Consider the following 144,179-nt stretch of genomic DNA (forward strand, 5'->3'; position numbering starts at 1 on the left):
GGGCCCTTATAGTGTTTCAGCATACTGTGCTACTTTGTACTGAAACCTTGTTTTTGCCACGGTTGGTGTTCTGGGTAAACACGACACCCCCTCCGGTCTGGGTCCGGTCTGCCTCCTGAGGCAAACCCCGGGAACCAGCCCGGTGGGGTGCTGGCGTGCCAGCACCTCCGCTTGGGCCGCGCCTAAAGGCAAGGCAAAAAAAAAAATAATATAAAAAAACAGCATGCCACCACCAATCCTGCCGCTGATGTCACAGCGAAGCGCGACTCGACCGCGCCCACTTCGACGTAAGGTTTTTGTGCGGTCGGCTATCTCCGGCCTTGAGGCCGGGCTGGACGCAATGATAGCGTCCGGCCAAGCCACCCTCGCTGCTGGCGCAACGAGGCGCCCCGAAGCCGCTCAAGCGGGTCCTTCAACGGGAGCCGGTGTAGCGACCTTCGCAGCGAGTCCGCTGACGCCGTCACCGGCTCCATCCATGGAATCGTTGCCGTCCATCGTCCGACCAGCAACGCCCAGGCGACGACTGATGCCCACGACTGCCGCTACGCCTATTCCTGCCGTACGCACGGCGACGCCTGCAACGGCGAATCATACCGCGCAAGCGCCTCACCCACGTCAGCCACGATATCCCGCCACGCAGCCTGGTATACACGTGGGGCGTTTCCCCTCGCCTCCTCATAGAGGAGAACACAAAACCTCGGCACGAACACCACCGAGTATGCCGACCCTGTCGCCAGGCTCTCCAATGGAGACCGCGACAAGCCCAACATACGCGGCTACTACCGCGTCCAAAAAGACGCCGACGACGGGCGACGTCACCGCATCCGCCGCCTCCGCCACCGCTACCGCTGCGACCGCCGCCACCACCTCAGCCACTCCGACCACCAAAGCGACCAGTCGCTACCCACCGCTGATTGTGGAGGTGCTTCCCGACTGGCCGACGCATTTCCGGGAGCTCAAAAAGCTACTCGGCCACACACCTAACGGACGCCCGTTTGGCAAAGGCGTCCGCTTCATCCCCAAGTCGGACCAGGAGTTCCGCCACATCCAGCGCTACCTCACGCAGCTGGAAAGTGTCGCTGGAATCTCCTGGTTCTGCTACTCGCTCCCCGCGGAGAGGAGCGCTAAGGTAGCAATACGGGGCCTGCCGGCAAACACAGAGCCGGCACAAGTGGACGCGGAGCTGCGTGAGCTCGGATACGTCCCGGAGCACGTGCGCGCGATCCCCGCGCGCCCAGGCAGACCGGGATGTCTGATGTTCGTGCAACTCCAGCGTATGCCAAATCTCATCCCGGGTATATATGAGGTGCACGAGCTCCTCTGTATGCCCGGGATCACCATCGAGGCGTGGCGCGGCAGAAAGGGACCAGCGCAGTGCCATCGCTGCCAGCAGTTTCGGCACTCCTCGCACAACTGCCACCGGCCCATTGCCTGTGTGCGGTGTGGGGACAACCATCCTGCACGAGAGTGCCAGCGCCCCAGGGAGGACCCGCCGACGTGCGCCAACTGCGGTGGCGCGCACACGGCGAACAACGCAAACTGCCCGGTGTTCCGCAAAGAGACGCGCAACCGCCGGGCGGGCACCATCGCACGCACCGCCTCAACAGCGCGCGCGTATCCTCCCACTGCCCACGCATTAGAGGCCGACGCGCCCGGCTCGCTCATGGCTGTCGCCAACCAGCCACGGCAACCGGTTAAACGCCGACGCAAACGCGGGAAACGCGCTCAAGCGCGCCAAGGCGCCCTACCTGCCGCACCACCTGCAGCCTACCGAGCGCAGTACGAAATCGTCCAAGCCCACCGTGGTCGCCGCCCCCGCAGGGGGGACGAAGGCGAAGCGAGTGACGCCGCTGGACCCGCGACTCACCAAAGTTATCAGCACATTGAATCATGTGCTGATGGCCATCCAGGAGCAGCGTGACCCTATTCCGCTGATCCTGGGTTGCATCACGGAGCTCTGCACCTTTTATGGCTGAGTTCCGCATCGTGTTTTGGAACGCCGACGGGCTTTCATCACAAAAAGCCCGTCTCTTCAAGACTTTGCTTTCTCAGCGTCGAGTGGACATCGGCCTGATCAGCGAGACTCACCTCAGACCGGTAGACAAGTTGAAGGTTTCCGGATACTACGTCTACCGGGAGGACCACGCCTCGCCGATCGGGACTGCTTACAGGGGATTAGCAGTCTTGGTCCGTCGGAACGTCATTCACCAACTGCTGCCAGTACCTCAACTGCAGACGTCGTACGCCCTAGGCGTGGAGATCTGCATCGAAAATCAGCCCACCCGTGTGTTCGCTTTCTACAAGCCGCCGCAGAACCGACTCGCAGTGGCTGATGTCCACACCTTGTTGGACTCGCTGCTGCCCACGATTTTCGCGGGCGACTTCAACGCGAAACACACGGCGTGGAACTCCAATATCGTGAGCCCAGATGGCAGACGCCTCCTGGACGACGCAGATCGCCACGGTTACCAGGTGCTAGGACCAGAGGTCCCGACGCACTACCCGTACTGTGCAGCCCACATGCCAGACGTCCTTGACATAGCCGTCACGTGCGGCCTAGCTGCCGCACCGTCGTTAGACGTTCTGGATGACCACCTCATCTCCGACCACCAAGCAGTCCTTTTGACGCTGAAGACAACCCCGATGACGACATCGCTGCCTTCTCCGAAGCATCGCCAGGACTGGCGAATCTTCGCCGAACACATGGCCGAACATTCGCCATCCTTTAGAGTAGAGAGCCCTGCAGACGTTGATCGACTCGCCACGGACCTCAGCGCAACAGCGTCCAATGCGCTTCGAGAGTCCAGACTCGACGCTGCATCTACTCGTAGACAACCCCAACTCTCTGCCTACATACAAGCGATGATCGAGGAGAAGAGGAAGCTGCGAAGGCAATGGCAAAACCTGCGGTGCCCGACCATGAAGACGCGGCTGAACGCTCTGGCTGCCAAGATCTCAGACGCACTGGAGACAGTTGCAGACGAATCCTGGCACTCCGCCATTGAGCGAGCCGGTGACGACTGGTCTGGCATGCACCGCCTATGCCGCCAACTCTCCGGGAAGCCCTCCCCGATTAGACCCCTCATGGCCAGTGACGGAACCCCACGTTACCGAGCTGAGGATCGAGCGGAGATATTTGCGGACTACCTGGAGACGCAGTTTACACCCAACCCGACCGCAGATGTGCAGCACGTAGAGACCATCGAGCGACATGTGAAGAACTACTTCGAGTCGCCGATAGTACCGACAGAAGACCCCGTCGTGTTCTCCCCCGGACAAGTCCAAAGGATGATTCGGCGAACTAGACTGCGCAAAGCACCCGGCCCTGATCGAGTCACCAACGAAGCCCTGCGTCACCTACCTCCGCGAGCAATCGCGACTCTGACGCGGCTCTTCAACGGAATCCTCCGTACCGGGCACTTTCCATCATCGTGGAAGCTCGGCCGAGTCATCCTGATTCCCAAGCAAGGCAAGAACATCATGCTGCCTGGGAGTTACCGTCCCATCACTCTTCTATCCACCACCTCGAAAGTCTTCGAGAAGCTACTGTTGCTGCACATCACGCCGCATCTTCAGCCACGCGACGAACAGTTCGGTTTCCGTGCCGAACACTCCACCACTTTACAAGTGACGAGGGTACTGCACCATCTCGCTACCGCCTACAACAAGCGAGAGCAGTCTGTTGCAGTATTCCTCGATATGGAGAAGGCGTTCGATCGCGTCTGGCACGCCGGCCTCGTGTACAAGCTGTCCACGTCTACTACTCCCCGCCGAGTAGTTAAGACTGTGGCCACCTTTTTGGAAGACAGACGTTTTCAAGTGGCGGTTGAAGACGCTCTGTCCACGGAGCGCCCCATCCGAGCTGGTGTGCCCCAGGGAAGCTGCCTGTCGCCCGTCTGCTACAGCAGATACACGGACGACATTCCAGTCGCCGACGGCGCCATTTTAGCGCTGTATGCTGACGACGCGGCGTTCATTACCACCTCGCTGAATGCCCCGCATGCAGCGCTGAAGATGCAGCGAGCACTGGACGCGATACCCACCTGGCTGAAGGACTGGAGACTCAAGGTCAATGTGGCGAAGACTCAGGCGATTTCCATCGGGCGGGTGCGCCTATTGCCGCCCCCGTTGTCACTCATGGGCGAGACCGTCGTATGGTCCCCGAAGGCCAAATACCTCGGCGTGACCATCGACAGGACACTCTCGATGCGGCCCCATGTTAAGAACGTGGTTGCCCAGACGCGCGCCGCACGGAACGTTCTCCGACCCGTGCTGGCGTCCCACCTGCCTCTCCGTACGAAGTTGTGCGTATACAAGGCGTACGTTCGCACGCGACTCACCTACGCTGCCCCCGCCTGGTTTGCGCTGACAAGCGAGACGGGTCGCAAGTCGCTGCGAGTGCAGCAGTCGCTGACGCTCCGCACCATCTCCGGAGCACCACGCTTCGTACGAAATCAGGTCATCTCCAGAGACCTGCGCATGGAGAGCCTGGACGACTTCGTTCGTCGCCTGAGCACCTCTATGTTCGCGCGCGCCGATGGAGCGCGATCCCAGCATTTGCGTGGCATCGCGCCATACCATCGACGACCGCCGGACAGAATAGGACTACCACGTGACCTAGTCTCCTAGGACACGACTGCTTCCTCGCCGCTGGCTGATGGGCGCTCACCGGTACACTACCGGCGGGCTCGACCTCGCTGAGCGGCGGGCGCAAGCTAACCACGGACCTACAAACCGGCTGCAGTCCGCAGATCGCTCGCGACACTACGCGGGCTTGATCGCACTGTAGCAAGATACCACCGGACATGACACCACGGACCAACCGGTCCCACCCAGTGCCCCGTCTGTAGTTGCAGGCGGCGTTTATACTACTGAAAGGGGCCATCGCCCCGAACAGTTACCCCGAGGCCCGTAAGGACCTACGCGGAAGACCCACCAGAGAGAAGAACCAATGAGTGATCTTCAACAAGATAGCAATTGTGATGTCAACTGTAATGACGTCACACCTTTTAAAAACAATACAGAGGTTCGTTCCTCGTCATCAGAAGTGGGATACGACCTGATCAACTGCGACCAACCAACATCCAGCAGAAGGGACCGTTGGTAGATAACAATACGCCATTGGAAGCAGGGTCACAAGGACTGCAAGCATACCCATATTATGGAAATCACATGGGAAGGATACCAAGTCATTGCAAATGATGGAGACGATGCAGAAAATGTTGGTGCACTTATGTGCTTTATCTACCGAAGTGAAGATAAAGGATTCAAGTCTACTTAATTTGACTGGAACGAGTGCGCTGCAATGCGTAGTGAAGAACGACGTGTGATGTAAGGAAGACTAGATAATTTTGAAGAAGGGCACGGTTGCGTCCATAACACTCATGATCTCTGCGAGCTTGGCATTAATCTTGTCCGATTGCAATGATGGCAGTCATTCAGCCTGACTATATGGTGCACAAATTTTTAATCCGTGTGGCACCTCAAACTGGTGAACAGTTGACCGTATCGGCGGAAAAGGAATTACCCACTCACCGAGATTCTATTGCACAACACACCCAGCCCATTCCATCAATCATATGAGAAAGGCTGTCACTGCAGCCACACTAAGACTCAGTGTGAGGATAATCAGAGTAAAGGGAAGTACCTCTATTCAATAATTCAAAAAAAAACCAGACGAATATCATTTATAAATCCACGAGGGAGTCCTACGAGAAAAGTGCCTGAAACGTGGTACCTCTGGCGGTGGTAGCTCAGGCTAACAACGTCATACAGTTGTGATAACCACGTATGCTTCATGTATCCATCAGAGATACCGTTGGGACGCCTTGTGGAATCGTGAGTAGACACGTAGACTCCACAGATCCGTATGAATATCTGGAGAGTGGTACCTCTGAGCTAATCATGTCATAAACTTGGATAACCACGGACCCATGTTGTATCCATAAGAGAACCATGGAGATATCGTTGGGAAGCCTTGTGGAATTATGATTACACACGTACACACCACAGATGCATACGAGTGTCTGGAGCGTGTTACCTCTGACCTACTCACGTTACACACTTGTGCTAACCACGGACTCTTGATGAATACACAATGTGAACATCCTGATGAAAACCTTTTATTAATCTACGAGAACTCTACGAGACTCTCCGAGAACTCTACGAGACCCTCCGAGAACTCTACGAGACCCTCCGAGAACTCTACGAGACCCTCCGAGAACTCTACGAGACCCTCCGAGAACTCTACGAGACCCTCCGAGAACTCTACGAGACCCTCCGAGAACTCTACGAGAACCTCCGAGAACTCTTCGAGAACCTCCGAAAAGCCTCTTAAAACTTTATATTTTTGCAGTTCAACGAGAACTCTACGAGATCCTATGATAATCTCCAAGAACTCTACGAGAACCACTGAGAACCCTCAGTTATAATTATAGCATTTGTGTTTATGTAACTACAACAAAGCAACTCAAGTTGATAACAGATGCAAGACTCAGAAAAACTTTCTATACTTGCAGGTCAACAAGAACCTACGAAAATCTGCGAGGACTCTGCGAGAACCTCCGAAACCTCTACGAGAACCTCCGAATCCTCTACGAGAATCTCCGAGAACTCTGCGAAAAACTACCAATCCGATTTTACGATTTTAGACACTGTAGCAGCGTGAGTCACATCAGGGCTATATATATATTACGTATGTATATTAATAAGACTCTTTGAATGGGTAGAGCTAACAAGAGCTTTGTCATAAATCTAGTACATTATTTATTATCGTGGCCAAGTCTTTGGATGTATATATTTATAAATTGCTGACAAATTATAGAGGTTTATAATCTTTAGATATTTCAATCTAAACGGTTCATAAACATGCGTTTCAGTATATTTTGATAAATAAGGATGAAAACACATACATAGACTTTTTTATACTGGACACAAAGCAGAAAGATGTTTGTTTTAGTACTTTCCTTTTATCTTTTTCTCCTTAACATTCAGAAAACGAAAATAGAAATATAACAGGATTCAAATAAATATGGTTCTTAATTTAATTTTGAATTTACTCTTTTCTGATTCTGATAGTGCTTAATATGATTTTATTATAATAAATATATATAATATATTCTATTACGTGTCCAATCTCTTGGATTATATAATAATATATTTTACTAGCTGACCCAGCAAACGTTGTAAGTAATAAAAATTTTTGGGGTGTAAAAAGTAGATGCAACCGATTCTCAGACCTACTAAATTTATCGTACTACAATTATTGTAAGTATTGATCTATTGCCATCTAGCAACCGTATAGCGGATTTGTGGATGGAACAGAATAATAAAAATATAGCGATACAAAAATAGGGGTTGATCGTAGAGGGTTGAAAATTTGTATTTTTTAATGTTGTATCATAAAAAAGGAAAAACAAAAATTACTTAACAAAAAAAAAATTACCCTTAACATTTAGGGATATGAAAAATAGATAGTAGCCGATTCGCAGACCTACTACTGAATATGCATATAAAATTTGGTAAAAATCGGTAAAGCCGTTTCGGAGGAGTAAGATAACTAACATTGTGACACGAGAATTTTATATTTAAGATAAAAGTCACGTGCAGTGTGTATTCAAGTCAGGGTCGCTAACCGTTCTACTACAAATAATTTATGCTAATACTAGTTGAGACGAAGATGAATAACATTTTGGATGAAACAACACTCATTCATTAAAAAATTTCCAATGAGAATCATTTACACATTTGCGATTTTTAAAATTAACAAACTGCTAGTTGTGTTTTGAATATTATTATTATCATTTTGAAGTAAATTTTTGTAAAAACTATAGTGTGAATAGTAAATTAAATGGATATGTGTAATATATTGTATAATACGTCTTGAGTTATTTTTATTTTTTTATGTAAATAGACAGTGTTAGTGTAAAAATAAAAGTTTTGTGAATAGTGTTACTATACGTTTAGGTAATAGTTTCTGTAACTCATTATATTTCTTCAAAAAACTTTCTAAAAAGCACAACAAAAAAAATACCATCTACCTAGTCTAATTATTCCTCTTTAAATATGTTATAATAAAACACTAAATAACTGCAAACCTCAACAACAACAACTAGCAGCGTTAATAATTTCAATTAAAAGTTATAACATCTAATATATATTATAACAGTTTACAACAACAGTTAGCAAAATATAACACAACAGTATAATTCATTGAAAAATTATAACAGTTTAGCCCACCTCTAAATACTACTCTGTAACTCTTGTCTAACATTGTAATTGTACTGTCAGGCACTAAATATTGTAACGTGTGAGATCTTCCTTCACACGTGATATCGATGCTCAATAAAACAGTTATCTTTTTCATCAACAATATTCTTAATTATTTTATATTTTGTAAATTAACTATTATTTTATTATATTACATGGCAAGCCAAAGGCCGACCGTTCTAACTTCAACTCATGATCTGTCATATAGCATTGTTGTCTCATTCGCGTCTAGTCATTTTGTTTTTAGTTATATTCCTATACGGCCAACCGTATAACAATGAGTTCTTATATGGGATAAGATAAGATAAGAGCTCCTTGTTACTCTTTTATACATATGTATTATGAGTCTCACTGCATGGTGGTAACAGGTTTCAAGTTAAAAAAATAAAGTCAAAGTAACAAGTTGTTCGAGGAAAAATATTTTTAATCTCCCGATTGAATATTCCAGAAGTTATTGGTTTTACCCCGTTTTTCGAAAATCGTGTTTTCATGAGATGTCGACGTTTTACGGTCCTAGGAAGCTTTCCTGACTATTCTCGCGATGGTGTCGCGGACCGATTCGGATTCGGTAGATTTTAAGAAATCTCAATTTGATTAGTTGAAACTCAAACATTCTTTATGAGGCTCAGAAAACTGCGTCGAATGCCGTGAAAACCGTGTAAAAATCAGTTCATTCATCCAAAAGTTATTGCCGTTTGAAAATTAAAAAAAATAGTTTTATTAAACTTTTATCAGACATGATTTTTAGAATTATTTTTTCAAAATTTATCATTTATATGATCAAATGCATGTTGTGAGTACTTTTATAAAGAGCTGGAAAACATAGACTAGCTAACTCTTCGTCGTAATCATCATAAGTACAATTTGAAGTGTTTAGGTATGGAATGAGCGGGAAGTTGCAGGGATGGATCAACCGTTTTTTTATAAATATAATACATGATACTTATATTATTATATATTGTATTAATCTGTCGATCATATCATTTAAGTTCCTATTTATACCCAAGCTGAAGTAGAGGGCATCCACACTGCATTTTCATCGCGATCGGTCCTGAGCAACTCTCATGATTTTTACTCCAGGTCTTTCCGATATCTTTCACTTCATCAATGACAGTCTGACGACCGGTTTGCTTTGGACGGCCACGTTTGCGTTTTCCTTGAGGATTCCAGTCTAGGGCTTGTCTAGGTATATGGTTGGGATCCCTCTGGAGTGTGTGGCCCATCCAGCTCCATTTGCGGCGTTTTATCTGTGGTCGATTGGGACTTCATAACGGCGTTCCCAAAGATGATCATTGGAAATAATGTCGGGACAGAGATGGTCTTGGTGATCTTCCACGTCTCACTCCCATACAGCAATACGGATGGACCGGAATATCTTAAATATCTCTTAGCTTAATTCTCCGTGTCAGTTCCGTGATTGCCATACCGATCGAAGCGGTGCAAAGGTTGCTCGTGCTTTGGCGATCCGTGAAGTGATATCATCTTCAGTCCCTCTAGCTTCTGACGTGCGGCTCCTAAGATAAGATACTTAGTGGACACGTTCCACTACCTCTGTGCCCATGAGCAGCGGACCTGAGCTCGTTGTTGCCGTTGTTGGGAGCCCGCACCTCATTTGTTGGGTCTTCCGAATGTGTACTAGGTACTGCAGCTATTGTATATTTATAATTCTAAGTATGTAGGTATCTGCATTGGTAGTCATGTTTTTACTCCTGAAAGCAAATGATTACCACAAGAATCTCATAATCTCATATCAAACTGTTCTTATGTACGCACGCAAAAAGTTATACTACTTTGGCGTAATAAATCAAAAATCCTTAAAAAATATTTTTCCACGTGCTACTTATTTTACGTTTGTAGAAAGAACATAATTGTAATAAAGAAAGTAACTATGATAATATACAACAAGTGTTAATATTATAATATAATAATTTTTAATCACTTAATTTAGCTAAATAATGTTTATTTCAATGTTATTAAATTATTTTGATACAATTAGAAAGAAATGACATTTTTTTATTTATAAGTTTCAATAAAGTTGCTACGATGCTCGTCAACCGGTTGTCGTTCAGTAGAAATATAACATACACATGGCTTATGGTAGCTGAGTTAGTAAGTATGTTATGTTGGTATGGTTGACGTCTAATGTCAGGGTTTCGAATTTGTGTCGGTGTGCGCTGACCGTATGCGCGCATCGTAATAATTCACTCTAATAAATAATTCCTAACGCGCCAAAACAACTTTAATAAATTTGTCGAATGGAAAAGTGGAAAAAATTGACATTATAACAGAAATTCAGAAATTGTGAAATTTATCCAATAGGTATAATAATTTTTTCATTATTATTTGTGTTGTATGTCTCGATAATATGTTAGTTTGGAGTAGGTCACCTACTCACAACTAACATAGATGTGTGTCACTCGGAGCTTGTGAAGTTTCGAGCGGCATAAATTGTGTTCTACTATAGACTCATTCGGCTATTTTTATGAAAAAAGCAGATTAGAGAAGCCAAACTTTCAGTAGTAATGCAGTGACTATGTTGAACATAAAACTGTGAGCGCGTTGCAATTGCGATCGTCAATTAATTTAAGACATAAGATATTAAGTCTCTTTCTTCGAAACAAAATAATACTTGCACATAGCTGCTTCACAACATGCTATTCATAGAAGCTTGCCATTGGAAAAATCTGTTCTGAATTCAAATTTCAAATTGACGCTCTCAAAGAAGAGAATGTCATTTTGGCTCCTTGTAACACAAACAACTATTTTTTTTTTCAAGAAACTTAACAAAATTAACGTTTAAAGCCTGTTGTAAGAACAGAAGGAAAAGAAAAAACCTAAAGGAGACATCAATTGCAGTTGTTGGATGAGATTACAGATTGCACAGTAAATATAATAGTTTAAACTGGGCACTGGACACTGGATATTCAACAGTCGGGAACGAACTGATATTACGGTATGACGTCACTGTCCGTCATGGTCGCGGCCGCACTGATATACCGCGCACTGCTGAAGTACAGCATGTATAATATTATCTGTGATATTATGTACCACATATAAGCAGAGTACACACTAAAGTAAAGTTTCTAGCTGGGGAATACAAATCGGAATACTGGCTTCCAGTCTTCCTTGCAACAAATACATCAACTATTTTTAAAGTGACAACTTTCTTTTGTAGTCATTCAATGAGTGGAACAAGAATTCAGATAATTAAAATTTCTATAGAACTATCTGCAGGTTGGATCACCAAGCTTCCATTCGTCTGTCGTCGAATCTTAGTTATTTGTAAATCAATAATTTTGTTATATTAGTGGTGTAATGTGTACTAAAAGACTTTCTAAGACATGCAATACCTACTAAAAAACTAAACCTGTATGGTGTAAGTACATATATAATATAACATGTATGCTACATGTACATACATAATATAACATGTATGCCACATGTACATATATAATATAACATGTATGCCACATGTACATACATAATATAACATGTATGCCACATGGAAATACATAATATAACATGGATGCCACATGTACATACATAATATAACATGTGTGCTACATGTACATACATAATATAACATGTATGCCACATGTACATACATAATATAACATGTGTGCTACATGTACATACATAATATAACATGTATGCCACATGTAAATACATAATATAACATGGATGCCACATGTACATACATAATATAACATGTGTGCTACATGTACATACATAATATAACATGTATGCCACATGTACATACATAATATAACATGTGTGCTACATGTACATACATAATATAACATGTATGCCACATGTACATACATAATATAACATGTGTGCTACATGTACATACATAATATAACATGTGTGCTACATGTACATACATAATATAACATGTATGCCACATGTACATACATAATATAACATGTGTGCTACATGTACATACATAATATAACATGTATGCCACATGTACATACATAATATAACATGTGTGCTACATGTACATACATAATATAACATGTGTGCTACATGTACATACATAATATAACATGTATGCCACATGTACATACATAATATAACATGTGTGCTACATGTACATACATAATATAACATGTATGCCACATGTACATACATAATATAACATGTATGCCACATGTACATACATAATATAACATGTATGCCACATGTACATACATAATATAACATGTGTGCCACATGGTTCTATCTCAAATACGATTGTGGGTGCGATGTGCGATGGGTGCTCACAGCACCCTTCCCTTCATCCCGAAACCATAAACCTTAATAATGTCCCATATATCAGGAAAGATTCTAGAGCAGTACAAGGAGGGTGGTTAAAGAATAATCAAGTCTGACCATATTAAAGACATTGCTCTCATATTGATATGAAACACAGAGCTGCTCGCTTCAGAGATGTAGTACCTACTCTGTGAATGATATACTCAATGGCAGGACGTTGCGTATAGACTATAGACGTCACTTCACAGTATGTCTATACGGGGATGTATCATGGGGAGTATTCTGTTGAGCTGTTTCACCTGATCCCTTTCATCGGATTCCATCAGCGTGAAACCTTGAAAAAGGATGCACATTACTTACCAAATATTCCAACAACGCTCCTGTTAATCTGTCTTGTCAATTATCTACTATTATAGATGACCCGTACCTACGCTTGTTTCTATGCTCGTTCCTATGAAAAAAAAAACGTTGTTCACCGCGTACTTGGTGATCTTAAAGTCATCCAGAGATCAGAAATGTGTAGCGAATATTTTTTGCAGTCTAGTTGGGTAGATTTATTGATCAATATAAAAATTCGGTGATAATATAGATGTAAGTGTAACGCTCCTAAAGTTAAAAAAAGTTTGTGCATTTATTTGTATCTATATTTTGAGTCTGACAGTTTTATAAGAACAAAATTAAGTACCATATAATATCATAGGATAATACTCACTAAGAAGGATCGTATGAACTTAATCAAGCTTAATCTACTACAGTGTGCATTCGCCCTAAAAGTTTTAGAATAGTGCGCAAACGCATCGGCACGAGCGCAGTCACGATGCGCGCGCCGCCCCAAACCGCGGCCTGTATCCTCGTCGCTTATGTGTCCCTGGTACACGCCACCTCCGAACATTCGGGATACTATGCTGAAGATGGTTACCATGAGGATGTGATTGACGTGTGAGTACTCCATGAGAAGTTAAATTTTATAGAAGATATCTCAATTGTTTTGTGTATTGAACTTGTATTTTGTGAAATGAGGTTAATAGGAACAAAACTTCCGAAACTATATATTATGATAAGAAGTGCATTTGTTATTTATTAATTAAAATTATATTATTTTCAAAACCGTATTTTAAAAATTTCTCATGAGTCCTAATAGTAACATATAATATTAAAAGGCCGTATCAAATTATTATATGTTTAAAAATTCAGTAATAAGATGGATGTAAGTGTAACGTTACTACCTCTTAAGTAAAAAAAAGTTTGTGCATTTATTTGTATCGATCGATATAAATGTCATCGCTCTGTCACTGTGTTGGGTAAACAACCCAGGAGCGCCTGTTCTGGCAGATGAAACTAGATATAACAGCCCGGCCACGACCTAGCCGCCACCAGCGGTAGCTAACGCTTTTCCATGAGTTGGCAGAAATGTGTAAATAGATTCGATTAATCAAATAAGGGAAATCTATCCCACATATTACGGATTTCCTCCATAATAGTGTCGAGTGCGGCTTGACGCAAAAGAGAGATTTGACCGGCGAATACGATGTGGGGTGTAACTGTGTATAGCGAAATCTATGATGTATAGGAAGAGTCGAGTAGGATATGCCTGGATACCTACAGAGAGGAGTATAAAGACGACTGAGTTCGCGATTTAGCAGAGGGTTGTGAAGGTTTAGTCGAAGCAGCATCGTACCTAATGCCTACTGGAAAATACTGAGCTATAGCGAGCAGTTCTAGATATCGGTGTCAGCTCATATTGCGAATGTCAAATGGAATCCTTGTGATACGCCCGCACTTCTTTTACACAGCCTGGAGAAATTACCTTTTTGATACAGGTGTGAATATTTTCATATACTGCACAAATGGTTATCGAAATCTAAGTTGCACGTTGACTTTGGGTTTGAGCTTAGAGACTCCAGAATAGTTGAACCAGTTTGGAAGAAGCTGGCAATCTATAGATGAATCCAGCTAATTATCTACTATGGTAGCGATCGGATCAATGTAATATGATTAACGATATTTACGGAAAAAAGTACAAGTATTAAATACTTATGCTAGTAAGTAGTAATGCCAGATTTTTTTTATATTTGCCTGTTTTTTTAATATTCTATTAATGTTTGCCCAAACAGCAGAATTAATGTTCACCGGACCTCCCTGGATGTATGTCAAATGTCAATAATTTATCAACCTGTGAAGTATTATAACCTTAATTATTAATCTGACACAACAATACGCTTCAGACCATTTTAAAACTTCGGTTAAAAAAGATTTTGGCCTAGATGGTTTCCTTCCTACTATTATTTCTAATATTTAATTCATACATCAACCTGGTCTGAACTCTGAATCTGCATTTCAATATCTCAATCGTAATTCCCAAATCCGCATAGTTTGAAGACGCTAATCTGTCACATTCATTTTAATACGAAGATCTAAAAGCAGAAAATATATGACAATATCAATATAAAATATATGATTGAATCCATAGATAGGTCTTTAGATGCAAATTATTAAGATTTACGAAAAAAATAACATATCGGAATTAATTTGCCTCGCAAAAGAAATTTACGCAACTGGTCGTTGCATATATATTAACGCATAGTGACCTTTTTTGTGCATTGTGCAGCCTCCAGTTATCAAGATGAAACAATGGAGGCCGGGTCATTACACTCAAGTTTACCGATCATTCTAAATTCTATATTCAACATTATAAAAGCGATAATTGTTTTGTGGTAGGGATATACATATTAAAACTTTCTTAAATCAAATCAAATCAAAACAGTTTACTGAAAGTAGGTATTTATTACAATAATAATTTATACGTCATCATTAGAAAATACAAATAATATGAATATAAAATATAGCAATGTAATTCATTACAAATTAAATTAAAAATTATACAATATCGGTACAGACTACACTCATTAATGTCAAACATATATCTTAAAAACTAATCAAGGGCACTTGAGAGTCCTTAATATAATCAACTACCTTATAATAAGCTTTCTCAATTAGTTTACTTTTAACATGAGATTTAAATCTATTTAGCGTTAAGCAAGTTACGTCATCAGGAATTTTATTAAAAAATCGTATGCAGTTCCCCATAAACGAGTTGTACACTTTTGTTAATCTAAAACAAGGATTAACTAATTCACTTTTCTTTTCAAATTTTTTAATATTTTTATATACGAACATAACATTTCAATAAATATATTGTGAGCCTACTGTGAGTACATTAATTTCTTTAAATTTCTGTCTAAGAGAATCTTTGGAACCCAACTGAAAAATTGAGCGGATTGTCTTTTTTTGTAACACAAATATATTGTGTATATCAGCCGCATTGCCCCACATGAGGATACCATACGACATGACAGTATGGTAATAAGTATAAAACACAAGACGAGCGGTCGGTTCGTCAGTCAGTTGTCGTATTTTATGAACAGTGTAAGCAGCTGATTAGTTCAGCCTTGTTGACAGAGTTGTTATATGAGGTCCCCATTGGAATTTTTTATCAATTGTTACGCCTAGAAACACAGTACTATCAAGAATTTCTAAGGGCTCGTCGTTAATATTTATGATTGTTTCAGAGTCTTTCACATTTGGCAAGGCAAATTTAACGCATATAGTTTTCTTTGGATTAAGTACGAGATTATTTGTGCTGAACCAATTCATTACTTGAGATAGCGCATTGTTAACATCGCTGTAGCTTTGTTTACACCTATCAGTTTTAAAAATTAAAGAGCGAGAGAGAGAGAGAGAGAGAGAACTATCCATCTCTTCATATTAATTATTTATTTTTTAGATATAATATTACAGTTCATTAAGTCTATAATGTTTCTTTTCTATACGATACGATCTAAAATGATTGAGAACAAGTATACACTGATATATCAACAATACACTAATATATTACTCCGAACAGAATTTATAATCCATAGAGACTATCAATGACATCATATCTTACAGTTACATCGAAGTAAATATACATTGTTGGATGTTCGTGGTTACTGTGCTACAGATAAATATATCCATAGACGAGACATATTTCAAAGTCAAAAACATTTATTTTGACAAAGTCCTTTGTATTTCAAATTGTTACTGTTGGCTTCTTTGTACGTGGAGTAGATGCACGTGATGTGATAGGTCTCTGAGCCCCACACCACAGTACATTATTAGCAGTATTTTCTCGGACGAACAATGTACAAAGAGTTCAACTAATACTGATACTGAGGGCACCAGCACCAGCAGTCAGCAATCAGCACATCTAACAGAAGGTGCGTCGAGCGAGTACAAAGCGGTTGTGTTATTTGATATTATTAATCGAATATATAAAATTCTCGTGTCCTCTCGTGACTCCTCCGAAACGGCTTGACCGATTCTCATGAAATATTGGGTCCATATTGGGTATGTCTGAGAATCGAAAAACATCTATTTTTCATCCCCCTAAATGTTAAGTTACCCCTAATTTTCTTTTTAATTTTTTGTAATTTTTTTTAAATTTTATTATTATTCAGCATTGAAAAATACATACATACAAATTAAAATTTTCGCACTTCTACGATCTACAAGTATTTTTGTATCGCGATTTTTATATTATTCTGTTCCATCCACAAAACAGATATAGGGTTGCAAGATGCGAATCGAATACAATAATTGTAGTACGATATATTTGGTAGGTCTGAGAATCGGTTGCATCTCTTTTTTATACCCCCAAAATTTAAATAATTGATTTTTTTTTAAATATGTTATATGGCAATACGACGTTTGCTGGGTCAGCTAGTAAACTATAAAATGAAGAACGTCGAAATAATATTTGGATGGATTTAATAAGTTGGAAGAAGGAAAAGACAACATTGACTGCAACTCCTAATTATTACTGAAAGAATATCAAAATATATCATGAAAAATGCGTTGGCGGCAACTGCCAATAGTCGGGTTGTAAATTTTACATCTACAAACATATCTTCGATCGATTTGTTTTGTTCGTGGCTTCGTGAACATCAAACGTACACCACACATATAAACTGCCTATGACTTCTGTACATTTTTATTGAAAAGTAAGTCACAAATATATTAAATTTAATCATAAACACCTTAAATAAATTATATATAAATTAGATATTGGATTGACTTGTTTAAAAATGATTTATAATTAATAAGAAGGCAGACTAGAAGAAAATATTAAATTATTATGATTGAATAACTCAGCCGTGCTAACCCTAACAGCTACTCTGGCGGTAGGCGCGCGCTCTCTGCCCCCACCACACAGTCTCTTGTCACTTGTGTCGCCTACGTATCGTAAAGATGTTCTACTAAAATATTATTACCGGGGGATAAGATTGAATGTTTTATTATGTATTTGTCAGTTCTGGCATGTTCAGTCATTTTATGTTACATGTTATTTGTTAAACGTTTGATCGATCATATGTATGATTTATTCGCTTTCAGACTTAGATAATTCAGTGAATAATTATATAATGACGTCATTAAATTACGAGTTACGTCACAAATTAATCTCCTGAAGTTAAGGAAGGCCAATCGGCTTTATAATGAGTTGCTACGTAATAATGAGTGTACATTAGACGTTGTCGGTACAGGCATTAAGTAAGTGACACTACATTAGCTGCATAACGTTCGGAAATAAGATTCGTCTTGTGATCGGATACTTGGGTATGAGCAAGTAGTAGGCAGGCCTATATATATTATGTTACTTACACTAAACATGTGACTCAATGTGACCTGCCAAATTGCGGTGACTCTTAGATATTTTTCAATAATCCTGGATGCGCTTCATTTTAATATGCAGACTGCAGGGCGTATCATCCGATATATAGACCAGTGCAGAAGTGCATATAGCCTTTGAAAATGACAAAAAGTGAAAAAAATAAATAGTAGGATGAAACTTATTGGGAAAGGAAGACAATATAACAAAAATGAAAGGAAAAATAAATAACGAGCGATCTGAGGTCGGGAAGTGGAAAAGGCCTCCCCTTTTGTTTTAGGGTAAAAACCGGTTCACATAACCTCATAGTTTATGTGAAAAATTCATAAAACCAAGTTTATGGTTTTTTATTTTAATCTTTTACAATTTTTTTTTTTCACGAATTATTGTAAAGAGGTCCTTTTTTATGTCCCAAATGCACTGTTATTTTTTCGAATTGAAATATTTATTTCTATATTCTTGTCTTTTTCCAATGGGTTTCATCCTATTGGTTGGTGTAACGTTACAAACGTTCCCGAAGATAAAGCGAAGAGAACCATCTGAGAAGACCATACAGTGGTAGACCCAGGTGTACTTGTGGCCGAGAAGACCATTATTTTGTTTCCACTGTATTGAGATGTCGCCACTTAAATGCGGTAGTAGTCCTTCAGTGGACTACATTAGTGACAGTGACAGTGATAAGACTTACTGAAGCTTTCGTGATATCTGTTCACTATGCATGCCTACGGGTGTAAGACAGAAATATATTTAATACAATATACACCTTATTTCGCCTCTACGCGAGGCATTCTCAGGAGATGTTGACTTGCCAACTTCTGGTACGATCAATAACATTTGGATAATAACCAATATCGTTTGCCCGAAGAATTGCATCGCCATAATTTTATTCATCATAATATTAAAATATGAACATGTTATGATTAATTCATTGCCCCAATGGAACTAATTTAACACCAAATATTACAGAATTCTAAGTTTTACTTACTATAAGTACCTATATCAAATATATTTCTAAATTTGTTTACTCGAACTTTGTACCGCGATACAATAAAGAATTAAGGATAAATGCAAGTCTTGTTTACTCGTCAGTGGCACAGTTCATTGCATAACGCCATAACTTTTGCTTTCTGAGAAGTTAAATCAATGAGTTATTTATAACACTGCAACTGTAACCATGCGTGAGCGCGGGTTGTGTACTGTCAGATGTACAACGGGCTTTTATAAGTACTTAAGTAATTCACATTCAACGTCCGGCCGATAACCTTATGGATTTCTATGGCGTACATCTACATAAGTAACGAGAAATTTAATTTTGTTAAATAAAAAAATGGTATTATTAAGAAATAATATAATTTTTTTTTGCCTAGCCTTAGGCTAATAAGCGATTTAATTTTAAATTAATTTACTATGTAGCGCAAATCTAAGAAAGGGTCCATTAGCACTATTCTTAAATGTCTCTATTAAGGGGAAGGCACTATATTCTTGTGTTCTTTACAATTAGCTCATGTTAGTTTCATTATTCACTGCACTATATTACACTAGTGTTTCACTACACTTGTTTATAGGGTTTAGTTCTTTTGAGTCTTCTTCCTTTTCTCACTCGCGTTCATATGATGGTGACGTCTTAGCTCATGAGCTTCTGCGTATTTTTGAATTATTTTTACGACTAACTCCACCGACGTTGAAGGTCGTCTGTCTCGGAGCACCTTATTCTGAAAACGTTGTATAATTTTTATAAAAGTTGAATACTTTAAGACCACACTGGCATAAGGATCTGTTTATATAACAGGACGTTATTGTTCACTGATAATTGAGAGTGCTTTCCAAGTAACAAGTTCATTTTTTTTACCGTAATTCCAACTCCTCTCGTTTCTTTTTGACATGGGCTTTCTAGCGAAGCTGTGCGTCTAATGTCATGCCAATGTATTTGGCTGTATTCTCGGAGGGTATTACTTTACTATTAATGTAGATCGGGTGATAGTTAAACCAGTTGCATGTAAAATGTATATGAGTTGATTTTGACTAATTAAGCCTGTTACGCCACTTTCTTGACCAATCATAGATGGTGTTTATGGCTGATTGTACTTTACACACCACTTCTTCTTTCGTATTCTATTTCCTACAGCCATTATAGCTATGTTGTCTACATAAGTTGCAATGGTATTGTTTTCTAACTCTCGAATATCACAAGTACATATAATAAATAAAGGCCCGGACCTTGGACACTGCCCTGTGGTACTCCATCTTTTATGTCTCTAAATTCAGAGAATGCATCATCTTGTCTAACTCGGAACACTCTATGCAATCTGCTGTGTGTATCTGCAAACTGCTTGGGAAGCTTATTTTTTAGTTTATGCATAAGTCCTTCATGCCAAACTTTATCAAAAGCTTGCGTGACATCTAAAAATACTGTGGTATAAACTTTCTTCTCTTCTAGTGCGTTTTCCATTATGCTGGTTATTATGTGGACTTGATCAATGGTTGAATGTCTTTCCCTAACACCAAACTGATAATCAAGAACAAGTTTTCTCGCTTCTATAATACGTTTCAAACGCTTTAAGAACAGTTTTCCAAAAAGTTTTGACATTATGGGTAGTAAGGAAATTGGTCTATAAGACGTCACTGCTTGTGGTGGCTTTCCAGGCTTATAAATTAAAGATGATCTTTACTGAATTACTATGATGATATTTATTCAAACAAAACAAATCTTATAACTAAGTATATTTAAAATATTACATTAAATTAATATATAATTTTGGGGGTAGTGTACCAAGAATACTGGCAGCAATTCTGCGTTGAATAGGTGGGCTGATCCGTTGACCGAAATAGCTATTGTGTGATCTTACTTTGTACATTCTCCGCGCCTCTGGGCCCCAGGGGCCTTCAGTGTCTTGACACCAAACGGCGCAAACATGTAATACTCACTGAGACCGAGATATTTGCGACACTTGCTGTCTTCGGCAGTCGAAGCAGCAGCCCCAGCACCAACTGACGTAACTTGGACATGAGAAGGAGCCAGAGCATCGACGCGAGTCACGTCCTACTCCACCCCTTCCCTGTGGCCAAGCCACCGTGGTCATTCCATCAGGATGCTTGCCATCGCGGTGGGCATCACCATTTGGCTCTAAACCAGCTCGTATATTAAAAGTGGTAGATGCCCTGCGAATTATTTAATTCAAACGACCTCTGTTTGACCTCAAAGGAGAGTTCATGGACACCCGGTGGCTGTCCAGATGTGATCCAGTAGCCTTCAGCCGACTGAGAAGGTGAATTTATTTATTTATTTATAGGACAACCAGTAGTTGTTACATTCTAATACGCTTAAAATATATCAAATATTAACAAATTAAGGTGTCACAACATGCACAGTAGTGAATGATCTTCTACGTCTAGGATTTGTGTTTGTGTTATTGGAGAATAGTTTGTACATGGCCGAGCGCATGGAAATATAAATAAGAAGATAATAGAAGTGACATAGCTGAACAGCGAATAAATAGTGATTTCGTATTATTTGATAATCGTACTCGGAAAGCTTGATTTTCAAATAAAACATGTATGGGGTTCATCTTTCGCTATGAGATTCTTAATATGCTGTTATTTTGCAAACCAATGCTGCAAAAGTCTCTCAATAGCCGGAGCGTTGCAAACGTAAGAAGTAATGTAGTGTGTGTACGTATTTATAGACGACGGTCGTCACGCAAGGAACTAGTATTTGATCATTTCTATTACATTCGTTTTTCGATTTCGGTGGATGTTGAAGTAGACATGAATTACACTGTCTGCCGTAGGAATCTGTTTCAATATAGAAAATGTAAGCATTGGGATCGCTGAGTCTGGTGTATCGTTCGTATGGTGTATGCGTAGATTGGTGGATGGTCATCGCAGCCGAGAATGCGGCCTTTGCATTGTCCAAAAAATTAACGAAATATAGCGAATACATCGCTACTTTTGGTCGGTTTTAATAGCCTATTCACATGGTCGGTTTTGGTACGGCCGGACCATCGGAAGGTCCGGTGGGCTCCTCGCACCAATCTATCAGGCGTCGTACTCGGTCCGGTCCGGCCGGTAATTATAATAATTGTGTGCGACGGACAAAGCAACATACCATCGAATGTGGTCCAATACCGGACTGCGTTCGGTCGGGCCATGTGTTTACGCTATAAGTATGCCAGTCGTGTTTAATCCAGCCTGCCGGTAATATTTTGGGGTATAAAATTATTCAGTTTATTACGCGACCTTCAGAAAGGTAAAAGTATAATTGTAATAATTGTTTATATACTAACGGTACCTTAATAATTTGTTAAGTCCTGTGAGTAAAGAATTACGTTTAAATATGTTACAAACATACGACAGAGTATGCGTAAGTATATGTGTATAAAACTGTAGAGACTTTTTCAAAGGGATACCTATTCGGAGGCTTACAAGTAGAGGTTAAAGTAATTTTTCATATTATTCATGCAGATGATGTTTTAATTAGGCAGTTATAGGTACCTCAACCCTGAAAAAATGTGAATTATTTTAAACGTGCAACAAGTTTAAAAACATCCACATGTTACATTTGTTTAAATATGGATATAATTAGGTACTCGTATGTGAGTAATTGATGCTCACTGACTTCCAGTACCAAGTTTATTATGATTGATGTGAGGTTAATGATAAACTTCGCAAACAAATTGTATAATCTTTCCACAAACATTGTCATTAGCTTACTGTGAGAATCTAAAGAGACGACTTGAAAGTAAACTTTGAATTATTGCAAGTGCTAATAATGAATAACCTAATAATACTAAAAATATTTTAAAGGTTAAAAGACATTTTACATAAAACTTAGCTGAGTGTAAGCTTAACATAATCTTTGATCTTTTTTATGGAAAGGAGGACAAACGAGTGTACGGGTCAGCTGGTGTTAAGTGATCACCGCCGCCATATTCTCTTGCAACATCAGAGGAATCACAGGAACTCAGAAAACAGATTTTCATGTTATATCATTATACAATCTTAATGTAAAGAATTATTAGATGGAGCCTGGATCTCAGCCTTAGTCACCTAATTCGGCCAACAGATTTGTTCTATAAGTTTCTAATTGTACCGGCTGACGTCTCTTGACCCATGGTGTTGCGGATGTCCATAGGTGTTTGATTCACCATGTCCCATCACGTGAGTCTATTGGTGATATGTCCCGTTATATACTATAATAAAAAAGGTTGTGATTTCAAAATAGTTGTAGATTAGATCGGTTTTATAAATGCATAATATACCTACCCTAACAGACTTTCTTTGCAGAGTATGGAATAGGTTTTCAAACTTTTAAAGTTTTATTTATTGCACTTAAACACGTAACATATTATACGTGTAAGTTCCGTCCAAGGAACATCCTTCCACTATTTGGAACGTAGTAGTTGGCACGCGGAAGAAAGTTTCTTGACAACTGAACTGAGGAGGCATCTCTCACAATATCCTGATTGGGGAGATGATATTTCAGTTTTTCAGAGTATATTCAGTAATGTTTAAGCGTTGTATTTTTTCCAGGGTAGATATGAGGTCTGCTTGTCCGACGGAGCGCGTGCTTCGTTCCCGGGAGACGTGCCGTGTGAGCGGAGCGGACGTGCAGTGTATCCGGCTGCATTGCTGCGATACGCATAACTACATTGCTGGAAGGTATATTAATACCGTGCTAATTACATTTTGTTTATTTTTATGGAGAAAGGACAATGAGGAAGACATACTAAAATTAGACTAAAAAATTCAAACATGGCAAAAAAGCCAAAATCACGTGGTGTTCCCATGCAGTCCCATTCAACCCACCGAAATGTTTTAAATCAGACCCAGTACGTAATATAATATCATGTCAGGGACCGTTACGGCCGTTCTCAAAGCCGTCCTTCGTCCGTACCTTCTACTGTCCGTAATTAGCTATCTATCATCTGAAACTGTCCCAATATACTCGACAATTAGTGATGCTTATCGCCAGTTCACTGTTGATATGCTGTTTATTTGAGCCCTCCCATGCATTTGAGCTTACGCTCATTCTCTTCATTTAGGCTTCATTGCCTTCATCAGATTCAACTCAGTTACAAAAATTAATTATCACTTGAACGACTTATAAACTTGAACTTAAGTCGGACTGTGCAAAGAACAATCCTAAATAAGTATTCAACATAAACATAAAGGATTTTTCATATTATATTTAACACGTATTACACAATAAATTAATTTACGAAGCAAATAATAATGATTTGTCTTGTGATTTTGATGTTGCGCCCAAAAACCTGGGTTTGACAAATATATTTCTGCTGTGAGTAATATTGGCTGTCTCTAGATCTGTAGCTACAGATATGGATAATATTGGGACGCGTGAATTTCCATACAAACTTCTATCCCTGGTAAGCTATCCGTCCTCCCATTGACAGCGTGTACGGATAGGATGAGTTAACGTTGATGAGTTTATTGGGACAGAAAAGTCAACGATAGATAAAAAATTTTTTCTCAAGTAGGCCACAACCGGAGATAGAGTGAATATTGGGAACGCCGAACGGCCGTCAAGATAATAAGGATTCTCTGTACTATTCCTACGATATCTGACCGTCGTTGCCCGCGACTACAAAAAAGTTTGGATTAATATCGTATTTAAATTCATACAAGTATTTGTTTTGAAACTAAAATATCTGACCTCCGTCAGAAAAGAGTTCTCTCACGGATTTTCTTCAGTTTAATATACTTACGTCATATTTTAGATGAAATAATATATATTTTAGGAATATAATATAGTATAACAAAATAAAATAAACAATAATAATAGAAATAAAAAATTTTTAACAAAAAACAACCGTCTTCAAAAACACTATTCCAAAACAATAGACATAATGTGCACTAAAAAGTATAAAAATAATTGCGTATTTTTATACAATCTAAATTATTAATCTTGTTCTAGTTACGATTTTTTTTGTTAATTTTATTTTATTTTATGATTTTTAGTGAATTTTAAAGTAAACTAACTAACTTACAATTTGTCTAAATATGTGTAAATATACAAAAATTTTCAAAGCAGCAATGGACGTAAGTACTTTGCAATTTGATTACAGACAGTGTTCCGTTACTTTGTCATGGATCCCGTTATCGGAACCTAACCAAACTCTCACCAAACTATCTTTGAAGTATATGCTTTCCAATAAAAAATCATCAAAAAGAATCATCGAAATCGGTTAGCGCGATATTGTGTTATTCGTAAATTTATTATCCACTTTGCTATACGTATGTATAGCAAAATTAGTAGATCACCCCCTCCAATAAATGCAGAGAAGACACATAATAAACCAAGTATTATATTTATTTAAATTATTTTGATATAGAAGAACTCACAAAAGTTTTCCAATCATTAAAAACTTCAAATACATGCGTATATGATGGAATTCCGACTAAGATCTTTAAGCCCTGCAAAGATGAATTAGCTTCAATTACAACGCATCTAATTAACATTTCTTTTGAAAAAAAGCATTTATCTAAGTCTTTTGAAACTACCAGTAATAAGACCATTAAAGGGTGAGAAAACAGAAATGTCGAATTATAGACCCATAACTTTCATTACAATACTAGCAAAAATATTTGAAAAATGTATGTATCTAAGGCTAGTTAGTTATTGTGACAAGTATAAAATATATTCCACAGATCAATACGGTTTTCAGAAGGGAAAATCTACTAGACTGACTATATTTAATTTAATTGAATCAATTATTTCTAACTTGGACTGCGGAAGGCGTGCCACTGCGCTTTTTATTGACATGTCAAAAGCATTTGATTATGTTGACCACGACATATCGTTAAATAAGATGGAAAGATATGGAATCAGGTGAGAATCACTACAATGATACTTTACTTTTCTTGGTAAAACAAATACAGTCACTCCTTACCAATCAAACTGCCTTATATTTTTATTTTATGTAAATAAACTTTCCCAAAGTGACTAATTATCGATTGATAAAGTTTGCTGATGTCATTGCAATTATTATCCCTTCTGATATTAAACATGACAAATATATTGATCATAATAATGTGTATGAATTAGAAATAAATATGACATTGGGTAAAATAATCGCATGGCTTAACATGAATAATTAGTTAAGTCAATTTATCAAAGACAAATTATGAACAGTTTAATGTAAAAGGCCGTCAACAAATGCAATTAAATATAAAATATAATAATACAGTTATAAATGAAATTGATAATGTAATTTTTTGGGAATACACATTGATAAATATCTCAACTACACTAGTCATATTGACAAAGTTTGTAACAAAATTAATCGTTTTGTCTACGTTCCTAATAGGTTAAGAACAATAGGATGACACAAGCTATTCCTTATGACCTAACATGGATACTTTGCATCAGTCTTACGCTATGGACTACTAATATGGGGTATTGGTTCATATGTTCAGCGAGTTTTTATTGCCCAAAAAAAATTGTAGGTGTAGGACCACGGCACTCTTGCAAAACGCTATTTAAAGAACATAATCTGCTAAATCTACCATGTATATATATTTTCGCGGCTTGTAAATTTGTGCTTTACCACAGGTACGAGTATCTATTCACGTCAGCTGTTGAGGTGAATGCTAGAGCAACAAGACAGCCGCATAGTCGACTGGTCTTAAAACATTGTCCCAAAACAACACTTTTTCTTAAAAACAGCCATAGCATGTGTATAAAATTGCCTGAGGAGTTGAAAATACTGTCAAATAAAATGTTTTATACCAAAAATCTTTAAATGGCTGATTGAAAATAAATTTTATAGTTTAAATGAATACTTAAATTACTGTTAAGTTTTTGCATGCTTTTAATATAAGCTGGATAGAGGTCAAATTGTTATATTTAAGATCTGGACATACCCTATTCCAAAAGCAAATAAATAATTTCATTTCAAGTCTCTACGCCCAGCGTCCGACTTGTTCAAAGAGTATTGAATCCCTGATGATTCCCGCACATGGTCAACTGGTTGATTTTAAAGATTTCACGTAATTTTTGAATTTGAAGGTTTATCCAACTTGAAACTTTTGTGCTACATTTCAGGTGCATCCCTAAGGCCGTGGACCCTTGCAGCCTACGTCTCTGTGAACAAGGCTGCGTGGTCCGCAACCAACGGATGTGGTGCTCCTGCCACCCCGGCTTCACGCTGAGCCTCGACAATTATAACAGAAAGACGCAGCCATATTGTGTCGGTAATAATTTTTTTTTCCCAACTAAATATATTTACTGATTTAATTATTGGGTCTACCCGATATTGACAGGTAACAAATGACGTTACCAGAGCTAGCAACGTCATTCGGAGAGTAATTTGAAACTTTTATTGAATAGCAAGTAAAAACAATTAAGTAGTATGTGACTTTCCATCTCTAGTAGACTATGCCTCCTCTAACTTCAGTTGAAAATGATATCTGCCGAGAGATTATTAAAATGTAAGTAAGCGTAAAAGGATAAATTTGCCTACCTCTAGTAAGGCAAACTAAGGATATCTATCCTTTGAAACCTATCTAGGTTATTGAAAACGGCCGGTACATAAAGTATAAGCATAGCGGTGAAGTGATTGTGAAACGTAATCTATTCTATTCTGTAGCCATTAATTTATCAAGCCTATGACAATCTCCTACTTAAATTGTACATTGTGAAACAGCCATACGTACTCTGGGCATAAATACTGCTACATTTAAAAATAAACAAAATATATTCGTAGCTAGAGATAATTCTATAATATGGTCTGTTGTGTAGTGGAATAAAGAAAATACTTTAATATTGGTATGAAGTATGAACATCAGACTAATCAGGTCAAATGGAAAAATGCACTTTCTGATGAGTATGGATTAGAGTGCGATGTGCGTCAAGGCGGTTCCTCTCCAGCGCTCTTCAATCTTTACATCAATCAGCTCATTGTGGAGCTCGGCGCTGCCATGGTCGGCTGCTCATTTGACGGTCATTGTCTGTGGTGGATTAACGCATAGGCCCGGGCCTAGGGGGCACGATTCGGAGGGCGGCAAAAATTTTCAGAACGTTAAAATTTAAGAGCCGAAGAATTATGCCAAAAATTTATTTTGAAATTGGCTCTGTTAGTTTTAATTTATTTAAAAGTTTCTATGGACTATAATATAATTCTTTTTTTATTGACTTTTCAATTTGAGGGTGCATTACTAATAATTTAGTGGTCCCACTGAAAGATCAGCGCTGGTTGCGACAGTAATCAGCATTATACTGAAGTGTGACCATTTTGTGACAAACACTCCTAATTGTAATTTGTTTTTTATAAATCTTTTTTCTATTATAATATTATGTAAATGTGTTTACTACAAATAAATATATTTCTTTGTTTCTTCTTTCTAATATTTTGATGGAATCAATTATAGTCTAATAAGTTTAAGAGTAACCTCATTAAAGATACAAAAGTGAAAAGTTATTTAGTAATTCGAAAAGAAGCTTATCAATTTGATTGTTTCCTTTTAATAACCTTATTCGATAAATTATACATAAAGCATTTGAAATTACTTATTGGTTTTTAATCTCCCGCTTTTTCTTTGAAAATCGAAAAATATCAAAACAAAAATAGGGATATTATAGTTTTCACCTCGATTTTCAAAAATATTGTTCTCTTTTTTTTTATGGAATAGGAGGACAAACGAGCGTACGGGTCACCTGTTGTTAAGTGATCACCGCCGCCCACAATCTCTTGCAACACCAGAGGAATCACAGGAGCGTTGCCGGCCTTTAAGGAAGGTGTACGCGCTTTTTTTGAAGGTACCCATGTCGTATCGTCCCTGAAACACCGCACAAGGAAGCTCATTCCACAGCTTTGTAGTACGTGGAAGAAAGCTCCTTGAAAACCGCACTGTGGAGGACCGCCACACATCCAGATGGTGAGGATGATATCCTAACTTGTGGCGTGTCGTGCGAAGGTGGAATTCGGCGGCAGGAATCAGGTTAAACAGCTCATCGGAACACTCCCCGTGATAAATGCGGTAGAAGACACACAATGAAGCGACGTCTCTACGCAACGCCAAGTGATCCAGCCGTTCACAGAGCACTCTCATCGGATCTTCACATTTTAGAGGTCCCAGGAAGCTTTTCTGAGTAGTGTCAGCATGACGTCCCGCCGTGTGTGCTCTAGAAGGAATCAACCGATTGAGACCCGCGATACGGCGTTCGAAAGGGTTAACCAAGACTTAGATCTGATTAGTTTTTGTTAGTTATTCAAAAAAAAAATAAAAAAAAATACATATTTTTCCGTTTTCTTGAAATAACTTGCCATTTAAGAAAATTTATTGAATTAGGCGTTACTTTGCGGAAATCCATAATTATACAAATTATTTAAGTTTTCTTTAGTGTTCATTCCTGAAATTTCATTACTACAAAAAGGCCTTAAATACAATATCAGACCGGGTCTTAACCAAAAAACGCTTGATACATTGGCAGTAGATTCAGAAGTGGCGTGTGTTAGAAGTCAACAAGATATGGCCGTCAGATATCAAATTTCGACCCTTTTGAAAAAACCATCGTGTACCACATATAACCAAAACACTTCAGATAAACATGTTTTTAATTCTTTACAAAATAAATTAAATCAAGAAAATTTAGTCATTTCATAAGCCGATAAAGGTAATTGTATTGTTATTCTAAATAAAAACGATTATGAACAGAAAGTAAATGATATAATACAAACCGACGATTTTGAACGTCTGAACTCGGACCCCACTAAAAACTTTACTTCAGAATTAAAAGAGTCCATTAAAATTCGTCATTTATTTCTCCAAGTAAATTAAAATACGTAGTTCCCATGAACCCGCGACCTCCCATCTTATACGGTTTACCTAAAATTCACAAAGAAAATAATCCTGTCCGTCCAGTAGTTTCTTATATCGGTGCCCCGACGTACTACCTTGCCAAAAAACTTAACGTAATAATAAAAAACAAATTATTATTCAATCCTCAGTATAGTTTGAAAAATAGTCTAGATTTGATAAATAAAGTAAAAAATACCAACCTTCCATCAAATGCCAATTTATTGTGTCTCGATGTAGATAGTTTATTTACCAATGTTCCATATGAACAAAGTTTAATTATCCTTGATGATCTCTTTGAAAAACAGAGGATACATCCCGGTGAAAAGGATGACATCATCAATCTTACTGGGTTATGTATGAAGCAAAATTATTTTAAATTCAAAAATCAATTCTATCGCCAAAAGGAAGGATTAACAATGGGATCACCATTAAGTCCAATTATGGCTGAAATATTTATGGATAATTTTGAGTGTAATTACGTGGTGAGAGACCCACATATCCTGTTTTATTACCGATACGTTGACGACATAATAATTTGCTGGACAGGCACCGAACGTCAAATCGATCTATTCATTAATAAAATTAATAAGATCCACCCAAAAATAAAGTTTAAATTGGAATTCGAATCAAACCAATCTCTAAATTTTTAGGATTTAACATTAACAAGAGTAAATAATAAATTAGAATTCAAAATCTATAGAAAGCCGTCATATACAGATATTGCTATTCCCGCGTCATCTTGCCACCCCGTACAACATAAACTAGCGGCCTTCCGCTGCTATGTTCACAGATTAATGTCAGTCCCACTGTCCCGTGACAGCTTCGCGAAAGAACTTAATACAATATACCAAATCGCGGTTTCCAACGGCTATACAAAACAGTTAGTGAACAAATTAATTAACAATAAACAAAAACATTTAATTAATTCAGAACTTTATCCCGTCCCACCACAATCAAATACCAAATATGTGGGTAGTTTGACATATATTGGTCCAATATCGGATAAAATAGCTAAAATATTTAGGAAAAACAATATTAATATGTCCTTCCGAACGAATCACAATGTCAGTCGAATATGTAATGGCAAAGATCGATTAAATAATTCAGAAAAATCTGGCGTTTATAAACTAAGTTGTGACACTTGTAACGGGGTATATATAGGTCAAACAGGTCGAAATTTCGAAATTAGATTAAAGGAACATATTGCCGCATTTGCGAATAATCATCCCGAAAAATCACACTTCGCGAAACATTTAATTGATACAGGTCACTCACTCGGAAACAATAATAATTTTAATATTTTACATACATGTGAAAAAGGATTTCGCTTAAATGTGTTAGAGCAATTAGAAATAATAAAACACAAAAATAACAATATGTTTACATTGTTGAATGAACAAACAAATTTAGTCCCATCACCTTTGTTACGTGTCTCTTCCGGGGGTAATACGTCACAACAGCCGACCAATCACAGCGCGTCATTTCATGGGACGAGGGTATAAAAGAGCGGCTTCCGGCTCATTTGATTCAGTCTCGTGCCAGATTTTGGCGAGACAACACGTCCTGAGGATGCCTCGTGTGGAGGCGAAACACGTGTCGAATTGTTTTAAAAACAAATATTGGCGGAATTAACACTAAAGAAAACTTAAATAATTTGTATAACTTGCAATTTCGCAAACAATCGATTTCAAACTTCACATATGTTTAAATGTTAAAAATTGCACCGCAATTTAAAGTTTTATAAAATAACGTTTTCTTCGATTAAGGCCCAAGTTTTTGAGCTCAAAATTTACAATTATAATCCGAGCTCAACGAGTTCGGAAAATAAAAATGTTGAGCTCGAAGAGCTTAAAAAACAGGAAAGTCGTCCTAGTGAGCTTGAAGAACCCAATAACTTTGAGGGATATTTTCGAGCGCTTTGTTTCAAAATAAAGTATTGCAACAAATTTCTAAAGAAGTGCAATCTGCTAAGTATTTAACTTTTGCATTACTATCAATCATCATATACATACATCCGATCTATTTATGCTTACAAAATATAGCGTTTATAATACCTATTGGTGAAAACATCATAAAAATTCTTAGTACAAAGTAACATAGATTACACAATATAGTTGTTCGACCACGTATATCTCGAGAACGGCTGGACTGATTTTCATGACTTTTAATTTATTGGATTTGCCTCCATCCCGAATCGCAGAATAATGATTTTATAATCATTGAAAACATTATCACATTTTTCTACAGGGTAATCTTTTTTATGGAAAAGGAGGACTAAAGAGCATACGGGCCACCTGGTGTTAAGTGATCACTGCTGCCCACATTCTCTTGCAACACCAGAGGAATCACAATAGCATTGCCGGCCTTTATCTGTGGATCTACTAAGCCGATTTTGAAAATTCCGTTACCAATAGAAATTCAAATTTTTGTGAGTGTCATATATATTCTATATATTAAACCTCTAAAATACTTTTTCATAGTCGTTGTATTCGTTTGCGGGGTCAGCTAGTTTACAATAAATACCAACAACAACTTTATTGAATGGAAAATATCATAATCACCTGGTAAATGCTAGATACAGGTAGGGTACCTACCTGTATCTAGCATTTATATAATTTTTGCCAATTTATATAATTTTAAATAAATAAACGACTAATAAGCGCCATCTAGTAATTTATCGTAAACTACAAAGAAACCGCGCGACATGTTAAAACAGTTCCACAAAATTATAGTATCTAATTCGTTTAGAAGCGAATAGATGGCGGTAAAGCTGTATTTCACGCCACCTAGCAGAATTTTAATAAACTCTTAAGGCAATTATGAAATGATATCATGGAACGTACGCGTATACAAATGATTCTGTAATTATTAAGTAATGTTTTAATGTACGAAAAGATGGCGCTGTTTAAGTAATCTGTTTCCATTATAATTTATTTAATGTGTGATTTAACTGAGCTAATTATTATAAGAGCTAGTTCGGGGATTCCGGCTACAATTACCTATGTGATTTTATTCAAAATAAGGTATCATAGTTTTCATTTGGAAGTCTTTATATATTTAATTAAATGATGATACTTGAATGTTTTATTTTATAGTAAATTAAACAAGAATTAAGAAATAGTATCAAAAATAACCTACAAATTATTTCATGAAATACTGCCTTAAATAGTTACAAAAATATAAATCTAAACTAAAGATCAATCTGTTACGTAAATATACGTTTTATTGATAATATTATAAAAAAGCGATAAGTGAATGATATAACTAAATGTTGGCTATAAAATTTCCCTGAAGAAGGAGGTTCAGTTTCTATGCTCAAGATCTCTAGTAGAATTTAGGTCGTATTAAATACATATTATCTACATTAACTGAAACTCGGTGGTCAGTGTGTTTATAAAGTCGATAATGATGTTACAAATGGAACGGTTTCGGCTATAATTTGTATTATATATTTTATCGATTATATATTATTATATATTTATATCATTACAATTATTTTTAGTTTGTTATTTTGGTGAGAAAATAGTTTTAATTTGACATAATATTAAACACCTGTTTTATACCACTGTACGCTGAACTATAGATAAATTAGCATCTTTTATTACTCCTGTAAAATTGGAATTTTTATTATACCACTTTATTGCCCGGGGCCAGCGATATTATACATTTAATATGATATAGCCATACTAATAGAGTTAAGTCAATCTCACAGAAACAATAAGTACCACTATTTTAATCACGGACTAGTAAAAAAAGAAGGACTCCGGCCTCCGCGCCGTGATATTAGCAAGCGAAGCACCTTTATGCTAGTGTGTGTGCGGTTACGGGGTATACCAGATAAACAATTTTTTCTCCCTTAAAGAATCATATATCCACAAATACTTTTATAGTATTGTTTTTACACTTTATCACAACGCACGACGGCATTTTGAAAATATTTTATTGCCACGCAAACTGATCTGTCACAGACGATGGCAAATCTCATAATGGCAGCCGATCGGCTTGTATTAGTATAAGTTTATGCGTGGAGCTATGTAATTACACGTTTACCGGCTTGTTTTGGTGCCTCACTATATATATTATTTTGCTCGTCCGTGATTTTAATTCGCCAACGTCCATACCACGGTGAGCCCCCGGTTTTCGTCCGATCACCGAAGCTAAGCAACGTCGGGCGCGGTTCAGTACTTAGATGGGGTGACCGCTTCGGAACACGGCGTGATGTTGGCTTTTTGTTCATTATAACTCTTATTTTGCTTTGAGTAAGTAAAATGGTGTTATTATTGGTTGGTATTGTTCGATCAATCTATCGCCAACGTCCATACCACGTTGAACACCCCGGTTTTCGTCCGATCAGCAACGTCGGGCGCGGTCAGTACTTAGATGGGTGACCACTTGGGAACACCGTGTGATGTTGGCTTTTTGTTCATTTTAACTCTTATTTTCCTTTGAGTAAGTAAAATGGTATTATTATTGGTTGGTAGAGTTCGATCACTCTGTCGACAACGTCCATACCACGTTGAATACACCGGTTCTCGTCCGATCACCGTAGTTAAGCAACGTCGGGCGCGGTCAGTACTTAGATGGGTGACGCTTGGGAACACCGCGTGATGTTGGCGATCATCACAAGCTTTAAGGCACTTTTAGAAGCATAGAAACTTCTAATATATATTATAATTTAAGTCCAGCTATCTAGATTACCAACTCCATAAATAACTTTGTAATCCCATATATTATATATCAGATTACAAAGCTATGTATGCAGTTGGTTTTTGTGTTGCAAGTTTACGTGCAACTTTCGAGAGAGACAAGTCTTGAGAGGAATAAAGTTAGATTATTTACAAAAAGAAATGAGATGCCACCAAAAACATAACTTGTAAAAAAAGCCATTCAAAAAGTCATTAATTCTTCTACCGTAAAAATTTGTGAGATCAAATGTACTACCAAGTCGGTCAATTTATTCTGTATTTCGTTATAACATAATTAGCTCATCTAAAAACATCTTTAAGTGAATGGTCTCTTAAAGATGTTTTTAGATGAGTGATATGGATCAATATTGAAAAAAATTTTTGATTGACTTGGCCATAGCACTAAACAATTTAATTTAATATAATATTTATTACTTGTGATACATTGTGTTTTTAGTAAAAAAAAAAGATAGCCTGTGTTTTCATGCGATGGTCAACTTAATCTATTTATTTAAAATATAAAAGATTTTTTATATTATAATAATATGATCGCTACTCGCTATAAGATGATGTTGGGTTAGTACATATTATATTATGGATCTCACAACTTTTTACGGTAGGAGAACTGAGTTGCTGAAATCAAAATCACTTTATTCATACCTATAGGTCAAAGAAATGACACTTATAGATGTGTCAAAAGTTTATTTCTCTTCACCAGTTACCTACCACTATTCGAAAAAGATTGAGCTTTAATGAGAATTAGGAAAGAAACTGATTACCACTCTATTAAATGAACATTTACAGATACATCATTTTACAAATTATTTTAATTACACTATAAGTAGGTACCTATACAAAAAATAAATGTATATTAATAAATAAAAACACAAGAACCTATATAAGTATATAAGAAATTAAGGTTTTGTAGAGAACCTATAATATAAGGACCGCAGCAAATAACGTAGTATAATAATTATTATGATGTTTACTTGTAGACGTAGACGAATGTCTGGACAACAATGGCGGCTGCGAGCAGCGCTGCGTCAACGACCCGGGCGGCTTCCACTGCGAGTGCTCGGCGCCGCTCACACTGGCCGCTGACAGCAGGAGGTGTATTAGAACTGCTGTAACTGTTGCTCTCCCGGTAAGTTTCTTTTTCTCGTTTTATAAGCTGTACATTGATATGTATATCCTTTTTGTAATATTTAATCTATTTTTTTCAACCAAACTGGTTTTCAAAAATTAGGTACACGATTAAAATTTATAATTAAGTCAATAGTAAGTCTTGATAGTAATAACACTTATTATTTCAATAATAGTAACAGCAAAAAAAAATAAAAATTGTATATTTGTTTGGGTCAGCAATGTCAGTCATATACTAACGGTCAATTCGGTTGGTGAATGAATTCAGAACATTGTTGCGGCCGCAACCGACCCGCATCATCCAACGTTTACGCGTCATTTTATAGAAACAACCCACCCGCTCTCGCCAAACATCCCCGGTATGCGGTATAGAATCGTGACAGTACCTGAATGCTGGACTTTTTTACTAAGAAATAGGAGAACAAACGAGCGTACGGGTCATCTGGTGAGTGATCACCACCGCCTCTTGCAATACCAGAGAAATCATAGGAGCCATGCCGACCATTAAGGAAGGTGTTGTATCGTCCCGGAAACACCGCACAAGGAAGCTCATTCCTTGAAAAAAAAGGACTCTAGCTGCTGCTGAATATAATACTGGAGCCGTCACCTGCATTTTTGAATGTTATTAAACTGTGGATGGTGGCAGGAGCCGCTGCCCCTGGTGCGCGCATCGTCCCGCTGCTACGCGCCCTGCGACACCGTGTCGTGGCTCTCCAAGAAGGTGAGGCAGCTGGGGGAGCAGCTGCACGCCACGCAGGCCAAGCTCAACAAGCTGGCAGAGACAGCGGCCGTACCTGGAGGTACTGGAAGAGTCTTGCTCTCATTCATTGATACTTTCTCATCTAGATATCGAACCGACCTACCTCTGGTTATTAGTATAATTATAACAATAATAATAAAAGCCTTTATTCACTGACCATGCATTTAAACTTATATACTACTTAATGTTTTAAACATGTTTTCTTATATCTTTTAAAAAGTCACATTAAATAAAATTATGTTAAAGTTAAGGACGCGTTCTCAAAACAGAGAGGTATCGAATCGCACCACTACACTGACACCGCTCAAACACATACACGAACTTAAAGTTAATTGCGGGAATCAAATGAATTTGATACTTTAGCAAGTTTGAATTTTGTTTTTTTAATACCTATGTATTTTTGATAATTGTTTGATGTATTAATTTAGTAGTTAAATATTAGAACTTTAGATGGCAATTCTGTCGCATAACGTCGTCGTAGTAAACGCAGTTTTTTTTTAATCCAAGGTGGCTGCCGCGAAAAATTATGATTTCAGCAATATGGATATCGTATCCGAGGTTCTCGAGGGTGCAGAGAACGATTTTGGGATCATTTTTGAAATCCAAGATGGCCGCCACTCAAAAATATGATTTCCACAATATGAGTATCGTATCCGAGGTTCTCGAGGGTGCAGAGAACGATTTTGGGATCATTTTTGTAATCCAAGATGGCCGCCGCGCCAAATTATGATTTCAACAATATGGATACCCAATCCAAGGTTCTCGAGGGCGCGAGAACGAATTTGGGTATCATTTTTGAAGTGAAACTTCTTTGCCCGCATGAGGGTAAAATTTTTACGGATGAAACGGAACAAAGTGTCACGAAAATGAAGGACGTTTTTATCTAAGAAAGATCCAAGAGGGAGATTGAGTCAGAAAATTCAAATGTAGCATGAAGCAGACGGTACCGCTATGAAGTAAATCAACTTCACTACTGGCGTTGTATCATGCAGGTTTAGCGCGCGGCCGCAAGTATGTAGAACATCTTCCCTACTAGCTTTGTATCGTGCAGGTTTAATGAGTAATAATAAGTAGTAAAACATCTAATAATTTCTAATATTGACAAAAATCAATTGGTTTAGAGAAGAGATTAGGATAATTATTAATATAAACCGGATATAGGTATCATTTGATAGGTCTTTCAAAATCAAATTTTGAGATTTTTAATTAGATTGGTAATGGAATGTGTTTTGTACATATTGTGGGCGAAAAGTCGAAACGTAAATATTTATATATTTTTAGGGAATGAAGAATTAATTTAGCATGTGGATTTCGATTTTGACCCGATATTCGTTATTGTTGACCCCAAAAACCATGAAAATTACACCCATGATGAGAAGTTGGTGAATTTCATAGGCGCCATCTTGAAATTCGATTTTTACCCGAAATTCGTTATTGTTGACCCCAAAAACCATGAAAATAACACCCATGAAGAGAAGTTGGTAAAATTCATAGGCGCCATCTTGGATTTCGATTTTGACTCGAAATTTGTTATTGTTGACTCCGAAAACCATGAAAATGACACACATGAAGAGGAGTTGGTAAATTCCATAGGCACCATCTTGGATTTCGATTTTGACCCGATATTCGTTATTGTTGACCCCGAAAACCATGAAAATGACACCCATGAAGAGGAGTTGGTAAATTTCATAGGCGCCATCTTGGATTTCGATTTTGACCCGATATTCGTTATTGTTGACCCCGAAATCCATGAAAATGACACCCATGAAGAGGAGTTGGTAAATTTCATAGGCACCATCTTGGTTTTCGATTTTGACCCAATATTCGTTATTGTTGACCCCGAAAACCATGAAAATGACACCCATGAAGAGAAGTTGGAAAAATTCATAGGCGCCATCTTGGATTTCGATTTTGACCCGAATTCGTTATTGTTGATCCGAAAACCATGAAAATGACACCCATGAAGAGAAGTTGGTAAATTTCATAGACGCCATCTTGGATTTCAATTTAATATAGACCTTATATTTAGAGATGAAAATAAATCACTAATTCTTCAAAAAATACAGAAACATATTTTTTTGAAAATCTGACTGCGTACAAAATATGTAAAGTATTAAAGACAGTATTGTAAAGCTTATAAAAAATATTCATGTTCGTACAGCGATCTTTCCGAGTACGAGCTGCTACTTACAACCGACACAGTGTCTACCCACGAGCGACGGCGGCCGTGCGCGGACTGACGTTGTTTCGATAGATTTCTGTGTGCAATGCGTACGGAGGGAGAAAATAAAATAACCCTTAATACCACACTATAAAGCTCATGCTTATCAGAAAAATATATGAATTTTAGTCTATTCATTTTTATTTTTTTCTGAGATTATTTATAACATATTCATTTTATTTCCCGTGTTTTTGAAAATATTATATCTGCTTTCCTTACGTAATTTTTTAGAGACAAAATTATGTAAGTAGTAGCAGAAAACTGATCCTGAATGAAGCCCCATTTCGTAAATTTTGTGTGAAGAGGTAACGGATAATCGTTTTTACGACAAAAAATATCAAAATTTTAAAGCAACTATTTCCCGCTAATTGGAGATAAATAAAGTAATCTATTTGTGGCAATTTTTAGTTTTGTTAGATTTAGTTTCATTTCATCACAAACTCTACCGAAAAATATCTTATTTTTGTCGGATTCGTATACGCGTCCTTAAAGAATAGCAACCACTTTAATGGTCAGGTTGTCTCGCGCTAACCTTCTCCATCCTGTTGGTAAATCGTCCTCCCTTCTTTTAATTTGACGTCTTCTTTGTCGTTTCCCATTTCTAGGGTACCACTCTAGTACATCCTTTGTCCGACCCCATTATATGTCCAGTCTAATTCCATTTGAGTTTTCTTATTTTCTCTAATACATCGCACACCTTTGTCCTTTTCCTTATTTTTGAGGTTGTCCACCGATGAGCTAGCCTTTTATAACATACTTCTTTTCATGTTGCGTTGACAGACTAAGAGCTTTTGGTTGTTTTTGCTTGTAGCAGGCCAGGTTTGGCACCCATAAGTGAGACAAGGGAGGATGCTGGTCTTGTATAATTTACTTTTCACAGATATTGGTATTGTTTCGTTTTTAACTATTTCTTTTAGTGACCAGTACCGCTTCCGCTGCTAAGTGTTGCTTATTCTTCTATCTATTTCTTTAGAGTGTTGGTCATTTATTGATATTAGTTGTCCTACATATTCAATAATGTCTTGTCCTATTTTAATATTTGCTCTTGAAGTATTTGTCATTATTTTAGTCTTTGTTAGGTTCATAAATAGACCAGCTTTCCCACTTTCATAGTCTTATTGTTGTATCATAGTTTGTAGTGTGTCTGGTCTCTCAGCAAATATCACAATGTCGTCAGCAAATCTTAAGTGGTTCAGAGTTGATCCGTTAATATTAATTCCAAAATCTACCCAGTCTAAATTTCTGAATATATCTTTAGTCCAGTAATTTAAGCTTAAATTAGGTAAGAATCTCGGTATTCGAGATACCCAGCTGTAAGTCTGTAAATACTTGTATATTTACACCCTAAAAATTGTCTCAAAACCTACATATGGTAGGGTGACGCAACTATTAAATTTCAATATCACAGGTCACAAAAATCGTTTTTTTGCGCTTTTTTTGTGAATATCTCATTTCCTCTGGGGTTTTTGCTGTTTGTATTTATTATCAATATTGTAGAATACAAAATTCTCTACAAATATTGCTTGAAAATTTTTTTTATGCGGTGAACCGTTTTCGAGAAAGAGGGCGGAGAGAGCGCGGCCACAGCATAACTTCAGGTCACCGGTGCCTCCGGTCGAAAACGCGCCATATATAGTTGATGAACTATTGATAAATCAATGATTATAAATATTTGTTGAGACAGCGGCCGTACCTGGAGGCACTGGAAGAGTCTTGCTCTCATTCATTGATACTTTCTCATCTAGATATCGAACCGACCTACCTCTGGTTATTAGTATAATTATAACAATAATAATAAAACCCTTTATTCACTGACCATGCATTTAAACTTATATACTACTTAACGTTTTAAACATGTTTTCTTATATCTTTTAAAAAGTAACATTAATTTTTTTTTATATGAGAGGGGGCAGCGGGCAAGAGGCTCGGGATGGGGAGAGGTGAGGCAACCGCCCATGGACATCCGCAACAACAGGTGTGTCAAGAAATGCGTTGCCGGCCTTTAAGGTGGGAATATGCTTTTTTCTTGAAGGTCCCTAAGTCGTATCCGTTCGGGAAGACCGCTGCCGGTAGTTGATTCCACAAAGTGGCTCTGCGAGGCAAGAAATTTCGAAGAGAACGCGCGGTTGTGGAATGCCAGACGTCTACGTGATGCGGATGGTACTTTGCACGTAATGTCCGATGGTGGAATTCGGCCGCTGGAATCAACCCGAACAGCTCCTCTGAGCACTCCCCGTGATAAATGCGGTAGAAGATGCAGAGAGAACCCACATCTCTACGCAAAGCTAGAGAATCAAGCCGATCGGAGATGACTTGATCGTCGATGATTCGAACCGCTCTTCGTTGTATGCGGTCAAATGGAAGAAGCTGGTACTGGGGAGCACCCGCCCAGAGGTGAGAACAGTATTCCATGTGAGGCCGAATTTCCGCCTTATAAAGTTGCAGGCGGTGGCTTTTAGTGAAGTACTGTCTCGCCTTACTGAGTACACCAAGCTTTTTAGAGGCCAGTTTGGCCTTCTCTTCCAAGTGACCACGGAACTGAACGTCGCTCGATATATCGACGCCAAGTATGCCAATACAGGCTGTGGCAGTTAGAGGAGTGATCTCGAATCGAGGGGATACGACAAAGGGAGACTTTTTAGTGGTGAACGCACAAACTTGTGTCTTCTTGGGGTTGAATTGGACTAAATTTTGTCGGCCCCATTCCGAGACTTTGCAAAGCATAGTCTCGATTTCAGACACAAGTTTGATCCGGTTCTCGTCGACGCTATCCCGGGACATGTTGGCACGGCCGGAGTAGGAAGCTTACCCCGTGCTGTCGTCTGCATAGCAATGAATATTGCTGATTTGCGGCATATCATTGATATGCAGAAGAAACAGCGTAGGGGATAGCACACAGCCTTGCGGGACACCAGAGTTTATGGGTTTTAAGTCGGAGCATGCACCGTTGATAACAACCTTGATGCTGCGATCAGCCAAAAAGCTAGTGACCCATTTGCACAACTTCTCGGGAAGCCCATAGGATGGCAGTTTCGCTATAAGCGCTTTATGCCACACCCGATCAAAGGCCTTCGCTATGTCCAAACTCACCGCCAACGCCTCTCCCTTCGACTCAACCGCTTGCGCCCATTTATGGGTGAGGTACGCAAGAAGATCATCAGTTGTGCGACCCTGACGGAAACCGTACTGGCAATCGCTGATCAGCTGGTGCCCCTCTAGGTATCCCAAGAGCTGGCGTTTGATGATCGACTCCATTACTTTGGAGAAAATGGAGGTAATGGCAATGGGGCGGTAGTTGGACGGATCTGAGCGTACACCTTTCTTAGGGATCGGGTGCACTAAAGCCGCCTTCCATAATTTCGGGACTACGCCTGATGAGTAGGAGAGCCGGAAAAGACGGGTAAGGACTGGTGCCAGTTCCGGAGCACATGTCCGCAGCACTATCGGGGGAATGCCATCGGGCCCGCTCGATTTGTGAATGTCCAAGGTGAGAAGCGCCTTAAGCACGGCACCATGCCGGATTTTTACCTCCGGCATATATGAATAGCACCGCGGAATATGCGGTGGTGGTGCACCTTGGTCATCCAGAGTCGTTGGACGCGAAGAGGGAGCCCAGGAGATCAGCTTTCTCTTTCACGTCATGGGCCAGCGATTCATCATCCCTGTGCAGTGGTGGAATGGCTGGCTGGCAGAAGTTTCCTTGGACAGCCTTGGCGAGCGACAAGAACGCACGAGTTCCCAAGGGAAGGCGTGCAAGTCTCTCGCCAATTCTGCCAATGCGCTTCGACTTCGCTTCAGCAATAACTCTTTTGAAGGACCTGGAGGCATGATTGAAGTGTTTTTTAAGTTCGCTGGATTTCACATCCTTAGATACCACCGCATTGACCCAAGCCTGATAGCACTCCTGCTTTCAGCGAGAGGCCATTTTGCAGGAGCGGTCAAACCATGGTTGGGACCTGCCACCGATAGGCACAGAGGAGGATGGAATGAAGAGTTCTTGCAGAACCTTGCAGTACCACATCAGCAACAGCATCAGCAGCGGCATCTGGATCTCCCAGCGAAAAACAGATCTGCCTCCACGGGTAGGATGCAAAAAAGCACCGCATCTCGTCCCACTCTGCTGACCTATAGTGCCACACGCGGCGACAGCCTAAGAAGCGGGGCCGTGTTAGGCGCGTGATCGGCACGGTGCTCCGGATCAGGCAGTGGTCCGACGATCCCAGAGGAGGGTCAACGGAAACTAGGTAGCCGTCCGGATGTGAGGTCCAACAGTGAAGGTGTATGATCTTGCACATCTGGGATTCGCGTTGGCGCAATAACCAGTTGCGTCAGGCCATATGCTAAGGCGAAGTCGTGAACAGATCTCCCTGCATGATCGGTGGTACGTGAGCCTAGCCATTCGGCGTGGTGGGCGTTAAAATCGCCAAGAAACACGATCTCTGCAGTGGGGATCTGCTCCAACACGGAATCTGTAGCCATTTGGATGTGTTCCAGGAGCCGGTCAGTCTCTGCGTTACCGCTATGGGACCTATACAGGCATGCGTAGATTTGCGGATGGTCATCGCAGTCTACACGCAGCCAGATGATGGATAGGTCCTGTCCTTCAAGAAAACTCAGGCGTAGAGAACAGACATCCTCCCTGACGTAAACGCACACGCCAGCCCGTGGTATAAAGGAGTGTTCCAAATTATACCCCGGGTAGGAAAGGTAAGATGAATCAGCCAGGGAGGATATCTGTGTCTCGGTTAAAAAGAGCAGGGCCGGCTTCGCCGTCTCCAGGTGAAAGTGGACGGCATTTAAATTTGAGCGAAGCCCCCTGATGTTGCAAAAGTCCACAACGAGTGTGGAGGAGGGTGGTTTGATGCTCCTGCTCTGTTTGCCCCGAGTCAGCGCAGATTTGCCCCCTCCAGAATACGCGGGGCAGCCTGGGCAACCACTGTTAGGTACAGGCCCTACTTGTGGACGCCCAGGGACGGATTCTCCAGGCCTGCATAGCCTGGTACCGTCCTGGAGTAGTCTCGTTTTAGTCTGTGCTGCCATTTATATTTGGGAGGGGGGGAGGGGTGTAGGGTGTAGGCATCCGGATACCCCACTCACCGGACGAAACACAGCGGCATAGCCGCTATTTCACGCCGATTTCGCGTGGGGGAGTGGTATTTCTCCGGGCGTGCCGGCCCAATTCAGTTGTGTCCGTGAGGACCCAACATGGCAATACCACTCCTGAAATAAAATTATGTTAAAGTTAAGGACGCGTTCTTAAAACAGAGAGGTATCGAATCGCACCACTACACTGACACCGCTCAAACACATACACGAACTTAAAGTTAATTGCGGGAATCAAATGAATTTGATACTTCAGCTAAGTTTAATATTGTTTTTTTTATTACCTATGTATTTTTGATAATTGTTTGATGTATTCATTTAGTAGTTAAATATTAAAACTTTAGATGGCAATTCTGTCGCATAACGTCGTGCGCAGTAAACGCAGTTTTTTTTAAATCCAAGGTCGCTGCCGCGAAAAATTATGATTTCAGCAATATGGGTATCGTATCCGAGGTTCTCGAGGGTGCAGAGAACGATTTTGGGGTCCAAGATGGCCGCCGCGCCAAATTATGATTTCAACAATATGGATACCCAATCCGAGGTTCTCGAGGGCGCAGAGAACGAATTTGGGATCATTTTTGAAGTGAAACTTCTTTGCCCGCATGAGGGTAAAATTTTTACGGATGAAACGGAATAAAGTGTCACGAAAATGAAGGACGTTTTTATCTAAGAAAGATCGAAGAGGGAGATTGAGTCTGATTGAGATAGAGTGAGAAAATTCAAATGTAGCATGAAGCAGACGGTACCGCTATGAAGTAAATCAACTTCACTACTGGCGTTGTATCATGCAGGTTTAGCGCGCGGCCGCAAGTATGTAGAACATCTTCCCTACTAGGGAATAGGGCGGAGAGAGCGCCGTCACAGCATCACTTCAGGTCACCGGTGCCTCCGGTCGAAAACGCGCCATATATAGTTGATGAACTATTGATAAATCAATGATTATAAATATTTGTCAATTTTTATTAACTATTATATTATATATTATCATTTTCTTCATGCATTAAATCTATATGTATTCAATAATACTGATAACCGTCAAACATAACATCAACATTACAAACGTGTATGTATATTATCAAGTTCAAACTTGGTTAGGGCATGATTTGGAACTCCAGGTATGGGGTTGGGCAATGCGAAACTATTTTCTGGAGCCAGCATGACAATTTTACCACCTGCTCCAGAAGATTTGCTTAATACAATTTTCTGCAACTGCAAGAGTGGTTGTGGTTCGCGATGCAGGAAAGCGGGCTTGCAATGCTCTTTAGCTTGTGACCAATGTAATGTCTCAATGCTCTACCATATCAGAGCGACATTACCGAAGATGGAACCTTTGACCCCGAAATCATGGAATAACTTGAGACCAATGTCGTTGAAGACGATAATGAAGACCAGTTTGATATTTACCAGTAGCCGGAAGACGACGATGAAGAGGAAGAAGATGATTAAAATTATAAATTGTAGTTTTTGTACCCTTTATTACATTTTGTTACTTTTAATTAAAATAAATTTATTGAATGATATTTGGAAATAAAAAGATTAATTCATAATTTATTTGTTTTTCTTTCATCATGTAAGAAGCTATTAATATTAATTAGGTTAAAATTCAAATATAATTTCTATATTTTCATTAACAATTCCGCAATTACATGGGCAGGTAAGTGTTGTTAAATAAATTAATACTGAATAAAAAGTGGTGATAGGTTAGGGAAAAAATCAAAAAAATATATATAATAGTTAATAAAAATTGTCAAATAATTATAATCATTGATTTATCGATAGTTCATCAACTATATATGGCGCGTTTTCGACCGGAGGCACCGGTTGACCTGAAGTGATGCTGTGACCGCGCTCTCTCCGCCCCCTTTCTCGAACACGGTTTACCGTATAAAAAAATCTTAAACAAAATTTGTAGAGAATTTTGTATTCTACAATATTGATAATAAATACAAACAACAAAAAACCCATAGGAAATGAGATATTTACAAAAAAAGCGCAAAAAACCGATTTTTGTGACCTTTGACCTTGAAATTTAATAGTTGCGTACACCCTACCATATGTAGGGTGTGAGACAACTTTTAGGGTGTCAATATACAAGTATTTACAGACTTACAGCTGGGTATCTCGAACTCCGAGGTGAACTTACTATAATGATTACTACTACTTAACTTACTATAATGATTAGGACTACTTCTAACACTGCCGTCAAGAGTTTGGAGAAAGTGGATCGCCTTGCCTGACACCTCTCTGAACAATAAATTCTTCGCCTTGTTGTTCAAGTTGGACTATTATTATAATTATTCAAATTCAAATATTTTTATTCAAAATAGGATGTTTATTATTATTTATCTATTTAATTTTAATCATAAACAACATCAACATAAAAAATTATCGTGTTTGTCATGCTCTTCAATCTTTTTGGAAATGTTCCAGTTTAAAATGAAATTGTATCCAAAAATAATATTAAGTTCTTGATTGTGTGCAGTTGATATATTTTGTGCTGTACTTATTATGTTATACAGGCGTTCTGTTGATTTATTGTAGATAACAAGCTATATTTTTATGAAAAATAGGGACGAGACGAGCAGGACCGTCCAATTGATGCTAATTGAGACGCCCTGCCCATAACAATGGAGTGCCGCTCAGGATTCTTGAAAAACCCAAAATTTCTGAACGGCACTACAATTGCGCTCGTCACCTTGAGACATAAGATCTTAAGTCTCATATTTTGCCCGGTAATTTCACTAGCTACGGCGCCGTTCAGACCGAAACACAGTAATGTTGACATATTATTTGCTTGCTTCACGGCAAAATAATCCATAATCTAGCCAGCATCCTGTGCAAAGGAGCCTCCCACTGGTGAAGCTAACGGTTTCACACCCTTCGTAGAGGATTTACAGAACGAGAGTAAATAAAACATTTTAAAAACTACAACTGATACATGGTTATCATTTGTCACGTTTGTTATCGAGTTATTGTATTTAGTGTTGAAAAACCTTGTACGTGGTGGTAAAATAGCACAAGGACTCAATTTCTTATTAATTTCATATGATATCTACAATATTAGCCAAGCGTCCAATTAGTTTAAGATGTGGTGTGCATGTGGCAGTATCATTTAAGACGTAGAAATCGTTCACCACTCAATATCGAGGCCTATAATCATTATTGAAATATCATCGAATTGATTAACCAGGAGAGGAGCGGTTTGCAGAAGGTACATACGCTCACAGAGTGTTGGATGCTACCGCGCCGCTGGAAGGTGGATACTGTCGATGTGAAAGAGGTCCCAGGGTAAGAGGGTGAATTTTATTAGTTAACTCTCTAAAGAAAATAATTACAGTTATATAATGTTGATTAAATATTAATAATGTAACGTGTCCATTGTTTGTAAAACTAAATATTAACTATCAATATTATTATCATTAATATTAATCTTTATTTTCAGTTAAATTAATGCATAAAATCCTAATCACGTTATGTATTTATTTTTTCATTTGGCCTTAAATTATGTCCCCAGATTGACATTTTATGGTCCGAGACCTGGCATTGAATTTTTGGGTAGGTATTTGAGGCAAGCTGAAAACTTATTCCATACTTCTCCTTTTATACCCCAACTCGAAGCTAACTAATGGGGCTAAATGAACCCCTTAAGTTTTAAAAATATCATTTTTATTTTTCCAAAAATATGTTATACCTACGCAATATGCATTTTTTATATGATAAAATAAGCTAGATTATTAAGTCGGGGCTTTAACAGCACCAGACGTGTGCAACATTACAGTTTGCAGTTTATGACAAAAAAATAAGATTGTCAAAAAGACCGATCATTTTGGTGCGACTTTCTTTCTACCTGTCAGGTGATCTCACAAATTATTTATAAGTACGAGTGACAGTGAGTAGCGCTTTAAGCATGCCGTAGTGTGAGAGAGCGTTTATCGGCAGTTGCCGCGTTACGCGAGTTGGCTCTGGCGAGGTCACGTGATTTACAATAGGTTTGTACATAATATAAAACTACAACATATTGCCTCTAACATATTTTTGGAAAAATAAAAATGATATTTTTATAAATCTTAGAGGTTCATTTAGCCCCGCTATTCACCAGCTAGGTATGCTGCTCGGAGGTGGGGTATAATAGGTGAGGTATGGAACAAGTTTTCAGCTTTCCTCAAATACCTACAAAAAATGGTGATAGTGCCAGCTTTCATACTAATAGTGATATGATAATGATAATGAGATGACGACATTAATAAATGGCTCCACGTTGCTTTACAGACATTTTTATATTCCAGGGACCACCGGGAGCGCCAGGCATGGAAGGCCCCAAGGGCGACACGGGGCCCCGAGGCCCCCGAGGCTCCAGAGGCCCCAAAGACAATCTGGATCTCATGCTGTTATTATTGGCAGACATAAGACACGACATCCACAACTTGGAGAAAAAAGTTTATAAAGATGGGGAAAAGTTAGTACAAAGCGTCCCTGCCTATTTATCAAATATTCAAATTAATATTTATGGAACGTGCTATTAATATTATTTTACATCACTTCCACCGCCAAATGACACCAACAAAACCACAATTTATAATTTCACCCTCAGTCCTCACCAACTGAAACTTTCACCAACTAAAAATCTTTGAATCGTCCTCTCTTACTCAAGTCTCTGTCGAACTGCCTCTGAACTGACCAACTCACTGAATATTGAATCTTATTGGCGTTATTATCTTGAGAAATTATTGCCTTGAAGAGTTCTTAATGTACAAATGTGTGTGTGATAGTAATTTTCCTAATCTATAAGTAGATAGATTACGACGATTTAAAAAAAACAATTATTGATGAACCCGGTCTTTTTTTAAGGTCTTCTAGTCACAATACGCAAACAGAAAACAAACACACCAGAGGTAACTTAACTAACTTGAAATGAAAACAATTACCTAAAGTTCACTAACCGTAATAAAACTCAACATCGTGTCTCTCAAGAAGGACCAAACTACTCTCATTGTACAAATTTTCATTGAAATGGGTTCAATCGTTTCGAAGTTTTTCCCGAACGTAGATTTTTATATGTACATGATAATCATATTATATACTTTAGAATATTTTTTCAGACCCGATCGGTTCGACCTGCAGAAGGCATGGAGACACCAGAAGAGGCAAGACAAGTTGGAGAGAGAGAACGAGACAGATAAACAGTTAGAAGCGTACACCGCGCCACCTGTAGAGGGACCCGACGGCATGGTTGACATCAACACCCATGGTCTGTACCTATTGATAATGTAAACACAGATAGATCAGTCAAAATAAGAGTATTCCATCGAGAGTAGAAACTAAAAAGCACCTTTCTGATATCCGCTCTTTGACAAAACTTCCTTTGACAACACATAGATGGGCGGCGGCTATTGAAAGCAAGGGGGAAGGCCTGTCAGTTAGCCTGGATATAGCGAAGGCCTTTGATCGTGTATGGCACAAGGCGCTCCTCTCAAAAGTTCCATCATTTTGGCTTCTCGAGAGCTTGTGCAAGTGGACCTCCAGCTTCTTCACCGGGCGCAGCATACAGGTCGTTGTCGACGGATATTGCTCGAACCCGAAGCCCGTGAATGCTGAAGTGCCCCAAGGCTGTGTGCTATCTCCTACGCTGTTTCTTCTGCATATCAATGATATGTTGGACACCTCCAACATACATTGCGATGCAGACGACAGCACTGGTGATGCCGTATACACGCGCCATGCAGGTCTCTCTCGGGAAATCGTCGAGCAGTGCCGGGAGAAACTTGTGTCTTCTATCGAGTCCTCTCTTGAGAAGGTCGCGGAATGGGGTAAATTGAACCTTGTCCAATTTAACCCCCAGAAGACTCAAGTTTGCGCGTTTACCACTTAAAAAACCCCATTTGTCGTGTCACCGCTCTTCGACACTTCCCTTAAAGCCTCGCCTAGTATCGGAATACTGGGTCTCGAAATCTCGAGCGATTACCAATTTCGTGGCCATCTGGAGGGCAAAGCCAAATTGGATTCGAAGGAACTGGGGGTCATTAATAGAGCCCGGCAATACTTCAAGCCGGCCCATATTCTAGCAGGTCCGGCCACACATGGAGTATTGCTGTCATCTCTGGTCTGGCGCACCCCAGTATCAGCTCGATCCATTTGACAGCGCGCAACGTAAAGCAGCTCGAATTGTCGGGGACCCAGTGCTCTGTGAACGGCTGGATCACTTGGCGTTGCGTAGAGACGTTGATTCATTGTGTGTCTTCTACCGCATTTATCACGGGGAGTGTTCCGAAGAGCTGTTTAACCTGATTTTTGCCGCCAAATTCCACCATCGCACAACACGCCCCAAGTTACGATATCATCCCCACCATCTGGATGTGTGGCGGTCCTCCACAGTGCGGTTTTCAAGGAGCTTTCTTGCACGTGCTACAAAGCTGTGGAATGAACTTCCTTGTACGGTTTTTCCGGGACGATACGACATGGGCACCTTCAAAAAAATCGCGTACACCTTCCTTAAAGGCCGGCAACGCTCCTGTGATTCCTCTGGTGTTGTAAGAGATTGTGGGCGGCGGTGATCACTTAACAACAGGTGACCCGTACGCTCGTTTGTCCTACTATTCCATAAATAAATAATAAAAAAAACGTCCCTTAATGCCTCGCAAAACTACAATCGGAATACTAGGGCTCGTAATCTCAAATCCTATTGCTCGCAGTTTCGATTCCCGCTGGAACATTACAAACATTTCTGTCTCAAGTTTCATTACTATATTACGAGTAACCGTTGTGCAATGTCATGGCTATTAACTAAGGGATTGTGTGAGCCCTAGTTTTCAGTCCTCACCGTTAAGATAAAACTCATGAATGATTTAAAAGGGCATGAAGAAAGGGCATAAAGAATCAAGAAAAAATGTTTTTTAGTAAAGAATTGGATTCTAAAAATTATCCCAGTTTTTGTATACTACGCACCTAGGGATAAAAGTATGTCATTCTCAGCCTCGGAATATTGTCATTGCCAATCGCGGGTGGCAATGTCCTACTTATCTCACGTACGATATACGATTTTTTCCCACCTGAATGAAAAGCTCGCTTTTAGTCCCTATTCTTGGGTGGCCTGCCAAACGTTATTATTGTGTGTAGGTAACAATAGTGTTTAAACTAAGTAGTTTACATTGAATCAGGTTTGACAGGGCAGATAGGGCGCGCCGCGACCACGCCGGGCTGGTCTCTCATGAAGGAGGACGCGGGCGAGGACAAAGACCTTCAAGAGATGGACGAGAAGCTGAGGCAGTTCCACATTCTGGCCAACAGCACGAGCCCCGGCGACGACGACATCGACACAGACTACGAGTACAGCTTCTACTGAGAGTACACTGTTGATTATGACGCCTTGTGTTTTATTAATACATGTAACGACAGAATACTGCAATACAAAAGTATCATCGTATACCTCAAAATATAACACTCGTTTGTCAATGTTATATATTTTACTCTTTTGAAATGGCAAGAAACTACCACTGCACTGACACTGTTTTGCTCCTAGTAGTGTCGCAATTTGTTGAATATTTTTGAATATTCAAATGTTTTTCTATATCTACGTAAGTGATAATATAGTGTACAGTGTATATGTCGCAAAGATGATAAAAACAGTGATTTGGTCAAATCTCGGAAGATGTTAAGATTACAACACGATTTTATTATTTCTCTAAACAAATCTAGTGATTTGACAAAATGCCAGAGTTGGTTCAGTGAAATGAGAAAAAGTATTTTCTTTGGTATTGATAAGGTTTATTTGGTAAGACTTAGACATAATTTTGTATCGTGTTCCAGGTGAGGGGGTGAGAGGGGAAGGGGAGGGAGGGAGATGTCCTCTGTCCCCTGGCTCACTACCCCACTCCCATGAAATGGAAACGCACCAGTCTCTTGAAAATCAAATTAATGTAACCTAACCTCAAAACAGATAAGATTCTCTAAAGGCCAAGTAGAAGCCTCGCTTCGCGGGGCCCATATTATTAAAAAAAAACACGAATGAACCACGGGCCGTGCCCGCCAACCCATTCCACCTAACCTGTCCGGGTCGGTGTATGAATGAATCTGATGCTCGCCTTTACATCCTAAGTTCTTCTAGTCGAGCCACTCATTGTCATTTCACGGAATCAACCCTGGCATTTGATGAAATCACTAGATTTGTCTAGAGAAATGATAAAATCGTGTTGTTTTTTAAACATTCTCTGTGATTTGATCAAATCACTGAGGGAATTGACCGAATCTCCTTTATTATCATTTCCCTGTGACATATACAAGTATTTGAGTTAATGGGCGTTTGGTGCGGCCGGCAGAAATCGGGTTTACGGAATACCTACTGGATCCACGCGATCGGCAACACTCCTGTGATTCCTCTGGTGTTACAAGAGAGTATGGGCTGCGGTAATCACTTAACATCAGGTGACCCGTAAAGGTATCCATTGTCCTCCTCTTATATAAAAAATATTCTTACCTTCCAAAGGACCGCTTGAGAATCGCTTTGATCGAAGGGAGTATTATCAGACTAGCGGGTGTATCGACAAAATATAAAAAACTTGAACCGCTGGGGGTGGGATTATTCTCTTAATTTAGGTCTTATTGTCATATTATGATGACATAAACTTATATTTTGACGTGTAACTGATGCAGTATAATCAGTATTACACTCATTCTTAGGGTAGGTTTTTTATTTTATTATTTTTGATATTCTAATAAGTATCACGTAAATAGACGTCAGAATATTATAATGAAAATAAATAAAAACTCATTCAATAGGATATAATTATGCAAGTGGAATATATTTCAGTTAAATAGAGTTAAGAAGCGACGCTGGCCTGGTATTGCGCCGCCAGACGGTTCAGCTCGTTCATCTTAGCGTGGTACTCCTTGGTGAACGGGTGGTCGGGATGGGTGTCCAGCAGTTGCGCCAGGTATCGGGATGACACCTGCAATAATATAAAAAACTATAGCCAACGACATTTAATACGACATTAAAGCCTCACAGTATTGATTTTTATTGCTGGACGTCATGTTAAGACATGATGTACCACTCGTGCCGGTGAAAAAGATTTTCCAAGATTATGGAGACACTCGTATGGAATGTAGAGACTCATTGCTTAACTCATCTCAACAAAACACAAATATACTTACGATTTTTGACGAACATCAATTATATGCTCGTAATAAAGTTCGTCACATAAATAATTCAAACATAAAGTAATAATAGTCAGTGTTTTATTATTCATTTATATTTTTGTAATATGTTTACTTGGAAAACTATCGTAAAATATATTTCAGAAGATATTTTGTCCAAATATAGCAGTTACATTTTATATCATACACAAGCGATCTCGAACTTCAAGGTCAATGGATTCTTCTTAGTCTTTCGGAATGAATATCTCAAATTATTACTATGAAAGCATGTATATTTCAATTTTTACCTAATCTTGCCATAAATACTGACACAGTTATCAATAGACGCACGCACTCTTTCCAGGGGGAAAAAATTTTTCACTGTCAATCGTACGGGTTTTGGGCACTCCAAATTACTATGGCGTTGGATTAAGATCGAGACTAGACGAACGGCCAGTCTTCAGCTCTGATGGAGTCCGAAATGTTCGTTTCCAACCAAGACTGCGAAGACCGAGGTTTATGACCCGGCGTCGTGTCTTGCTGGAAGGACAATTCTTGGTTATTGAACATGGTGTTGTTAAGGGGCTTCACTACTTTCTGAATAATGGTATCTTGACAGACTTGTGCCGATATTTTGATACCTTTTTCACAAAAGTATGACTCCTTCATCCCTAATATCCCCCAAACTACCACTGAAGACGGATAATGCCCATGTTGCACTCTGTCGACTAATTGGGAAGCTTACTTAGAGCTTTTAGGCATAAATACGGTCAATTTGTTTGTTAAAATGTTGCTCAATTTTCTCATACGTTAATAAAAATTATCTAGGGTTGCGTAGCGCATAAGTAATTGTTTTACCACCCTATTCTTTTATAAATTATCAGTTAAGAAATCGAATACTACGTGGACGGGCAGATCTATTTCTGTCATAAATAGAGGATGTCTCATTGTACCTATTAATAGCCCTATTAATAACACAGACATTTTACTAATACTAACGACTTACGAGATTTAAAAATTTCATTTGGATCCATATCTATTTTGTGATTTTATTATCACCCCACTCCATTTTAATAACGCAAAATATTGTACAATATATTGGCGCCAAAATGAGAAAACTCAATGAACAATCATATAAAAATTACAGATTCCAAATTCAAATGTAATATTTTGTTTATTTTTAATTGTAACAGTATTTATGGTCAGTCTTAGTATACAGATGCTATTCGATTAGTGAATATCAGAATAACATGCGCTCTTGGCCCTCATTACCGGTATCCCGACTTATATATTATATTATCGCGTCGACTTTATTTTTTTTGAATTTCCTACTTGACAAGGGCCTTAATTTCACCTCCGGCATGTACGTAGTTGGTACGTAGTTTTAACATTCAACAAAGCAAGCTAGTTCTTGTTGCTAGAACTAGCGATTGTTTTGTTTTCTTTTGTAGACTCAATACATTCATTATTAAAATTATATATCATTTCAATTTCATCAAAAGAAATGAACAACTACGATATGACGTATCATTGGTCAATGCTATCCCAATATTTGCTTAGTTGTTGTGTTAAAGACTTTACAGTTTGCATATCGTTGTACTTGGGAACTAATATATTCTAGTTCTTGATTTTGTTTAGTTTAATTTGTTTAAATAAAAGACTTTATATAAGATTAAAACGCGTGAAATTGTAACTGTATTTTGGTTCCTCCTTATTGGACCCATTACGTTTTTTTATTATTGTGTGAAATTGACATTTTTGTTATTATTTATTTTACCCCAATTTCCGTGAACTTTGCTGCAGGCTATATTACAGAAACTTACATATTGTGATGGAACTATATATTAGTGTTGTATATTTATATACACACCGGCACAATTAGCGGAACACAAAAAAAGCAGGATTTTAAAATCTTTTACTTGAGGAACTGGCCAGTTATGATATTTTTTTAATTTATTGTCAAATTTGAAAATAGAAAATTAGATGACATACACTTTTTTCATTCATTTGTTTTATTTTCCCGAACAATACGTTTTGTCAAATTGTTCGAGTAATAACTACGTTATTGTAATTTTTTTGAAAAATTGCACTTAATGGTTTTTTATAAATTTGTTATTCTATAGGCAATTTTGTTTATTAAAAGCTCTTTATTATGCCTGACTTAACATCACTGGAAATCATTAGGGCTGATGAAATGAGAAGAAATGGCCATACCTACAGATCGATTGCCTCAAGGCTTCGTCGACCAGTATCAACGATTCATCGCAGCATCCAGCGGTACAGATCGTCTAATTCTCTTGTGAGGAGGAGGGGTCAAGGTAGAAAAAGATGTACATCGGGGCGAGATGACAGTTTTTTACAACTTGGAGTTCGTAGGAATACGCGATTAACGGCTGTACAAGCTCGAAATGAACTGGAAGACGTTCGAGGAGTACGAGTAAGTGAGCGTACAGTTCGCAGGAGATTTGAAGAAGTTGGTTTAGGGTCGTATATACCTGCCAAAGGCCCAAAACTTGAGAGACGTCACCGCGTAAACCGATTAAGCTATGCGCGAGAACATCGTCATTGGGATTTGAACGAATGGCAGCAGGTTCTCTTTACTGATGAGTGCAGAGTTCTTTTAAAACAGATCGATGGGAGACAGCGAATATGGAGACGCAAAGGAGAACGCCACATACAGTCTAATTTTGAACACACAGTGGCTTATGGTGGCGGCTCGATTATGGTTTGGGGAGGAATATGTTTGGGAGCTCGCACGGAGTTAGTGATAGTCACAGGAGGGACCATGACAGCAGATCGATACATCAGAGACATTTTAGAAGAACATGTTGTACCATTTGCCCCATTTATTGGTGACGACTTTATTCTAATGCAAGAAAATGCTCGTGCTCATAGTGCACAATCGGTACAGGCATATCTGAGCCACGTAGGTATACCGGTGATGCAGTGGCCAGCAAATTCCCCCGATATGAATCCGATAGAGCATGTCTGGGACTTGCTAAAAAGAAGAGTTAAATCCAGAATGCCACCCCCCAACAATCTGAATGAACTTGGAAACGCATTACTTGAGGAGTGGGAGCGGTTGCCTCAAGAAATCATCGATAACATAATCGGTAGCATGCCCAGACGAATGGAAACCGTAATCAGAGCAAGAGGGGGAAACACTCGTTATTAATTTTGCTTTAATTTTATTGTTAAATCATTTAATGCTTACTTTTTTTTTATTTTATGTGATGGTTCATAATCATCTAAAAATTACACTTATTTCAAATTTCTTTATTTTTCAATAAAAATAACGAAGACTTTTCAAAGTCGTTGTTAAAAGATGTTAATCAATTTGTTATTTTGTGTCTAATTACATTTTCGTCAAATATATGCGTTATTATCTCATAGTCTCACTTTTTTTTCTGTTCCGCTAATTGTGCCGGTGTGTATATATAGTACTGATTATTTGTTAAAACGTGACGCAACGAAATTAAAACATAGTCATTTGACATATCATTTAAAAATTCAATTATAATTATTTGCGTTTTGATATTTAAAAAAGTATTCTATTCAACACTAAGACTGACACCCGCAACCCACCCTAACAATAAAATCATCATAAAATTAATTGTTAACCATAAATGAAAACTTTTGTTTGACATACTATAACTTGTAAAAATATTCACTTTCTGTTTCCAAAAACAAGAAACTACGCTCAATATGTGAAGAAAGTGTTATCATGATTTCAGATTATTCAGTTCAGTTTACTTTACGTTGATATTCAAGCAATTTTAAAAGCCCCAAATATTCTTTTATGTATTCGTTATTGTCTGGTGATTGCAGTGGCACTATTAAACAATATATTATTATGTCTGTTATCTTTCTCGGATTTTATGTAGGCTTGGTTGTTAGCTTGTTGTTGTATAAAATTTTACACACATACAAAATGATGAATTTAAAAAAAAATGGTGTTTCTTTATGAGCACGAAGACAATTTATAATCTTGGTAGCCAATATATATCCGCATTTTATAAGATCAGCCCCAGGTACACCTGCTATCCTTCAATTCGTTTTTTTTTTTTTATGAAAATAAGCGACGACATGAGCAGGACATTCAGCTGATGGTAATTGATACGCCCTGTCCATTACAATGCAGTGCCGCTCAGAATTCTTGAAAAAACCCAAAAATTCTGAGCAGCACTACAACTTTACTCGTCACTTTGAGACATATGATGTTAAGTCCCATTTGCCCAGTAATTTCACTAGCTACAACGCCCTTCATACCGAAACAAGTAATGTTTATACATTACTGTGTAATGTGCTTCACGGCAGAAATAGGCGCCTGAACCCCACTGGCATGAAGGAACTTAGTAAAATTGATGTGTGTTAGTTCCCGCTGCTCACCAGTGTCGCGTGTTGCAATGTTCGTTACGGTAGCTTCATTCGTAGTCTGGGGCTGTCTCTGTGTTAATACGTAAGTATCCCTGCCTACTCTGTGATATAAGATAAGGATAATACCCGTTAATGATTACATCCGTGTATCACTCGCAGTAATGTCGTCAGTTGGTCGACGATGTCCGTCTGTGTTACAGGGAAGCAGTCACTACCGCAGTTATCAACATTAGGTCCGCGATGTTGTGAACAAGTTCATTCCTGTTTGGATTGCGTTCGAAGTGATACGTAATTTTTCGTTTCCGTTTCTACTTCGTTTTTTGTTATTATTAATCCGTTACTGTTAGTTTTCTTGTTGACTGTTGCTGTTATTGTTAATACTTTCACATTCAGCTTGTCTACATATTTGAAACATTCTTTCAAATATTCAAAGATATTGGTAAAAATGTTTTGAACCCCTGAAACTTTGTTTACATTATTTATATCGTCTCGTTGGCCTCACTATAGTTGTACAATGCTAGTTACTAGCCACAATCGTCGCTGGTTACCTCTGGTGGTTTCCCGCCGTGTCCCGCGGTGACAGCGAGCCCCAACAACAGCTCCGGCTGCTGCGGCGCGCGGGCCTGGGCTTCTGTCAACATCTGCTCAGCTTCTTCCCACATGCCTGCACGAAACCAATAAATTTACCTCAAACATTAACTGCATTTTATAACTATTTCAAATTCACGCCTAGGGGTATACACCCCTGGGACGAAATGTAAGCAGAGATGTTTCTCACTCACATTTTCCAGGAACTGGATCTATCATTACAATAATAAGCATACTATACACTTAAGTTTTTTTTGACAAGACAAGCAATAAATACAGCTGATATGGTGCTCTCGTTACTGAGAGACAAAAGATGTTGAGTCTCACTATCTTACTAATGTCACTAGCTGCGGTGCCCTTCAAAGTGAAACACAATATTACTTGCAGAGTACTGCTTCATGGCAACTTGTATGCATCTGATAACAACAAGTTGGCTAAAGTAAACTTTTTGTCAAATGTAAAATTATATATATATATATATATATATAAAATACACAGCTACTTCGAAGTATTTAAGTAATATTATTATTTACTTATATACGTTGAAGTAGCTGTGTATAATAATAAAAAAGTAGTTTGTTTAAATATGTACATAGTGACAGTGTGACAGCACAAGTCTTGGTCACTGGTTGGAGTCACAATGTCGGAAAAGGAGTATCATAGAGCTTATGCTTGAATTGTCGAGGAAACTCTCAACCTTGCATAGAGACATCACTTGTGTTTATAATGGGGAGTGCTCCAAAGAATTTTTGTGGTGTTCCTTCACAGTGAAATTTTCAAAAGACTTCCTTTAAAGTACAATGAAACGGTGGAATGAGCTTCCTTGCCGTGTGCTTCTAGATCAACACGACGCAGTGTAATACAGGTACCTGCGACGTACAATCTGTTTATTGAGGCAGATAACATTAATATTTTCTTATGAGTCATTTGTCGAGGAATCACTGACCCTGAAAATACACTTTTAACTAGTTTCACGGCCAGAGGCCGGCCGATTCTAAACTGTTTTTGATTCAATTAAAATTAACAATAAAACTATGTAAATAATAAACTAGTATTATATAATAAACATAGTAAGTTATTTGCAGTGAGAGTAAACAAATTAAAATAAAGTATTTATTATTATCTTCATAGTTTTTGGAGTTTATTGGAGTTTACTCCTTAAGAATCGATTTTCATATAAGGTCCGGTATGAGAAAAATATGGAGAGTAATCATGCTCATCAAAATTTGATAGTAACGCTTTTCTCATTTAAATAAAAACAGACTTTGTCCGCTCACAAATAAGGCAACAATTAGCATTGTATTTTCCTTTACCTAGCGTTACTTTTGAAAATTAATTTATTTTGCAATAAGAAGTGTTGTTGTCAATGAAAGTCAGTTTCCTAGACTTTATTAGATGGCGTTGAACCACAGACGGAGTGTCTGTGGTTCTAAGTTACAATTAAAAACATATAATACTAGATTAAACTTCATCTTGTGCTACTTTCATAAACTATTTCGTATTTCCAAACCGAACACTGAATATATCGAGTAATACGACAACATAACGGTTTTCGATAGATGGCGCTGATCAATTATAACTATGAAGTTATTTTATTTTTTTAATATCTATTTTTAATTAATTTTTTTTAATTAATACGCTTTTATTAGCTTCTGCTGTATGTCTGTAACCGATTCCATTGGACTTGATTTTGTTTAGTACCTGTTCAAAGACAATCGTTCTTGAAGAGTAAACTCCAGTCGTGCGTCAGAGCTCGCACACACTTTTTTCTAATCTTATCGAGTTCAGACATACAGATGCGATGTCTGACATCGTTTCGTAACATGGTGTGATGACGCCATACCTCTGGAGGCAGCCGCCGCAGCCCCTACAGCAGCCGGGCCAGCTCCCAGCGAACCCAGCCGTTCTGACAATTCCATTATACTGTAGTGGGCATCTTGCACTCCGGGACCACCCTGGCAACAGTTGTTTTTTTTTAATCTAACACATATGAATATGAACTAAATGTAGTGCAAGTGTCTATATATTGTCCAAGACCAACAAAAATAAGAATAATGGGAGAAGTGTCCATAATTCTTAGGGAGAACTGTAATGAGAATTATAAGAGGATAGTTGTCAATCAATTAGTGACTGTTAACGTTATAATAAACACTTAATAATGGGCCATTTTTTATGCAAACCTGTAATTTAAAAATTTCTTAGGTCTTGTTTAGATATAGCGGGCAATGGTGGTATACATAAGAGAAATGTGGTCGCAGTCACTTGTGATACACACGAAAGGTCAAGGTCAGCTATTGCCTGTGCCAACCACAGACGTACAATAACTATTTGACTAAGACTAAATGCCAGCAAAAATAGAGTTATCAAGAGATGGAGTCTTAATTAGTAGTAAAAGTAATATATTTAACTACATTTATGAGGAAAAGTGACGAGAATTGCATGACATTCACGTAACGGTAAGTGATAACAATTGACACTACAATTGAATCATCAATACAATTGTTACACTCTCACTGATTCTTAAAACTGCTTTTGTTGAGAACAATCATAAGGAAATTGAACAGTCTCTGTTTTAATATCTGTATACACAGATAGTTTATATATTATTATATTAAATTTAATAATAGTATATATCGCTGGCAATGAACACCTAGACCACCACACCTGAGCTAGGTTAAGCCAAGCCTGGGCCAGTTGAGTCAATGTGCCGTCGTCTTCAATGTCTTGCAACAGTTTCAACTGCTTCTTAGCTAAGTCAGGCCTGTTCATAGCCAAAAGGCATTGCAGTGTAAATGTTCGCAGTTCCAATTGTTCAGCTCCTTGCAATATTCTGTAACATGTTAAACATAAAATTATGAACTTTTAATCATTACTGATTTTGTGTGGACATGTTGCTACATTTTGTAGGCATCATGTGTATGCTAAAACACGGTTGTGCTCACTAATTGTAGTGCAAAAGTAGAGTAAAGCAGCAGTTATTTATAATATTAACATTAAAGTCGCCACATACAACTAATTTCTTTTTCGATTGAGATAGTTTCGATAACACATCTTCCATAGTTTTTTCAAATATTTCAAAATTTGCCAGCGGCGGTCTATATACACATACAATTATTATTATTTTTATCTCTATTGCAGATATTTCCACTACACGCTCAAAAGATAATGCTTCGATATCTTTACGATTTTTGCACTGAAATTGTTTGTTGACTATAATCAAGGAACCACCATGAATAAAGTTGGTTCTACTAAACGAGCTTCCAACTATGTGATTGCTAAAATTAAACATTTGCTCATAATCTCTTAGCTATTGGGCAGTGCTTGCGGCGGCGGCGTCGTGTGCCGGGTCAAATATGTGCGAAGAGAAACTCGTGAACGGGTGCTGACTGTGGTGCCATGTCGACCTGTTATAGTTAATAATTCATTGTATTTGTTTGATGCAGTTACTAATTGTGACAATAGTAGTTCATGAAGCATCCTACACAATCAATGAATTCAAGCTCTAAAGATTGATGCATCCAATATACGATAATTTATATTTATACAGTTAGGTTTTTATTAAGTTTTATGAAATAATCTATATTCAAAGTCAAAGTCAAAAAATCTTTATTCACTGTAAAACTTTATAAGTTATTTAGTGCAAGTCAGGATGAAGTACAAAAGTTACAAGAGCATTCAAATGAGTATAACAATATTCATTAACATTAATTCCAACTATCTTTATCATTCAAATAATCTTTCACCCTATTATAGGCCTTAGATGTTAATTTATTTTTTACGATACATTTAAATTTTTTAATAGGTAACATTTTAATTTCATTTGGGAGTTTATTATAAAATACAACACAATCCACTTTAAAAGATTTAGCAATTTTACGGAGCCTAGTAGATGGAATTGCGAGTTTATGTTTGTTTCGAGTATTGACACTGTGTACATCACTATTCTTTTTAAATTGGCTAATATTTTTATGGGCGTATAGGAGGTTCTCGTATATGTACTGGCAGTGTACTGTCATAATATTTATTTCACTAAACTTTTCTCTCAATGAATCCCTTAAACGCATTTTATAGACTGCTCAAATTGCTCTTTTCTGCAGCACAAATATGTTTTCAATATCTGCAGCCCTACCCCACAATATAATTCCGTAAGACATGACACTATGAAAGTAGCTGAAATATACAAGTCTAGCCGTTTCAACATCTGTCACCTGCCTAATTTTTTTTATCGGAAATACTGCAGAGCTAAGTCGATTACATAAGTTTTTTATGTGAGCACCCCATTGTAGCTTAAAGTCTAATGTAATGCCTAGGAATGTTGTCGTTTCTACTACATCAAGTTTTTCATTATTAATTTTTATAGGTGTTGGTTGGTGCTTTATATTTGGAAGTGTAAACCTTACACATTTTATTTTCCTTTCGTTTAAAAGTAAGTTATTAACATTAAACCAATTTACTACTTCAGCAATGTCGTCGTCAACCTGACAGAAAGTTTTTTGCTGGCGTTTTATTTTAAATAACAAAGATCTATCGTCAGCAAACAGTATAATATCATGTTTATTTTGAATTAGGTATGGTAAATCATTGACGTAAACCAGGAACAAAAAAGGACCAAAATTGAGCCCTGCGGTACACCCATCGATATGATAGAGCCAGTTGATCTTTTTCCATTAACGTCTACTCTTTGAATCCTATTACACAAGTATGATTTTATTAAATCTAGTGAAACATCCCTAACACCATAGTGGTGAAATTTTTGAAGTAAGGTTTCATGATGAACGCAGTCGAATGCCTTGGATAAATCACAAAACACTCCTAACGCATCACATGAATCCTCCCAAGCATCCAAAATATTTCTTATTAACTCGATACTAGCATCTGTGGTTGAAAGACCTTGAGTAAAACCATATTGTTTATTATGCATGAGGTTATTATTGTAAAAATGGTTAATTAATTGCGTTAACATAATTTTTTCGAAAATCTTGCTAAAGGTTGGTGGTACTGATATGGGTCTAAAATTGGTGGGGTCAGCTTTATCTCCCGACTTAAATAGAGGAGTGATCTTGCTCTGTTTCATTTGGTTTGGAAATATACCGCAATCTTAATTACACTTATTGAAAATAAAAGCTAAGTCTTTGGCTACAATTTATTATACAGATTTCACTACGTTAACAGAGATTCCCCAGAGATCTTTAGTTTTCTTAACGCTAATTAGTCTAAACGTTTTAATAAACTCTATGCGATCAACATGCTTAAATTTAAAGTTTGTATTACATAAAGATACGATTTTCTGTAGCAGTTTCATTGCAGATATAGGTGAGGAATTTAGATATTTTGTTGTAGAGACCGGTATATCAGTAAAAAACTTTTCAAATGTATCTGCAATTTCAGAATCTGTTTTTATGTTTCTGTTACCAATCTTTAATTTGAATTCATTATTTCTCTTATTAGTTTTACCGATATCCTCATTTATAATTTTCCAAGTTGTTTTTATTTTGTCATTGCTATTTTTAATCTTTAAACTTATGTTGTGAGACTTAGCTAATTTACAATCGTTCTTGAATTCTTTAGAATAAAACCTTACATAATTTTTAAATTTTGCACTTGTATTAAATCGCCTCTCTTCATATTAGTTATACAATGTTTGTGTAAATCGACGGAAGCCCAGTCATTAAAAGATAAAGTATTTTTTGGAATAAATGATTTTGAAATGAAAATAGAGTTAAACAGTTTAGTGAATGATTCAAAAAATATGTTGTACATTGCATTGGCATCTAAGTTTAGTTGAGGTAGAAATAGAGAATTGAAACTGAGGCAATTTTTCAATTGATTTAAACGATAATTTGTTACAGGAGTACATTTAACTTTTTCAGAATAGATTTTGAATAGATCTGATGTCTTTAATTTTTAGTAGTTGACCAAAATGGTCTGAGTCTAATTTACTAATAATACATTTGTTTATTGGAATAATGTCAGTGAATATATTGTCAATACACGTAGCGCTAGTCGCAGATATTCTAGTAGGCTCCACAAACAAATGAGAGAGATTAAATGATTTGAACAGATTCAGCAATCGCACACTTAAGCAGCTGTTATTTATAATATTAACATTAAAGTCGCCACATACAACTAATTTCTTTTTCGATTGAGATAGTTTCGATAACACATCTTCCATAGTTTTTTCAAATATTTCAAAATTTGCCAGCGGCGGTCTATATACACATACAATTATTATTATTTTTATCTCTATTGCAGATATTTCCACTACACGCTCAAAAGATAATGCTTCGATATCTTTACGATTTTTGCACTGAAATTGTTTGTTGACTATAATCAAGGAACCACCATGAATAAAGTTGGTTCTACCAAACGAGCTTCCAACTATGTGATTGCTAAAATTAAACATTTGCTCATAATCTCTTAGCCAATGTTCAGTAATACATAAAATATCAATATCATTGCTGTTCAAAAATAATTCTACTTCTAAATCTTTGCCTCTTAAACACTGAATGTTTTGATGTACTAAAGTTATTATTCCTCTTTCTTTGCTACTTCTAATATTACATAAATTGTTATTTGTTTTGATGTTGCTAGAGGATAATTCCATTGTCTTAAATAATTTATTTTGTAGCTTATTAATGCTAGAGACATCCTCTGTTGTCTTATAAACTAATTTAAATTACTTGGGATAGCTTCCAATGTGAGATTGTCACAAATCTCTTCAGAACAAATAGTGTGCATTTTCTGGTTAGCCAAATTCCTGGCTGTTATACTAAAGTAGTAAGACAGTGACACAGCTACTTGACGTTTATAAAAGTCTGAGAGGTCATAACTACCTTTTCTCAAATATAAATAATTTTTACATAATTGTTGGTGTCAATCAAGTGAATTAGTTTATTATTATTTAGAATAGTATGTAATGTTAAATTTAAAATATATCTAAGTTCGTTTTCAGCTTGTGGTAGGCTTTTGCTGTACGGGAATGTAAATATTACAGTTTTATTAATATTTAGTGAACATAGTGTCTCAACATATTTGATAAGGTCACATTTGTTCATATCTCCTCTATTTTCAAACCATATTATTAAGTTTATTATTTAAACACAACTCATATATTGGATGCAGCACCTTATAAACTAATTTATTTATATATATATATATATATATATATATATATATATATATATATAAATAAATTAGCTGTTGAGTTTCAGCCTAATTGAATAAAGTTAATTTTACTTTTTGACAACAAGTAAAAATGATGACAGCTGCAGAAGTATGAACAGGACATTAAATTTCGAATGTATTGAGCGAGCGAGCGAGCGAGCGAGCGAGTGAGTGAGTGAGTGAGTGAGTGAGTGAGTGAGTGAGTGAGTGAGTGAGTGAGTGAGTGAGTGAGTGAGTGAGTGAGTGAGTGAGTGAGTGAGTGAGTGAGTGAGTGAGTGAGTGAGTGAGTGAGTGAGTGAGTGAGTGAGTGAGTGAGTGAGTGAGTGAGTGAGTGAGTGAGTGAGTGAGTGAGTGAGTGAGTGAGTGAGTGAGTGAGGGAGTGAGTGAGTGAGTGAGTGAGTGAGTGAGTTCTACATACTTTAAAGCAGCTTCATAGTTGCCCTCATGGTAGTAAATAGTTGCAGCAACAATCAAAAATATTTCATTTGACAGTTCAGTACCCTTCGCAACCTGCAATAAATAAAAATTCATGAGATTAGTGTGAAACTCATGACTCAACCATTCTATGTATTTAAAACTTTATATTATTTAAATCTCACCTCTGATATTATTATAGACTTTGTAAGATGGATTGTGTGTTTGAGATAAAAAAATCTTGGAATAAAAAATATACAATGCCCATTTATTTTTCAGACATTTATTATTATATTGATATGTATGAGACAAAACAAGATATAAATCATCTCATCATTAGAAAGTCATATCTTAATACTGTTTTGTTGGTAGTGATACTATAAAATTTATATTTTCTTGCAATTATTACATCATAATTAAATACTATTGCTAAACAGACAAAACATATGAAGAATGAGATATTGAAACCAATCAGGAGTCGGATATCTTTCATACAGACTTAATAATTAGCCTTAAGTAATCCAGATTGTGGAGCCTTTTAATCCCATTATACAGCAAACTCAATAAAACAGCATTTATAGCAATAAGATTGAGAATGGCTTGAACATATTCTTATTGGGTGGAGTTAACTTCCAATGTGATTAAGCCAATAATGAACATTAATGTTCATTATTTGTATTAAACATTACACTCTAAGATTATGTCAATGACATTCAATACACATATATATAGATATATATCATTCACAGTCTAATAGCAGAATGGTAAAAGATGGTGTGCTTAAAGACAATTTAAGCACACTTTTCTTCTTAGTCATATTGTGTTTACTGTCTCTGTCAGAATTGGGTTTTTATTTCATGTATGTAACCTAAGTTGAAAAAATGTTTTACAATGCAGCTTATTGTATTATGTAATCAGATTCAAAATATATAACAATTAGTACAAAATAAAATTTGAAAAAGAGAAATTAGTCTGTAAATACTATCAAAATATCATTTGCATTACTCTAAATTATAAACATGATTTTTAGGATTATAGAGATTATCAATAATTGCAGTAAAGTAGTTGATACATAACTTATTATTATAACATTACATTATAATGACATTAGATGTTATATTATGAAGCAATAAAAAGTTCATTATACTATCTTTTATCTAAAACAAGCTAAGGAGATACTTTTGTAATCTTGGAGATGTTTGATGCCAAAAATTAAAATGTGCTGCACAACCGTAGATTATTCTATGCATAAAGTGGTGCCATCATATTATACCAATTTATTGGTTCATTTTATTAATTAGTTAAATAAACACCAAACTCACCCGAGCATCAATATCTGCTACAATTTGAGGTTTATTAGCTCCTGGAGATAAATAATCAACCAATGACTTCAGTGGTTGTAAAAGTGGATCAGCAGTTTTTAACTCTTGCAACACAATTCGATAATTTCCTTGAGCTATATAAGAGCGGTACATAAATGTGTCTCTTTGTAGAGCCACTTGGGGGTGGGAGGCCTGAAATGTACAAAATTAACAATTGATAATAAGTAACCTTATCTAGAAGTATGTAAACTAATTATTATACGTTCAGAGATTTTACTAATTCTATTCTTATTGTGGACTTAATAATTGAAATGGATTTATTTTCATTAATCATTTAATGAATAATATATTTCAACTTTAAATTTATATAAATATTACCAGAAATGAGATGATAATATTGACAAAATAAACAGCTAGAAAATACAATCAAAAGCAACACGTCATCGGGACATTTGAAATGCAAGATAACAGGAAAAAATAGATATGTAATAGATGAATTTTACACCAGTTCAATACTTACGTTTGCATTTTGAGCTTCATTTATTGCTTGTTGATAATTACCAACATAAAATGCATTTTTCACATCAAAGAGCTCATCAACATCTTGCTGCTGACGTGCCATTTTGACAATTAAATATTTACATTTTAATATTGACTTTTGACAATATTTTGATTTTGACGTTTATAATTCGTATGACAATTTGCCTCAGAATACAAACTACCGAGATACATACGCCATTATTTCTGACAATGTCAACTAAAGTTTGATTAAATTAAACGACCTAAACATTTTGGATTCTACCTATTTTTTAGAAAATTATTTATTGATCCTATTACCTTTAATGCACGAATCAATACTATAATATATAAAATAATTTTCACACAATATAATTCAATACAACATAAACAAAACTGGTATTTCACACATCCAAACACATCCCGTATGGTCTAGTGGCTAGGATACCTGGCTTTCACCCAGGAGGCTCGGGTTCGATTCCCGGTACGGGAATAATCTTTTTTTTTAAATTACAAATTATGTATTTACTTCTATTCATGTTATAGTCATTTTTCTTCCTTTAAATGTTACTAGCAGCTGCCCCCGCCGTCGTCCGCGTGGACGATTTAAAGTAGAAACAATACTATGCCTGCATCTAGCGTAATAATCATGTCACTTACATCATGTCCCGACCACTTGATGATATTCATGTTAAGTTCAGAGATACCAATTGAGAAGTTCTTGCGTTGTTACCAGACGTAGTACATACAGCCAAATAGACAAAACTTCTACAAACTACGTTTTTGGATTAATTAGGTACCTATTGTTTGTAGAACACACAGCAAGTATTTTTTTAAAACAATATTGATTGTAGGTTTGTGTGACAGATATGCTGTAACGAAATGCTGGAATAATATTCCATCACCAATACTTTACCAATACAAAGACAGCGTTATTGACATGGTTTTAAAATTATGTACCTAAAAATAAAATATTTTTGATCACCATAGAGTTGATAAAATGTTGAAGACACCAGTGCAATTTAGTTACGGTCATTAGTAAGTACTATTTCAATAAAAAAATAATATTATGTAGGTATATCTATAGACGTAGGTAGGACATATTATTTTTCTAGCTTCCATGATGTAAGTATTGAACCATTACTTATACTATTATAATAATATATTCTTTGCCATACTCAAAATTGGTCCATTTTCTACTTACAAATTGAATATTAGGTATGTTAATCATGTAAAAGTCATTCGCTACATAAAGCATCCGTGTATGGCGTCATTTGTTGGTTTATCTAGAAGATCAGCGCTTTGGTGGTTTTGTAAATTAATAATTGTAAATACTGTGTTTGTTGCAAATATATATCCTTCTTTCTTCATATTTATTTATTTCATCATTATAATATGTACACTGTTCTCGTTAATTATCATTATCAATCCTTATTCCAAACTTCGAATAGGTAGGTACTTAGAAACTATGGATTCAGTAATCAGTTGCTTGAAAAAAACCTACTTAATTGTTGGGCGTTGTACCTACTGGAAACATATACTGAATGATACGATATCCTCTAATACCCATAAACTTAATACATAGGTATATGAAATTGTTTATATTATGCCATAATCTGTACTTGTACGGTATTGAAAAGTATAAAAATTCATCAATCATTAATAACTGGGGCTATGTGATCCACGATTCCTCTTATTACAAAGTTGTTAATTGAAGCATGTCAGAGCACAAGCACGGAACAAATTGGATGAGAGGAAAATGTGAATATCAATAAAATGTCTTTCTTTCAGACTGCGTGGTGCCTTTGTTGAATGCTCTGTGTGATTATTGTTTGTGGGCAGTTCAAAATAAAACTTGTGAATCCTTTTCGTTAGTCTATTTCAAAATGTCGGTAAGCCCTATGCTTACAAAATAAATTGAAGTCTTAAGAATAATATATTATGGAATAGGAGTACAAACGAGCGTATGAGTGACCTGTTGTTAAGTGATCACCGCCGCCCACAATTTCTTGCAACACCAGCGTTGCCGGCCTTTAAGGAAGGTGTACGCGCTTTTTTACTATAGAAATATATTTATTTAGGTACCATATGGAGTGATATTGTCACTATACATAACATATATAGGTTCTTAGCCTACAGCATAATAAAATACTATACAGTTTTAGGTGGCCCGCGCAGAACCAGACAAGTTTAAGAGTTAGGTATATGAGTTATATGGGTCTTAGAATTAGGTAAAAGATTTATACATGCCTTCTATTCATTGCTGGATCTTAGGTGCACGTGCTACGGCATAAAGTAGATACAGAGCTTCTGCATACAATTAAACATAACATGGGTATAATTGAGTTCAATGAAATGCACCAATTCCTAATAATAATGCTTTCGTTGCAAAAAAGAAACATCCACAATCAGTTTAATTCGAAAGCGAGTTAACAAGTAAATGTTATTTTGAATATAATTCTACTAAAGGTGTACTCAGGTAGCAGAAGTGTACAAAAGATTCATATTCACAATTGTAAAGGAAAGCCACCTCGGCTTACAACAAAGTAAATAACAGATAAGAAGCAGGTAGAAGACCTACGTTCATTGCTGCAAGCTGAGATGCAATTGTTATTTTACTTATTATACTGCCTTGATTCTTAGAACGACATCTTGGAGATTCTTACAACAGAGATGAGCTTAAGAGCAATGCAATCAAAAGAATATAATAATTAAGTATAGGTACTTGTGTTTTTGAAAATGTATTCTGCGCTGTTGCCATGTAGGTACTACCATTGTCGGTATGAATCTCTTTCTTTACTTACGGATAAATATCAAACTTTCATTTTGCAACGTAAAGTACAATATAAAAGTATATTTAGGGAAAACGTATCCATGTTTATTAGGCACAAGTAGGTAAGGTAAAAAAAACTTAAAAATACATTTAGGAGGTGCAAGTTAAGTATAAGTCCACCATACTATATAATATATTTTGGTCAGAGCTCATATCAAGAACATGCCTTATTTTGGTCTTCGACACCGGTACGTCCGTATCACAATGTTACAAAAATCCTTTTTTTTATCTCACAAACTTAAGCATTTGATTTTAGAAGTCTGAGTTTATTGTGTATACATGCAACCACACTGGTGTCCGAGAGGGTAGGCAAAGTACCAACTTCCATTTTCCACTTCCCCATGGATCAAACCTTTACCACTCGGATCAAACCTTGAGTAATACATGCTTTCTTGTTGTTGATGCTCTTTTTACTTATAATTTGCTTTTTCTTCGACGACCGAGTCATTCGTAGTATTTCTTATCTTATCTCATTTCCTCTAGCCCATTAATACTTTTACAAGTTTTCGTAGACAAAGAAATAAAAGGGATTTTCGTTGGTGTGGTTATTAACAGCTTATAATGTGTTAACAGTGCTAGTAATTACTATAACAATTATCATTGTTCTAAGAAAGTGTCTTACTTTAAAAGAGACACTAACTTAACTAAGCTCAATCTTTGTCCATACTATAAGTACTTTAAAGTCGATACATATAATAAAATCGAAAGGTTGTAGAGAATATAAATTTGAAGAAAAAAAAAAGTTTTTAGAATGTTTGCCATTTTGTCCGGTTGTTTGTGCAAGATTATCTCAGAAAAAGCTCTACCGTTTTGGATGTGGTTTTCACTAAAGTATTGTCCGGGTATTATTCAGTGCTTGTTTCATTCCAGTTCACTAACAAACCAGTTACGTTAGATGAAATATTATACAGAAATTGACGTGAGTGAGGTGGTGCGTGCCGGCTAGAATCTATGTGATGTAGGTAGTAACTCTGCCTGTTACTGCAATACTAAGTTTGATAAGCACTTTTAATATTATCTATTAAAAAGGCAATTAAACAGTACAATATACACATTGCTATGAATATATTTCAGGCGCATAAAAGTTAATCGTTGGAATTTGGGTTTATATATTGGATATTTGGTTGAATTTGGGATATTTATTTATTTATTAAGATAGTTACACCAACAACACATCATTATACAAATAAAATTTAACAAGTACGCAAGGGATAGTATGTACAATACGACATTTCTTTGCAGGTGTAAACAACATTTACAATAGTGCGAAAAGAATAACAAAAGTTGAACAATTAAACATAATAAAATTAAAGAAATGAACAGTTAAACAAAAATGATGATAAAAAATGACTCAAATACATTTCTATTAGAAAAAAGAGATTTATAAAATAAAACGATACCACAATACAATAATTTATTCTATTATTTAACTTACATAACTAAGAACTTAATAATTTATTAATGCAGTCGGTTTTAAATTTATTGATATTAGCCATTTGTAAAATATCTATATTACAATTTTTTGCAGTGATGTCTTTATAAGAGCTCATAATTCTGTTTAAGGGGGCGTTTTTACCTATATTAGTTCTGCAGATTGTTGGGCAGAAAATATTTTTGATAGGGAATCTTGGTCTATTTCTAGGAACTGTAAGATTTACATTTATAAGACATTCTGGGGATATGATTCTACCATGTATAATTTTATGTAAAGTTGACACATCAGTTATTTTTCGTCTTATCTTCAGCGATTTCATATTGAAATGGTCCAGTCTTGTTTTATAGTCTGTACGATAAGGGCATGTTTTGTCTTTAAAAGCTAGAAAGCGAGTGAAATTACGTTGAATACGCTCTAATCTTTCAATATGTACATTATACTGGGGATTCCAAACCGGTGAAACGTATTCAAGTGCACTTCGTAGATATTTGACTTAAATGGCCATATTATAAAATAATAATAATAAATTAATAAAGAACTTCAAAATTATCAAGAATTTTCTTTTAGTAGCGCGAGTTTTACACATTTAGGATAATAAAATACTATTTAAAGGATTAAAACGCGTGTACACAAAAAAATACACACATTTTAACCCTTTCGAAAGTGTTTTCTTGAAAAAGTTGGCTTGAAATTGAACCGCAGGGTTTGCCGTGGCGTTATCATGGAAAATAGGCGCAAAGATATATATATACGATTATACCTGGTTCAGTGACTGACTGTCTTCCAGTTGTAGATGATGTCGCGAAAAGTTTGAAACACCAAGTCAAATTAGTGAGTGTGGTGGGCCATGAACTGTGAACGAGGTTTGTTAAAGCCTCCTCTCTCAAGGAAATTATTAGCTTCATAGCCTGTGAGGTGCTGTACTAATACCTACTTATAGCGTGGATGAGCAATGAACTCAATGGCCAACAGCCCACATAAAAAAAAAATTGGAACCCTAAAAATGTAAATCACAGAGCACAGCTAGTTAATATGATATTCTGAAAATTTTCAACACGTGCATTTGACGGAGAGAAGTAACTGTTACTTAAAAAACAAAGAAAATATTTATAGCAGAACCGACGTCATTCTATTTCCACTAAAGGTTAACAAATTATCTATATATATAAAAGACATTTCCACGTATAAAGTCACTCATCACGATATCTCTGGAACCATAAGAGCTAAGGACTTGAAATTTGGTAGGAATATTCTTTTCACCGAGTAGAGGTCAGCTAAGAATTTTACGAAATTCCAAGGTTTTTTTTTATTATGAACAGAACAACGTCTGTCGGGTCAGCTATACATATGTCGTTATAAGCTTAAACAGTTTCTATGTTTAAGAGTTTCTTTTGGCGAGACATAATTTTCAAACTTAATGAATTCTTCTGAATTTTTCAGAAAAAAGTAGTACTTTAAAAACCCGGTTTTCATAAAATTCTAAGTTATATACAATTAAGAAACTAGTGATTGTATCATTTGTCATATTATTGTATATAATATAATATATATGTTATATACTTTTAACTAAACAGTCGCTAGTACAATCATGCCGTCTATTGTTTAAACTTTAAACTTATTTCGCAAAATGCCTTAAGAAGTAAAAGCGTATCAAATAAATCTTCGTGTGTGAATGAAATTTCGCATCGTAGTCGTTGACCCCGAGTCGAAGGGCCGGGTTCCCAGGGCCGGGCGAGTGCCAGCTGTCGTCGCACCGGGCTGACGCAGACCTTCCTTACCTTTTTTTTTTTTTTTTAAACTCGGGGAGAATTACTCGCGAATACACAATTAAACGTGCTCTATTGCTGATATTTGGTAGATTATATTATACAAAAAGTTATTAAGGCTAGTCAGACAGACAGACAAGCTTATTTAACGGTTGGTCTTTAGGTAGGCAGGCACCTAGTGGTATGTGATCACCGCAGCCTTTTTTTAAATTTTCATTTACTAGCACTCCAACAGTTACCCACTGTAGTTGCTATAAATCAGATAAAACAATTATTATACCTCATTAAATGTATTTATTTATACCATTTTATTAAAAGTATATCACATTTTTATCGATTTTGAGATCACAGAGTCCGTAGCATATCTGATGGGATCCGCTGATATTGTTACACCAAAAGGATCACGGGAGGTATATAGGTATGAGCATCTTTTAAGATACCCAGGTCGTATCATCCTTTGAACACTGTATATGATGGTTTATTGTACAGTTGGGGCTTACCTACGTGTAATACGGATTGTGGACACACATCCACTCAGTGATATAATAGTAATATAATGATCTAAATGATTTCATTTAACTTTGTCTAACTGAGTCCACAACTGAGCTAATGGCAGCCCAGACAAATAAATTGGTTGTATTCATATTCGTAATTCCGTTAAATATATCAATCAAAGTAACAAAACAGTACATTAAAATATATAATATTTCCTTATATTGCGAACCTCTTGTTTACCGATCGTCGGGTACTGGAAAACCGCGGGGAAATTAGCACAAAGGTTATTGAACTCTAAGGGCTGCGGTCCCTCACGACAGCTCGGAGGCTTTCACGAGGGCTTGGAATATTTTCTCATACTTTTACAGAGTTTCTTTCAATCGATCCTTTCAAAATTTCTTGTTCACAGCTAACTTTTTTGTAACGATTTATAAAGGGTAGTAAATATATCGATAGGAAAAAGTGTGTGTCCGTATGCACGTAATTTGATAAAACTATTTTAACAACACAACTCCGTAATACACCATGGTTATCGTAGTTGCTTATTATTGTGTGTTAACATTGTCATTTGCTAAATTAATCTTAATAAATCACTATACTAAAGCTGCATGGTGTCGTTAAATTGTGATGCTGTACGAGCATCGGAAAAGTTACACTCTCATCATTTTATAGAAGATGTTTTATTACTTCAAGTAACACAAACATAAGTAAAATACTTAAAAAAATAAAAAATGAGTGTTTTATTTATTTATTCAAAGACAATCAACAGGTTACAATTAATTATTATTAAACTAAACAAAATGTGGTACATATTATTAAAGAGATACTAGTTCGAAGCAGAAAAACGAAAAAGGGGACAAGATATTATAAGATCCATCAAGCTGTAACAGTCAACAAGCTGGGTCTATTACAATGAACAAATAACATACAATTAGAGCTAACTTAAAATAAAATAAAATAAATCATAAAAGAGCCCAAGTAAGAATAAAATGATATAAAAATACTAAAAAGATACTAAACTATTTCGTCACTATATTGTGATAGAAAGTGGTCAGTTAGCTTCTCTTCAAAATTTAGGAAAACTATCACCTACTATATCAATGTCGAGAACTTTATTTATACTATTATATAAAGTTAACATCCTATTGTTGAGCTCTAAGGGTATCAACTCGGTGAGCATAGGTCATTTATTTATTGGACAGAAGAGGTGTATCAGGGTGGTTTGTGGAGCTGGCTCCCTAGATTCTTGTCGACCTCTTTTTAAAAAATTTAAAATTCTATCGCTGCCATGTCTATACATTTATGAGATAAGCCTATTTGTTCAAAAACATATATCTGATTTCTTTACAAAAAAAAGTCAGAAGGTTTTAAACACAAGGTATCCAAATAGACTCATAATTCCGTTCTGTAGAACTGCATCTTTTAGTAGAAATTGTTACAGCATGACTTTGAAAATTTATAATAATTTGCCTAATTCATTGAAAGATTTATCTTTCAAAGTTTTTAAATGAAGACTGCATTAGTGGTTAATAAATAAGTGCTTCTATAGTCTAAATGAAGTTTTCAATACAAAATGAATTACTAGGTATTATTAATTAGTCTATAATTTACTAGTTAATTATAGTATAATTAATTAGTTTGATAATAATATATGTAAATTATTTACCTTTATGTCATTGAATTTGTTAACATGATACATAGGTACTAAATGGATTATTAATATTATTATTACTTACGTATTATAATATAATATCTTTAATTTTTAATTTTATAAGTTGCATGTTTCGGTATAACAGTAGTGTTTAGACAATTTTATAACATATTTTGCATGTCAATTGACGAAACATATTGGATTATCAATAATATTATGTTAACATCTTAAGTACAATGTTTCTTGCGAATAAAATTTCATTTCATTTCATAGGTTCGTTCTGGAGACGCCAGCTTTGAATGGCATAATATAAGCGAAATAATATTCAGTCGCCCATCATCATACATATAGCTTTTAAAGAACGCAAGATAATTGAATAGTGTTTTCATATTACACTATATTTAATTAATATGTATATTATTTAAAATTAATGTAAGTATTTAATAATTTTTTCACAGAAACTTTAAACTTTGACGATGGTCAAGAAAATGCAAGCCAGCAAAAAATCCATAAAATAATAATCTCGAATTTCTAAAGGTTTAACTCCGGAATTTTACAATTAAATTCAAAAATAATTTTAAATACCAGTTCATTATTATTTGATTAATCTGTACATGTTAAGTATCTGTACCCAATATTGTACCCATTTACTAAATAGGTCTAAATGCATGAGAACTTATCCCCAATTATACTTTTTATAACAACTTGTTCACACCGACCGATACAGTCTCATCCCACGCCGGAACCTGATTTCCTATCACCAAAAAAGCGAAACAAAAACTAAAGAAATTACGGAAACTGTTTTGTGATACATTAAGATTGATTCCCCGTACGTCTTTACATCCGTTCAATTTTCATAAAGTGCAAAAAAAATGCTCTACTGAGTACAATGGCTTGGCTTACATCTGCTATCCGGGACTTTATAAGCAGATGTTCTCAGAGGGGCCAGAAAAAATCAGTACCTGCGTAGTTATTGTGTGTGTGTACTGTGTACCCTGAACTTGAGACAGAGGGTGACCACACGGGAACGAACACACGGGACATTCTCACGCTGATATTAATTATATTATACATTTTCATTTGGAAATTTACTTTCATGGCTTACACTTCATTTTAGGTTACTTTGACAGGCTTACTTATAATTTTCCAAATTCATTCAATTTTAATTATTGAACAAAGATATTTCAGAGGAATTATTACCATTGCCAGTTTCAAGGTGAGACAACACCAATACAATAAGCAGAAATTGGTAATAGCTTCAGTATTGTATAAATTGAAAGTTACTTTATCTACGACTTTTTATACATAAATATAAAGTATGAATAACAAATATAAAATCTACATACATTTGGTATTCTAGTGGATTATTCGATCACATCTTGAAAATAATAGTGTTTTTTTTTGTTATTATAATTAAAAAAATCGTGTGTAAATAATTAAAATTTTTAGGGTATAAAAAAAAGATGACGACCGATTCTCAGACCTACCAAATATATCGTACATAAAATTTATCGTACTACACTAATATATTCGATTGCCATCTTGCAAGTCTATTGCGTATCTGTGGATGGAACAAAATAATATTAAAATGGTGATAAAAAATAGGTGCTGGTCGTAGATTGGAGAAAATATGAAGTATTACGTATTTTTAATGCCGAATCATAATAAAATAAAAATAAAATGTCAAACAAAAAATTTAGGGGTGGACTACCCTTAAATTGGATGAAAAAGAGCTAGATGTTGTTCGATTCTCAGAACTACCCAATATGCACACAAAATTTTATGAGAATCGTTCAAGCCGTTTCGGAGGAGTTTAACTACAAACACCGCGAAACGAGAATTTTATATATTAGATAATTAATTAATATAATTCTAGTTACAATTATTGTTATTTTTGGAATCAACGTCCTCTTGTCACGGCCTCGCTTTCGCCTCTCGCCTCCTCACGTCGCGTGTGTGAATCAAGCACATCTCACCTATAATTATATATGTAGTCACAAACATACCATTATATTAAATAATTAGATTGTATAAAAATACGCAATTATTTTTTTACTTTTTAGTGCATAAATTATATCTCTTATTTTGAATCAGTGTTTTTGAAGTCGGTTGTTTTTTTGGTAAAATGTTTTTTTTTATTTAGTAAATCTGAAGTACACTAACTAATAATTTGTCTAAATATGCGTAGATCTACTTAATTTTGCAATACAGCAATGAACGTTATCGCATTGCAATGTGATTACAGACAGTTAGAAATTCTGCTACAGATCGCACCCTTACTGTATGTCGTTAAGGAGTTCCGTTGATCATCATATTCGATTATGAAAATTACTTGACCATAACGACGTTAAGGTAGGTGACTCACATATCCGGATGGCGAAAAAAAGATTCGGCCGAGTATCGTTAAATTGCTCCTAAGAATTGAAGAGTTCCGTTACTTTGTCATGGATCCCATAATCAGAACCTAACCAAACTACCTTTGAAAAATAATATATTTTCCAAAAAAAAAGAATCACTTAAATCGGTTGGCGTTATATTAAGTTATTCGTAAATTTGTCGCATACATACTTACAGCAAATTTAACACTTTTAAGGTTTTCTCATGGATACCACTGTCAGATCTGGACCACAATTGCAATGGGACTACGGAAAGCACCCAGTCGAAAGTTCTGAGGTAACAAACATAAAAAAACATACCGACGATTTGAGAACCTCCTCCTTTTTTGAATTCAGATAAAAAAAGGTTTATTTTTTCTCCCTAATAAGAATGAAATATACTTTTAATATGCGCTTAAAGTAGCTGATTTATAAACTGAGGTTAAAAATTATAAGTTATGTGATACATTTCCTTACATTTAAAATTAAATATTTTTATTCAAAATAGAAAATACAACTAATTCGGAAATTAATGCCACAGTAAAGACTATCACTATGGTGAGGTGAAGAACACTGGCATCATTTTCGCGTTGGATAGCTACACTGAACCGTTAGCCGAATTATCTTCCAGCATTTGGGTGTTCAGAGGCCCCTAGATAATACTTTGTACATTCTCCGTACTTCTGGGCTGCAAGTTCTATTATATTATTAATATTTTATTTAAATTTGAAAGTCAAAATCACTACTTTGAGTGTCATGAAAATATTTAAAATTATGCTGTATATTTAAGAAGCTTGGTCACCCTAACAACAGTCTTAACTCTCAATCGAGATCTCCCAATTTTATTATATTATTTATTCCTTAACAAGAGTATGTACGTTACACTATCATATAGTACAGATATAGTACGTTATATTATACACAAAGAGATATCAATATTTTGACATTACTGATTGTAGGTATAATTATGTTTGTTATTACTGTCACGGACACTTCCACAGAATTTACCCGCTTTTTAAATTTATTCCAGTTTTTTTTTGAGGTATCTAGTCGAAGTAAACTGGAAAAATAGTGCAATAAAATTAATTCCATAGTGTGTACGTGGAAGAAACTCCTTTGGAAACAACATTGTAGTTGTGTCAATAAAATTTTGATGTGTGTTTGTATCACATAAAGCAACTATTTAGTAAAACATTCGTGATATACCTACAAGTTACTTTATCGTTTTATATTTTATACAAGCGACCACCTGCTACTTCGCTCTCGTAAATAAATGAAATTTGAACCATTTTCAAGCGACGTAATCGCAATAGGTTGAACCGTTGACGCTCATCACGGAGCCCCCGGGGCCCCGGTTCGATGCTCGCCCGCCACGTACCAATGTGTTTTAGATTTGATATGTGTATACGACGCTTTATAAGATCGGCAACGCTTTTGTGATTATTTTTTCTATAACAATAAGGGACGAGTAGCAGCTTATGGTAAGCAATACGCCCTGCCCACAATGCAGCGCTGCTCAGGATTCAGGAAAAATCTTGAGTTGCTCTACAATTGCGCCAGTCACCTTGAGACATAAGATGTTTGATGAAGTCTCATTTGCCCAGTATTTTCACTAGCTACGGCGCCCTTTTAATGCTTCACGACAAATAAGGGCGCCGTTGTAGCACCCATAATCTAGCCGACATTCTGTGCAAAGGAGCCTCCCACTGATTCCTCTGGTTTCCAATACATACTTACCTTCAGGTGACGCGTATGAATACGTGTTTGTACTCCTCTTCCAAAAATAAACGAATCGGTTTTTTTCAAAATTTTAATGAGTTTTGATTTGAAAATTGGTCTAGCAAAGTTAGAGATTGGACATTGTGAAAAAAATTTGGGGAGACCTAGGAGGAGGGAGAATGACAACAGACAAGCAAGACAATCAATAATAGAATCGGTATCAAATATGTTGTTTGTACTTTGTTACGTAAGTAATTATTAATATTTAGGTATAAAACCTAACCACCACAGACAAAATAGATATGAGATATCATGTAACATGAAATATTGTTGATAAAGGATTTAGGATCTAGGGTAAATGTAAGGTAAGTAGCTCCTTCTATCATGGGCTATATAGCCATGAAAGTCTTGTAATTGGTCCTGCCATGTTGGACGCAGCCTCACTTGATTGTCATTAGTCAATCCCACAAAATTCAAAAATAACTTATTTATTAAGGTCTTATAAATTACGCCTTATATTATAATGAATGTCAAAATTATATATTTTTACTGTTTATTACTACTTCGAAAAAGTTGTCCTTTCATGACAACAAGTGGAAAGACTAATTTCAACTTTAATAAATCAATAATCACAGCTTCATCATTTAACAAAATATTTTTAGTACAATCTTTGTAATGTAGGTAACATTGTTCATTTGGTACCCAATCATACAAAAAAGTCAAATGCTGTAGTAATAATAATTAAAAAAAACAGTAATAATTAAAAAAACATCAAATTGGAGCGAACATTTCATTAAAATTTAAATAATTTAAAGAAATAATTTATAAAGGGATACTTTTTCGGCACGAAGATGACGTGGTTGTACTTGTTCGATAAATAGTTTATTATAAAATAATATTGTATGTTACTCAGGCTATATAGGAGGATCGTTCGATCCTTGTATTTAGGTTGTCTGAAATTTTTAAATTATTAGGTGCAACCAGGGCGTCCATTATAAGCTAAAACTACATAAGGATATGCTAATTTAATGTTTTTTCATTTATACAGTATTTTTAAGCAATAAGAGTGTATTTATTTTCCACCACTAACCTGTTGTGAAAACCGCTCAGAATCCGTTGCAGTGGATACGATTTAGCGGATATATAACCGACAAACAGCCATTTTGTTTATATGTTAAATATTAGGCTAACTTGACTAAATAAATAAAAAAACAGACTTCAAAAACTGAAAAGTATCAAATAACTAAAAATGTAATTTAATACACCTCGTATGCAAACCTTTACCTTTAATATTAATAAAATACTATTATTTATATGTGCTACCTAAAGATAGGTTTTAAGTCAGTGCCAAGCCCTAAACAAAATAAAACTTAATATTATAAACAGCTTACTTACTGTAATTATTAAGGTTGTCTGGCCACGCGTGTTTGTCCGCTTGGGTTGTTTTGTTCTAGACGAAGCTATCCCTACTTATATGTAAACATGTTTTATATGGGTCCCTGACCTGCAATAAAATGATTTTATTTATTATTTAAAGCTATCAATATGTAGCACATACAAATAATAGTATTTTATTAATATTAAAGGTTTGCATAAGAGGTGTCTTAAATAAAATTTTTAGTAATTTGATACTTTTATGTTTTTGAAGTCGGTTTTTTTAAACGTAGTTTTTTTTTATTTTTTACGCTTTAGTATCAGTTAATAATAATATATAATCAACCTGAGTGAAAACTCTCAAAATAGGCGTACACAAAAACAATTATGTTATCCTGGACCCTGGTAGACGAAAATTTTCATATAAATGTTCATGAAATGAAAACTACTGGGCCAAACTATGTAAAATTTTTATGGGACCAAATAGCATCTATTTCGCATCAAACATACGAATTACGTAAATAGGATCATAAATCTCAGATTAATCGGTACATACATAAAAAAAATACCGATCGAATTGATAGCCTCCTCCTTTTTGAAGTCGGTTAAAGAAAAGAAACTGACTCCGTTGTTCGTCGGACAGCTGATATTTTGACACTGTGTGTTGTCGCTATAACAACAAATAATTATTATCAAGATGGCGCATTACAAATTGGCGATCGTGCAAATAAAAAAAGTTTTTGAAAGGAAGTACCTACATTATTAGTTGAAATAACAGATAACATAACCCTGGTCAGGCTAACAAAAAGTTGTTAAAATCTCAGGAGTAGACTATAACTTAACTGAAACTTAATAAGAAGTTATTTTAATTATCAATTACCTATAACTGAATAGAGTTCCGTAATTATGTACTAAATATAAAAATGTTTGAACTAAAATGTTGAATTCATAATTCAGAGTAGTAAATTACCTAGATAAGATAAGCAAATCCCGAAGTATCACGTGCGATTCAAAATTATAAATATAGACCCGCCGCATTAGGTCTTCTCCATACGGCGGACTACAGACAGCGATAGGTTTTCTTTCTTTTTTATTCGGATTCAGTGAAACGTACACACACCATCTTTCTTTCGTTATCCCCGGCATAAGTATTTACAAGAAAAATCCACAGTCCTTACCCAAGACCTGGGTGAGATAGCTTATATGAGAGAGCTGATAGTGGTGGAGGAAGCCACGTCAGTGTGAACCATGACAAGTGAAGGACTGCTCTGGCAGATGAGCTATCGTTATATTGATCTTTAACCCTTGAGATCGGATGTTTGTGTTGCGTGTGCCTCCACAAGTGTAGTTACACCGCACAGTCGCCATCTGGTGGTATATAAAGATACTTGTACACACGAGATCGCCAAGTGGACCACCTCGGAGACGGTGTCGTGTAACTGCGTCATACGGGCTCTTTTGTTATTTTTTCATTAATTCAAACAATATTTAGACGAGAAAGGGCAAGGATCGGAGAACCTTCACAATGACATTTCTATGCTGTACCTACTTTAAAAATCGTTGCATTTTTATTTAGCTTTCTGTCATTTTGCACAAGTCACTATCAAGCCGTTTTTTTTATAAGAATTGTTAAAGAATGTCTACTTATGTGGTAAAGCTTATTATAATATAAATGACTTTCTTAATAATGCCACAGATTGGGAATGGAGAGACCGACATCAAACTATTCAATAATTTAAAATTTAATTTAATATGCACTACATAGTAAAAATTAATAATTGCGCATTTTTATACAATCTAATTAATAAATCTAATTCTAGTAACGATTATTGTTCGGTGTCGTCCCGCCGCGGCCTGCTCTCGCCAGTCGCCTCCTCACGTCGCGCGTGCGACTCAAGCACATCTCACCTATAGTTATGTATGTAGTTACAAACCTACATCGGCTGACACCGACTCTGTACTGCATATTATGTCTATAGTTTTGGAATAATTGTTTTTGAAGTTTGTTGTTTTTGTTAATTTTTATTTTTATTTTTAGTGAATATGAAGTACCTACATTAAGTAATTTGTGTGAATATGACTAGACCTACTAAATACGTAACCATGAACGTAAGCGCATTGCAATTTGATAACAGAAAGTTAGAAATTCTGCCACAGATCGCACCCTTACTGTACGCCGTTAAGGAGTTCCATTGATCATCATATTCGACAACAACAATTACTTGACCATAACGACGTTACGGCAGGTCAGTCAAATATCCGGATAGCATATAAAAGATTCGGCCGAGTGTCATTACTTTATCATGACATACCCATTCTCATTTAAAGCAAATTTAAGACTTTTGTGGTTTTCTGATGGATGCCATTGTCACAACTGTATCAAATTAGAACACACGGGAAGCACCAGCTTTCAAATCAAAAAAAAACATCAAAATCGGTTCACCCAGTCGAAAGTTCTGAGATAACAAACATAAACAAAATACATTCATTTACAATTACACGCGTTTTAATCGTTTAAAAAGTGTTTTATTTAAATCATTGAGGGGTAATCCGTATCTGTGCACTTTATATTTTTTCAAAAACACCATAAGGGGGAGAAGTGACATGAAAGAGCCAAAACGGAATAAAAAATACATATTTTGATGAAAAATACTAAAATATGTTTAGTATATAGTAAACACTGTTCAATCTAGTAATACATTGATCTAATATATTTGTTAAAGGAACTATTATTTTCGATTCTATCTATCTATACGATCCAGTAGTAGATTTAGTTTAGTTTCCAATAGCAATCTTCCTCGAAATTAGATTCATATAATATGTTGGGAACGGGAGCGAAAACGGGAACCGGAACTGGAATAAGACATGAGATTATATTCAATTCCAAACTGGCTTATTGTTTTAAGAAGCTTTTATCTACGCGGACGAATTCGCGGGCATCAGATAGTATTCTATAGTTTAGTGTAAAGCGCAAGCCAACAAACTGTTAAAGTTTGATGAGAGAATTTATATTAGTATGTAACAAGTCCATATAATTTAAATTAAAAAATAATATGGAATTACTAATATATATGTCAATAAATACATTCATTTTCACATCATGTTCTAAATTTGTAATTTTCGAACACATAAAATAAGGTTCACCTTAGGCTGGACCACTGGCCACTCGTTGGCGGACTGCTGCCTGGCCTTATAGCCTAAAAACATGATCGGATATGGTACGGCCGAAGCATCGAACGCAGTCTGGAGGCCTACTCGCAAAATCGACAACGGAACATTCGGAACGACACTATAATACTCCGAATATATCGCAACTACCCTACTCTAACAAATGTCCGAATTCCTTATCGTTTATCGTAACCATAGACGAATATTTTGATTTTTTTACGATGTTAGTATAAATGAATTATGTGCAAACCTTGAAAAACAAAATATTATCTGTGCTATGTCGCTGTTAGGTGTCAAAAGTCAAAACATAGTTTAAGGACGCAAAGGACCATGCCAGACTCTGCCCCACCGATTTACGTCATTTATACAAAATGTACATATTCAAGAATTATGTAATGAATATAATTTGACCATTTAAATTTGAATATATAATACAAAACTTGCGACTAAATGAAATGTAAAAATAGTAACTCAACCCTTCTCGTTGACTTCCTATTTGTCAGGCGGCCATTTGCATTATTTTCTACACATAAGCGATCAATAAAACGACTTAAATTACTTGGTGGTAAAAAAAATCCTGTTGAATATGTAATTAATGTTTAAATAGTTTGCGTATGTTCATTTATTTAATATACACCAAAAGACTCAAGAAATTGACTCCACAATCAAAATAAAAACACAACTACAACTTAGCTTAGAAGGTGTCGTTGAGATTATCGTAAAAGTGACGTTTGAGTATTTGTGAAATTCGAATATTCGTCTCTGACATTTTCAACTAAGAGTAGGGTTGAGACCGATTATATCGAATAATGTTTCGTTTGTTCAATCATCGTTTCGACATTGAATACGATGTAACTAGGAGAAGTATTCGACACGACTAATGCCACGATATATCGAATATCGATTTTAGGAGTAGGCCTCTTGGTAGCAGACCTTATTCGATGGTACGTCGCGTTGTTCATCGCAAAAAATTATTATTATTATCGTCCGGACCGCATAGTGCGAGGCACCCACCGGATCTTCTAATGGTCCGGCCGTACCACATCCGACCATGTGCTTAGGCTACTTATTATAAAGCGCAAGGTTGCTGTAAGGTAACGAAGAGTCTAATAATTAATATCGGATAATTTTAACAATCGTGTATTCATATGCATTATTTTACATTTCTTGGTTACTGTTTTTGAACGTATTTTTAAATATATTTTAAAATATTTTTTTTTTGAATTAAGATTGCAATTTTCTTTGCCTATGTACCATCAACAAAATCAATTCATAATCCACTTCGCTGATAATTCTTGAAAAATCATGAAAACAGATTTATATTTGCACGAAAATTATGGAATGACAATTGTTGGATGGTCAGTGTATAATAAAATGATAACAATTACTTATGAAATGTATGTTCAAGTAAATTTCAACCTAACTACTCGTTTGTTATGACTGTAGGAAAATGAAATTAAGATGGGTCCCGATTACATTTTGTTGACAGTAGACAGATAGATATACTTTAACAAATGCAGTAACCTAATACTTATCCCTTCCATGTTAATGTTATAGCATCTCTAGACATTGCTAGTACACGTAAATAATAATGTTGTATAATGACCTCATGGTTGTATGTGAGCTCCTTGGATGGTCGGAGCTGGGTTCAGGGACAATCATCAGACGTGGTGGTAGGCCGCACCTCCTAGGTGTACCTCCGCTACCTGGAGCCTGCGGGCGGGCGGGCGGAAGCTGCATGCGATGCAGCCAGCCACCCTGCGGGCGGGACGGGGCGGGGGGGCGCCCCCCCACCCCCACACCCCTCCCCGCCCCCCGCCGGGCAGCGCGCGTGCGCCAGCCGCGCCGCGCCGGCCGGCAAATCAGTCTGCCGCCGCGACGCGACAAACATACACGTGTATCACGCTATTGACCGCGGCTTCCAAACAATCGAGCGTGACACAATATTTTGTAGTGACGGACGAGAGGAACACCTCTCGCAAACCGCCAAGATTGCTTCACAAGTGGAAATGCCTTCAAGCCTGTTCGGAGAACTGGGCGGCGACCTGGTGGAAGACCAGCGCGCGTTCCAGCTAGCTCTCGAGCTCAGCATGCTAAACTTCCCCGAGAGTCTGCCGTCGAGGAACCCGCTGGCCAGCCCGTTGGGATTTGCGCCGCAGTCGGACGACCGCACCAAGAAATCACAGAACATGACGGAGTGCGTGCCAGTGCCGTCGTCCGAGCACGTCGCAGAAATCGTCGGGAGACAAGGTACGTTCTAGTTCCGAGGGTATATCCGATGTCAGCCGGTCTGTCTTGTCGGTTGCATGCTTGCTGACACCTCCCTTATATAAGGGCGCACGTGTCGTTGAGGTTATGTTCGATCCGCCGCGGCCGGCTGACAGACTCCGCAGTCCGTCATCGTTGTTTGTTTACCCTCACAAATATGTGGTTCGCGTCTCGTAGTCATACCTCGTAGTTTCGTAGACGTACGTAGCTTATTGCATCCTCAATGCATTTCTGCAAGTACTGTATACATATTAATGTGAACATAATTGCATGTCCTAAGTTCCCATGGCGGCTGAGCAATATTTCTTTTAAGTCCGTATCTCATTCGAGCGTCTCTTGCTACCTATCTCCTAATTAAAAGATGCCGTTGAGCAAAAAATGTTAACCGAGGGTTGCCGGTTTTTCGAGTAAGGGTCGGATGAAAAAGTACCGACAAAGCACTCGGGCCTTATCTGAGACTAATTTTTCTAAATGCATTATTTTTGTGCAGAAAAAAAGCGATTTCGGTCTAATAATTTTTTAGATACCTATTATATTAGTCCAAAGACTTTTACATCTACCCGCAATAATAATTATAACTGACTTTTTAATCTAATATACATTCAAGTGAAATGAGGTTTTTTGATATAATTGATTGCTCTATTTTATTCTACTTGTAACTTTTTCTCATTTATTTTAATAGGTAGGTACTTATCCGTTATTATGGAACTTATTGTTCATATAAGTCTTACTTAAAAAATAACCGCCGCATGCAGGCGGTTGGATGCGCGGGCGCGGGCGCGTATTGACACTTTATTAATAGACGTCCGTCTGACTGTGTTCTATATAGTAATAGGTTTACTGGGCGGGCTAACAACTAGGGCATTCACATTTTATTACATTTCCTCGATCTTATGTCGCCCTGGTGTTGCAACGCGGCGTCGGCGGTGATCACTTACCGTCAGTCAGGTACCGAAGTCAATTTAATCTGAATTGATTTAGTTGTTTTCAAAAGATATGTTAATAAGTACGTCGTTAGTTATAATTTTATTTGCCCTTCATCGATCTATTGATAATTAAGATCTATTTTTTATTGCAAGGAAACATGTCTGTTTGTTTCGTTTAATCTCCGAAACGACTGAACCGACTTTCACTCGGTGAATAGATAGGTCATGTCATAAGGAGTCACAAAAAATAAGTTTACTTCAGAAAATGAATATTGTATGGTTCATTTCAAAGTATGATCAAATAATTAGATTGATACATAATTAATGTTTAAAGGAATATTCTTCCACTTGGTTGTGGACAAATAATAAAGGTTCGTTAATTTTCAATATTTGATCACAAAATATAAAAAATGATTGTATATTGCGGGTGTCGTTTGAGCCGTTTTTGTACGAAATAATATTTCTATAATTGTAATTGAGGTAAATTTTAAAATTACATTTAAATTAGATATGTCTTTTGCAATTGTAATAAAATATATTGGTTCATGATTACGTACTCAAGTTTGCTTGTGTGTGTAAAGTTTGTATGTTGAATACTTATGTTGGAGCGCAAGTCGTGGATGTTCATATATTATACAAATGTATGTTAAGGCATATTAAATTTGTTACTCTCACCTAACTCGACTATCTAGTTGAGTGATTGATAATTTATGTACCTACGTGATGTATGTCAGTTGTAGTTTTGGATTGGGATTTTGTTTTCCATTGGGAGGATTCTTTTCACAGGACTAGGTGTCTACCAACGCGGCGCTGCTTTCTGCTAAGCACTCATGTGATAGTATTTTTGTGGTTCAGTTTGAAGGATAAAGTTAGTAAAATGACTTTCCTAATCACAATTACCATCTTATATTTAAAAGTAACGTAATTGCGGACCAGCTCAGCATTTTGTATCCTCATAACTGACTAAAATTGTCAGCAATCTATGATGGGATCAGGGTCTCTTGATAGTAGTCGATCAGCCCTACACATGTTATTTTAATGTTACGCTTTTATTTAATAGGATTTATTTCAAACACCACTGCCGAGTTCTAAAAACTGAGACGAAATTGTCCTTCTCGTTAAAGGAAGTACAGAATTTATTGATTATAATATTGTCCTTACAACCATGAAAGAACAGGAAGTATATATAGCGAATGATAGTATAGTGGACTGTATTGTTCGCGACTCGATCTTAACTTCTCTTACGACTTCTGCAATGAAAGCTCAAAAATAAATCGAGGACATGAATGCCGACTCCCACAATACTGCCAACAAAAAGCTCCATAGAAAGAGCACACTGCGTAATCACACAATTGTACGTAGGAACAGCCTCATTACAAAAGCTCTTTGATCCCGCGTGCCGATTTATATTTTTTATGAATTCTTAAGAAAGCTTCAAGTACCTGCTGTCTTGAATGGCCCTTTCAAGTTTCTGTTGCGTAAATATTTTTTTAATTAATTTAATAGTTATGGGGTGCAGTTGGTTGGTTGCATTGTTGTATGTGCAGCTAAAATGTGCCAAGTCCCCAATTCATAAACAAAGACGTAAACAATCAGAGAGCATCCTCCTGAGTAATATAAATAATAAATATAAATAAGGCACACATTGACATTATCAAATTGGTGACGCCTGACCAGGCTGTCAGCTCGTGTGTGTGTCACCTGAGCCACACAACCCTATAACAAACAAGACTATATCTCATAAACCTTCATCTATAGTCTATGTCATAAACATGCGGTTTATGAAATTGTAACATTTGTATTGTGTATTTTATCCTAGCCACTATAACAATTAATAACAATTGGCCACTTTGGAAAATTAAATAATATCAGTGCTATTTCAAAAAATAATTTAAACATCGCTAAAACTTTTAAATAAAACACTTTTAAACGCGTGTTATTGTAACTGTTTTTACATTAGATTTTTGCGTAAAAGTTACATTTTTAATTTAGCAAATACCACTTCCGAGGCAATTAATGGCGCTTAACTTCATAATAACAACTATGACAACTTCTATCTTTTACTCATTTCATCTGCAGTCCGCCTGAAAATGAGTTCTGAAAAGGTCTTGAAACGTCGGATTAACTAAAATAAAAATCTAACTTTTACGCAATAATCCAATATAAAAACAGTTACAATTACACACACGTTTTAATTCTCTAAAAGTGTTTTATTTAAATGTGTTACACTCGCGTTAATGAAAGAAAATACTATAGCTTCGACTTGTTTTGTTATACAATGTCTAAATATTTCTATATAAGCGACATCTAAAGAGTTTTTGAAACAAGTGATCAACATGTGTTTAACTTTTTTTTTGTAATAATAACATTAAATTTTGTATAGCTTTATTTGATAAAAGTATTTAAAAAGTAAATTTCTTCGAATGTTGTACGACGCGGTTGGTGCGGAACACGGCGGCTGTGAGGACGGCTCGCACTTGGCTGGTTGTCCACTGTCCTGACTCCTGACTCGCTCTTATGATAACATAGACAGTACATCGTCATATCAACATGGATTCTGATTTCATCTATCTCCTTCTCTTTAACAAACCATCCAAGCATTTGTTGTCACTAGCGCTCCATTCTATTTCATTAAATAATATTCAATAACAAGGTATTGGACACGATGTTGGAAGTTACTGGACTTGTTTTTATTTTATTCTACACTAATTACTTCCAAAGAATTAATTAAATCATCGAGCCATGTAGTTGATTTCGCGAACAAAAGGCCAAACCTTCGTTCAAACCGTTAAAATTCAACTCGATACGTAATTACGACCTTATAACTACAAGCTTTCATATGACAAGAATATAAAACACATCCATTGAGTAATCTAATGGGAATTGGAATATCGCCTTTAGTACATACGTAATACGAAACTATAAAGGCTCGACACACGGCCGACTTGTGCAGAGCTTTTTATTAACTAACGTTGCTATAGCAACACATTCTTAAGTGAACATCTGTTATAGTTCCTTTGGCAAGTTCTTTATTATTTATTCTCTAAATTACAATACACCACGGTCAACACATACACATTTTGAATCAATATATGCGGTCTTCATAATTCATGAAGTCGTTGCAACGCACAAGTCTCGTACAAGTTAACGCACGAGGCCGTGTGGCCGGCCCATTAATTCTGCTTATTTCAATGACATGTGCTCAGCAATATCCAAAAAGAGGCTGTTTATAATTCTCGAGTAGGTGCGGACATTGCGTGACGTCACGTCCGTCTCTCGAACTCTAGTGTCGATTGCGGATTCGTTATTCGATTGTCTCAAGACGATCGGATCCTGTCGGCATGTTTGTTGTTTTGATTTGTAGTGGCGCGTCGCGCTGTCGTGGATCATGTAAATTTTACTTTTGGTAAATGTAGACATTGAAGACCCTTAATATTATAATTATGATCTTATATACTTCAAGAGTTAAACCATATCCCCTTTAAAATAATGAACGATATAAATTATACCTAGTGTCTAAATTATATTGTGATTTGTGGTCATGTCGATGTGTAATTCATCCCCGTCCGTCACAATCCGGTTCTAGTAGACGAGGCAGGACCGGTTCCGCATCAATGACTGCCAACCCCTGCTACGACCTCCATTCCTGACTTGAACGGTACAATTTTACAAAAAAACCTGCATCAGTAACGACTAGGAATAAACGAAATCAATGACATATCTAATGATACCCGCTTTGTATAACTTATACCTGATGTACTTTTATTACTTTCATTAATTATATCATTATAGAAGCAGAGTATTTTAGAATTAATTGTGTGTTGATTCCACAATATTCGTAGTATAGCTCTGATAGTAGGTAATAATAGTAGGTACTTAGAGGGAGTCGATGAGATTCTCAGTGTTGGTCAGCGTGCGTTCCGGTCGTCGCCACCACACTCAGGGTCAAGGCTTTAGCTCCTGTACACTTCTGCATACCTGGTACGTTCATTCAATATAATAACTATTCTTACACTGAAAAGAACTTTTTAATAGACTTAAAAAGTTTACTTATCGCTTGAAAGAGCTTTAGAAACTTTTAATAAAAATTCATAATATTCATTGAGTCTTATATTTCATAGACAACATTAGTTGGAACCACATTAATTTTTGACTACTATGATATTTTAATTGGTGTTCACAATCGTCTTTACATGTTGAACATCACGGAATTAGTTTTTAGGTAACTGCTATTACTTTAACAAGATTACACAAATCTAAACCGTTGACAATTTTTGAATGAAACTACTGCGGTAAAAAATAAACAAGCATGTGTACTGGCGGGGAGTCGTCCCGAAATTCCATGGCCCCATTTTTTGTGTAACTTGACAGATGCGCTCTGGGATGCCGCTAACCGCATCTTGCATCCTGCTTTCGGAAATGGGATCCTCGGATGTATGTCTACGGAGATGAAATCTGAAGTTTATTTCAAGATGTATCTATCGCTCTCTCTGTCTGTTTGCGTGGCGCCAGTTTTGGGAACGGGTCGTGTTAGCACGCTCTTGTTTGCATTGGAAGTTGGTGTAACAAGATTAAATTGAAACACTAGGCAAAGAATTGTGATTTAAACAAGTGAATGTGCCGATTGCAAAAGAAATGTTGCGACACAGTGTGACGGCCGCGGCGGCACCCCCGCGTCTGCACAACTTAGGGACCCTAATGAACGACTTCCTAATTGCCGCGGCTACACGAATAAACTCATAATCCGGCGCGAAATGATTCTCCTTCATTTAATTATGAACTTTCAGCCCTTTTGTCTCTGAGTTTGAAATTGAATGTCATATATCTCACGACGGTACTTGTGGACGCGAATGATTATTTATTATACATTTTATTGAGTCTTAAACGTCAACGTACAGCTGTGTTAAATGAGATCGTATGTGGATGGTATTTAGATTTATTTCTCTTTGATTTTTATTACGTTTGTTTCGCTTGTTGATATACTTATAATTTTGTTATATATGGTGACAAGTCGGTGTCTTGCTAATGTTGACAACAATCCATCTCGAGCTGTCAGACTGCGGCCACTTGGAATTAGACTCACTCCCACTTCGATTTACTCCTTAGGCCATTTCAAACATGTATCCAGAGGTTCATTATATTTCTAGAAGAACTAAAACACAGTCTCTGATGCATTTATTCGACATGGCTCGCATTATGAGAATGAAAAAGACTTGTTTATCATCTTGTCTGTGGTTAATGACAGGATATGAAGTTAACGCGGACCAGTCAATGTGTAGCACACAGACATGCTGGGATATTATGTTGTCATATGTCGATCTTAACCTAGTACAATAATGTGGTTCTTGAAGTTGGTTTTAACAAATTAGGACTGTAAAACTTAAGTATCATCAAAAGTTTAAATATTTCCACTTACCTATCGAAACATTAGAAACTTTACAATATATTATTATAGTTGTGGGTATGTTAATAGACTGGTTATAAATGAATAAATTTCGTAAATGTTAAGTACAGTTGTCATTACTGTGTTCACCGTTCGCCATCTGCTTTCAACCGTCGCCCGGGAGGCACCGAAGTGGTTTCTTGCAACGGGCGTCACAGCTTGAGCACCTGCTTGCTCCAACTGTCTTCACTTTTGAAATAATTTATTGATAACTCAAATAATCGCTGATGTAAATGCGTCAATTTAATGTCCTTTTACGAGACATCGGTAGCTTAATAATATCTTTTGTACGGGTTTTTAAATTAAATGAGTGATAAATTGATTTTTCATTTTTACGTTGTAACAGGATACCCTTGAACGGCAAACATATACTTTTGCGTTGAGTTTTATAAAAAAAAAATTGCACTTAACAATACTCTCTCATTATTTCGTCATTTATAGTTAGAATAGTAAGGTCTTATATAGTTACTATTTCTTTTAATTTAATGACTTCCATGGCTATTAATTAATATAATATGTCCAATTATACAAGGGCATTGGACACACACACGTGAACCAGTTACCAAGTTATATTCGGGCAAAAAAAATAGCAGGTGGGCAGTTATTGTAAAACTTTAATCCATTGTGAATTAAAGCGTAAATTACTTCCTACATACGTGCTTAAATTACACCATTGCCATTGATTGTTTCTGTGTTTTATTTTTCTATCTGAATTTAATTTTTCGCGTTTCTTTGGGATTTTTTATTACATAATATATACTTTGGCTAAACTTTATTCAGACTAAATAACAAAAAAAGTTAGTTCTACATATCTTTTAGAATTACTATAACACTTATTCTAGTCAAATATATTTAAAAGATTTCACTTAATTTCAATAACTTAGAGACAGTTACAGTACCGATGTGAGAACATTTACCCTGCGGTAGTTCTGGCATTTTCAAAATAGTACCGAAATAACGGGTACTCAGTACTTACGTAGTGACAGCTGCGTTGTACGTTGGTTACTGCGTGAGAAATACAACGAGCGCTCTAGTAGGGTGGGTTATTGTTATTGTACTGGCTGTATTTGTATTCAATACTTGTTCGCCGCTATTTTTGCTAATAATCGCGCGGGAAAACAGTTATAATTCCACCTGGGGACTAGTTACTCTTTAGTAAAACATTAGTAATTAAAGCAACCCATACTACATAGCACATACGGCACTCTTGTTGCAAATCAGAAGGTACGCGGTGGTCACAACCTCCTCTTTTTTAGGTCACATACTGCGTTAAAATAAAGTTTCCATACAATGTCGAATAATATAATGAATTATCATCGTTTGAAATGACAAGAATCAATGGTTTCTGTTTTATAAAAAAGTTATTGTTACATGTCATTAGGTTTTTTCTTTCAAAGGAATTAGAAGAGATCACTTGTTTCCTTTCCATTTCTATTTCGTTATCATTATGGTAGGATAATTATGAGATAAAATATGGATATCACATTTATTTGAAAAGTACTAGTACAAAGTACAAGAAAACAGAATCACTTCGTGATACTCATGTTCTAGTGAATGGTCGCAATTGTATGATGTATAAACAATGTATTAAGTACAAATTGTTTGTTGAACACGTTAAATCTCATAGTAGGAACATCTGACATTGCCAGAAATATAGTTGTATTATTTTGATACCTTTATTATTATATTAACTTATTGTTTCCTGAATGACTACAAGTATTTCCATATTTCATATAGATATTGTATCACATTAATTACACAAGTCTAGAAATAAGTTATTATTCAAATGAAAAGACAATGTATTTAGAATATGTATAATTATAACGTAGCATTTTCGTTACGTGTAGTTGTTCTAGAGACATATATAGAAAAAATAATTTGAGTTAATATTATTAAGACTATTTACGCTTTATACAAATAAGTAAAACTCTTGTACCTGTAGCATTCCTTTTTTTTAGTTATATATTTTTTAATGAAATAATCTCCTAGCACACTTTGAAAACCATAATAAGTATTTATTTGTCTTAGTCTATATAACTTTTAGATCATTTGGACGGTCGCTTGTGTTCATGAGGAATATATTATACTATGTATTTACACAAATCATTAGATTAGGAGTTTTCTTAACGTTTCTTTGAAAAATAATCCAACACAATATTTGACAACATATTGTGTAGTGTTCGTTAAGTGTAATCGCTTAGAGAATGATTTATTATGTGTTTGTACACAATCTGTTCGGTTGTGGAAGTCTTGGTTATCAAACAAAGCGGAAACGAAACATTACCAGCAATAATTAAGAAAATAACTCTCAATGAAGTGGCAATTTTAACGCGAACCAACAAAAGATGTTCATTATAAAAAAATGTATTGTTGTTCAAGTTTCCAAAAGTTTTCGATTGCTCCAGGCTATTATTATATCGGGTTGGGTTCGTTTCTCGTAATACCTTACCTGCAGTAAAAACTTTTACCTGCGATCTCTATATTAAATGGTTAGATGATGTGTGTTCATTATTTTCGCATTTTTCTCAAGTTGTTGAAGATATTTTATAAGATATTTTATGGCACAATAATTATTTAAGATGTTGAACAGAAAATATAATTAATTTGATTTTTTATTTATTGTAATGATTAAACTAACTATAAACATAATATTTATTACTTAATATAATAGTTGTTAGTTTTTGACTTTCAATAAGTGATGTCACATCCTAATTTGAATATAACTATTTGAATTTGACTTTTGAATATATATTGCTGTGGGGATTTTTTTTTGATGTTACGATTAATATTACGTTATATCATAGCAAATAGCCAGGTTTTCCTAGCTACCTGGATTCCCCCCCACAAACCTCATGTATTAGTTTTTAAGCATAATAAAGTTTTATCCCCCAACACGTAGATAGGGTTGTAGAAATAAGTTTACTGATACCTACATATATAAGGCTTAGTTGTAAATTGCTTTAATAAGTAGATTTAAGTAATTTTGTATATATATTTTAATATCAAATATAGAAATTTGGAACTTGATTTTTTTTTTATATTTTTATTTAACTTTACGTTTAGAACATGTTTAGAGACAGACAAGCAACCGAGTAGGCGAGGTCTGTAATGATTTTCTACAAAGTGCAAGGTACCGAGGACACATAATTGTGAACGAATATTATGTTTTAAGTTAGTGGGTGGCATGTGATTTCGTCCTTGTAAGCCGATATTTCCCTGGTGGAAATGTTCAATGCTTGATATCGAGTTGCTGTTGTCATCGCATGCTGGCACATTATTCTGCATCGTTAGTTATTTCATACGGGTTTCTACTGAAAGCCCATACGCCACCTGCCGACTGCCGACCGCCAATTAAAGATCGTCCGAGGAAAGTCGTCTGGTCAGTGGTTAACCTTCAAGACAACTGTATTTATAGCAATTTAAAAAAACAAGTATTTGTTTAATCTAATTCCTTTAACTCTTATCACATGTTGTGTATATAAAATCTAGTTACTCAAAAATAAATTATGGCAAACCAAATTAAAAACGACAATAATGAAATGAATACTTCTCACATATTAGTATAATGTTATGAATGTCAGAAATATAATTACCAAAGTTGAGTTAGGTCATGGTTGAGTGTAACAAGCGTTCCTGTTTGTACAACTTGTGTGAACCCTCAGGCAGTGTTTTATAGTTATGATTTACTGGCCGATCGTACAACTTTATATTTTTTGCTAGCATCATGCAGCAAATTTAGCAATTTATTTAGTAAGAGGCAGGTACTTATAGAATGACATACTTATAATTATATTTATTATGAAGCTGCAATAGCTAATGCACCAGATGAAAATATAAATTGATTTAAACATAGCTATGTATAGACGCCGATATTCATCATCTTTTTTTCTGTTATCCTGATTAATTAAAGTGAATCTCACTTTATTGATTAAAATAATCAATGATAAAAATTAGTCCCCTGTTACTTGACTTGATAAATATACAAATGAAATGAAAAAAATAATAATATATTTACTGACAAAATGGATACATAAAAATATAAATTAGCAGCGCTTTCCACACTAGGCGTGTCTGTATCGTGGAAAACCAGTGAACATATAAATACAATTAAGTTACCAAACAGGTTCATGAGTGAGGGTAAAATTAAAGTTTTCATGAGTTCTAAAAATATTTGATACAAGTAAGGGTAATATAATAATATAAGTAAGCAATATCTATGAATATAAACGCGTATATATATGTATGATTTTAACAGTGATTGTGTGAGTGTGTTTTGTAAAACCTTAATGGGTTATTTTAAGCAGGGCTTCGGCAAAGGCGTAGTCTAGAGAATGCAGTATATATTTTTAGACAAATTAATAATATATTCGAGCTTATTTACTTGAGTAAATAAATTTAACAGGCAAATGCAAGAAAACGTTGAGCAAAACTGGTTTTTACGAGGTAGTGTGGAATTTTAATTATCGTCGTCTACTATTATTTCGGAATAAAAATATGTTAGTTTGAAATGTTGTATGGTAGAGAGTTATGGTTTTTTGAACTTTACAAAACAAAGCTTAACTATATTATTTTATATTGAGTTAACAAATAACATTAGTTTTTAATTAAGTATTGTGATACTATCAGGCTCGGGACAGCGAGAGCAGTAGAGCTACATTCCTCAATAATAATCGTGAGTGTGATGGAGTCGGACGAGCGCCGGCCGCTTTGTATTTCACATGTTTTATTTTTCAGAACACCGACACCCGATATTATTTGGCCACTCAATTTGTTCTTTAATATCATCAAATCGTTTACGTGGATTTTTAAAATCACTTAAACGATACTGTTTTGTAAATTAAACTCATGCATACTGTCGCGCCTTTAGAGATATATAAAATCGTTTCTAAATATGCGATATAATTTGTTCATATCTAAATATTATGTTAAATCGATACATCGCCGGCGGTATTGAACGATTTTATTATAATTGGCGAGTCGGTCAATGCTTCTCGGAAATTCTTTTTTTAGTTCAAACTTAAGCGATATCTCGTTTTTGCTCGAGAGTTATTCGCTTTGTTCTCGGCCATATTGTTTTTGATGTTTAACGATTGGAAAATGAGTTGCGAGTGCGTCAGTCGAAAACAGTGAAAGTTGATGACAACATTTGCATTATTTTGGTCGAGTTTTCAATTGAATGCTTAAAATTTTGATACTTACTAACTTGACAATGAGGATGATCAGTTGTCACTGTTGTTGGTTATGGTATCTTACTTCCATCATTTATTTTAAGTGATCTCGGGTAAGTTTCAAACAGCCCACCTTTTCCACTAGAAGTAAAGCGACACTTTTGATCAAGAGGCGACACACAAACACACTTCCCTTAATTGATGAGGCGCGGGTCTCCCGCGGGACTCTAATATTCGTTGTATATAAATATTATTTTCATTGTACCAATACATACACTAACTTTTATATTGTTATTATCCCTATTAAATATGAAAGTAATTTCCTAATAGTTTAGAATAGTTACTATAGATATATATACAAAAAGGTACCTAAAGGGCCATTGGGCCCGCATTTTTTTATATTTTATCTATGTCCTATGGAAATGATTTCAAATAAATTTGTTACAATGGGCTCGCCAGATATCTTGACTTGTATTTGCTACTTTGTACTTGTAAATTAGAAAATATATATCGGGCTTAAATTTGACATTTAGTACCTACTGAATGTTTATATGTGTGTATACTAAGAATCCAAATATTTTGTATGACTAACTTCAGAGACAAATTTTTTTTTTACCATTCAACGAATTTTATATACAGGATGTGTTACTGTGAAGTGTCACGCAGACAACGCGTGTCATAGAAAACCTTAATGTATTTGTTGTAGTATAGATATATTTAATGAGTCACGCAAGAGGTTAAACCCTTGTTCGATCCTCGACCGCCAACTACCAATGTGTGTTTATTAGGTGCGGTGATCACCTACCATGAGGTGACCCGTGTAGTCGTCGCCATATAAAAGAAGCCGTGTCTAACAAAGCCAATAAATTTATTGTAACGATTCTCAAATATGCCTCAAGTCATTAGAATGCCTACCGACTAGTCGACGACATCTGTTATAAGTCTACGTCGCGGATTCACGTCTCACGGTCCCAACACGGGCTAACGACCGATTTGTCATGACCTTAGTATTCAAACATCGATATATGACACGAACTATTGTTCCTAGGTCGGGTTATATTGGTCGGTCTCCTTTGATGACACCGCTCCATATATTAATTTCAAAACTATAAAGTATAAACAATCAATTTAGATTTTATCGCTTTTAAGACGAAAAACTAATAACGTCATGCCTATTGGAAAATGAATGTTCTAAATTATGTATTGGACCATGAAATTGTTAAATGGCCTTGTTTTCGGACTCCAATGTACCTAATAAATATATTCCATTATTTCACTTACCCGGCTGTGCTTAACTATAAGAGGTTTTAAAATAAATCGACCAAGTGAGAGTCGTAAAAGGGTTCTGGCAAGATACAAAATAATACCACAAACAGTATGTACTTTTTAAATAAATTTTAATTATTACTATTATAATAGGTTATCGAAGGCCATAGTAGTTATGTAATTCTCTTAAAGAAACTGTGAACAATATTAATTTGTTACGTTCAATGAATACCATATACCTCATAATATGTTGTCGAGTGCTGTGTATTTATTTCTGTGTGAGTTTGAGAGCTGCATGCTCTATATTAGTTACATTTAATAATTAAAAATACAAAATAGCGGAGATACGTACAGATACAAATATTGCTCATTTTTGTATATTGTGGTTTATTAATAATTATAGAGAAAAAGTATCGATAAGCAGTAATGATTGCGCTTCTTATAGTTATTTGTTAATGTTAATAATCTATCACAACTTACTTTACAATTTTTTCATCTATAGGAAGATACATTTTCCTTAATATTATTAATTTATTGATCTTACTTGTTTTTACATTAATATCTTACGACTAATTACACAGTAATCAGACATTCATATATTAAATCATATAACATATAACTGTTAAACTAAGCATTTTCAAAACCGTGGCATCTATTTTAGAACTTTCTTAATCATTCTGGAAATTTCTAGAAATTTTTGGAAAAATCTAAATCTTTTTAGATTGATGATAATCACACATTTTTATAAATCATATGTTTCAACCCCCGTACCTTCTACACCCTTAAAGGCATCAACTTGCAACCTGCAAAGTGAAATATAGGGGTATACACCTCTTTATATATATCACAATTCAATTTCTCGTAAAGGGTCAAGGTCCAATAACGTCTTGCTTCCGAACGACCAAATTTTGCGGTCCATTAGATAGAGCTGTTATATTTAAAATACGAAATATAAATAGATTAAGATCACGTTTACCAGGTGATTAGTCCGGTCTGCCTGATGTCGGCCACTGAGCCCGCCATAGATCAAAGCGCGACCGTGCTTGACATATTTTATATATTTTAAAATAAAATGTCTGCTAAATTGCACATACTTATATAAGTTCTACGCTAAGAGATGTTGGTTCTTTTATGTCTATTAGATTTTCACTCATAAATTTGTAATTTAATCGGAAAATAATAAAATGTTATTTCTCCCGATTTAACGATAGTACAAAGTCCTTAGGTAGATGCAAAACATTTAAATAAATAAATATACATCATGAATTATTTTATTAATATTGCAAATAAGTATTTTATAAGTAAAAGTTATACATTGAATTGAAAGCAAAATCTACGCACTTGTAAAATGTAGTTTTTCTGTATACTAACATATATCTTTTAATTTTTAATTATGTAACTCATGAGACTGGAAAAATTGGCACCAAATAGCAACTGTATTTTTTTTTAAGTTTTGGTTCTAAATTACCACTCGAGTAGTAACAATTACCTACTTGTTATAGTCAACACAATGATCAAGTCAAAGTGTTCGGCATCTCTTAGCGTATAATCCGCCGGTGGCCTGTTTTTTAACAAAGTGACTTTAGTGACTTTGAGGACGCGGTGAGGTGGTCCCCTGTACCTACGTATCAAGTAAAATGCCAATTATATAAAGTTCACGCTCCGATAGCTCGCGAATTGAGATCTTAGCTGTTAAATATATCATTTAGATATACTAAAACTCATTTTTTATGCAACCTTAGCGTTTTAACCTTTATTGACTTGGATGATTTTGGAGTAAAAAACTGTGTAGTGGTTTCATTTTTCATTAGTTTTTTTTTTTCGGAACATTATTGAAGCAACCAAATAAATAAATAATGGAAATAGCGAAATATATTGTTTGTAGACTATTTGAAGTAAACACTTATTTAGAAGTCCTGATGACTTTATTTTGTGGATATTGATTGAGACTGAGTCGTCACGCTCGTTCACGGCTAAGGTCGGCTCGAGGCGACTAGAGAGACTTAGGACTTGCGTCATGTGCTCCAGTACCTACACAACGTTTTAGTAGCAACATATATTAATTGTATTCTGGCACACTTCATAGACATTTACTTTTACTATTACTACTACTATTATTATTAATTAAAAAGTTAATAGTAAAAAAGAAACGAATAAAATCTATTTAAAAACGGTGCGCGAACAAGAGTCGCACTTGGCCGCTTCTTTCTAATTACACCTTTTGATTCGCTTTCAGTTTTGCTAGGGCGTGTTTGATTTACGTATAATAACATTACAGTGGAGCATTCCTCGCCTCACTGACCTACGGTGGCGTGGCGTGGCGTGGCGTCATCATCGCAATTTATCATTTGAACTTCATTGGAAAGTAACATCCATCAACTCAGTCATTACGCTGTGACTTGTGCTGCATTATGCTAGCCTAGTACATTCTGACTTAATATTAGCATTTAAATGTAGGTATGTAATGTACAATGTAAAACATTAATTACTTTTTTTTTATTTATAACCTAATAAAGGTATTTGTTAGTAGGCAATCGATTAAATTGAAAGAATGATTGTTTATGACAAATATTTTCTGTTTTATAATTTGTTCTCGTTTGACTTGATAATATATATATATATATAAGAATTAAAAATATTATAGTAGCTATCTACTACAGCTTATTATAATAAAATCTGCTGGGGTTGATTTATATATTGTATGTAGCAGACTAATTGTATTTAATGGCAAAACAAGATTTTCTTATCATTCTCAGATTTTTGATCTGACATTTCGGGCGCTAAGCCCTTTCGTCCCTTATCAGGTGAGAGGTACTTACAATATAATCTGACATAATCTTATAATTCCATTACAGCCAACTACCTTTTGGTAATTGGTAACCTCTTATCGGATTCTGCCAATGAGTAAAAAAAGAAACCATGAAATAAAATTAATTTACAATATTTAATCACCCTTCAAGAAATTTAAGTTTAAATGTAAACTTCTTAGTTTTGGAACATGGTTTTTTAACGCGGCGTACCGCATACATAGGGAGCTCTAAGAAATAGTCACGTAAAGAAAGAACGACACTCTCGCATCGTGCCCGTAGTTCAAATTACATTGTCAAATGCTGCCCGTCAAACTTTATTATTCGACGCCCTTACATTACAGGGAAGGTTGCGTGTGTAGTTCTCAAACTTATACTGGACTCAATAAGGCTTGAACGCAAGACCGACAGTCTCCCTGACGGTGTCCCACGACCGCTCACGTTCTTTTATATGATTTTTTTGTCGATTGTATTTTCCACAGGACAGTTGTCGTCACTCACAAGTAATATTTGAATTAGAAATAATTATTGTTTACGCTTCGATTAGGCGCTCATTGGTCTCGCTCTCCGCGTAGTGTTGCCAACCTAACGCGGTCAGTTCCCAGTGCATTGCACTCATACTAAATAACTTAATGTCGCCGTCATCAAACACTTTTTGTATTATTTGCAACAATTAAATCAGCATTCTCGGCCCGATACTTATTATATGTTGCTAATTAATATTGAATCGAATCCTTTTCGAATATTTATTATCGATTCAACAATGACGTTCTACTTTAGACCATGAACTAATTGGCAAAAAAACTGTCAATATAACTCGTTTGCATTATGTTTGTATAAAATATGAAACAAGACTCTTTGTGATCGAGATGTTTTATGATCGCACCCATACCGGGTGACTTCTGCGACCTGAAGTCGACCTCTCGCAAACAAAAATAAAGCCGCCCATTGACGGAACGCGACATGTTAATTTTAAACCTTGAACTAGTTAACGGCGGGAATCGGCGAGACCAGACATGGCAACATTGGTGGGGAAAAAAACGCGCCAATTCGCCGGATCGCTTAGCCAGACGTATCATTATCTTATTATTGTAATATGTTCGCTAGGTTTGATACATGATTGTATATTTTGGAGCGCATTGTCTGTGCTATGAACTGAATTACTGATAATTAATCTGTGTAACTGTCAAAAGAGACAACTGAATGATGCCATTCTAATTGAACGTCCGTACCAGACCCCGCCCAAATTTACCCGGTAATGGGAGAAACCAATACAGTCTGCCATCTATTAAAAATAAATTTGTGAGAGAGTCGCCACCGATACAAAAACTCGCAGAGCGTATAATGATCATCCACTTTTCTTTTATTTATTTGATTTTATTTCATTGATGACCAACTATCTAGGGACCCCGTCTTATGACCTTAATATTGCTAACATATTTTTTACCACAATCTAATCCATTCAAGTGCACAGCTAGGTCATATACCACACATGAAAGATGACATCATAGTTTAAGTATCTGTTTCATATTAACACAAAAAATAACCAAATTAATCAAAATTATTTTTGCTTGCATTATTTGAGCATGGGAACCGTGGCGGTGAGATGTTATAATTTATAAATACCCTCGTTTCAACATAATTTGCAAATCAATAAAACAAAATGATTGATGTTGTTTAAACAAATTATAGTCAGATACACATTTCCGAGCCCGGTTTTGCCTTTTATTCATCAAAGCCGCATCGAATGAGGAAAATAGCATTTTATATGGTTAATGATAAAACATGGTGTTAACAAAAATATTAATTCGTAAGCATTTCAATGTCTTATTTTAACTTTGACGACCGTCATAAAAATTATTATTACCTCAACTTAAAGCTTAAAGTTCGCTACATATATAATAGAATGTAACAATTATAATTATCTTCACACATAAATAAATCGATCAAATTATAAAAGTTGTAGCTAAGTTATTATTTGTATACTATAATGACAGGTGTAGTGAATGGCTACATATGTAATTATGAATCGTAAAGAGTTAAAAAACCGACCAAAACTTAATCTGTTGGCAATTAACCTATCAAAGATCTGCGAAGGTTATAAAAAAGGTTTATTTAACCCACATTTAAATTAGATTTTATTATTCTTTGTAAAATAGTCGCCGTAGTTCTTACTGGTTATTTAAAAGCAGTTTTATTAATTTCCCGCAAATTCTTTTGGGATATGACTACATACATTTTATTTAAATAATGCTCATTATAACGTTGAAGTAATTAGCTCGTAACCGTTCTTGATACGGTAAATAGTAAGTACCAAAAGTCGCGTGATATGTTCCCACAAAAGAGCATCCCCATTGATCCACCAAACAACTTCGAACAATAGCGATTCAATGGTGTTTTCATTCGCATCGCAAAAACACTGTTCTGTCGTGTCATTATGGCTTTCACATGCAATTTTGGAACACTTTATGCAGACATTTCTGAATCGCATTCAATTTGCAAGTCCGGTGAATGAGAGCGGTAATTAACTTTAATATCTTGGTAACTGATATTCACCTCACTGACATTATAATAAAAAGATTGTGACTTTTTACAAAATAGACGAACCAGAATCGCTTCCAGTCCCACACATTCGAGGCTTCTCTAGTCTTGTGGTAACCATGAAAGACCGCTTCATTCGATACCTCTATCGTGTTTATCTTAGACTGCATCCGTTTTTGTTTTGTTTTTTATACTTTGAATTGATTTTTTTGTCGGATTTATTTCATTCTAAAATAATTTCCAACGAGGCCACAGTCTGCTGCAGTCCAGTAAATATATATAAACAGAGTTGATCCGACTATTACGTGCATCCGGCTGCCGGCATGCATTTGTCCGCCGGATGTCTTGCGGTTGTATGCAATTTCACAACTTGTGCACTCTTAGTTCTTACACCGCCCCTGCACTTTATTCATTTTATGGTAACAATATTGAGCAATGCAAAGCAAAAATTATATTTAAATAAGAGTCATATTTTCGTATTCCAATTCGGCAAGTAAAACACTGCCAACACAATACATAATAAAGTAGGCAGGATGCGATAACAAGGTGTGTTATAAATAACGCAGAGGTCGGCTTTTTAAAATATTAAGCTGATTATGTAGTCCGCAATGGAAGTCTCAGCGACTGACCTCTAAGCAGCCGAGTGGCCGAAAACAATACCGTCTGCAAGGTCGAGGTGGCTGATTGGACCACATCAATGATCATTACAACTGATGTGTTATTAACTAACAAAGATTAAACATTATTATAATTGGGAGCGAATTTGATTCCCCACCTACCCCGGCGAGCAGCGACTCGAGACCGTATCTTAATGTCCTTATTAATAACTTTATCGTGACCGTTTTATACCACTTTGTCTTATTTATAACCCTGTCCAGTCTTATTGAACAACAATAAAGACTATTGACATAAACATAATGCTGATTGTTCGCAAGAAAGTATGCCTTGTAAATTATTGCGTAATTATCAATCATATTTACTTAACAGATAGGTAATATGGTGCTCTTATATTTGAGTCGTTGACTTATGTGCTCGGTGGGAGGTAGATACGTCACGTGGTAACAATGTTACAGGACTTGAACACGCCAATACTTGCCATAGTTCCCATATTATTCAAGTTTGACTCGACCGTTGAAACTTAACTCGCTTCATTTTCATTGTTATTCCATTTGGTTGCTTTGTATTTCCAAGGAACTCGATCCGATTATTTGCTCCCGTTGTGCTCCAAACGACCCGAATTTAAAGAAGGGCAAGAAAGGGACGCAACTGGATATTCGACCCCGACGCCCTTCGACTGTTTTTACGTTTTACAAGTCGCGATTAGGTAACGGTACAAGACCCCGCAGCCCAGTAACTCTGTTTCGACGACTAATAACCGGCGAGGCGGTCCATGTGAGCGCTTTTTACGCGCCGGCTCCCGACGTCTGGGAATCCGTAACAAAGACCGGCCGGATTCCGATTTGCATTCCGCGAGTATTGTTGCGCGTCGCGTTTGCTACCACTGAATCCGAAATCACAATCGGATAAGCGCTTCGAATCACTAAAATGTGTGTCGCAACTATTGTCAGTATTGGTCTGCTCAGATTTTGGAAGTGGCGGCGAGCTTTGTCAGTATCTATGATGAGCGGCGCGTCGCGTGATGTGACCTACATACACAACAATGGGCTCCAACCCCGATACCTGAAGAGTATCGCTCCAACCGCGCCGTGTCGGCTTCAACTGGCGCAGCCAACTTTCAGTTTTTTTTTCCATCGGGCCCGTTGCATTCCGCAGTTTACGATCATCTCCGCTGACCAACGCGACGGCTGACAGACCGATCGTAAAAGATCACATTTTATTTCTTATTGTTCATTTCGCGAAATCTAATTGAAGTTTTCGAACAACTCGGCCTTTACGTGTTTTTAATTTTACTGCCGCGCTTGCTGAGTTATGTCCAGGCGGTAATGACAATCGGCTCGCATTTTGTTCATTAATTTTTATCACATTTTAATAACCTTTCGCGCCGCGCTCGTTCTACTTTAGGAACGTAATATGACGTCACCGTAGTGACTAGTGCGTCGTACGTCGTATTCGTTGATGGTTCTATCTTACTCTCGTGGTGTTTGTATAGTTATACATACATATATATCCGTTTCTCAAAATAAAGAAACGAACACTTACTTCAAATGACTGGATCAACTTTGACAAAATTGTCTGCCATTCGTCAGATAGGCTTGGCGAGGTCGGTAGTTATAAGTATTTATGAGATTTAACAGTTAACATCTTTTGTCTCAGAAGGCGCCGCTAAAATTTTGTGTTCAAACAATACTGCTCATCATTAAGTCTCATTAATGAATCAATGATAATTTCATTGAAACACACAATAAAAGTGTAAAAATAGTATCGCAGTGTGTGTGTGTGTGTGTTTGTGTGTGTGTGTCCTGTCCTACCAGCGGACCTGTTCTGCGAGGCTGACCACTCGACCACTCTTCCATATCGAACATTTAAAAATAATCGATAATTGATGACAGATATTGGTTTAATGCCGTGATAAATTAACTTGCTTGTTTTAATGAGATTAATGAATGCTGAGTGATTTGTTAAGTCGCCCTGAGAAATAATAAGTCATATTCTGGAAACTAGTATTTTTTTTAATTTTTTGTCATAGCAAACTTTTAATTATCAACATATTTATATTAAGCATTATTATTATGTCTCAAAAATATTTCAATAATAGGTGTCCTGACAATATAACAATAATCAAGTTAGCTATTGAATGATTTGTTATTTTTTTTTCGTGGTAGACGGATTTGCTCTTAATATGAACGCTGAGGTAGATATGATTGTTTTGTATATTTATGTATGTGGCAGCTTGGGAACACCTGATAACTGCGGAAGAAGTCGCGGGTAACAGCTAGTCCTTGACAATCGTAGGCTACTTCTAAGTCTCCAGAACATTCGGGTACAATACGATATGAACGGAGCTGTAGTGTAGTTTAGTATGCGTTCCGCGAGCTGCCAGCCATCGGAAACGGTTACTGCTGAGGTGAGTATAAAGTATAGACGGGGCATTTATCAATTTCACAGCTTTTGCATCAAACTTAATACTAAATATAGAGGCACGGTGACGGAATATCAATCGCTTACGAACTTTATAAGTACTTGTTATTGTGTGATATTTATGTATCCCTGTGATATTTTATAAATCTAATGAGGTCAACAGATACTAATCGTGTCGTAGTGACGTACATTTCAATTATACTTCTATACTAACTACCTACCTACTTGTATTTGGTCTGCAATTTACTAGACTTTTTTAAATTTAGTTTTGTAACAAACCTTTTTTGTTGGAAATAGTCTCTAGGTTGCAGAATCGTTGCGACGCACGAGATCAATGCGTAGTTTTACAAGAAATATGCAATGTTGTCAGTTTATTGAACGAGTACAATCGACTCAACAAACATAATAAACACATTTTTTTCATATTTTCCTCTCATGCAGAGTTATATTAAAAAAGGTCATTACGAGATTAAAATGCAACGTTTATTTTATTGCGGTGCCATTAAAAATGTAACTTTAATGGTATTATAGTTGAGATGTAGTCATTAATGTTGTTTTTTCTTTATTTGCAGGTAAAATATCCTCGTATACAGCTCGCTTACATTGAGCAATGTAAATTGTCTACGCTCGGCATTCATGCCAATTGTAATGACTAGGTAATCATAATTCGCGAGGCGGTAAGTTGAACATATTGTACCCTGACCTATGTCACACGAAGCACTTTCTTCTAAACTCAAAATGTAACCGTAGTTTACTATGAGCGGGCATCGTTTCCGGCGCCTGTGACGTCACGACCGTCTCGCCGCGCGTCGCTCACCGCTCGCCGGTCTCCGGTCGCCGCCCCTACCAAGCAACCTTGGAGCAGATGCACTCACGATCATTACGCTTTCGTTTTCATAGCTATAGGAATCCTATAATTGAATTTTGCATTAACTCTCTCTATGTTTCCTTACACAGTACACTCAGAAAATATTGTTTGCATTAGGGACTTACTTACGCCTTTATATTAAAATTTATATTTTTATAATAGTAAAATAAAACGTTTTCGGTTGAAACCATATGAATTAACAATTAATAAAGAAAGCTACCGACAATATGTCAAATTCAAAAAGAATATTCAATGTGGGATGAAAATAATAATAAATTATTACGATCATAACATCGCATACGTATTTATACCTGGTTTAATATTTCTAATTGTATTGGTACCTATTATATTCTGTGTGGGTAGATCTGACTTCCAACAAGAATATTTATAATCCAACATAATATTGAATTTGAAATCATCATTAAGGTGCAGTGCCTACAAATATTGAGAAAGGATGCGCTAACATTATTCAAATTGTATTCCACTTAATACGAAACAAGACCACAATGTCGTGTTATTGTTCACACGATACACAAGGCCTGCCATAGTCGCCACTCGCCCTCAGCCGAGCCAGCGAGGTGATCGAACCCACGGTCTGTAATTTTGGACCGCAAAACGAGCAAAACTCATCAAGATCGGTGATTAAAAAACCTTTGTCGGTTCTACTAATATTTATATTTTTCGCAATATGCCCGACATCTAATTGGCCGCCCGTACCTACATAATATATTGAAGTGGGTGCGTGGTCGGCCCCACGCGACCACCGCCACTTCATTAGTTCCTAGTACTCGAACATAAAACTCTCCAATTTTTTATGTCCAGTCGTATATGTCAAGACGTGACCCCGGTCGGACGAATGCCGACAGAGATGTGGAAAATCCTTAAACTGTCGGCGAACGCGCAGGTAATTGTTTCAATCGGATCGAAACAACAATAAAACTGAGATAATTGGTAAATGATCGCAGGTGGTTCTGGCCAACTAGTTTCAAGGGCCACTGCGGGTGGGTAGCTCTAGGTACCTACTCTCGATCGGCCCAAGGTCTGGGATATTGAACCTGACCGGTGCAACGACAAGGGCCGCTGTGAAAGAGACGGCTGCACTATCACTCATTGTTATGGAGAATATGTCGTGAGTCGCGGCCACACGCGCTGAGCTCGCCCAATATAAATATAATATAATAAGCTGTGACTTGTAATCGGTTCACAATCCAGAAGGACTGACTATAATGTCCACACCGTGACCACGATGCGCACTTCCTCAATGTAATTCAGAGAAGAGAGACAGGAAACAGGAATAGGCCGCGTCCTTTCAGACGACAAGGACAGATATAGTCCGACAAGTGCGCCGCTGGGAGTGCATTGCGCTGACGCATCACGATCGTCTGCGCGCCGGGTTAGTCTTTTTGTGAACGCTACCACCGCCACCCCCGCAGCTTTCGTTATTGTGTCATAATATTAATGACAAAAGTTTCAAATGTTGTTTATGTGGATATCAATTAAGAACAATTAAATACGCCCGTCGAACCGGTCTCGCTATTTGGCATTTATGTGTTCCCACGCGGTTAATGCTGTTTTAATTATGAACGGCCTTCGAGTCGGGGTGCCACGGCGGGTGTGTGGCGATCCGACGGGTCCACTGACCCACTGCACACTCATGCTGCCCTGTGAGTTGTAACATATCACCGCTCACCGCTGTGTGAAGTATCAATCAGCCTTACTCGATGTATTATTGATCAACTTGATGAAATGCCAACTAGGAAGTAGTTTGACAGTATTGTGAAGGATAACGTCTTTAACGTTCATTGACATAATTAAAAATAATAATACTATTGCTAGGCGAGTGGATGCGACGCGGTCGGCCTCTAACAAACACCATTAATGTTTATATTTAAGACAATTAATAAGATTCGAACAAACAAAATAGCAGTCAATTATAATAATATGTAGTTTGATTACCACATAATATTGTAGTTATCTTACGGGCTCGACCAGGGTACGGACCAGGGCGGCATGAACCACGTTAACCTATGTTACACGAATGGCCGATCGCTCCTTCTTATTTACGCTCAACAAACATTCCTTCAGATAAGCTGTGAACGACGCGCCTGTGCTTCCCACATCTGCTGCGACCTTGGCTGCTACAGCCCGTTGTGTAACCTCCTTATCAGTCATGTTCCCCTGCTACCCACCGCCGAATCTTACCAACTTTTCCGGTATTGATATGGGCTTATCCTACTTACAAATTCAAGCGTGAAATTTAAGCCTATCATGGTAAAATTTAACTTGACATTTGAATTAAACTTAACTTAAAAACATGTTATCCTACATTCTTTTATCAATGTTATTTTGTAAAGTTCGATTTCACAATAAAAAATAAATTAAGTCGTCATGCCATCATGGCAACCAGAATATCAATAAAAAATCTAATTGATCTGACCATTTGTCAAACTGTCAAAATATAAGTGTCACATTTAATGTGACGCTTAGTGATTGCAAGAAATTCAAATGATTTGTCAAATATTTATTAAGATATAATAAATTACAGAATACGAAACCGAAAGTCTTCTAATAATCGTCAAAACATGTCTCGCGTCTCCTGCGCCTGCGGACTGGAAACAGGTTATGTTGAATAAAAAGTGAAATAACTAGTATCGGACGCAGCGAGTCTTTGTTGACAACTCTGTAAGTTTAAATTATTATCGAGAATAGTTTAGAACCACGCGAAAATAGTAACAACTCGATCAATAGCAACTTGAATCACTTGTAGTACCCACCGTATACCGGATACTGGTTATAACAACTGGTGGACAAGTATATTGTGAACCTAGAGGTTATAGAATCCTCGCCCCGTTTATTTAAAAGTAAAGCGAGCTTTGGAGTCGATTGTATGATTCCGATAATTAATTAATCCGCTCGTTAATCGCCCATTAAACCGTCCGGGCGTTGACGCGGTGCGCCCTCACTTACACATTGTCAAAACTAAAAGGTTTGTTCGAGAGAAAAACTTGGTACAATGCGCTCTTAGCGGCGACTCATTGTCCAGGAATGCTGCGTCCCAACTCCCAGCCTCCGAGCGCGACGCGGCTCTCCACTATTTACACGTATTCAATATAATATACTGGTACCCGGAGGCTCCGCGATAAATTTACCGACCGACATATAGTAGCTTTAATATGTTATTGGTAAGTTTTACAGTAAACCGTAACTACACAAGTGTTTTAAATATTTAGTAGTGTGTGTTGTAGACACCGCGACCGGTAACGATCTTAAGCGTTGATGTCAATTGTCATTTGTCACTGAATACACTGCAGTCGTAGTATTATTTTATTTTAAGAAATTTAAGTGGCTCAACAAAAGTTGATACTTTTAATATAAATACTTATTCAAATTCTACATTTTGTTGTGAAAGTTTGTTTAGAAGCGTTGAGCACTTTTCTTGGGATGGGTATTAAATGTTAAACTCGCGACAGGACACGTGGCCTGATCGAAAATTCGTAAAACAGTCTTTGTAATTATGGATGAATGTTGATGTTTCTGAGAGATAAACTTAATAATGTAAAATAATTGCAGTAGTTTTGATTTTTTATGTAATATAAATTATAACTTTTGTGTACGAAATATATCTCAATATATGAATATTGTATTTAGCCACAATTTTATTTATTACCACAAAACCACAAAGTATTCAAAAATGTATAATGTTCAAGTTTTCACTTCTGCTGTCATTCCCGGAGTGCAACCTTATTTTTCCTACTATCTTACATTTTTCGATTGGAATTCCAATCAGAAAGATTTGATAGAACAACATAGATGCACACCTTTTACAACTAAGGGCAATTAATGCCCTTAAAATTTTTCTGCACGATGAAAGGATTATTTCCCAATTTATGTTTGTATATAGCTAAAAAACTACTTACTAGAAATATAAGAAGCATTCATAGAGTTCGCATACAGTTGTAATATTTTGATTTTGGTACCGAACCGTTTCTACTTATTTCGGCCTATTTTGTGCTAGTTCCTAACAAGACCATAAGTATTGAGAGTTCATAATCCGCCACAGAGCGTAGCGCAGCGAGTTAGCCTCGAATGATACACAGCTTGAATATTTAGCGATATCCGCTGACTTCACTGCTTACAAAAAATAGCGAATAATTAGTCAATAAAAATTCCGCCGATTATATTCGGAGTTGTTACACGGGTCTTACGTAATTGGAGTAAACGACCTAAGACTTGGTGGTCTGTGTCTGTGCGAAGGTCTTCGGACCACGTGGCCGCAGCATGTGGCCTTTACGGCAAACATTTGTTACAATTAATATTTCATCATTAGCTACATACACTCATAGAGTAACTTTCGTAGTTAACCGAAACAAAGCACCCAAAACGAAAGCCTCCTATTTCAGATTCGGAATACAAACGTATCGTGAGTGATAAAAACGTTCTAATTTCAAATTAGACACGTGCTAAGTTTATAAACATTAACGTCGCAATCATTGGGTTATCGGTTAGCACGCGCGTGTTTCGGTCGCCTTTCGGGCGAGCAATGGATAGCAACCTTGACCGAGGCGTCGCGACGTTAAACGAGCGCGGCGTAAATAAATTGAATGAATCGCGTAGCGTATATTGTGCACACCATTCATGTGTGTGCCGTTAACGCACGATAATTGAAGTACTCGCATCATCGTATGTACGGGCGTCGCGGATGACGCATCTCCTCTGAACATTACTGACATTTATTAGATCAAATGAAACTACACTCATATATTATACAAGATAGTCATAGTCAACAGAAAAAATATCTATTTATTGAACTAACATTATAACTAAATTACTAACCTACTGCAACATGTTAATTATTTTATAATTTTAAACTTTTTTTCATTTCACAGCTACATATAGTAGTATACAACTATTTAACTATATATTAATTTTTAACTGTGATAATTGTTGCTTGTCATCGTAAAGCGCCCTGTGTCACAAACGGAAACGCATTGTCCGTCACGGCTGGTATGGCGCCCCTCAAGACAGCTTGCCTGTCGAACAATACTGCGCGTACGCTCTTCCATCTCATTACTAACGACTCCCCCCGTTTGATGTACCCCTGATACTTCGTTTTAAAAAAATAAGATTCAAAATTAGAATAAGCTGACATGAGCATTACTTGGAAATATTCATTAAGCATACTTTCATTTATAAATTAATACAAAGATATGTAAAAAACATAAATGGTAAACGAGAGCGGTTGCATTGAAAAAAAAAATATTTGGAAACTCCTTTCAATGTCAAACAAAGTAGTGGAGTGATCACTTAACATCCTGACCTGTTTGGTTCATGTGTCTCTGTTACATTAAAAACTAGGAATAGCTGTGCTGCTACTGAATGATACACAACAACATTTCAAATGATTAAGAAAAGGTAAATTAATTGTATTTTAGTTACCCTCATTATTTATTTAGAACAACACGTTACACTGATAATAATAAATTATTATAAGCTGTACAAGATTCAATAGTTTCAGTAGTTATCAAGCATAAGTAAACTCAAAACAGTCCAAGTTTTTCTTTATTAAGTTCACAGTCCTGGCTAGTTGAGTTACGGAAACAATCGGCGGCGAGGCGAGGGACGTGGGGTCGATGGCCGGCTCCGCGCGAAGGTCAAGGCGACCACAACTAGAGCCGATCGAAAGAAAAAGTGACAGAGCAAACCTGCCCGGTGCCTGCTGGCTGCTGCCTGCCTGGTACTTGCGAGGACAAATAAAAATGAAAGCATTTGTTTAGATTACTTTCATTTGATGTTCTGAATTAACCTACGCAATATCTGGAGTGTAATCCGGTTCTCCATTGCTAAAAGAGCGTTCTTTGGTCAAAATATTTATGATCAAGGTGGTAACAACTATTTGTAGTGTTTTAGTTGCTTTAAGTAATTTAATTCTTAATTAATTAAAATTGAACAGATGGAATTATGCCCTGTTTTTCACACAAACTAATAATAAAATGAAACTTACATATAATAAGTTATTATTAATTGCTATTGAGAATTTTAACGTTCGTATTGTTTCGAGGTAATTCGGAATAAGCTGTTACATCTTAAGCTAGTCTCTCTTACTGCATACGGGGAAATATAATATTATACATTTGACGTAGTCTATTAAAAAGTCTAACTCTTACTTAATTAGGGGAAGAATTTGTCCTGAAAACGAATGTTTTTTTTAAATAAATATCTATATATATAAAAATTAATTGCTGTTCGTTAGTCTCGCTAAAACTCGAGAACGGCTGGACCGATTTGGCAACTTTAGGTCTTGAATTATTTGTGGAAGTCCAGAGAAGGTTTAAAAGGTGAATAAATAGGAAAATTCTGCTAAATTAAATAAAAACAACAAATTTGTTTTTCCTTTGATGTGTCCATACATAATTTCTATGAGAGAATTTATTGACGCACGGTTTGACAGTTCTGCTGTGAAACAATTTCATTACGACAGCAGGGTGCATATTTTACGAAGTAATTTTTGATGTTATGATATATTATTGACAAATTCATATAAAAACATTATTATTTTATTATATACATAACAACGTCTGTCGGCTCAGCTAGTATATATATATAAAAATAAAAATAAAATGCTCAGAATGAAATAAAAACAACGATTTTGATTTTCCTTTGATGTGTCCTCCGTCGTTCAGAAATCAAATTAAAATAATAGTTTAAAATGAATAACTCGTTACAATTTGTATATCTTTCTAACTTTCTCAGGATGCAAAAAATAAACCAAACTAAACTTCTTAACGCAGTTTTATTTGACAACAAACTTTAAGTAGATTGATAAATTTTAAGTGTTGTCAAAAAATAAAATTTCTGAATCTAACCGCACCACAAAACAGAAAGCTTTAAATTGATAAACATACCGTATCAAAACTGTGTGTGTCTGTAAAAAATCAAATTGAAACCTTATAAATAACCAGTATTTTAGGAAAACTCTTGTTTTGTAAGTAACCAACATCATGTGTAATTAATCAAAAATAATAAAAAAAAATCAGTGATACCGAGCGTTTTGTTATTTTTTTTTTAATAACAAAAGGATTCTTTTTGTTTGTTTTAAGTTTATTTTATACAAAAGTTTAGGTCTTATTTATCCATTGAGGCAGTACGAAGTCTGCCACGTCAGCTAGTTTTATAGATGATATATATATATATATGTAGTGTATAGATGATATATAACTTATGACTCGTGCTTCAAATTGTTTACTGTTGAATATGTTTCACAATTTGAATTAGTGTTCATAAATTTTTAATTAGTTTTAACTTATTCGGCGTCTGTAGTTCAGTTATAAGTAACGATATCATTAAATAAATATATTCGTTAAATGATAACTTTGTCTTTCTACAATGATTCGCCGTTTAGCGGGAAAGATGCATATTTTGGTATTTTGTGTTTTTCTTTTTCATAACATCTGCGAGTTTTACATTAAAGCTAAAAGTTAAAACAATAAATGAATTGTGGATCATAATATTAAACTATGTATAGTGCAAATTTTGGCCCGAAGATTAATAACGACCTTCTTTACTATCATACCTACCATCAAGTGAACCCAAATGTCGTCGTTCTTGGCTGATAAAATACGTTTTCGCTATTATCTGATGGATTTTTCTGTCAAATAATACCTCATGTAAGTCAGCTCAAATTATAGACATAGAAAACTGAACATGCACCTAATCATAATCGTATTTAGGGCAGTTCTTAAATCTTGACGTTTTCGGAACAGGCGGGGTACTATCGCCGCCCTAAAACAGTATGCCCCTCTTTACTAAATATATCACCAAACAACAAACATATCTGCATAAAATTGTCTATTCTCTTTCAGGAGACTAAGCGACTACACGGCCAATGTTTATAGGCAGTCTAATCCTTGCAGCTCTGTAGCGTGCACAGACAAATAACGCGAGTCTATCTAGCAATAAAGAAGAGGCAACTCTTTCTCACTCTCGTGCCCGTGTTTACTTTACAGCTCGATCTAGGAACATTAAACTCTCGTGCCCGTGTTTACTTTACAGCTCGATCTAGGAACATTAAATATTATCCGTGTTTATGTCAAATACGAGAGTCAAGATGTCGAATGAATTAATTGATGTGAGGCGGTGAGGAGGTCCTCGAGGTCAGGTCATTACTCCGTCGCTCACGATCGCACACGCATCGCCCGCTATAATTTATTGCCAATCAATCACTTATCATATATGCTCACCTAGTACCACCTGTATCCTAGATATTTGTGATATGTAACTTCCTAACAGAGTTGTCTGTCTGTAAACACAACTACTGGCCCTATAACGATATGATTTCTTACTTTCAAGCAAAATCAAATTTTCATCTCACCCAAATAGGCCCCGAAGTGATGAAATTTTATAATCTGCTGGCGTTGTCTTTTTGTTACATAATACATCGAAACTGTCTTCATTCCTCCAAACACTAAGGCTGGCTTGTATCATATTAGCTGTTATAGTTAGGGTTGAAGTCAAATTTAGTAACGCAGACTTTAACATAGACTGCGGAATGTGTTGCACCATCGTACTCCTTGGCTAATTAAAGTTAAAAAGTGAAATATCAAGTTAATATCGAATTTTCATTTAAAACTTTTCATGGGTCGCTATTTAGGTATTTAACATTAACAATAGCTTTCACCAGCGAAGATTGGACGGTTACGGTAAACAGGTGAAGTTTTTTTTTATGGAGAAAGGAGGTCAAACGAGCGTACGGGTTACCTGGTGTTAAGTGATCACCGCCGCCTTCTCTTGCAACACCAGAGGAATCAGGAAGGAGCGTTGCCGTCCTTTATGGAAGGTGTACGCGCTTTTTTTGCGTCCGCACAAGGAAGCTCATTCCACAGCTTTGTAATACGTGGAAGAAAGCTATTTCAAAACCGCACTAGTGATGCCGTAATCTAAAAATATAAAATGGTGCAACACATTTTTTGCTTAACTAATACTTTGTTTGTTATTGCTAAAATTAATTGGTGCAACCCAGCCTTACAATATACTATCATATACACGACGTATGCGTGCAATTAGGTCAATATGTGCGTTAGATAGTTGTTGAATATACAAAATACTAAGGAGCTAATGTCAGGCGTGGCTCACTGTTTACAACTTGTTCATAAAAATCGGTTACAGTTATAATAGATTCGCTTAGTATTACAATATTGTTGTCTATAGTATGTTGAAAGTATAATATCATCACAATATTATCATTAGTCAAGTAGACAATTTAAAACTGGCGCGAGATGAAATCTTACACTGCAGTTGTTAGTTCAATGTGTCTATAGAACTTTAATCTAAACTCGAAACCTAATAAAATACTGAACTACAGAGTACTATCTATGACTTCTGACCTTTAAATAATTCTTTGTACTGCACGGTTTTATTACAACTTGCCAACTTTTTGCTGAACCCTTTGTCCGTCGAAACTGTATTGCTGAAACCCTAATTAAAATGTTTGCAATCGGATACCAGGCGAGCAGCAGACGGCAGGCAATCGTGATCTCGATCAAGTTTGGTTAATGGTGTGCTCAGAAGCGATTTTTGATACCGGGCTCAAGGTTAACTCAGGTGACCTACAAACTTCTTAAGAAAAGCTTCCATGTGTGTTCTTTGGTGCTATATTTTATTACGGGAAAAAAGGCTATATAGATCCCATAGTTGTTTCTCAAAGTATTTATTTTCTAACTAAATACACACAATTATTCAGTTCATTAATTATTTACAAAATTTAATGACACTTTAATGTTCGATTTTGTCGCGATTAAGAATTTTTATTTATTTAAATAAAGATTAAGAAAAAAAGGTGTTTTAAAATAACAGGAATTTTGAAAAAATAAACAATACACTCTGTTGACAGTATAATCAACTATATAGTTGTTTTTTTTTCACATAATTTTTTTAGAAAGAATTACACGTACGTCGTACATAGACAATTTTGGGACAATAGTGGGCAACTATTATGAATTTGTTATATTATTGTTTCAATTGTTTATTTTGTGCGAAATATTCGGTCAGCTTGTTATATATATCTAATTCGATCCAACCTTGCCTTTTTTGTAAATTCAACGTATCTATATAATGCAAGAAAAACGTTGTGTGTTGCCAGACCAAGATATTAATTGTTAGTTCGTGAGTTTATTGATAATAAAGCGCTATATAATTATTTCACAGTTTAATATATTTAGTTACGCGCCCGTCACAATGTATGTGAGGTACCTACCACCCGCTTTATGTAAAAAACGCCGAAGTGTTTTGTAACAACGTACAAGGCATAGAGCACGGAGCACGGAGCATAGACAATACAAGACATTTTAAAGTTCTCTTCGTTGTATGCTTTATTTGTTGATGTGGAGGCAGGAAGTAGTTCTGTACATTCTGTCAAAATGTGGTAGGTATAGGTACAGCCCGCTGTCATATGGACGGACTTCCTTTATTTATACCACAACTGCATATATTTTCAGGTTAATAATAATTATTTAATATTTATACAGCTTACCAATTACGCCAATTACACCCCAGAATGTGACCGCATTTAAATCGATTTGGCTATTTCTTAGATTAATATTTACAAAAACAGCCAATATTAAAAAATATTAAAAAAATGACATACACGTCATTCGATTTTATTATATGTATAATAATAATATCTAATTATAACTTTAATAGTCAACGAAAAATTTCCACTACCCAAATAATAAAATATTACTTGATAATTATATTTTTTTATGCTGGTGGCTTAAGTTTATACAATTTAGCTCGTAATAACTCTATTTTATGAAGTTAGGAAGATACGTATTTATAAGTATTCTTCAAAAAAATTAATTAAAACTTGATTGTTGCATATAATTATGATAAGACATATTAATTGTCCAGTATGAAGCATCTCATATTTTAAATATGCTCAAATAGTTCAATTCAATTGAAATTCTTATTTTAAACAACACATACATATATAATATATTTAAACAATAGGTACCCAACACAACATAATTAAAAGTCTATGCCTATGAATATAATAAATATATCTAATATAATTCTAAATCTAATATAAATAATATTTAATTCACAATAATTAATACATATTAGTTGAATGTCGCTTTAACCGTAACTAACTAATGTACGATTTGAATTCATAGTATTATATATTCAAATTCAAATATTTTTATTCAAAATAGGATCTGACATCACTTATTGAAAGTCAAAAAACTACCACCCATTCCAAAATGAATGCCTCAGATCTGAGAAGAATGGGCGCAACAAACTCAGCGGGCTTTTTTTTTCATCGAATAATTATGTTTACAAAATAATATTGTACAATTAACTTATTATTTAATAGCCTGAGGGCGGTAACTCCATTCCCAATCTGTGGTATCATTAAGAAAGTCATTTATGTTATAATAACCTTTACCATACAAACGTTTTTAAACAATTCTTTTGAATAACGTAATACCTTTGTTTTGAACATTTTCTGGGATCTTGTTGTAAAAGCATATACATCGCCCCACAAAAGATTTACTAACTCGACTTAGCCGAGTAGTAGGCATCATAAGTTTGTCTGTTCCTGGTGTTAACATTTTATATTCGAAAATTAATGAGTGTATATTGTTTTGAAGAGAACATAGTGGCAGTGATCATTTACTAACAATTATTGTACTAGCCGTTTCTCCACCTATTACATAGTAAAAGTTTTTTTGTAAATACCTAAATGGTTTCAAAGGGACATTGTTTTACTCGACTACCATAGACTGGGGTATAGAACTAGATAGATCAAAAATATTGCATTTATGTCCGACATTTTAATATATTTATTTTATTTAGTATATATATCCATCTATTATGTAAACTCGTACTCGTAGTAGCGTTGTGGCATAAATGTATTATTTTTTATTTATAACAATATTCTGTAAAACCACCCAGTAGAAACAATTTAATACATTTGCGTGCTAGCGACCATACGGGAGAAAGTGTAAATTGTTTTAATTTATCTATATATATGTCCTTGTTACCTGATGTTTGGTGATCACATATTGATTCTACCCATGTCGTATCAGCCTGGACATACTGTTCAAGTTTGGCCGTACTAGACCTGTTAACTCAACAAGGTTGACTTTTAATCTTAGATTTATAATTTGAGAAAAAGCGACAGGATTATACAAGTAACAATGGCGTTTTATTTTTCAATTCAAATTAAATTTCAATCGTGTATGGCTGCCAGTCGGTATGTAAGTATGGTAGTAGGGTGCAGCGGTCGGGATGCAGCGACCGAGTAAATGTCAGTCGGTGAGTTGCCACATTTAGTTAGTCCGAAATAGACCGCGCGTTCAACAACCCCGCGACATTCGTCTCGACACAACACACACGCCACAACGCGACGCGACAACCAGCGCTCGCCTCACCTCAACTGACAGCTGCTGTTTATGGGTTCAAATACTATTAAAAAAAAAAACAATATTAATATATGCGTACTTCATGGTACAGCAAAGTAATGTCTAGATTGACAGTGACAGCTGTCAAATTACGTTTTGTTACTATGTACTACAACAAGCATATATGGCAAGTAGGCGGGGCCAAATATTACAGAAATGCTATAAACAGCATATATTAAATTTAATCATTTTGTTTTGATACGCCACATCTTGTTTCCTTCTCTTGCTGTCTCTACCTTAACAAGAGAATTCGGACTACAAAATTATTATCTTTGTCATCAATTGAAATTCTTCTGGATGAGTAGATAGAGTTTATAGGAGTTTCTCTATGAACCGTGTTCATGTTTCATGCGCCTCTTTTAAACTATAACCAAAAGCCAGTAATGTTTTATACTTCCATACCGCTTATTAGTTTTAGTTTTTACAAAATCGATTACACTTGGGTTGGCCGAGTAATCTATAATTGGATGGTGTCAGGATCGAGTCCGAAATTAACTGATGTTGTGTTTGAATGTCCGCAGTACGGTACTACAATTTAGAACCGGCATTATAAAGTCGCAAAAAAATACAACACCTTCACCTAATTATATACTATTTGTTTAAATGTTACATTGGAGATGAAATCATTTTGGGTCGAGATTGGTTTAACAATTTTGTCCACAACATTCCAATGAAGTGTTTCATTAGTTGTCTCTGTATATTAACATATACAAACTTACAATATCGTCTTGAATATTATATACTAATTACTTATAGATTCGATTTTCAACTCCATATTTGTGTTTTTTTAATTTTATCTATCGACTTAGATCAACGACTGAATAAATAATATAAAATTTATACATTACTTGCTATTAATTAGGAAGGTAAGTAACTTATTACACATGTTTTACGCGTTCCTAGTACTAGGAAAGAAGGAGGTCAATCTTAATGACTGCAGCATCTCCTAACCAGTCCTGCTGCCCCGATATGTCACAATCATTAAACTTCGATACTGGTTCCGTTATTTTTAGCAACGCATCAGACGCCAACTTTAGACTAGGGCAGGTCTCATTTGCATTAAGGAATGCGATATTGCTCTAATAAGCAATTCATTCTTGTGTTATTCATTCAGCCCTAATAATTTCAAAACTATATGCTTCGATTTATGTATTTTTACGCACAAGAATGAAACAATGAAAGCTTTGAAAATGTAGTTCTTGTTGTTTAACCGATTTAATTTAATAACTTCAAAATAAATAATGTAATTCTTAAAATAATATTTTGTTCTCACACTATCAAGTGAACACCACCCTCGTTTACTACGACACAAAGAATCTCGACATTGGTACAAAAAGAAGACATGTTGTAAATTGTAATAATGACCTTACAATAATGTTTGAATGAACATTTCTTTGAATAGTTTACGCTGAACATAATTAAAATATAGAGTAAAATGTTTCACTATAAGATTACTTTAAATGAACACTGCGCTGTATGAAATACTGTTCTCCCTACAGCTGAATAGATATAAAACTCACAAACGGGGACTTTGTGCAGTAGATGAAGCCGATAATGAAGATTTTAAGCTCAAGTTTCAAGATGTAAATTCTCAGCGTGTGGTTGTTTCGTCCATATAACTTCCAGATCTCAGAGACTAAGGAAATCATAGACAGACCGCTCGGACAATAAGTCGATCTTCATTAACATTATGTAATAAAATATTTCGATTGATTTATGAAAAAAATATTATAAAGGAGTTTGAATATTTCATCATTTGTATAGTTATTAATTTTTTTTATTCTATTGCGGTATTGTTCACTACACACAGTCATCATGGATCACCTTGGTAATAATTTGTGCTTTAATTAGAATCGTAGATTCACGTGAAGAGTATAACCTGTTGCTGTTGCAAATTAAATTGACATTTTTTACAAGAAATAACGAAACGTGTAAAATATCAAATGTACACTGATTTTAATACTATTATAAGTATTTTGTGTGATACAATGTTTTCAAACTGTAATGTTATTTATATCAAACTATCACACCACGATCAAATTGAACCGTGCCATTTGATATAATGATATGATGAGTTTAATGACTGACATGCTCCATCTTTAATTCCTCAGTCTGCGTGCTCCCAGCCTCACAATGCCTCACAATACCTCACGCAATTCTTATTTACGCACTGAAACATTATCCTTCCGTACCTGACCTTTAAAGCTTGCACGAACAAAAAAAACACAACATTAATCACTATTCTGTATTGGAAGTATATTTAATTTCATACTTGCCAAAGCAAATGGCTCATATTATATTGTGGATCGTTTGTTATATTAACGTTACGTTCGCGGTGACCAGATACGGTCAAGATTGGAATCGAGGACGGTGTTGGTTTGGACTCATTTTGGAAATTACTGAAGCATATACCTTTGATTTTGTTTAAATTAACGAATAAGAGGTGGGGTCGCTTTGAACATAATATTTATAATATTAATGAAATAAAATTAATAATAGCTGAGAAGATTAGATTATAACAGAAAACTACATAGACTGAGCAAACCACTGTCCTGTAAACAAACGTATAATTATAAAAACGGATCAATCTACAAGTGACATATTGATGAACGTATAAGATGACCAACATGCACATCATATTTAATGCTTACCAGATTTCTACGAAACAAGGGTTTTAATCATTCAATTCTTAGATCACTTATACGTCTTGATAGACTTTGCCACCTTTGCCACCTTTGAAAACGTTGAAAAAATTGAGTTTAGAGTTAACCTCTATTATGAGCAATTCTCCATTAAACCTCGCTTGTTTTTATCGGTTGTCTAACAACCAAAGACTATCTAGACGTGTAATTTATCTAAGGTTTTCATCATTCAATGTTACCATGTTGTTACCTGTGTAAAGCCGACTCGTGCTTGGCCGGCGCCGGCTAGATTGAACGACGGTTAATGAATCATAGCGCATTTTAATGTCTTGAAGCCTACCGAGCGACAAAAATGTGGCCGACACAAACAAAACCTGAGCTCAAATATACGAGAACGTATTTATCAATTTAAATGCGTCTTCGGATATTTATCATTACATTCCTCCGGTGTGAGGTGCGAGCTTAGATCTTAAATGTATAGACAGAGTGTAATGATTTATCGAGTTTTTTTTTGAGACAAGAGAATAAAGGAACTAATTTTCCCTAACACCGGTGAAGTTGCAAGAGATTCCCATGCTTTTCAAAGGGTTTTGAGCAGTCCATATCAACTTGAAATTAGTATTGTTTGTAATGTAGAAGTATTGGCATGTAATCTAAAAACTTTAATAAATTAACTTAAAAATAATTAAATATTTTGGTGTTCGTCGTATACATTTTTAATATATTAATTAGATATAAATGCTTTTTAAGTTGAGCATGATTCTAAGAAATACCTGCCCTGATAATAGTAATTATACGAAGAAATCAACACATAATTAAAGGTTTTATTTGACCAATGACAAACTGTTTTATTATAACAGTTTTTAACTAAGGGCTTAGCAGCTTTGCCTAGGCTCTGTCTAACGAGCAGATAATCCAAGGCACATATAGAACAGCGGTCATCGGCACCCCTGTACCACACCACTAACACGATCGTAGACTTGAGAATATATTATTTGTTATGTTTTTATTGGACGGGACAATTCACTCTTTTATTAAACTCGCTCAATTTAATCGCATGCGTAGCGTTCTGTTGTGCGAATAATATATAATATTATTTACAAGTTCATTTTCTTTATTGTATTTTAAACAAATGGGTAGGTACATTAAAGTCGCATTCATTCAAATGATGGTTATTGGTTCTTCTGTATCAGATAATGATAGAAGTATGAGTTTGATTTGATAATACCAGCTCTGCCCGTAATTTATTTTAATCATATAATTTTGTAATTTAAAAACATGTCATTTTGACTGATATAAATAATTATAATGTCCATCTTATTAAAATGGTTCAAGTATTTCAAGTGCCTGTGTGTATTACGTTCTGTATATGTGTGTCACACTCACACGTCGCGGGGGCGGTGGCGGCCCTCGTCTGTTGTTCCCATTATTAATATTTGCAAATTACCGCTTCGAGGCCCTCTGTGAGCTTTCGTCAACCTCTGTAGGTCCTGTATATATAATGTACAAGGTTTCGTCATACCGTTTCGAGTATTGTACATAAAAACCGAGTACTCATTGTTAAGCAAATACCTTGTGATGTGAAGTTATTTTTTACTGAATTCTATTTACGTGATGGCGGGAGCTGTAGTCTGTAGACCGTATGTTATCATAGTATATACGTTTATTTATTCTTAAATTAAATATGATGCTTGGTTTATAGATGTTAAATAAAGATGTGCAATAAACAAGGGCTTATTTACATGTAAAATACGTTATGTGAAAATTTAGCCGTAAATGGTCTCTTTGGAGAATAAAAAAATCTTCGTAACGGGGAATATCTTAGTAGATTTTTTTCGTAAAAAATATACCTCCATAAGTCGTTACCTCTAAATCAGATGTGCATAAAGATATTTACGCATAATATCTTCAAACAAATATGAACTCTTAAGCAGCACATGAATGAGGAATGCTCATTTATAATTACAAACTCGATCTCAATCCTATTATTTTTTTCATCCGAGCACGCATTATGGCTGATGGAAGTCTTATCCCAGCGCAGGCTATTCAGGACTTGAACAAAAAGCCTCCGGTGCCGCGACCAATGGATTTAGTCCTCAGGGTATAGAATTACCTGTATCAATAGCCCTACCTCCCGCCTCTCAAGCCTCTGAGAACAGATTCTCGCCATTTCATTATGTTTTTATGGACTTTATCAATAATGTCTAGATTTTGTGTAGTTTTGTGTTTTTTTTTACATATTCAAGTACGTAGTAGGGTTGTAGGAGCACATGACAGTTAATATAATTATTTATCACATTATATAGGGTCGGCAACTCTCATGTGATTAGTCGTCTCTAGTATATATATATCTATATACAATATATATAGACTATGATAGCTTTGAAAACGTCGAAAGAGATTGAGTTTAGAACCAACCTCTATTTGGAGCAATGCACGCATACTGACGCAGTGTCATACAATTTGCGAGTGTAAGACGTACCTTGTCACGCACACTAAACTAATATACCTGGCTTGTTTTAATCGGTTTTCTAACAGCAAGAGTCTCTATCTAGACGTAATCATCTAAAGTAAGTTTATTTTATCTTATTTTGGTAATCACCATTATATTTACAGTAACTGCAGTGATGACAAGACTGCTGGTTTTATAAAAACAATTGTTTAATTCTACAATTTATGTCATTCACCTTCAGATATTGTCGGTGTATTGTAAGAGCAAGTTGCACCAAACGTTAATCATGTTTCTCATACATTATCTGAATTATAAATAATTTATGTACTTATTCAGGGACGTGCTGTCAAATTTACAAAAAATATCGGTAGAACAAGCTTTATTAATATACTTAAAGACAATTAAGTTATCAAGAACATCCAACTGACTTAGTCTTGATATGAAGATGGTTTCAAACAGGTCGTACTTACTTATAAGAACATTAGTGAAACATAAAATAACTGAAGTAAAGATTGTTTTCCATTAATTATACGTTTTACACGAATTGACTCATATTCTTAAATTAAATTCGGGTGTACTATTATGCATAATTGATATAAATACAACTTACACTTAGATTATCTGTTCTAATACTCACCTTCAATAAATATTTACAAAAATTAAAAAAAAAATCAACAAAAAAACAACCGCCTTCAAAAACACTATTCCAAAACAATAGATATAATGTGCACTAAAAAGTATAAAAATAATTGCGTATTTTTATACAATCTAATTTATTAATGTTATTCTAGTTGCGATTATTGATTATTTTTGGAATCGGTGTCCTTCCGCCGCAACCCGCTCTCGCCTCTCGCCTCCTCACGACTCAAGCACATCTCACCTATGTATGTAGTAACAATCCTATCTTGGATGACACCGACTCCAAAAATTATAATAATCGGGACTATCAAAATCGGTTCACCCAGTCGAAAGTTTTGAGGTAACAAACTTAAAAAAAATATCGACGAATTGAGAACCTCCTCCTATTTTGAAGTCGGTAAAAAAATCAAGCCCTTGATTATTACTTAACGGAATGACTCTTACATCAAGGGCCGGCAACTCATCAATGAAATTTATTGCAGAAATTAGTTTACCCGATGATCTAACTGCTCTTTTGCCCCGTCCAATATAGGTACCTACGCAGTGATTGTTTTGGCGACCCTACGTTTATATATACACTTGAGGCTGCTCCCTTTGTCTGGTTCATGTGACATAGCTCTGTTGTCCTCTGAAGTCGAAGCTTGCTTAAACTCCGCCACATATCGCGGGACGAATAATATTGGCTGAGTTAATATTTGTTCCAAAACACGTTTATTTCTTACTGTTTTAATTTTTAAATGATATATTTGACGTACATTTTTACTTTATTTTTTTTACATACTATTACTAAGTTTAAGCAATCGAATTAAAATTTGGGAACTACTATTTTCGTAGTTCGTATCACGACTAAAGAATTGCAAATGGTAGCTTTTGGTCTTATGGCTATGGGGTTTTTGACATTACTGAAATAAATATTTAACTTTACCCACTTTATAGTCGACTAGCTGATGCCCGATGCGATTTACACAAATAGTGACATACATTAATAAATACAAAAATATACCTGAGTCGATAAAAAACACTGCCAAATTTATAAAATATAAGAAAATTAGCCAAAATTTAAATATCGAAAGAAGAAATCAATGATTTATATTAATTATACTTAATACAATTTGATAAGCAAATAATATAAACGAGTATATATTACCAAAAATTTACAAAAATGTTTAACTTATATTAAATTTTGATATAACTAATAATAAAGTTATTGACCTATATTGTATATTTTATAGTAAGTTGTATGATATCTTAATTTAATAAACTGTGTAAACAAGAGCCTACATAAGTCATCGTTCGAAATCGTGAATCAAATTAAATCAAAATCACTTGATTCATGTAGGTCAAGGAAATGACACTTATGAATGTCAAAAGTTTTCTTTTCTTTTTATATCCACCGCCACTTCGGAAAGGGTAGATCTTTAATGAGAAGAAGTCGCACGAAACTCATTGCCACTCTTTTGAATCAACTTTTACAGCTTCATCTTTTTGCAAATCAGTTACAATATATTTAAAGTGATGCAACAAAAATACTCAAACGTCAAATATTCAACGCCTTACACGAGTAAGTCAAAATAAATGTAAATTAATACTTACGTAAAACGATGACGATAGGTAGGTACATGACGATCGCTAAATGGATGTTTTTTACATGTTCACTGGAAAGGGACACTTTTATATTGATAGGATTTATACGAAGATAGCAGATATATATGACAAGCCTATTGAATTTTCTTGTAGAATATATTATACCCACACAAAACTATATTTATCAAGTTTTATTTTAATCGAATCTAGCTTGCAGGTCACTTAATTCATTTCCTGGGCTTTAATTCATTAATTTAAGGGAGGGACTGGTATGAAATGCTTATAATATTAGAAGTATACAAGTATCCTTTGTCATGTTTGGAATGTCCCCTGAGGAAATTCCTTGCAGACTCAATATATTCTCGTATTATAACTTGGTCTTAAGTGTCTTTTGTTGAATTATTTTACGTCTATCGCCGTTTGTCGGCAAACTTGTTGCTAAAATCTTACTTGCCATCTTTAGTTTTGTCCCACTGCTATTCAAATGTTAAATCAGTCAAAAAAAGTCAGGTTGTTAATCACTGTTTAATCAGTTTTCCTAATCTCTAATTTTTGGGAGAATCAAATCATTTTGTTGAAATTTTTATTTGTATTGTGTCTTGATTTATTTTGTCTATAAAAAATTCTTCAAACATTCGATAAGATTAAGAAATGCGCCAGTACCAGGTTAACATGACCATATAAGATATAAAAACTCATACCAGCTATAAAATATGTGTAATTTGTAAACGGAAATTACAATAACCTTAATACTGATTTATGTTCATTATTATTTTATAATTACACACGGAAAATAAATGATTAAATAATGAAAGTTGGTATCTCGTGACACGCCCTGCCATTAGTCTCATACAGCATTATACTTACAAAAGATGTTCGCATATTTGTCTCTTTGTTCATAATATTTACATTCTGAATTCGAAACTACGTATTGCATGATGTATTGAACGATCTTTATGAACATATTATATTATATACTTAGGCGACTCATATAATTAAAGAATCATTATTATGAAGTTTTAAAGCTAACATAAATTCTACGTGCCATTAAAACAAAGTTTTTAAATCATTCAAACTGAAGTTGACTTTAGATACGGCTAGATTTAAAAAAAAATATTTTTGTGTTTTCACAAACTTACGTTAAAATAACTAGGAATACTTCTACATTTGTATGTATATTTGTAAGTTGTAAAATATAACCACTTTGTATTCATAGAACTGACAGTATAATAATAATTTGCTTGATATTTAGTTATATCACGCTCCATAGCCGAATTGACTTGAACTAGACATAACGTACGCATTCAGGGTCACAGCCGAACTTCAAGGCTGAGACAGCTTCGTTGATCATATCCTGCGATTTATGTGTACCTAGTCATGGCTATACGTATGCTAATCTTTACAAATAAAGTTACTTTAAGTAACAATACAAAGCTGTTATCTCAATACAATTGTAAATTTTATTTAATTCATTTTATATAAGTCATATAATATAATATATAAGTCACGGGTTTCGTTCATCCCCACCACAACCATTCTAAAGATCGGTTGTTTGTTGCTTCAACGAAATAAATTATTTAAATTTTCACCTCGAATTTTACTCGAAGTACTCAAGAAGATACTCGAGGTACAGAAGAAAAATATGATGTTCGTTATGGATCGAACCTACAACCCTTGCTTCAAACAAAGGACGTGTTAGCAAAAAAGTTGAAGAAGAAACTTATTTAAAGCGTGAAAATTTGTTCATATTATATATATCATAATATGCCGTTTATTATATAGCCTAAAAAGAGATTCTCTATAAACTTCGGTGTACGGAACTATATCAGTTGGATAATGAACATTCTTGCCAATATATACTTGATGTGCCGACAGAAACGTAGTTCTGTAAACCTTTTTAACCTGAGATTCATTTTCATCTAAAGTTAGGAAGCTTTTGGGACAACCTCGCATTCTTTTATTACGAAAGTTTTAGAGAAAGTAACAAAAAATTTAAATCATAGCTCCTATAAATCCGAGTTTTAAGCCGCAAAAGAAAGCTTTCAAACGAAATTAGGATTCAATAAAATATGATTAATACAAATAAAAACAGATTGCAATGTCAATGAGTTGCAATGTCAATCCATCTATACTTTTTTTTTGCAAATCTATTCTTTTATATAGTTATTTTTTTAAAATAGAGTTAATTTTTGTTTTTAAATTTAATTGCTAATCTCTCTCTACATCTGGAAAATAATTATTTAGAAGAAATATTGATTTAAGTGGATTAAGTTGTAACAATTTCGAATTAGTTACCCGCTTACACTGACGTAATCTGGATAAGTAAATATAATTCTCTGTAAACAAATATTACTTCATTAAAACAATTAATCTCTGGAGACCATTACTTACTAGCTAATACTACTCAAGTTACAAAAGAAAACAGACAGACAAAAGAATAAGCCGCAATTAATTTGTTTTTTGGTTTATCTAAGATCTTTTTAATTTCTACCTGAACCATAAATCACCAAATTCGACTCGCACTTGACTGGTTTCATATAATAATGAAGTCACATTTAATGTTAATCTATAAATTATTTTTTTAGACTATTTCGAGCTATTTTCGTCGTACAGACAGTCTTAAACGCATATTTAAAGCCAATAATAATATTTTAATGAAATATGTAAAAAAATTATATTTACATAATTTGCCACCAAACAGGTGTAAGCTGAGCTGAAAATAGAATAAAAATGGTCACAAGGAAGGCAATTTTGTTAACCTCACGTAGAGATCTGTAAAACAAGTCTGTGCCAATGGGTCAACAATGTTATCTAGATCTCAGTAGAACTTAGAAGGATTCCGAGCTTAGATCCAATTTAACATTTCTCAAGTAGTTTTATAAAGGATCTCGGAATGAGTATACACACTAATACCGGCGCGGCCGTTATTACAAATAACTCTAGCCTCCTCGGGTCTTTGATAGAACGTGTTGTTGGATGACGCGATAACCGTTGGGACATATTTTAATAGAGACTTCATGTACGTCAATGTACTGTTTAAATAGAGAATTATTAATCAACAAAATAGTTCATTACATAATCATGCAACAGCATCGTATATTATATTTCTGAGATATATTATTATTGAAATTTTATACTGAGAACATATTGTGAAGCAATAGTGTTCGTCACAGTGATTCAGTTGATCTGTGATACGGTGTCTTATATTATTATAGATAGTTGGTGGTGCTTAAACTGCTTTAAATGATCCGCGTTATTTAAGTCGTTTTTCTCCCGGGAAATTGGTCGATATGACATGGGTGCGGGAATTAAATAGTTATAATTTTTGATGTTTAACGGTTGATCACTTCGCAGGCTCTGAATTAAAACAACCATTATTATTGCTTAATTATTTAAAATATAATTAAAACAAAACAATTTAAATTTATATCTAAGGAGCAATGTTAAGTTGAGAGATGACTATTTTTTGTAGAGACTGGCCTGGCCCGTAACATTTGTTGTTATGATGTAATGTCTACATACTGACAATGTGGGGTTGATCAACCGATAAGCGTTATCAAATGGTAATCACAAGAGCAACAAAAACTTAGATTGCACAATCTACATTTGGGTATTAAGCTTTTCTCGGTATTTAAAAGGAACAAGATCGTTGTTATAATTTTGGATTTGGATAATATATTATTACTGAAGAATTTTATATTTTATTGAGTAGAAAAATAAGCACCACAAGATATTATGACATGACCTATATATATAAAAGCTCAATTTATGTATTATTAGTATTTGTATATAATATCAAAACTGAGCCTTTGAAGGGGCATTTTCCTTTTCAAAAAGTAACTTAACAATATACTGTTTATTTATCAAGTAGGTGATCTTTAAGAATGAGAAGATATTATGTAGTTGAGGATATCTCTCACAAACAAAACGAATTGTATTACTCGCACCCGTACCAGGCGTTTATGAGCTATCAGGAGGTTAATGACTAACAGACGCTTAGCTGATTAGTAGCGTTTACCGTGAGAGTTGGCAGAGCGCCAATCGGGCCACGCGCTGCCCGCTGGTGCGTTAACCTACCGTACGGCGTACACCTCGTAAAGATTAACGATTGTTTTTATACTACCCACATTTTAAAGTGGATGGATTACGAGGAGTTTCACAACCTCAATTCATTGATAAATTATTAAAAATTATGAAATATGCAACAAAGAACCTCTATATATTGTCATAGCGTTTAACAATAATAATAACATCCAATCTTCCTTATCCATGTGGGATGATATTCTAATGAATGTTTCTATTTTTCAGACCTTCCACTGTCTTGATTGTTTGTGTGTTTTATCTGTTGTGGTTTCGCTGGAGAATAATATTACCGTAATAATTTTTTTTCCATTTTAACTGGTTTTTTCATTCAGAGCATGCGAAGTGATCTTAGGTTATTAATGTTATTCTATACGATACATTATATGTCAACATATCTTATCTTCATCTAGACATACCAAATTATTAAGGCTAATGTAAATAATTGATGAGTCCATCGCATGCTCTATGTATATGTCGATACTATATTATGTCCAACTTCCGGTTCTCTCGGCATATTATGGAGGTCGTCTTGTCTTAACTATTTTTAATTTAAACGTTTCCTCTGTCGTATGCATGAACTTATGTTAATATTTAAATATTGTATGTCTACGGGATATTATCAATTTTAGAAATTTTAAGTTTATGGCCTTTACATATTATAATTTGTCAAATGAATAAAATAAAATACAACGGCATAAAGTTACTTGTTGACAAACTATTTAATTATTATGATGTATAAATTGATTTGCTTCCTCTACCACTTGTAATAGTTTTACAATTCTATTATTGATGTAAATAGCGTTTTGATGGTTCGATAAATTGATGAAATAAGGTTATAAGATCAAAATATTTTGATATAGTCATCGAATATATAATGTAGCAAGTGAATGAGATCACAACTAAATCCACTTATTGTTAATTGCGATGTCACCTCTGCAGTATCTTCCAACTCACGCTGTTCCTTCGATAACACTGTGGCTCTCTCTCCATCAGCTCGCGACCTCGCTCATTAGCATTTTATCAAAGCCATACATTTTATATGTCGCTTAATTTACTGGGTATTTACTTTATTGCTTGTTTAAATCTTCCGAATGATAATTCTGATTAATTTTTCTTAATACATAATAAAGGGCAACCATTGCTTAGTTTATCCCTATATTCTTTAGGACCAGGCACCGCTGCGCTAGACAAAAAAACGGCCAAGTGCGAATAGGTTACGAAGCTTTCTTTATCAAATATGACAAAACACTATGCACTTGTTAAACACTTTTGTAAAAATAACAAGAGAGGGCGCTTCATATAAGTTTGGAATTTTTTGTTGATATAGCGGCCATACATAGTACATACATACTCTGTCTAACCACTGCAATTTATGAGATACTAGTACGAACGGTACGGAACCCTTAAAAATTTATATTGAAATAAGAGGCTGGATTGTTAAGTTCACCCCATGGAATGTAATAACCGCCCATCAAACTGCTCAACAGAACAGAGTTACTACAAAATCGATGCCAGCTTTAATGGGGAAGCAGGCTTTTTTGAATGTCATCATCAATCGCAAACGCAGTCGGAGGAAAAAGAAAGTCACTCATCAGGCTCTTTCACTAATATCTTAGCAAAAATATTAAGTAACTAATTAACAGAATATTACAAGACGAACAGGAAGTTACGAGATTATTATTAATATCGTTTGTTAATATGACGTATATTTTCATAGTCATTTCTAACAAATACGTCATAAGGGGCATTCGGGAAAGTTCCAGAAAAGATTCAACCGTATGCGGCTGTGTTAAGGCCCAGTTTTGTCTGGTCCTGATTTTTGTTTAGCAACCGCTCGGTCAAAAACCGAACGATGAACTGCGAGCCGACTTTTACATAACGCACGTATCTTTGACGTACAAATGTCAAATTATTTTTGTTCACTTCGATATCTAGTGTGAGCAAGTGGCTAATAATTAACTCTCATAAATTATATAAACTGTAAAAAAATATTATTTGTGATTATTACCTGAACAATGAATGTTCACTGATTACCCCCGCCCGCTCACCTCGGTTGATTGAATTGTTTTCCTTGCAATTATAACCATCTAATTATTAAGATTTTTCTTATTGTTGTTACGGCAGTAATTGTTAAACTCAGTAAAATTTTTCGCCATACTTAATAATACCGCTATAAGTCTAAATAAGTCTCTTTTAAGCTTAATAATTCCGATGTTGTGGTGAAGTTTTAGAAATATTTTATTACTTAAAAAGTTTAGAAACTATTACCTGTTCTATGTCTGTGTTTCTGAGTGAGAAAAACCATCTTTCCCGCTCAGAGCGGACACCTATTAGAAAAATAATAAAAAAATATAATTTAAATGATAATGATGGTAATTACAAATTAACAGGAAGTTGTAATGAGAACATTTATTTTATGTCCGACTAATAAACGTTCATCACTTATTAATCTTATTAAACTTAACTTATTAAAACGGTCTTATATCAACGTTATTAATTTATACCTAGGTTATATACACCATATCACGTAAAATGTAAAATTGAATTATTTTTCCACAAATATTGTTCAATAACTATACCGTAATCATCTAGAACATTAATTTAATTAACATTGACTGCAAGTAACAAACTATTTTGAAAGCTGTAGTGAGTTTTACTTCTTGATTTTAAAGTTTAAAGTCGGCTTTCGTAGACAGCTTTGATCATAGTGAACATTGAGAGTCGATAATATTACAAACAGTACAAAATTGTATAAATATAGATATAGTGAGTCATGAGGTTGTCATGCGGGGTCTCATCTGATCAACTTACTCATGGCGTTCTCACGATCACGTGACCGGTCACTTTAACTATCAGTGTAATAACGCGAGGTGATCACCTGATTTTGTTACAAACTTCTCCGTATAATTGATTGTTTAGCATTACGTACAGATGTATCTGCTACTCGTAATGTAAAATTTCATGCTTTTATATTTGTTATACTTAAGATTTAAAATTATAATTTATTTAATGATTTTTGTTTACTTACAGGTAATCATCAGTTCAACAAACTCTCTATCAATGTTTCCGGTTGTAAGTTATATGGAATAAGTTATTTAGTAAGGACCAGGTTAAAATTAACTGAACATATCATTTGACCAAAGACTGTTTCATACGAAGGGAACCTTGATTTTTTTATCAAATCGTGAATACTTATATATACTTACAGGCATGCTAGACTTGGAAATATATACATACTGAATATGTACAAATTTACTTCAAGATATCATATTTAAGTGAATGAAAGTCAATGGAAGTGTAAAATAAAATTGAATGGTTGTATAGAGTATCAAACTTTGTATGTTACAACTACCCTGCAGACATCCCCAAGCTTGTTAAGAAGTGTTAAGTAATTTCCCACAATATGAAAGTGATTGTGAGAATGTTTATAAACAACAATGATTTACTTACAGTTTTTAAAATAAAAATCTATCTTTGTTTAGAGCAAGAAAGAAGATAGTTTCTATCTCTATAAAGCGGAAATCCCTAAACAGCACGTGATAATATCTGAAAACAAAATGAAACATCTGTACTGATGAGTACGAGCGATTTTAATATTTATTATCATAGCAGTTAAGTGTTATTATCAACCGAGTCGTTCATAATCCAAACTTCTAATAAAGGAATTTATAATGAAGAAGACTTAAATCGAATGTAGAACATGTGCGAGGAGTTCGTTGAGATTTGAACTTTCAAAAGATATTTGTAAGGTTGCATTTCCCGCACGGAGTTAGCATTGACAAACTGTTCCATTTTCAAATTGTTACAAACATTATTTGATGCATGCAAAAATGTTAACAAGAAAAAATAATTATTACTTATACCATTATTACAATATAAGAAAATTTTTGCCTAGCTTCTTAGCAGAAAAATACTTCTATATTTCTTAAAGAACCTTCAATTTATAAAGTTTCAATAGTTTCACATTTTATTTCACTTGGTATATAAATTTCATTATAGTCGTAGGCGATTTTACAGAAGAAAATCATGCGTCAGGACTAGGCAATTTCCAGGGCGATGAACGCTGTTCGAACAATCAACCCCAGGTCCTTCCACCCCTCAGACATTAATCACAGCCAACACTCTCGATCCTATTGTTATCTGTAATAAGGATTATTTTGCAGTGTTTTTTTTCTTTTAACACCTTTTGCACCTACGAACCCCTGGTAGTGTGATCGTAGTTCAATGGCTTATTGCTATGCAAAATTATTCCGATAAATGATATAATATTTCCTGTTTCTGCTGTGAAAACTGGAAAGACAACAATTTTGAAAAGAATATTCTAAATTATATTTTAAAAATGCTTAACTTATTTCATAATCAGAATAAGAAAGTATCATCTCGTCTATAGAAAATTCAACTAATTCCAATTTCAAGAAGTTAACCCGAAAGTTGGTTACGATGTTCAAACTAGCCTGCAATAGACCGACCAATGTAAGGCTCGCCGATTTTGATAGTATTAGTACGGTCGTAATTAGCGCGGCAACGTGCTCTTCGAATGTGGGTTAAACGCGGGGTTGACAGTGCACCGGTCCGGCGGGGTCGACGACCGCTATCGACCGGGCGCAGCGCCCCTGCGGCGCCTCGCCCCGCGCACCCCGCGGCACCCCTCGCACGCGCTCCACGACCACCGCATGCGACATTTGATACGCTCCGCACTAAAAGAAAACAGGAGTCAAATTGGGTCAACTTTTGATTATTAAATTTTAATGAAATGTTATTTGTGTTGGGAATTATTATTCCTTATACTTTTACATTTTTTATTAGTTTCGTAACAAAAATGGATTTTATAGCACCACATGTCTGTGTTGACCTCAATGACGGTTGCCTATTATGTTAATTTAAATACACTTCAAACAAATCTTAAGAATTTTTATTTTTAAAAGAACTTCTTTTCTTATCCATTTAGATTTGGAGCCTAGTAACTTTGAAAGACATTTTCCATCATTACATTCATAATAAATTTTTTACTGTATAATATTAGTAAACCATAACTCAAGTCTTACTGCAATGGCCCTATATAGGGCTTTCTTTATTGCAAAGGAATATCCAACATTATTACGATTATGTGAGTATTCAATAAGATGTCGAACTCCATAAAACCTCTTTTACTGTTTAAATTGAGAAATTAAGAACTGCGGAAACAATTTAATTACTGTCTGTAAATACTTAAGGTTGGCATACTCAAAATAACTGGTATTTTGATTAGGTAAAAAACAAAATATTTTAGTTAGCTCGAGAGAAAATAACATCTTACACATGCGTAGATTGTATTGTGAATTAAAAAAAGGCATAAACAATGTATTTTTACTTTTCCTAAAATTTAATTATTCCTTTAGAATTATTCTTATTAATTAGTTAATAACATAAAACTAATTAGCCACCACACTTGGTTTATGTAGCTTGTAGTATCAGTATATTAAAATTAAATTAATCTTGTCAAAATTATTTACAATAAAGACACCAATATAAATTAAGCATAAATTAGAAAATATACTTTTAAATAATGAACTTGCAGAGCCTTTTGCGTTTATTAAAAAACAATAAACATTTATCAGGTTCAATACCGAGTTTGATGAGTAGATCAATAAAACTCGACACTAAAATCGAACGCAATAACAAATATAGTACCGCATAAAAAGCGGGGAATGTGAAAATAATATCTCGTAGCGGGTTGGGTGACCCGGTTCTACGACGTAGAGTGCAGTGGCCGCCGCTACGTGCTACGCAAATGTAGGTGAGTGAAGCTAGTCTACGAGATACTTCAAGAATTTTCTCGAAACTTTTTCCCTACGATTCATTTTTTAATTTGATCGGTCATTGGCTTGTGCTTCCATTATATAGATCTTTTTAACGACGAACTTTAAAAATTTAGTCAAACCTTGCATGGTTACCTCTGTTATGCCATTTAATACAATAATACTGATAGATTTAAGTAATAATGAATATTTGATATTTATTACGTTGAGAGTATTGTATGATATTGTAAGTTTTTGTCAGTAGAATCTTAATACTTTCGGGGAAGTGATATATGTAATTGCTATATCATGAAATACTACACAGTGAAGGGTATATACGACAGTAGCATGAAATATTTAAGGCATTCCGCTAATCTCGTCCCTCTGAATAATAGAAGGCCACTTAAATGTTTGATATTTGACCTCACACTCAATATAGTTGGACAACAAGACCAACACACGCCTGACGATGAGGGACCACACGTCTATCATATTATACTTAATAACAAATTAATAATAACTTTATAATGATAATTAGCAGTACGGCATGTACATATTTTTTTAAATTAATTCATTCGCGGTTTAATCGAATTTAATTCAATCCTGTGGGAGTGTTTGTGAGAAGATTTATGTGGCCACCTGCAACGGCAAGATCTACTGGCTAGCTTTTCTTTTAATGTTTGTGACGGTCACTTTATATTATGGCCAATTACTAAACGACGTTCGGTCAGAGCCGTACGCGGGTTTGTTTGTAAATGTGCATTGTACTTATTATTATTGGTAAATTATACAATAACATTTATACCATTAACTAATAAGATACTGTACAGGAAGAAACTAAACTAATAAGATATTGACTTACTGAAAATACTAAAACACGAAAAATAGCTCCAAGTATAGTTTTTATTTGTATCCGATGAGAAGCTGTATAAGCGGGTATGGGACTAAGTGTTGTAACTTGTACGATAGTTCGAAACCCTCCGTGTGTGAATCCGACTACCAGAACCTTTGATTATTACTAATCTATACTAATATTATAAAGCTGCAGTGTTTGTTTGTTTGTTTGCACGCGCTAATCTCTGGTACTACTGGTCCGATTTGAATGATTCTTTCAGTGTTGGGTAGTCCATTTATCGAGGAAGGCTATAGGCTATGTTTTTTTTCAAAATTAGGGATCCGTAATAAAATTGCTATTTTGTAACACAAGGTGTAAAATCGAAAACCTATTTTTGCATGCGCTGCAAAAACTATTGGCAATAGAACAAAATGATGTACAGGCTATAATATAGGCAATATTTTATTACTTATAAAACTATCGCGTGAATTATACTTTATATGGCAAAACAACGTTTGCCGGGTCAGCTATAATTAATGAACTAGCTCGAATCTAGCTCGCTATGTTCATCAACTTGGTCTGTTCGTAAATTGATAGCAACTGTCGTTTCAGCCATAACTCGATGAAATGTTTGTACACAGCGTGTACCGTTTAACTCCAGTTTGCACAGGCTTCACAATTGTGATGTAAAAGGCCCGTTCATTAGTCAGTGCCGATATGTCGCGAATAGTGTCTGGCAAACCGCCAGTAGCTAACATATTAGTGGTCAGATCTTTTTTCTGTAGACGTCGCGAATTGAATATGTAAAAAGTCCCAACCAATAGGATTTTTATTACGAAAAAATATAAGGCTTCGTTTGCGGGGAAGTTCTTCCAAAGAAGGGAACCAAGAAATTATGTTATCCCTTGATCATTGAAAAGTAAAAACTAATCTACCGTACAGTGCATTTGAACCGGGCTTCAAAGTCTAGTCAAACGCTGTTCTAAACAATAATGTTATTAGCCGTTCTGGCTTTATTAAGTGCATGAATCAAATACAAAAAAAAATCATAGATATAATAATAATAATAAAGATTACTTAGTTGATAAATCTTATGTTGCAATCGAATGAAATCATATCGTACCATCGGTTTATTTTATTAACCTTTTCTACACACCACGTGACTTCAGATCGAAGCACTGACACGAATATCAATAGTAATTTGTTTCTAATTAGAAGTCAAATGGAAATTGTTTCAAAATATGATTTTAAAATAATTCATTGAACGTGAAAACTGAACACAAACGCAATATCAGTAAAATAATTACAAATGTCATAAGTTACGATAAACATTCAAACGATAATGAAAGGATCATGAAATTAATTATTTTGTGGAAAGTTGTTGTAAAACTGAAAATATCGCATGTAAGATCTATCGATGACAATAAGTGAGCATTATTCGGATACCATGGATAGCTATCATACGAATGTTTGCACAAATAATAGGCGAGTTGTTCTTCGTCTACGACGTTCTTTAACCCTAGGTGTTGGATGGTGTTATTGTTGCATTCAGATATTTGTAAACCAAGAAACTAGTAGGTACGGTGCGCTCGCCTCTGATTGATTTTTTAAACCAGCGTTACTGAGGACATTTTTAAACTGAGGCTGAAGCGTGCATTCTGCACTTAATGGATTTTACATTTGTAAATATTAAACACTTAAATACGCGGTAAATGCATTATCCATCAGCTTCCATCGGGAATCAATCGTACGACCGTATCACGCTACTTAGAAATTGAGATCTGTCTAATTTTGCAGAAATTGATTTACAACAATGATAGATACAATATGATTACGATATGTAAATAGATTTTAATTTAGTTAAAACCGAATATCCAATAAAAACCTTTCTGAAATGTGAAAAGGTGAATTATATGTATCGTAAATGTCAACGAGCAATCATTCCCGTAACTATCCCCATTTACGTTAGCGGGCCGCTCGGTCCTGAAAATTTACGTTTCTCATATGTGACGTACTAAGTCCGAGACGACCGTCGAGTCGTCCTGGTATGCCACTTTTTATCCACACTTTACTAACACACACACAATACAGTTATTTTATACATTTACGGATGTTATTTAAATTAAAGGAATATGAAGGATTACCAATTCCAAGGTTAACTAAATCTAAGGTTGTAAAGTTTAGTTATTACTTTAAACTCAGAAGGTGTTTATCTATTTCGCCTGTTTATTACCTAATAACCTTTCAGATACCTATCTGAAACTATAATTAGTATTGAAAAAGGGATTCAAGTTAATTAACCGTAAGATAAACGATTATGTCGAACAACAATGTGACTTTTGGTATTTTGATCTACCTGTTTTATTTCTTTTCTGTATGAAAAGTCAGTCAAATGTTATAAATTTTAATTTACTTGTTTGATAAAAAATCCATTTCGACCCATCATAATATCCAGATTGCTGTAGATAAAATGAGTGCTTCGATTAATAGTTTCATGTTAAACTGTGAAAGTTTAACCTTGTGAACCTACCAAACTAGCCAAACTAACATACGACGCAAACAAAATAATAGTATAAGTGATACATAAAAGTTCTTAATATTATTTATTTTAACTATTACCTTTATATATTATTATGTCAACAATGTTCACATTGTCTAAACTTACAGTAAACTCTGTCAAACACGTGAGCTACTGAGATATTTATTATTAGAACATCTAGCGGGAAAATATCTGAGAAAACTTAAGTATTGATTGTAGCCGTGAGCCGTGGAGCTGAGGAGTCACGCCGCGTTGTTTGTGCCGCAATGGGGTCGAGTGAGACGGAATAATAAAGATCACGTGCTAGTGAGGGATGCAAGATTTATTTAGCCGAATATTATTGAAATATTAATAAGGTCGGATTTATTAAGTACGAGGTACGTGAAGTTACTGGGGGCTGCTAGTTATGCTAATGAGAGCGGCGTAGCGTCCGTTTGTGACGGTCTCTGAACGACGAATAAAGTCATTGCCGTTCGACCCGGCAGGTGAGAGGTCGACGACGAGAGCCATGCGCCGCGCCGTCCGTACTCAGCGGCGAACCGGTCCGTGGGCCGACGATAGTCATGACTCCCTCCCGACTCCGGTCTGACTCTTTTGTTATACGCTTAATCTTACTAAATAGCTGTCATACAAGTCAGTCAACTTTCGATCTCATATAATTTTAGTTTATATTTAATTAGTAGCTATATTATATTAAATCTTTATCATCATTATCGTCAGCCGGAAGACGTCCACTGCTGGACGCCAAAAGACCAAAAGACCAGAACCTCCCCAAAAGATTTCCACGACGATCGGTCCTGCGCTGCCCTCATACAACGCATTCCGGCGATCTTGATCAGATCGTCGGTCCATCTTGTAGGGGGCCTACCAACACTGTGTCTTCCGGTACGTGGTCGCCATTCGAGGACTTTACTGCCCCAACGGCCATCTGTTCGTCGGACCATGTGCCCTGCCCACTGCCACTTTAGCTTCGCAATCATTTGGACTATGTCGGTAACTTTGATTCTCATACGGATCTCTTCATATCTGATTCGATCTCGCAGTGAAACTCCGAACATAGCCCTCTCCATTGCTTCCTGAGCGACCATGAGCTTTCTCATAAGGCCCATAGTTAGCGACCACGTCTGCGTACCGTAAGCCATCAGTGGCAACACACAGGTTGAAAACCTTCGTCTTCAGACACTGGTTTGGGACGAGAAGATTTTACGGAGCTTCCCGAACTCTGCTCATCCGAGTTGGATTCAACGAGTGACCTCTTTCGCTTTTGCTAGGGAATAGGTGCGACATGGACATTTGACATGATCTTTGTCTTGTCCATGTTCATTTTGAGACCTACTCCTTGGGAAGCTGTATTGAGGCCAAGGAGCATATGGCTTAAGTCTTCCATGGTCTCTGCCATGATAACAATATCGTCTGCGAATCGAAGGTGTGTGATGTATTCACCGTTGATGTTGATGCCCAGTCCGATCCCGTCCAGAAGCTTAAAGACATTTTCCAACGCAGCAGTGAACAGCTTGGGCGATATGACATCGCCTTGTCTGACTTCCTGCAGCAGATAGGCTTTGAGATCTGATCTTGGAGATGGGCTGACATTGTGGCGTTTCTATACAAACACTTGTGGCATGTGGCACCTTTGGAGAGACTGAGGCACGCACCTTAGTTGCGTTGTTGACGAGAGATTTGTGAACGAGGAACCCGACATCACCCTGGGACAGTTGGTTACCCTCCTAGAAGTATGTGTCCGGAATTTAGGATTATCGAGTCTTCATCCTGTCTTTGGACCTCAGAAAACCCCACGACATCCCATCGTAATCTGCTCACAGCTTCCTCCAGTTCCTCCAACTTTTCGTCGCTCCGAAGTGTTTTGACATTATATGTTGCCAGGGCCAACAGGGCACCCGGGGATTCTAAGCACACCCTGCCCCGTCGCTTATGTGGCTGCTAACGTGGCCAAAACGAACGGGGCCGCCGGGGACTGGGGGCCAGGGTCTCGTAGTGTCTGTTATATTTTGGGGGTTTTTGCCATAATCGCCACGCTCGGCAGGCGGGTTGGCGATCGTAGTAAATGGTGTGCTCTCAACGATAGATGCTGTTGCGCATCCTCTGTTGTTTGGATCCCTAATTCGACTCTTACGACACTCGGGGGAGGAGACGGGGTGGGGCTATTTTGTTGCGACACCACACACATTAATTGTTCAATGCTCGTTCGAATAATGTGAACACGTATTTGTTGCAGGATGCAAGATCAAAGCCCTGCGCGCGAAGACCAACACGTACATCAAGACACCGGTGCGCGGCGAGGAGCCCGTGTTCGTGGTGACGGGCCGCAAGGAGGACGTGGCGCGAGCCAAGCGCGAGATCCTCTCCGCCGCCGAGCACTTCTCGCAGATCCGGGCCTCGCGCAAGTGCGGCGCCGCGCCGCCGCCGCCCGCGGGCGCGCCGGGCCACGTGACGGCGCAGGTGCGCGTGCCCTACCGCGTGGTGGGGCTCGTGGTGGGGCCCAAGGGCGCCACCATCAAGCGCATCCAGCACACGACGCACACGTACATCGTGACGCCGTCCC

General features: G+C 36.1%; 3 protein-coding genes, 1 non-coding gene and 2 pseudogenes across 5 annotated transcripts in view; 5 read left to right on the plus strand and 1 right to left on the minus strand.

Annotated features, from left to right (window-relative positions):
• Positions 1-13,320: 13,320 nt before the first annotated feature.
• On the plus strand, positions 13,321-51,317 carry LOC126975506 (collagen and calcium-binding EGF domain-containing protein 1-like). 2 transcript variants are annotated; one of them, XM_050823436.1, is made up of 9 exons: positions 13,321-13,464; positions 23,759-23,887; positions 27,291-27,439; positions 35,727-35,875; positions 36,521-36,674; positions 47,149-47,246; positions 48,245-48,414; positions 49,058-49,206; positions 51,113-51,317. In XM_050823436.1, exons 1-9 carry the CDS (start codon positions 13,343-13,345, stop codon positions 51,295-51,297), a joined length of 1,305 nt encoding a protein of 434 aa, XP_050679393.1. In that variant the 5' UTR covers positions 13,321-13,342; the 3' UTR covers positions 51,298-51,317. The 2 variants fall into 2 exon arrangements, with proteins under 2 accessions (XP_050679393.1, XP_050679394.1); XM_050823437.1 differs by having other exon boundaries at positions 51,122-51,317.
• On the plus strand, positions 34,154-34,273 carry LOC126975655 (5S ribosomal RNA; annotated as a pseudogene).
• LOC126975653 (5S ribosomal RNA) lies at positions 34,545-34,662 on the plus strand (annotated as a pseudogene).
• Positions 51,318-52,727: 1,410 nt separating the features above from the next.
• Positions 52,728-67,627, minus strand: LOC126975518 (coatomer subunit epsilon). Its single transcript, XM_050823456.1, has 7 exons — positions 67,473-67,627; positions 66,953-67,144; positions 65,635-65,726; positions 60,717-60,882; positions 59,896-60,007; positions 58,013-58,128; positions 52,728-52,900 (listed from the first exon to the last, which is right to left on the minus strand). The coding sequence occupies exons 1-7, from the start codon at positions 67,572-67,574 to the stop codon at positions 52,772-52,774; spliced, it is 909 nt and encodes a 302-aa protein (XP_050679413.1). The 5' UTR covers positions 67,575-67,627; the 3' UTR covers positions 52,728-52,771.
• A 262-nt stretch (positions 67,628-67,889) lies between these two features.
• Positions 67,890-67,961, plus strand: Trnae-uuc (transfer RNA glutamic acid (anticodon UUC)). Its single transcript has one exon. It is a non-coding gene; the product is annotated as a tRNA-Glu (tRNA).
• Positions 67,962-86,156: 18,195 nt separating this feature from the next.
• Positions 86,157-144,179, plus strand: part of LOC126975513 (RNA-binding protein MEX3B) — a 60,071-nt gene continuing 2,048 nt past the window's right edge. Inside the window, exons 1-2 of the mRNA XM_050823448.1 lie at positions 86,157-86,534; positions 143,853-144,179. The exon at positions 143,853-144,179 is cut by the window's right edge and continues 2,048 nt beyond it. Coding sequence (XP_050679405.1) covers positions 86,294-86,534; positions 143,853-144,179 — 568 coding nt within the window. The 5' untranslated portion in view covers positions 86,157-86,293. The remainder of the gene's footprint in view (positions 86,535-143,852) is intronic.

The sequence above is a fragment of the Leptidea sinapis genome, chromosome 36 (assembly GCF_905404315.1).
Source record: "Leptidea sinapis chromosome 36, ilLepSina1.1, whole genome shotgun sequence".
Taxonomy (NCBI): Eukaryota; Metazoa; Arthropoda; class Insecta; order Lepidoptera; family Pieridae; genus Leptidea; species Leptidea sinapis.

Excerpts from the sequence above, each read along its gene's own strand:
- LOC126975506 (XM_050823436.1), top strand. The coding sequence starts at position 13,343 with ATGCGCGCGCCGCCCCAAACCGCGGCCTGTATCCTCGTCGCTTATGTG. Across the intron at positions 27,440-35,726 it reads GACGCAGCCATATTGTGTCG|ACGTAGACGAATGTCTGGAC; the intron begins GTAATAATTTTT and ends GTTTACTTGTAG. Across the intron at positions 35,876-36,520 it reads CTGTAACTGTTGCTCTCCCG|GAGCCGCTGCCCCTGGTGCG; the intron begins GTAAGTTTCTTT and ends GGATGGTGGCAG.
- LOC126975518 (XM_050823456.1), bottom strand. The coding sequence starts at position 67,574 with ATGGCACGTCAGCAGCAAGATGTTGATGAGCTCTTTGATGTGAAAAAT. Across the intron at positions 67,145-67,472 it reads ATGAAGCTCAAAATGCAAAC|GCCTCCCACCCCCAAGTGGC; the intron begins GTAAGTATTGAA and ends TGTACATTTCAG. Across the intron at positions 52,901-58,012 it reads ACGGCGGGAAACCACCAGAG|GTGTCATCCCGATACCTGGC; the intron begins GTAACCAGCGAC and ends ATATTATTGCAG.